The sequence below is a fragment of the Schistocerca serialis genome, chromosome 7 (assembly GCF_023864345.2).
Source record: "Schistocerca serialis cubense isolate TAMUIC-IGC-003099 chromosome 7, iqSchSeri2.2, whole genome shotgun sequence".
Taxonomy (NCBI): Eukaryota; Metazoa; Arthropoda; class Insecta; order Orthoptera; family Acrididae; genus Schistocerca; species Schistocerca serialis.
The window spans coordinates 472,858,576-473,002,754 of record NC_064644.1 but is presented as its reverse complement, the minus strand read 5'-3'; the positions used below and the strand labels follow the sequence as shown (position 1 = coordinate 473,002,754).

Here is a 144,179-nt window from a genome sequence, read left to right as displayed (position 1 = left end):
TTAATGATCATAGTGCTGCCTGTAGTAAATTATAAAAGGTGAGTCAGTTTCTTGCAAATTTGTCAACATTGTGTCTCACTGTAGTAAAAGTGGAAAACTGCAATAGTGGAAAGTTATATACTCATGATTGCCAAGTACTTGTTTCTTGTAATAAGATCCACAGGTTAACCTTTTACCACTATTTATGAAAACAATAATTTCTTTATTTAAAAGACAATGAGAAGTAACCTACACTTAACCTGTGGCCAGTTCATAATTTTGCAGTGAAGTACATTTATAATTTTATGTCAACTAGGAAAGTGTTTGAAAATGAATACTTAACCTATTTCCAATTTATGATTCTGCAGTGAATATTAATAGCAATGTTATAAAACTTAATCGGTTTGATAAGCCCTGAAAGTAGTAGTGTGTTCCATTATGTGTTATATTTATGCAAATAGTCTGTCCTGCTCTGTCAGCTTCCAGTCTTAAATGTGAACATATGCAGGTGTCCAGAGTTCATTGCGCTCGCGTGTGGCAAAATATAGGTTGTGTTTGTCCGTTGAAGATACTCATACCTATTTTCTTAAACAAGAATGTTAATCATCCTCTTGCCTAATTAGGCTGGCGACCGTTTTCTTTATTCTTTAAACAGTGTAGACAGGCAGAAATATTGTTTGTTACTGTTCGAATATTTACATAATTCTGTCTTTCATTTCCGATAAGCCACCTCCGTTAGGTAAAACACGGTCAACATAACAAAATTCCTCTCAGAGGGTAACACTGCTCTGTTGCTTTATACCATAATTACTCTAATAAAATAGTTCTCTTTTACAAACTGCCTCCAGCTTCGAGGTTATGGTGTAGCAGCAGCAGACGGTAGTGTTATACGTGGCTTTTCCGTGACAGGACTAGTTGTTCTGTTGGGGCATAGGACGTAATAAGCCAAACTCGGTATTTGATAGTACAAGCTACGTAAAACCAGGTGCAGTGTTATAGAGATATCTCACGACTTTTGTCACCTCGGTGTATTAATAATGAATAATGCTTTTCGTAATTATCTGCATTAACTTACATTTTTCTCGATTTAGAGCAAGCTGCTATTCTTCAGCATCATCACTGAAGATGTACAGCTAAAGTACCTTCTAGAGATTACTGCAAAAATAAATTTAGGAAATTAAACATGTTAAAAATAATAACTATACACATATGATACAAATATTTAGGTCAAAACTAACCACGCTGCATCATGAAACAGAGATATCCATAGTTACAACGCATGAAATCAAAATAATCATCACGTTGAAGGAAACGTTCAAATTAACTGACAAAGAGCCTGTAAAAGCAGGGTGCTTTCTGTACAACAGTTTGCCACACTATATAAGGATGCTAGGAAACATGTCTGTCTGCAAAAGTAAATTAAAATGTCACGTGGTTAAAATTCGGCCGTACGGCGTTAAAGAACACCTTGAAGCTAAAAATTAAATTATTCTCATGTAACTGCACTAATATCCAGCCTAATTCTCTTCAGGTAGCATCCATATATATTTACTGTTTAAAAATAGTTACTTTAAGATAAATAAGTATGTCTTCTATAGATATATTTTTGTAAACCCTCGTCGACAGTTTTGCAAACCTTTGTTGCGAGTTTTTGTAAAGGCCTCGCCGATACTGCTGTAGTGGCCGAGTCGCCACTTTGTTACGGCAGGCCGAGTTTGTGAGTTCGTGAAACGGCTTCTGGTGCGGTACACCTCTAAGACAATTTCTCCCTGCCACTACTACACAGCTATGCCCGAGGTCAGGTAACAGGATAGGAGAACGAAGGTTCTACAACACTCCAACAAATTGGTAACAAAGTCACACAAATGAGTTAAAAGGTTTACTTATCTTTGTGACTATTTGAAATATGAAGTCTGCAACACTGCATGTAATATAACACAAAAAAGGCCCTCAATCGCTTAGTGTAAATAATCGTATGTAAACATCACAGTACATACCAAATGCAATTTACAACTGTCTGTTCACTTCTAAGAGTTCACTAAACGACGTTCCCTATCGAAGTCAGCCTTGGACGATGATCTATAACCAAGTATCAAAACGGCATAATTACATGAATAAGTCAATAAAATGAATGATTATCTTAATATAGGCGTGCTTTACATATAGGTTTCTTTTCAGCTTGTTACACGAAGCTACATATGCTGTGTCGTCCGAACAAGACACAACCAGGGCAAAAGCACCACAGGCGGAAAAGATGCGATCCGTTGCCAGTGCTATAGACATTCGCCACTTGAGCGAGTTCAAAATAAAACTATTACTATTACAAAACAGAAGATCTGTCAGTCATTCCGTATCGTCTCAGTCACTTTTACCTACACTAAGCGTCATCGCAACGAGATTGCTGCTTGCTCTATCCGTCAGGTAGTTCATGTATATAGAGAAGATGAGCGGTGCTGTCACACTTTTCTGGGGCACTCCTGGCGATACGCTTACTTCTGATTCGCTGTTAGTTTGAGCGATTAAGAGTTCGCCGCTAGTGAGGCGAAAAGAAGACATAAAATCGTTTTTAATCAGATTTGTGGAGAAGATGTGACGTTGATGACTGTTCGGCACGAAAAAATGAATTAAACCGAAGTATTCTCGGAAATTATTTACGCGCCTTTCATTTGAAATGCTAAAATAAATAAGAAATAATTAAATATGTAAAAAGTCATCTGTCTTTTGAATTTTAGATGTTACTTTATGCTTTCTGTTGTGAAGAAATACGAATGTCTTAGAAACTACGTTATCATTTCTTAAATTATACTCCTATTACGACTTTTTTTCTGATTCCATCTTGATGTCACACATTCGTTTATCGAACCCTCAATTATTCGAAATGTTTGATAGAAGCCTTGAACTTCAAACTACCGAGAGCGGACTTTAGATACTCACACTTACAGATCCCACTCATTTTACTATAGAAATTGTAAATATCATTCCCCACTATTATGGAACCAGCTTTTTTTCAACCGCTTACATATTGTAGAATTGCAACGCCTGGGGTTCAAACGCTCCATAGTTCGTGCAGTTACAGCCTGAAGGGATTAACAAATCAAACAAACGACGGTTTTGTTAGAAGGAAAAACGATATAAAAACTATGTATAGCGTGTAATTTAATCTGCAAGTAATTAACACTGAATCTTTGAAATATGCATTTAGTACGTCTTAATGAAACTTCCTCGCGGGGAATGCTCTTACCATTTGAGCTATCCAAGCACGTCTGACGACCCGCTCTCACTGCTTCACTTCTGCAAGTACCTTCCTCCTTCCTTCCAAACTTAAGAGAAGTTATCTTGTATACCTTGCTGGACTGGCAATCTTGGAAGGAAGCACGAAGGGAAGAAGAGTAGAGTTTAACGACAAAACGACGGTTTTGTTAGAAGGAAAAACGATATAAAAACTATGTATAGCGTGTAATTTAATCTGCAAGTAATTAACACTGAATCTTTGAAATATGCATTTAGTACGTCTTAATGAAACTTCCTCGCGGGGAATGCTCTTACCATTTGAGCTATCCAAGCACGTCTGACGACCCGCTCTCACTGCTTCACTTCTGCAAGTACCTTCCTCCTTCCTTCCAAACTTAAGAGAAGTTATCTTGTATACCTTGCTGGACTGGCAATCTTGGAAGGAAGCACGAAGGGAAGAAGAGTAGAGTTTAACGTCCCGTCTGCAGCGAGATCATTAGAGACGGTGGAGATAAGCGGGATACCTTCGGTGAAATTTGGTAGTTAGGGGAGAGGAGAGGTACTGGCAAAGCTGAAACTCTGAGGTCTATTTTCTAACATGAAGCGTAGGGTTCTTATCGCTCTGCGTCTTTCTGGATTTCTTCGTAATTCAAATTAATCTCCCCTTGGTCGGCTTCTATCAGTATTCGAAGTGCAAATGGGAAGTTTCAATGAAATGATTGAAATACTGCTGCACACTTGAAAGGGGCATGTAAAAACGTTTCCAGTGTATCGAACTCCAGTAATCCAGTGTCAAAACCCACGGAGCCCTGCCATAATGTGTTATAATGCTTGAACGTTGCATTTTCTACTACAGTATCCCAAAACCACATTTGAAGTTTTGCCATAGCACGAAAAACAAAAAAAAAATGAATCTCGCCGATACGCATAAGTGAAAATCGCCATTTCTGCCATTCATGTGTTTTCTATCTGTTTGCCGTGTTCACCTACTGAACGTTCCAAAACTATTCATTTAAATTAATACAGGAAATAGAGAACGTTAAAACAAAATATTTCGATAAGGAACATAATTATGGTCTCTGAAGTCAACATGTAATGTAAGTGAATATATCTGACATTGCCAGAATAGGAGAAAGCGTAAGCAGATAATGAAATGTAAAATTGTAAAAAGTTTAAAAACTTTCTACAAAACTTTTTAAAACTTTCAAGAATTTTCGATGTATTGTCACAGTCGCATTTAACATTAAAAAGTTTTGCAAAGTGATGACCAGTTTCGGTAGATTAACTACCTTCTTCAGGTCTGAGGACAGACAAACCAAAAGAAAAATAGCCTTAAGTAAGAAAGTTGTGTAAAAACTGCTATCGGTTTACTTCTCAAAAGGTAATTAACATAGCATATCGCACTCCGTCTTCAGGCCATAAGTGGCCCACCGGGACCATCCGACCGCCGTGTCATCCTCAGCTGAGGATGCGGATAGGAGGGGCGTGTGGTCAGCACACCGCTCTCGTAGTGAAACATGCCATGTAATCTGTACTTTAAGTCAAAAGCAAAACATAAAATATATATACAACTTCGTCACATCGGGTAACTTGTCCAAACAGTAAAGACAAATGTGCACCGGGTGACACGTGACACCCACGTACTCATAGTTACCGCGACACTGACCGTTGTGTTTACATGTAAATGGCAAGTTAACAGTTACAGAAAGTGCCAGTTGTTGGCTCTTTAGACTGTACATAGCACATTTTATCTGAAGACTTAAAATAAGAATGCTGTGTACGATGCGACCGTGTTCTACATTGCGACTGCATTTATAATACTACAAGTGCTATGTCAATTCCCTGAAAATATTTTAAAAATAATCCAGTAGCAATTTTTACATAACTTTCTTACTTCAGACTATTTTTCTTTTTGTTTGTCTGTTCCTAGATCTAAAGATGATAGTTAAGCTACAGAAGCTGTACACCACTTGGAAAAAAATTTTTAATGTTTAAATGCGGCTGAGGCAATAGATAGAAAATATCCGAAAGTTTTAAAAAGCGTCACAGAAAGTGTTTAAAATTTTGTATACTTTTAGATTTGATTGTAATGTCTGGGAAAATCTTGTTAGTGGCGCTGACGTGAGCTGTTGTGTCGGTGCCGCTGATTGCGAATGTGTACTGATATTCAAATATCCACAATTCGCCTATTTGGGCAAATATGAATACACGAGGTATTCGTCCTCGTGCTCATCAACAGCGGTTCGTTGTTAATGTGTGGGCCGGCATACTTGGTGATAATTATCAATGAAATTCGCCAACAGCTGTGTAACTGAGATGTTATTCTATTTTATTTTGACTACCAGTTTCGGCATTCCACTATGCCATCTTTAGGCTCCATATGCATCTCTCAAAAATTAACGGTATTGTCATACAGTGCCATGTATTCCTGGATGTCCTGAATTCATAACCGTATCCCAAGTCCTTCATTCGAAGACTTGTTTGCAGCTTCAAACTGCAGGAGTACATCGCACTGCTGTGAGGAATCATCAGGAATCGTTGGATCGGCCGAGGTGGCCTTGTAGCCTGGCCAGCCAGATCACGTGACCTCACGTGTCTGGGTTTCTTCCGCTGAAGGCATATGAAGCAGCCGGTGTATGTAACCATTGTGGAAGCAGAACAAGATTTCTTCGCTACAACTGCCGTCGCTGCTGGTACCATAGCGAGTATGCCAGGTATCTTCGAACGACAGTCAATGAATGGTTCGACGATATGCTGCGTGCCTGCCCCAGTGGTCACACACTTCAGCAGTTCCTGTGAATGCCACAGCTGTGATTAGCATGCTAAACTACCTTCTGTGTAAATCGTCCCTTGCATCAGAAACATGCGTCAGGAACCATATGTATCAAAACTAAATATTTTTTTTATATTCCCTACCTCCTGTATTAATTTCAAAAATTAGTTCGGAAGACCCTGAATATCGACATTTTTCAATTCTCTATTCACCGCCATTTCAGTGCAAGTTAACGTTTAATTTACGTGTTGAACTTCGACTGCATCGAGTTGGAGCGGATAACACAATTTCTCTTTGGGTCAAAATCATACTTTTGTTTTTTATTAATTGTCATTGCAGCCCTTTCCCGTTGATCTGTATTCTAATCGTGAATCAGACTATTTCTTAGGAGACAACTTCAAAATTAATCCTCCTAGGCGCTACAGTCTGGAACCGCGCGACCGCTACGGTCGCAGGTTCGAATCCTGCCCCGGGCATCGATATGTGTGATGTCCTAGGTTAGTTAGGTTTAAATAGTCCTAAGTTCTAGGGGACGGATGACCAAAGAAGTTAAGTCCCATAGTGCTCAGAGCCATTTGAACCATTTGAACCAATCCTCCTACAACAATGTAACTCGATTCAAACAACAGTTAACGTCTTTTTACCTACCCACATGCATAGGGCTTTTGTATCCTCTCGGGTTCCAGTTTTACCAGAACGGTAGTTACAACAATGACAGAGAGCTCCGCATCGTCACAGTTGACCTCGGACCACACAAATGGAATCATTATCGGTTTTATCTTCTTAGAAAGTCAAATCAGATGATCTGCAGACAAAGAAAGATAAAAGGCGAATAATAAAGTACCGAGTAACAAATTCAAATCAACATCTATACAGGGTGGTCCATTGATCGTGACTGGGCCAAATATCTAACGAAATAAGCGTCAAACGAAAAAACTACAAAGAACCAAACTTGTCTATCTTGAAGGAGGAAACCAGATGGCGCTATGGTTGGCCCGCTAGATGGCGCTGCCATAGGTCAAACGGATATAAACTGCGTTTTTTAAAATAGGAACTCCCATTTTTATTACATATTCCTGTAGTACGAAAGAAATATGAATGTTTTAGTTGGACCACTTTTTTCGCTTTGTGATAGACTACATATGGCTCACAATTTTAGACGAACAGTTCGTAACAGGTAAGTTTTTTAAATGAAAATACAGAACTTAGGTACGTTTGAACATTTTATTTCGGTTGCTGCAATGTGATACATGTACCTTTGTGAACTTATCATTTCTGAGAACACATGCTGTTACAGCGTGATTACCTGTAAATAACACATTAATGCAATAAATGCTCAAAATGATGTCCGTCAACCTCAATGCATTTGGCAATATGTGTAACGACATTCCTCTCACCAGCGAGTAGTTCGCCTTCCGTAACGTTCGCACATGCATTGACAATGCGCTGACGCATGTTGTCAGGCGTTGTCAGTGGATCACGACATCCATCATGTTGGAAGTACATCGCCTTTCTGTCATGCAGTGAAACATCTCGTAGTAACATCGGTAGAACATTACGTAGCATATCAGCATACAATGCACCATTTAGATTGTCATCGATAAAATGGGGGCCAATTATCCTTCCTCCCATAATGCCGCACCATACATTAACCCGCCAAGGTCGCTGATGTTCCACTTGTCACAGCCATCGTGGATTTTCCGTTGCCCAATAGTGCATATTATGCCGGTTTACGTTACCGCTGTTGGTGAATGGCGCTTCGTCGCTAAATAGAACGCGTGCAAAAAATCTGTCATCTTCCCGTAATTTCTCTTGTGCCCAGTGGCAGAACTGTACACGACGTTCAAAGTCGTCGCCATGCAATTCTTGGTGCATAGAAATATGGTACGGGTGCAACCGATGTTGATGTAGCATTCTCAACACCGACGTTTTTGAGATTCCCGATTCTCGCGCAGTTTGTCTGCTACTGATGTGCGGATTAGCCGCGACAGCAGCTAAAACACCTACTTGGGCATCATCATTTGTTGCAGGTCGTGGTTGACGTTTCACATGTGACTGAACACTTCCTATTTCCGTCAATAACGTAACTATCCGGCGAACGGTCCGGACACTTGGATGATGTCCAGGATACCGAGCAGCATACATAGCAAACGCCCGATGGGCATTTTGATCACAATAGCTTTACAGCAACACGATATCGACCTTTCCCAAAATTGGTAAACGGGATGTCTGGCACATAGCTCGAGTGCGGTTGAAACAGTATTGAATAGCATATTTCATGACAAGTGGATTGGTCGTCGAAGCATCATACCATGACCCGCACGTTCACTGGATCTGACGTCCCCGGATTTCTTTCTGTGGGGAAGGTTGAAGTATATTTGCTATCGTGATCCACCGACAACCCCTGACAACATGCGTCAGCGCATTGTCAATGCATGTGCGAACATTACGGAAGGCGAACTACAAGCTGTAGAGAGCAATGTCGTTACACATATTGCCAAATGCGTTGAGGTTGACGGACATCATTTTGAGCATTTATTGCATTAATGTGGTATTTACAGGTAATCACGCTGTAACAGCATGCGTTCTCAGAAATGATAAGTTCACAAAGGTACATGTATCACATTGCAACAACCTAAATATAATGTTCAAGCGTACCAACTTTCTATATTTTAATTTAAAAAACTTACCTGTTACCAACTGTTAGTCTAAAATTGTGAGCCATATGTTTGTGACTATTACAGCGCCATCTATCACAAAGCGAAAAAAGTGGTCCAACTAAAACATTCATATTTCTTTACGTACTACACCAATATGTAATAAAAATGGGGGTTCCTGTTTAAAAAACGCAGTTGATATCCGTTTGAACAATGGCAGCGCCATCTAGCGGTCCAACCATAGCGCCATCTAGTTCCCCCTTCAAGCTAAACGAGTTTCGTTCTTTGTAGTTTTGTCGTTTGGCGCTTATTTCGTGAGATATTTGGCCCGGTCACGATCAATGGACTACCCTGTAGAGTTGCAGTTCTATACTACAGGTTGAACGGCGACCAGAGTGCATTAGTAGAGTTGCCTTTTAGCGTTGCTGTCGAGTCTGGTAGGATATATAAGAGGCGTGAACAACGTCAGATGTTGAGAGGAAGCAGTCATAGTCAGCCAACTTAAACGTGAGGAGGATAACAGTCAATCCTTGTGTTTTAGTGAGGCACAGCACACCAGCTTGAACTCCATAGGAACATGGAAAGTCATGCTGTTTTAAGTCAGCATTCCGGCCCATACCATTGGTCGTTGACTAGCAGCAGCCATACTTGGATTCTACCGCCCACACGTAGGCCGCCGGTAACACCACAACACAAATGGTCGCCTTGGGGTGCTACCGTGACTGGGAATCATGGACTGCCGATGAAAGGTGTTGTACTGTGTTCAGTGATGAACAGCGGCTCTACACTAGCCATCATCGGCGAGTAAGGCGGTGAGCTGGGGAGAGGTACCATTCTTTCAATATTCTGCAGAGGCACAACAACTGTCACTCCTCGCATCATGGTGTGGGGAGCCAGCAAGTATGACTTCGTGTCACTGTTGGTAGTGGCTGAAAGAACTCTGACGGCACAGCGGTACGTCATGGAAATCCTGCGTCCTCATGTGTTACATCGCACAAGACAGTATCTTGGTGCCATTTTCCAAAAGGACGGTGCTTGTAAGATGGGCATGTCATTTTGGTTTTTGTAAGTTGTCGTCATCCACGTCAGAGAGAATATAAGTTATGTTAGTGTTAAGCAATCTTTAGTCTTGTTGTGCCACGGCCTTTGCCCCTGCATAGTCGGATACATTCTTAGTTGAAATGTGGTAGGTGATCGACGTATTCAGCAGCGCTGTGTTGACTTGTGATTGTATCTGTTAGTTGACGAAAGATTTGTTGTACAGGACAGCACGGATGAATATGATGTATGTATATATTGAGAAACGAAAAGAATATAAATATTGAGTAATGGTATTTTTTTAAGAGAAGAAGTTTGGGGTAAGACTGTATCACTGCACAGCTAGTTTGTCGTAATGATTATTGTCAGCTAATTAACTTGCTCAGAGCTGAGAAAAAGACCACCCTACTTCTGAGTCATGCATTAACATATCAACTGACTCAGTTGTTTGGTTTTCATAGAAATTCTCTGTTAACCTTGTAGCCTTTATAAATCATTGTTCATTTTGTTAAGCATTGTATGGTTCAGACCAACGTTATGTGTGAAGAGTTTTACTCTGTCTTTTTTAATACAAGCGTCATTTTAGAATCGTTGTCTGGGAATATCATTTCATAGGAATAGTTACACTCCACATCCCACAGTCTAAAGAAGATACATCATTACACACAAGCAGGTCAGAATTCCTTGATTACGCATTACCACATTGCATCATGTGGTATGCAACAGTTTGAAAACTGTTTGGAAATTTTATTTAAAAGATAGAAAGCTAGCTTAGCCGCTACCTGCTTGCTGTCTGCTGTTGTGCTTTCGAGAAATCTGCAACAATGTTGTCAAGAAGCGAGAGAAGTGAAAATTTTGATCATGGTCAAATTATTGTTTTACTTCAGTTGAGCATTTAATATAATGATAATGAAGTCCCATACTCCGAGGAGGGTAGGGGACGATGCAGGGCCGCGCGGGATTTGCCGTGCGGTCTAGGGCGCTGCACTCATGGACTGTGCGGCTGGTCCCAGCGGAGGTTCCAGTCCTTCCTCGGGCGTGTGTGTGTGTGTGTGTGTGTGTGTGTGTTTGTCCTTAGGATAATTTAGGTTAAGTAGTGTGTAAGCTTAGGGACTGATGACCTTAGCAGTTAAGTCCCATAAGATTTCACACACATTTGAACATTTTTATTTGGACGATGCAGGAGACCCACACCGCTGTACTAGGCAAGGTCCTAGTGAAGGTGGTTTGCCATTGCCTACCTCCGACCGTAATGGGGATGAATGATGATGATGATGACGACAAAACAACACCCAGTCATCTCGAGGCAGAAAAAGATCGCTGACCCCGCCGGGAATCGAACCCGGTACGGCACGCGCGGCAAGCGAGAATGGTATCGCAATACCACGAGTTACGGACAGGTTATATAAAAACAAGACGTATTCAGAGCTGTTACAGTTCAATAAAGATTAGGTTCTGTTTAGGCAAAGATTAGCTGTGAGTACCGGGCGTGAGTCGTGCTGCGGTGGCTCAGATGGTAGAGCACTTGCCCGCGAAAGGCAAAGGTCCCGAGTTCGAGTCTCGGTCGGGCACACAGTTTTAATCTGCCAGGAAGTTTCATATCAGCGCACACTCCGCTGCAGAGTGGAAATCTCATTCTGGAAACATCCCCCAGGCTGTGGCTAAGCCATGTCTCCGCTATATCCTTTCTTTCAGGAGTGCTAGTTCTGCAAGGTTCGCAGGACAGCTTCTGTAAAGTTTGAAAGGTAGGAGACGAGATACTGGCAGAAGTAAAGCTGTGAGTACCGGGCGTGAGTCGTGCTGCGGTAGCTCAGTTGGTAGAGCACTTGCCCGCGAAAGGCAAAGGTCCCGAGTTCGAGTCTCGGTCGGGCACACAGTTTTAATCTGCCAGGAAGTTTCATATCAGCGCACACTCCGCTGCAGAGTGAAAATCTCATTCTGGATTAGCATACGAGTTTGTGGGCCACAGCGGCCGGCTGCTGAATAATAGTTTGTGGGTACACAGTTTTGGTATACGTAAAATTTTATAGACTGGGAGGTAAATTTGCCGTAACTTTGATACAGAAACACATAGCGAGAAACTTACATGCTCATTCACAAATGGCACATGTCTCCTTCAGCTGTCTGCGCTGTTGCGGTATTTCCGTAAGAGTGTGGTTGCCTTCTACGCAGGTGACACCGCCATCTTTAGCGCAAGATTGGAAATCCACAAACATTAACTCACAACTTCAGACAGCACTCAGAACTGGTTCAAATGGCTCTGAGCACTATGGGACTTAACTGCTACGGTCATCAGTCCCCTAGAACTTAGAACTACTTAAACCTAACTAACCTAAGGACAGCACACAACACCCAGCCATCACGAGGCAGAGAAAATCCCTGACCCCGCCGGGAATCGAACCCGGGAACCCGGGCGTGGGAAGCGAGAACGCTACCGCACGACCACGAGATGCGGGCCACTCAGAACTGTCGTGCCTTGGTTGGAGAAATAGCGTGCCAAGGTAAGCATCGACAAGTGCGTGGCAGTTCTGTTTATAGATTGTCCGGAACAGCTGCACAAACATCAACATTGCAGACAAACTGCACTACATGCCCGCCGAATGCATTTCCGTATGCATAACAGGCAAAGCACACTAATTAGGAGGGTGTCGAGGTCCGTGGACGTGACACTTAGTAGATTATTTTTGAAAGATTTCTCGATCCCTTCAGCTGCCATTCTCTTCACTTCATGTACGATAGTACAATTTCGGCCTTAGGTCATTTTCAAGTGTCTTATGGATGATTTTTAGTAGTAAATTATTTCATGTACGTCGTTGCTCCTATGACACCATGTTATGCTCATAAAATAAATGAACATGAAGTAAATGTCACTGATCGGACTACTGAAAAAAATCTGAAATTATTTTAAGTGGCCTGTATTCGGCGTCAAAAAATTGTTTCAATGTGATCCAGAGATTAAGAGTTCTCCAAACTGCGGGATTTAACGACAGCCATCTTGTTTTTGAGTGAGATAGAAGAGTCTGACGTCAACGTAAAAGCAGAGCTCTCTCAGCTTCTCTGTCCTTACCGTGTATATTGAAAAATAATTAAATATTTTCATGACGATTATTACAATTTCGACAGTTAAGACTCCAGCAGCACTTGATATAGTAAGAATATGGGCAGGGCATCCAATTCCTTCTACATTTTATCCTAGTTCTTCTTTAATTTGGTGACACACATTCCACTGGCCGCGTTGATGAAGTCCTCCGCAATTTGGTATTGGTGCTGTCTCCACAAAAAGCGATTAATTAATCAAATGGAATTTGCTGTTGTCTTAAAGTGTCTAGACAAAACTTTGCAATTGTCTCCGATGTTTCGTTATTCAGCGATGCGGGCTTTAACAGCTTCTGTTGGATTCCCTCAGTTTCTGTAAAGTATTGAACAACTAAAGGAGACATTTTTTCAGCTTTGTGGTTCGATGCGTCAGTACGTATGCCGTAAAATGAAACTTCTTGCAATTGTTTGATGCATTAGCACACGGAGTGTGATGCGAGAACATTTTTAACAATAGCTATAGCTTTGGTCCTGGCGGTAGACCTGCGGCGACTTTGGAATCAGAATACATGGCGGCATTAAGTTTTACAGTACAGGATCTAGGGGGAGGGGGGGGGGGGAAGAAGGGGGACAAATCGGGGCAGCTGCCCCGGGCGGCAATTTCAGGGGCCGTCAAATTCGTATTTCGAGACGCAGACTAGTAAAAACAGTCCACTCACCCACATTCAGCTCCCTAAAAAATTACCACCTTCAGCATGGTCCACGCCCTCTAAACTATATCAACGAAAACTGTATAGCTGGCTGGTTGAACATCCATTTTATAATGTAACAGAATTTTTTGATGAAAAAAATGTGAACATATCTTAAAATTAAAAATATATCGCTAAATTTTTGTAGTTGTGTAGGTAATTCAGTATAAATGGTCGAAATTGTGTATATAATTAAGTATAAATATCTGTGATTGAGAATGTAATAAAGTATGCGAAACATATCTTAAAACTTAGAGTGTACAGTTATCGTATGTAATTATGTATAGAACTAAACATATCAGTATTATGTATAAGACATAAAGCCTATTCCGTTATGTTAATGGTCCACGGTGAATAAAGATGAATAAAAATGAATATTGTTGAAGAAAAAACCTTGTTTCACAAATGTCCTAGCATCCACCACACGTCTATCTATCGATTATTCATATGATTTTTGAACCCATCCCTGTTGGTTTTTGAACATTGTTGAACACTTTCTAAGTTGATTTCTAAACGAATCATAAGTTGATTTTTGAGTGTATGCGTCATTTGCGTGATGTTTCTGCCAGGGGAATCCCCTTCACATATAGCAATAAAAAAACTTTCTCGCAGACAAAAGAAGACGGGATTATACGAGCTGAGGCGAATAAACGCGAACTGGTGAACGCCAATCGCTGTTTGTTTATGTGGTTGATTGGGTGTGCGAATGATCAGCGTTGTAATAACTATTAGCGAAATCCATAGATTCTGACTACCAGAAAGGAAATACATGGCTAACAGGAATGACAGGTAAGAAAGATTACTTATTATCTTCTCTGTGTATCAAAGAATACGAAATTTTGACAGAAAATTTTTGGCAGATCGACACACTACTAAAGACCAGTTACACAGTCCCCCCCGGTTAGCAGCCACTTAAGTTCAATTCTCGGAATAGCGCGGAAGACGCGTTTAGGAAGACGTAATAACGCCTACCCGGAGAATAAATGCTGGATAACTAAACCGGTGGTTCTGGCAGGTTTGGTGAAATTAGTCGAAGAATATGTTTTGACAATGGCAGAAATAGTTACAGAATTAGTGATGACAAGATTGTTAGAGCGAAGAAGGAGAAGGAACGGGGTATCACGCAAATTATATGGAAGAATATGAAGATTCCAAATTTATATAAAAATTTCGTTCTACTACTTTTCGATCTCGTACTTGAGAAACTGGAGTGTATGTATGAAATGTGAAACTATTTCATTACATTTTCGTTTTATCTAACAGACATTGACAAAACACACGTAATCAAATTGCGCACTATTCGAATTGACAGATTTTTTAGTATTAGACAACGACATTTTGATTTTTCATGCAGCAAAACGCTTGACGAAGTTTGAGGAGGTAATATGTTCTTTCTCACATAGGAAAGCACGCCGTGTATAGATGTAGCAAGATTAGAGAGGAAAAAAATTTTGGGACCTAAGGATTGAAGAAAGGTGTACTGTCTTGCTTGTCTTTACTGGTTCTATGTTTCCTATATTTAATTTTATGTCACACAATAGAGAAAGTTATTAGCTAATAGGCAACAAAGAGTGTAAATTTTCTGAAGAGGTCTTATTCTCCTGGTTACAAACAATCGGACCCAGTATTAATCGTGAGCTTTCTAAAGGGGAGGGGGGTAGGATGTCATACCGGCCGACGGGGAGCAGGAGAGGCACCACAGAACATTTTAATTTTCACTGTCCTGAATATATATTTGATGGTTTCCATTACAAAATATATGCTTTTGAATTCGACAGTGCGAAATACAGTGACGTGCGATAGAAAAATGATGTGTGAAAACCAAATAATATGTCTTACACTTCCTCTTCAGAAAGACGAGCGCTACAAAGTGAACATATTTTTGAAAAATCGATTTTTTAAAAATTTTTTACTCTTATCTCAAACGTTCGAGGAGGGGAGGGAAGGGACAGGAAATATCGTAGATCCGGGGTATTGTATTGTATTGTATTACATGTTAATCAGGGGCCTAGAAACGATGGAGAGGGGCCGTCCCCGCCGCAGCCGCAGTGGTCCACAACCCCACGACGACTACCGGAGTCCACTTCACCCCTCCGCGCCCCACACCGAACCCAGGATTATTGTGCGCTTCGGCACCCGGTAAAGCCCCCCAGGGAACGCCTCACACCACACGAGTGTAACCCCTATGTTTGCATGGTAGCGTAATGATGGTGTACGCGTACGTGGAGAACTTGTTTGCGCAGCAATCGCCGACATAGTGTAGCTGAGACGGAATACGGGGAACCAGCCCGCATTCGCCGTGGCAGATGGAAAACCGCCTAAAAACCATCCACAGACTGGCCGGCTCACCGGACCTTGACACAAGTCCGCCGGGCGGATTCGTGCCGGGGACCAGGCGCTCCTTCCCGCCCGGAAAGCTGTGCGTTACACCGCACGGCTAACCGGGCGGGCAAAGATCTGGGGTACAGATAAGAGAACTGAAGTACTGATGATGCTTGATGACTTTACAAGCCGTTGTTAGTTTACAGCAGCAATGAGCAATTCTTCCTGGGTATCTTCTTTAATGATGGCTGTAGAAATAGACTTTCAATCTGTCTGTATGATTCTTCGTAGACTTGTAATGCATCGCATCTGCCTTACCTCCGTGAGTTATTGAGATGAAACAACTACAAATCTCACACAACACTTCCTGATACGTACGTTTTTTCTTGACAAACGATCACTCTTTTATGTAATCATCCGAAAAGTAACTTTTGCTCTTTCCATCATTGGGCATTATCGTAAGCTATAATTAGATAAGTCTATTAGAAGGTAAGCAGTCGATAGTAACACTTCAGTCAGTGAAGTAAATGTTACTATACACTTCACGCCCTATACGCCCACATTAAGCATTTCAAACATTACTAACTTGCATCCGTTGTTCGTATTACGTTTAGAAAGAGTCTTCTTATCAGATCGCTATTCAAATGGGAACTGCCCAATTCTTCCAAGTGGCGCTGCTTAAATAGTTCCAGCTCCGTTCTACTGGAGAAGTCTTGGTATTTTCTCAAATTATGGCGGAAAATCTACAAGGTACTTGCTAGGTCAATAAGTCCGTTCATGCAACGCCATCTGTCAGACGATCTTGTCAATGTAAACTTGCTGACATCAAGAATATAATCCTGAACGATAATGCCAAGCTTTATTATGAGTATAGCTTTGGCATCATCAAATCTATTAGCATTGTTCTTACGGACTGTTTCCATTTTAGCGGTGTTGGTACGATGTCGCAGCAATCGGTCGCTCGTCTCGACCCCACCAAACATAAGCGATTTGTCAAGCAATTTCAACTTGTGTTACGAATGCCACTGTGTCGAGAAGTTCTGCAATGGAAAATGAACTACTGTGTGTAGCGGCAGTGGCAATTGATCGGCGCGCGGTGTGGCCGCGCGGTTTAAGGCGCCATGTCACGGATTGCGCGGCCGCTCCCGCCGGAGGTTCGAGTCTTCCCTCGGGCATGGATGTGTATATTGTTCTTCGCATAAATTAGTTTAGGTTAGTTTAAGTAGTATGTAAGTCTAGGGACCGATGACCTCAGCAGTTTGGTCCCTTAGGAATTCACACACATTTGAATAGATGCAAAAAGTAAATTTAAAAAAAAAAAAAACGGGGTTCCCAGTTTATTGAACTTGTTTTGAAACTCTTTTCCTTGAACACTGTAGAGTACTTCACAGATCATATTACTTTTTCACTGACGCTGAGTGCGTTGCGTACGTCTTTCCAGTGTTACAATACAATTCGTTTTTCGGTTTTTAGTCCTGAATTCCTCTTATAGTCTAACTGCAGTTTGTTTTGCAGTCACTATGTGTATTTAGAAATGTTGTCAATAACAGCATATGACTACTGTAACTCTTGCTATAAATTGTATAAGGGAGGAGTTAAATTATCGAAAATGGCAGGGGACATGGTTATAGTTGTGTAATACACTTATCCTAAACATTTAAATTAAGATGTCCACTCCATATTACGGTACTTGATTCTGTTTAGAAGCTAAAAACTTCAAAGATGCGTGTAATTGTCTCATAAATAACACAGTCCTCAGATGGAGCCTAGTGTACCGTAACTATTACCGTGGACTTCCCATCAGTTCCAGTTCTACAGAAGAGGATTCAAATTTGTAATCGCTGCAAAATGGAGGCTGATTTTGGCCTTACTTCCTAATAAAAGTGTCAGCTCGTGCCTCACCTTCACTTCTCGGTGTTGTTTTTGGTCCCCAATAGCAAATGTTAACGTGAAGCTCTTTCTCATAGTGGTCAAAGCGAAACGAAACAAAACTACACTGCATTTAATAAGCAAACAAATCGCAGGCAGTCAGCCACATTGCCACACATCGCATACAATTCATGAGATTGCCTGGGATTTCCGTGCGATCAGCGAGGGATCGATCGTTGCAATTTGCACGCACATGTATGATCTACAGAGCCATCGCATGCCCTTGCGACGGATCGCTTCGATCCATCGCTCGTGTGTAATGGATTTATAGCTGGTCACAGTGGCATTCAGTAATCTGCGTCAAGAGATATTTGAAACAATACCATACACTTCAACAAGAAACTAGAAAGAGATAGGTTAATTGCGGTACGTCTACAGTGGCGCACCCTTGTGGAGATTATTTGTGCCGTAGTGAGTGTGTCTAACGGTACATTTCGATGTTCAGAGCTTGTTTCGCAGTAACTGCGAGTGGGGAGTGTATAAATCTGGACTTATTTGTGGAGAAATTTTATGTTGTTCCTTTGAGAGCAGATCCCAGTTAACATCTTGAGTCTCCATTTTTCACTGTAGACTGTAGCTTCACAAGTGAGTATATGAAGTAGTTAACCATATTGCTGTACTGTGTAATAAAATGGCTGGTTCACCAAGGACGTTAACGGAACCCGACCGAACGGTAGGCGATGTCATCGACTGTTGGTGGGGTGCTGACACTACAGAACGTCAGTACAACGTCGCTAGCTTACTCCAGTACTGAATAGTGAAAGTGAGATTACGAGATACTATCCGTAATACAAAAAGTCGGAATATAGTATTAGATAAAGATTATTAATGGACAAAGCGGTCTTAATAACGAATGTTTCTGACAAAGTTACACGATAAAAAAATATGTATATAACCACATCAAACAGTATTTAGAGGACTATACATAGAGTCTTATTACCTTAACTATTGTGCTTCTTCCCTTTGAAGTACGAAATAACATAAAAAAAACTACATATTTCTCCTTCAATGGAGTTAACTTTTCTCTGTTAAAAAAGGGTTCTTCTTGAAAACTGTTTCATCAATTTTGTTCTTATTTTGTCAGACATGCCAACTATCTCCGCAGATGACGAAGAGATTGGAGAAATGTATGATGAGATAAAAGAAATTATTCAGATAGTGAAGGGAGACGAAAATTTAATAGTCATCGGGGGATGGAATTAGATAGTAGGAAAAGGAAGAGAAGGAAAAGTTGTAGGTGAATATGGAATTGGGGTAAGGAATAAAAAGGGAAGCCACCTGGTAGAATTTTGCACCAAGCATAACTTGATGGTAGCTAACATTTGATTTAAGAATCATGAAAGAAGGTTGCATACGTGGAAGAGGCCTGGAGACACTTAAGGGTTTCAGATAGATTATACTTATAACGGCAAGATAGAGATTTAGGAACCAGGTTTTAAATTGTAAGACATTTCCAGGGGTAGATGTGGACTCTGACCACAATCTATTGGTTATGAACTGTAGATTAAAACTGAAGAAACTGCGAAATGATGGGAATTTAAGGAGATAGGATGTGGATAAACTGAAAGAAGCAGATTTTGTAGAGTGTTTGAGAGAGAGCATTAGGGAACGACTGACAAGAACGGGTGAAAGAAATACAGTAGAAGAAGAATGGATAGCTTTGAGGGATGAAATAGTAAAGGCAGCAGAGGACCAAGTAGGTAAAAAGACGAGGGCTAGTAGAAATCCTTGGGTAACAGAAGAGATATTGAACTTAACTGATGAAAGGAGAAAATATAAAAATGCAATAAATGGCCTACCAAAAATCGAGAGCAAAAGCGTATGTCATCACATTCATTGACTTTCAAAAGGCGTACGACTCCATAGACAGGGAATCTCTAATCTCCATATTAAAAGAATTGAACCTAGACAATAAAACTACAAACCTAATTAGAGAAACCATCACCAACACATACTCCAAAATTAAATTTATGGGAGAACTCTCAGACCTATTTGAGATAAAAACTGGAGTACGACAAGGTGATGGACTCTCTCCATTGTTATTTAACTGTGCCCTAGAAAAAATAGTAAGAGAATGGAACAAGAAAATCAATAGTGGAATCCGACTAGGAACAAAAAACAAAGGCATCAAGGTTAATTGCCTAGCATTTGCAGATGATATGGCCCTACTAGCTGAAACATGGGAAGAAGCCAAAGAACAGATCCTCGAATTACAGAAACAAGCAGAGAAAATAGGCCTTAAAATTTCTTTTGAAAAAACCAAAATAATCACAAATATAAAAAAGCTAATGAAATATCTTAAAGTAAGAGACCAAAAGATCGAAATTGTTAAAGAATTCAAATATCTTGGTGAATGGATTAGCTGGAACGCCCTTGAGAAAAAAGCAATAGAATTAAGAAGAAACAAAGTTGAACTAGCCTTTCAGCTTACTAAAAATACTTATAATAAAAAGTCCCTCTCATGGAATTCAAAAATAAAACATTACAACACTGTCATTAAACCAGAAGCACTATATGCAGCTGAGACATTATCTATCACTAACCATGGCCCAATTGAAAGGCTAGAGATCAAAGAAAGAAAAATATTGAGAAAAATTTTAGGCCCCAAATTTCATAACGACAAACTAATTCATACCAAAAATGAAACACTCTACAAAACCACAGAAAAACTTTCGGATACAACGAGGAAAAGAAGAATTGAGTTTTATGGGCACATTCTCAGAATGAACCCAAATAGACTTACAAAAAGAATGTTTGACTACTTCAGGAATAAAAAATCCAAACCAAATTGGTTTATCCAAACAGAGAAAGACTTAAGAGAACTACACATCACAGAAAAAATGCTCACAGACAGGGCCGCAAAAATGATAAGCAAAGACAGAAAAGAGGGATTCCAGCTCCAAAATAGAAAGAAAAGAACGATTGTCATCTCTGATGAGGAAAGAAAAGCAAGATCAGAAAGAATGAAGCAGTACTGGGCGAAAAGAAAGGCACAGAACACACAGAAGTGATTGATTCAACGTACCCCAAAGTTGGGTGAAACGAAGAAGAAGAAGAAGAAGTAGGCAAAAAGGAATACAAACGTCTCAAAAATGAGATCAACAGGAAGCGCAAAATGGCTAAGCAAGGATGGCTAGAGGATAAATGTAAGGATGTAGAGGCATGTATCACTAGGGATAAGATAGATACTGCCTATAGGGAAATTAAGAGAACTTTGTAGAAAAGAGAACCACTTGTATGAATATCAAGAGCTCAGATGAAAAACCAGTTCTAAGTAAAGAAGGGAAAGCATAAAGTTGGAAATTCTTTCAAATTCTAAAGGTGGCAGGGGTAAAATACAAAGAGCAAAAGGCTATTTACAATTTGTACAGAAACCAGATGGCAGTTATAAAAAGTCGAGGGGCATGAGAGGGAAGCAGTGGTTGAGAAGGGAGTGAGACATGGTTGTAGCCTATCCCCAATGTTATTCAATGTTTATATTGAGGAAGCAATAAAGAAAACAAAAGAAAAATTTGGAGTAGATATTAAAATCCATGGAGAAGAAATAAAAACTTTGCTGTTTGCCGATGACACTGTAATTCTGGCAGAGACAGCAAAGGACCTGGAAGAGCTGTTTAACGGAATGGACAATGTCTTGAAAGGAGGATATAAGATGAACATCAACAAAAGCAAAACGAGGATATGGAATGTAATCAAATAAAATCAGGTGATACTGAGGGAATTAGATTAGGAAATGAGACACTTAACATAGTAGATGGGTTTTGCTATTTGGGGAGCAAAATAACGGATGATGGTCGAAGCAGTCAGGATATAAAACGTAGACTGGCAATGGCAGGGTAAGCGTTTCTGAAGAAGAGAAATTTGTTAACATTGAGTATAGATTTAAGTGTCAGGAGGTCTTTTCTGAGACTATTTGTATGGAGTGTAGCCATGTATACAAGTGAAACATGGACGATAACTAGTTTGGACGAGAACAGAGTAGAAGCTTTCGAAATGTGGTGTTACAGAAGAATGCTGAAGATTAGATGGGTAGATCACGTAACTGATGAGGAGGTATTGAATAGAATTGGGGAGAAGAGGAATTTGTGACACAACTTGACTAGGAGAAGGGATCGGTTGGTAGGACATGTTCTGAGGCATCAAGGGATCACCAATTTAGTACTGCCAGGCCGCGTGGAGGGTAAAAATCGTAGAGGAAGACCAAGAGATGAATACACTAAGCAGATTCAGAAGGATGTAGGTTGCAGTAGGTACTGGGAGATGAAGAAGCTTGCACAGGATAGAGTAGCATGGAGGGCTGCATCTAACCAGTTTCTGTGCTGAAGACCACACGCCGGCCGGTGTCCGAGCGGTTCTGGGCGCTTCAGTCTGGAACCGCGCGACCGCTACGGTCGCAGGTTCGAATCCTGCCTCGGGCATGGATGTGTGTGATGTTCTTAGGTTTAAGTAGTTCTAAGTTCTAGGGGACTGATGACCTCAGATGTTAAGTCCCATAGTGCTCAGAGCCATTTGAACCATTTTTTGAAGACTACAACAAAAACATTTTTATTTGCCTAGGTACTGTAAAGCTTAGATGGTTTTTGGCTTTCAGCTCTCTGGTCTCCTTTGTGGAAGAATACTCGTAGAAAAAATATCCAAGTCGCCATGGGATATTTCCAGTGTGTCAAAAAACACACAATAAAATAAAAACCAAGAAGACAAAGCGCTAAATCTGTACTATAAGTGTGAGTCCGGTGAGAATAGGTTAACTTCGGATTTTAGCGGTGAGAATAGGTTAACTTCGGATTTTAGCAGGCGACATTAACGTTTCCCTGTCCACGTCGAGGTCAAAACCTTCTTCCGGAGAAACGTTGTAGGTGTCCACCGTCCCATCCTGTTACGTTGCGCTGACGGTCTGTGTGAATGCCGCATTTGTAACGCATTGTTGAATGTTCTGACGATCCTTCCAGTTCAATTCCCTCACGTGTAATCGACAGTAAACCTTCTGATAGCATCTACCATAATTAAAATCTGTGGTTGAATGCCGTGGTCGTTGACTCCTTACATGTATCGTTGACTCGTTACATGTTTCATTACGAGCTGTTAGAGTTACTTTAATTGACGATAACGTTTTATTGAAGTAGCTCTGCGGGCTGTCTAACAAGACCGCTGCACGTTGGTAAAGATTCGTTTTTTCGTTGTTGCTGCCATTGTGACTTATTTATCAACTACTGAAGCCTCTGACTGTTGTATTAAAATTTTTTGCATGACCGTGCTGCGTAGGGATAGCAATGAGCGTGCGTCGTAAATTCATCCTAAATATATGTCTCTCTTTCTCTCACACACACAGAGACAATGTTTCTCCCGAACCGGTGCGTCCCGTGCACATACAGTACCTCCTAACCTTGTTTTTCGACCTTTGTACACGCTACCTGTGCCCGTTTGGCGAGCGATAATCTCTGCCTGCCGCTAGATGTCAGCACCGTCGCCGCGGATACAACTCCGGCCTCTCGATTATACAGACAGAAGTGAAACAAGCGAAGAGCAAGTAGGAACATGGGGCTATTCTCCGTCCTGGTTATGTACGGGCTCTCCGCCTTCTACAGTTGTCTCGTTTTCACATTTCTCGTCGTGAAGTCGCTGTTCAACCCGAGCAAGCCCTTCTGGTACCGGAAGAAGCGCGACAAAGCTCCGGAATGTTTGCAAGACCCCGCGCTAGGTACTCACCACTACGCCAAGCTCAAGGTTCGTAAAGCTCTTGTTTCACATATCATACAAATTTTTGCCCGCGTACTCTTAGAGAACTGTTCCAAAGTATACAAAACAACTGTTTCCGTAGTAAAAACCATAAACAGCTTTATTAAAGACCTCGCGCTAGGTACTCATCACTACGCCAAGCTTAATATTCATAAACGTTTGTTTCACATATCATATAGAATTTTAACCGCGTACTCTTGGAGAACTGTTCCTCAGTATACAGAAGAACCTCTTTCCTTAGTAAAAAGCATAAACAGCTTTGTTACGTTCGCAAATAATTGCCCGGAACGGACAAGCTAGGTAACAATGATGTTTGTACTACAAACTTTGTAGCAATGCTGGAGATGTCAATGTGGTGATAAAATGAACCTAGAGAAAACTGTCTTCAATAATGGATCATGCATCCTCAATGAGAACCTTGAATCTCTAAGTAATATGAGCAATCTGTACTTAAATTTTATTACAGTTTTGCATAATGCTTCCGATTTTCATAATGTTCGGTTTTAGCTGACAAGAAATGTATGTTTCTCAAGATTCTTTTATCATTTCGTATTTGGTGTTCTTGATTATCGTATCGCTATTTTTAATTAAAATATTTGTGTTTTACGTGCAGCTCACGTTACAAGGGGTAGCACATCACGTCTTTTTTTCCGCTGTATCCATAGTCCAATTTTTGTCGGCATAGAGTGAAATTCTGAACCGTTGAGAAACATTTCGATTGTACACTAATGTATGTCACTAAGTACACTTAATTTTCACAGGAGCTCAAACAAATCTATGGGTTATTCCAAATGCGGCACACTACCTTGAACGATGTTTACTGGCGGCTTGCACTGCAGTCTCGCACTCTTGCCGAAGCCCTCAGCAGTGTTGCCAACTCCCCAAACCGAAATAAGCAAAACGTGTCTACAAAAAAGTCAGAAGAAAGCTGAAATAAAACAAGTTGTATAACTGAGCAGTTTTATTTTTGCGATGATTATACTGTGTAAGGTATTTAAGAGGGGAAGGGGTGCACACGAAAATGCAGTAGGTAGATATTTTTAGTTAAGTCCAACTTTATGAAGAACAATTGGATCAATGCTGATATTATTTCGATGAATTTTTTTTCTTTAGACTCAAGTTCTTAAAATATAATTTTCTCATTTTTACTCGTATCAGATATGTAATTCAGTTTTAAACAACTTCAAGAAATAACTGTTCCACAGGATTTTGCATCGTGTGCGACGATTCATTTTTATGTCTTGAACAGCTAAAGAGAAAATGTATAGATATTCATAAAGTGCAAAAGAATACAAATTTAGAGGTGCGCCCTCCGCATCTCGTTAGAGAAATGATTTCTGGACGCACTTGTACTTCGAACGCAGATATAATAATCTGAGATTTCATTTCTATGACATGTATATAAAATATTAGCCTATCTTTAAAACCTTGATATTTTGAGGCAAAAATGTGTTGAAATAAAGACCTTCATGTCAATTTCTTTGACACAGTTTTCATTTTCTCACAGTAAATATAGAAATAATGTTTCTGCTGTGTACTTATAGGACGAACTTCACAATATACGCACTCTAATTTCACATTATTTCTTATTATACTACTACACTGAGTAGAAGTTCGCCGTTCCTCTCCTCAGTTCAGTCGTTGGCACGCTGTTTATTATTGCAACTGTGAAACGTGTGATTTTTTTAGTCATGTTTTGCTTAGAATAGCTTCCTTCATTACTTTGAAGCTTTGATACTTTTCTGCTGTAAGCTATACTGCAACAGCGTTCCAGCAACGCTTTCAACCTTGTATGTGTATGTTGCGGGTTAACCCTGGGTTCGGTGTGGGGCGGCGGGGTGAGTAGACCGCTGTAGCCTGTTGTGGGGTTGTGTACCACTGTGGGCTACGGCGGGGACGAAGCCTCTCCGTCGTTTCTAGGTCTCCAGTTCAATGTAATACAATACAGTGCTGACGGGACTGGAAGACACACCAACACAGCTTTTGTTTGCTTTGTCATGCTTTTTAATTGAGTCCAGTAATACAGTTTCATGGAATGTTTAAGCGTGTCTTAACGTCTTAGTTCAATGGAAATAATTTTTCTATAATAAACATAGATTTAATGCTTTCCTATAGTCTAGAAAGAAATCTAGGAAAGAAACCAAATGATCGTGGGAAAAGCCATACTTCGGAACGCCAGCTAAATCACGGATTTGCCCAGTAAATGGCATTAAAAAGAAGCCAGAGTTAGCTCTAAAAAGAGCTGATTTGGCAACACTGACCTTCAGTGAGAGTTTTTGCCATCGCCTGTCTTTTGTTTGTGACTTCCTTCGTATCTCGTATCATTTAGCGCTGAACATAGCCGATGGCCTTCACCTCGGAAGCTCATTGTCGTCGGAGATGAGACTGGTAAATAGGGAGAATGTAAACCTCGGTTCATATGAAGGCGATAGTCTTTTGGGAGGTATACGACTACAAATTTACATTGCATGCAGTTCCTTTCGCAGTGTTTGCTCGGAAACTGACAGACACGGACCTATATTCACTGACAGCAGCGATTCCTCACAGGTTTGAAATCGATTGCCATTAACAATGCGTGGCATTCGTCTCCGTTACCAGCTGGTTAGGATCTCTGTATGTCCTCACTTCTTACGGCATATCACATGGCTGCGAGCCATACATTATTCTTTGTAGACACATTGAACAGACTGCGTTGGTATATTGACAATTTGAGCAACTTCATTTCATGTGTAAACAGGTCACGTCTAAGCACGATAGCTACTTTCTGCCGTTCCGTCACGTCTCGTCTTCGACCTGTCTTACTGCTCTGTTTCTATACAACTATGTCCTTGCCGTGACATGTCAGTGGTAAAGGCTCACATGACTGCCTGTTACCGGTTCTAAGTCATCAACATCGCTCCAAACCACCTTAAAGGCGTGCAGCCACTAGCAAGTAACAGGCAAGAGCTCGCTGAAGTGTTTGCGTTAGAACAAAGATTTGCGCAAGTTTACTTCTGCAATTCGCTTGGGCAGGTTAATTTCAGAAACTGGATGCAAGTACATGCAGAACTGTTTCCGCTAAAGTCGCATCATGAGAAGTTTACAGTGCCAGAGCAACCGCCACTGTTATTTTACTATTATTATTGGAGAAATATCGAAACAAAAAGCAAAAGCTAAAAAAAAAGAAATGTTAGACTGAAAAAAAAATCGAAACAGAGGTGCACATACTTATCAAGAGATACTATTCAATTAATTAAAATCAGAGGACATTACTCAGCTTAAAAACTTTCTGATAATGTCGTATACAAGTTTCGAGCATCTTTTGTCTGTTATACAATCAACTATGCCAAAACAGTATACAAATATATGGCACGCTATATAATCAAGAGATCACCATTTGATTATACTTCGACATTTGCAAATAATATTTATTTTATTACAGATATAATATTTTTAGACTAACATTGAAAAATCAACAGAAATTTAACGAAGTGTACTTTCCGTTCTAGTGAAACAAAGTAATTGGTAAATTCATTTCGCGCTTTCTTGGTTGACAATATCCAGTTACATTATTTGGGGTTCCAAACTTCCAATGGTTATTTCGACCTATCCGTCTTTGCGCCATTCTTCTTTTCGACACTAACATTTTCGTACCGGTACTGACGACGCAATACTTCTGCATGGGTTCAGATTTTTGTGTTACGATGACTAGTTCATAATTAAACAGTTGTAGGTTATACATAAGTACTGGGGAACAAACTGTACATCAGTATTATAAAAAATAACAGCACATTATTTACAGTTTACAAGATTCCATTTTACAGTGTTAAGATTTACAATATTACGAAACATTATTTACAGTGATGGTTCAAATGGCTCTGAGCACTATGGGACTTGACTTCTGAGGTCATAAGTCCCCTAGAACTTAGAACTACTTAAACCTAACTAACCTAAGGACATCACACACATCCATGCCCGAGGCAGGATTCGAACCTGCGACTGTAGCGGTCACGCGGTTGTAGACTGTAGCGCCTAGCACCGCTCGGCCAAACTCGGCCGGCTTTTACAGTAATGTTTTACCTGCAGCGTACATGAATATATATTGCAATGTTTATGGTATTGTACTTTTTATGTCAGCCTCTGTTTGTATTATTGACAAGGTAGCAGTACCAACTTTGGACGTCTATTTTTATGCTTGTCATGGATATTATACGTGGATAATTGACAAATTATTGTTGGTTACGTAAGGAAGTTTGGTGTAAAATATTACAGATATGGAGCGGATCGCTTCTGAAACAGTTTTAATGTTTAAGTCATTGTGAATTGTTCAGTTTCTGACGAACCATGGAGCATTTAATGTCATTCGCAATGTCGCATTTTGGATAAACTGAAGTTTGTTGAAATGTGCAGTCGTAGCACGGCCCCAAAAGGAGCAGGCATAACACACTACTGGTTGTATTACCGACTTGTAAAGTAGGAAACTGGTTTTCCTATTTAGAGACGACTTTACTTGTTAAGGGATATTGGGCAGTTAACAGACCATTTGCTTATTCGATACGCCTGTTGTGTTTCTTGAAGTTTTTGTCCAAGTGAACATAGACATTTGACTAAAATTACCGGTGAGGGTAATAAATTCTCTCTTTTTCCGCATAATAGGTAGCTAGACGTTTCCCACGTTTATTTTGACGCGCCATGCTGTAAATCATTTTTTTTTTTTTCAAGCGGTAGTAAAGCCCGTTGGAATTGGTCATGAATGTTCGTTATGTTGTTATCGGTGTAATGTATCGCTGTATCATTAGCGAAGGAAGCTATAATTACTGGTTTAAAGTCTGGTATGTCAGATATGTTTCTTGAACAGAGTAGATCCTAAAAGGGAACTTTGTGATACCTCGACACTTGTGGGGTAGACATAAGAAGTACCAATGATATACTACAAGAACGACCTTTAAGGTACGAACCAGTTAATCAGACTGTATACCGTGGGCATTTTATTTTTATTTTTTGTAGCTTTTACAATAAACTGTACTGTTATACTACTATATACTATACTGTATTGTTATACTACCCTATCAAAGGCTTGAGCAGTGTCCGTCTACCGTAGATTTAACATCAATATAGCCTCCTGTGATTGCAGTTTGAGAAAAACTAACAGCAGCTGACTAGCTCGGCAGGTACTTGCACAAGGAGCAAAACCCTGTTTTCACTAACTTGCGGGAACTACATCAGGAAGTTAACGAAACTTAATGGGCGGGGCGTCTCTACATCAAAGAACTTAAGTAGTAGTTGCGGACGTCTAGTTCACAGTGGATACACGCCTTTACGCTTTGGTGTGACGACTGATAATGGTGGAGGGTTCTCAACAACTAATTTTTGAATACCTTGAGAAATTATTTGTTTGATGGAGATTTGCATACCAAGAGTTCCTCTTTTGGTCTTGCATGAATGGTTCAAAGAATGAAAATCTTCCAGTATTAGTCATTTTGAATTCTTACCATTAGGATTAGTGTTGTACAAAGCACCACTTCGTTCATCTCTGATGATCCATTCATGCGAAACACGAAATATGCAGAAGCATATGTGTAATTGGCTCAAACAGTGACAAGATAACGGTGCCACAAGTCGGTATATCACGTCAAACCAACAACTCCCACAGTGTAATCTTCTGCATCCCAGTTTTTACGAGTCACTATCTAAATTCACGACACTGTAACGCCAAAATGTGGTGGTGAATCACTTTGCATTGTGCTTTCCGCCTTTATCAATCATTTCTCAATTTTTTTTTCGCCAAAATAAGAAAAGAGTGCCAAGAAATCGCGACGTTTCCAAACGCGAACGTATGAAAGGTAGAAATTCCAGAGAGCGCGGACTAACGTCTCGCCTCTAATGACTTCGTCGCCGACGGGAGATTAAACCGTAATCTTAGTAAGAGCAGAGAAATTAAAGTTACTTTCGACGGCACAAGTAGTTTTGCAGTTGATCGGGTGTGTCATGCCATCTTGTGAGAGATAAGATATTTATGTAGCAGCATCATCCACGCTTTCTGAGCAACAGACTAATTGCAAAATAGTAGATGCACGTGTTTTTCTGCCGGTATTGTCTCTTTGGGCGTCACTGACCCCACATGAGCATAACACAGCTGTCTTCTATCATAAGCAGCTATGTATGAATTAGAAAGAACCTCAGGATCAGCTGCTACGTGCTGAAAAAGACAACGTGTAGGTGGCACGGCGAAGCTCTCTCAGCGTGTCGGCTCAATGTAAGCTACATGACACAGCGATACAGTGTTTACTCAGGACAGCGTCACGATCTAGCGGTTTATTGATACGAAGCGTCATATCGAAGCATTTCAGTTTGCGTAGTGTATCACCCCGCCGGAAACTTAACGTTTACATATTGTTGTTGTGCTTTAAGATGCAGTACAGTAGACGTTTGTGGGAGACCTTTTGACCCGAGACAGTGGTTTGTGACTCTGTTATCTTGTTACTATTTGAGACAGTTCCACACACATGTAGTGCGTATTTCGTGTTTCGCATTAATGGTCGATTGGTTGATTGATTTGGGGTTGGGGCCCAAACAGCGATGTCATCGGTCCCATCGGATTAGGGAAGGAAGCCGGCCGTGTCCTTGTAAAGGAACCATTCCGGAATTTGCCTGAAGCAGTTTAGGCAAATCACACGAAACCCAAACCAGGGTGGCCGGACGCGGGTTTGAACAGTCGTCCTCCCGAATGCGCCACCACGCTCGGACCGCATTAATGGATCATCAGAGATGAACGTATGGTGCTTAATACCAACACTAATCCTAATTGCAAGAATTCAAAATAACTAATTCTCGAAGTTATGTCACTCTTTGAACCGTTCATGAAGAACAGAAGAGTAGCTGAGGTATACAAATCTGCATCAAAGAAATAATTTCTCAAGATATTCAAAAACTACTTGTTGAGGACACTCCACCATCGTCATTCGACACGTCAAAGCGTAAAGGCGAGTGTCCACTGTCAACTAGACGTCCGCAACTCGCTTGCAGAAGTTACTTCCTGAACTTCTTTGACATAGAAACGCTCACCCGACAAATCCTTAAGTAGCCTCCGCAAGTTAGTGGAAACAGTTTTTTGTACCTTGCTGCCAGTACATGCCGAGATTGTCAGTTGCCGTTAGTTTTTTTGTTTTTCAAACTGTACAGGTGTCTGTGATGATGTTAAATCTACGGTAGACACATATCTGGACATTGTTCAAGCCTTAGACCGAGTATAACAACATGGTTTATCGCAGAAGTTAAAAAGATGGGCCGTATTTTACGGAAATACTTGGTAGCAATAGCATTGCTGCCTGCATTGGAGAAATGTGGCTACAGTAGACGGCAATTTTTGCGGTGTGGCTGGACAGCGTTGCTAGTGTGTAAGCTGTTGCAGATAGTTGCCCACGTATTGCCGAGGGGTTGCCGGTGTTGCCCATCAAGGGTAGATAATATTTCGTATTGTAGGGCAATATGTATCTCTGTCCTTGATTGAAAATTGTTCACCCTTTCTCTCACCTTTGCTTTCTTCTCACACTAACAGCACTGCAGTCGTATGTTTGAGCGAAAACAATATCGTTTCGCTTTTGTTCCAGAGTTTCGATACGTACGTACCGCCGAATGTTTTGTAGTTGTTTGCTGTCATGAGTTTGTTGTGTACAGCAATGGGGACGTGGACAAACGAAAAAAACCTGCGAATTTTATAAATGCGATGCATCTATGGTCAGAGCTATGGGGCGTCGAAAATTATGTGTATACAAAGATCGCAGTCTGAAAAAAAAGCAGTTGGCAAGCTGTTGCCGATGAGCTCAGGTTCATGCATGACGATGCATTCAAAAAGATATCACTATGACTTATCAGTTTGATAAGTCATAGTTGCAAAATATTCCACAAATTACTTACTAGAGAATATAAAGATTGGTAGAATCCGACCTCGGTGAAGATCAGTATGGGTTCCAGAAAATATAAATGTAAGAAAACGTGAAGTAACACCCTACAATATAGTCTGAAGAAAGGCAACTTACGTGTAGATTCAGAGAAAAGTTGTGGCAATGTCATCTGTAATATACTCTTTCAAATTCTGAAGGTAGCAGAGGTAAAATGCAGATTCCGAAAAGTTGTCCAGAACTTGTCTAGAAATGAGACTGCAGTTACAACAGCCGAAGGTCATGAAAGGGAAGCAGTAGTTTAGAAGGAAGTGAGACAGAGGTTTTACCGTTCCTCAATGTTATTCAGTCTGTGATTGAGCAAAGAAAGGAAAGCAAGGAGAAGTTTCGAAAAGGAATTACGTTCAGGTAGAAGAAATAAAACATTGAGGTTTACCGATGACATTGTAATTCCGTCAGTGATGGCAAATGTTTGGGAGATCAGTTGAACAGAATGGATAGTGTCTGGAAAAGAGGTTTGAGACACTGAGAGGGGTAGAAGAGTTTTACTATTTGGGCAGCAAAATAACTGACGGTGGACAAAATTGAGAAGGTATAAAATGCAGACTGGCAATAGCAAGAAAAGCATTTATGGAAAGGAGATATTCGTTAGGATCGAATGTAAATTTAATTGCCAGGAAGTATTTTCTGTAGGAATTTGACTAGCCGTGTACAGACGTGAAACATGGTCGGCTACCAGTTCAGATAGGGAGAGAATAAAAGTTATTGAAATATGGTGCTGCTGAAGAATACTGAAGTGTAGATGGGTATAGTGGAAAACTGAGGGAAGTGTGTGTATTTGGTGGAAGGAGGGGGGGGATTGTAGATGTAGACTAAAGAATGACTGCAGTAAGCAGGCTGATTGGTGTAGGTTCTAACAGTTACGCCGAGATGAAGAGGCTTGCACAAGTAGACGAGCGTGGAGAACCGCATCAAACCGGTTTTCGGACTGAAGATCACACCCTTCTGACGTAGTGTTACCTTACGTTGCGTCTACAAATCCGCGTCGTGTGCAACTATGACCGCTGCACAGTATTTGCTGTAGTATACTGGGACAATATTTGGCCGGCTTTATTCGGATGACTCCATTGAAAGCTGAATTTCGTCCACTACAGACGAGTAACAACGGGTACACAATCGGCCACAAGGCATGTGAACTGCTTCGCTAGTCCATGGATAGTTGAGTGTACTTCCTAGGAAATGCATCCCACGTGAGACGAAGAAATCAGCGGAAATCAAGAGTACTGAGATATTTCCATACTAACCAAAAGAAGCAGACTAGAAGAATTTAGCCATCTACATTGTGTACTGAAGAGTATCAGCGGAAAATGTTTCGACCACTACGTATTCCCCATTCAGACGTTTTAGTATTTCCTTCCAGCTATTCGACACACGATTACAAAATGATCGAATTTCAGAGAAATGATGAAACCTGAGCCCCGAGGAATTTCTGGCTTTGAACTGGTTCTAAAATACAGGGTGTAAATTTTATGTTGACAAACCAAAATCGCTCGAAATATGAGCTTCACACGAAAAAATGTGTTGAATCCAATGTTGATTATTTTCGAGGGGGACATCTGCTGGTGCTAAAATTAGCCCGCCACCCCATCCCCTTGAGGTGGGGCGGGAGGCAACTCTAAAATTTCAAATTGGAACCCCCATTTTTTTATTGCAGCATCAGATTCTACATAAAAAAAACTACGTACATTTTGTCTTAAACATTTGGTTTGATTCTTGGTAGTTGGCGGTGTAATTCAAGAAAATCCATGTTCTCATTTTTGCGTGGAAAATGGTTACGGATAAATAAATACTTATTTACTTCGTAAATTTTTATTCGCTAAAACTAAAACTCTCCGTCTCTCCCCATAGGGTGGGGTTTGAGAGAGAGGAATTAGAGTTTTACAAATGTTGACCCAAATATTATTTTTTTCTGCAGATTCGGATAAGTTTTGTTTGTTTCGTGGGTCAACATTTGTAAAACTGTGTGCGTTCTATAATATTAGGCCCCGTGTAGTCTTCACCAATTCCTACAGAAGCTATGCATACAGGCCTGAAGAATATTTGTACATTCTATACTTAATATTGGTTCTTCCAATTTTATACGTAGGCTTTCGCCGAATGATTTACGTCTGTCTTCAAACGTCTGCCAGTTTAAGTTTTTAAACATTTCCGTGACGCTCTTTTGGAACTCAAACCTGTGACCATTTGAGCTGCCCTCCTTTGAATACGTTCATTATCCTCTATTAGTCCTATTTGCTATGGATCTAACATTCTCGAGCAATATTGTAAGATTGGATGCTCATGTGATACGTGAGCTGTCTCCTTTCTTGACTACGTAAATTTTTCCCAGTAATCTACCAAGAAAGCGGTGGTGAGAGGTAATGTCAGAAATATGGTATTCTCGGCACTCTTGACATTGTGGCTCTCGGAATATTGAATTTTCCAACGATTTCCGAAATGTAATACCCCACGGGTCTAGTTCCAAATACCATTACGCGTCCAGATCCTGGTCATGCGGCCATAATCACGTCGGAAACCTTTTCACATGAGCCACTTGAGTACAAAAGCCTGCTCCGCCAATGCACTGCCCTTTTATATCTGATGTACGCGATACTACTGAATAAGTGCATATCGCTATCCCATGATTTTTAGTACCTCACTGACCTTCTCTACCGTTCCACTCTCGAACAGCACGCGGGAAAAACGAACACTGGAACCTTTCCGTTTCAGCTCTGATTTGTCTTATTTTATCACAATAATCATTTTCCCCTATGTTGGTGGACGTCAACACATTTTCGAATTTGGAGGAGAAAGTCGGTAATTGGAATGTCGGGAAAAGATCTTGCCCAACGAAAAGCGGCTTTGTTTCAGTGACTGCCACCCCAACTCGCGTGTCATATCCGCGACACTCTCTCCCCTATTTCGCGATAATATAAAGCGAGCTGCCTGTTTTTGAACTTCTTCGATCTTCACTGTCAGTCCTGTATGATGCAGATCTCACTGCACGCAGTAGTACTCCAGAAGAGAACGGATAAGCTTAGCGTAGGCAGTCTCTTTAGTAGATTTGTTACATTTTCAAACTATTTTGCCAATAAGCGCAGTCTGTGTGGTCCTTCCAATCTAAGTTGTTCCTAATTGTTATTCCTAGGTATTTAGTTGTATTAATAGCCTTTACATGTGTGCGATTTATCGTGTAACCGAAATTTAACAAATTCCTTTTGGTGCTCATGTGGATGAACCTCACACTTTTCATTCTTTAGTACCAGTTGCCACTTTTCCCTCCATTCAGATATCTTGTATAAATCATTCCGCAATAAGTGCTGAGTTTTGATCTTCTGATGACTTTACTAGAAGGTAAACGACAGCATCATCTGCAGACAATATAAGAGATGATACTCCGCAGGCACGTCATTTGATTAGGAGCAGCTTCTGAGGAAGGTGTTAAAAGTCTTCTGCAAATCTAGGAGTCGGAATCAATTTGCAATCCCGTGTCAGTAGCACCTATTACTTCGTGTGAATGAAGAACCAGTATATTTCACAAGAATATTTTCCAGTTCCGTACTGACCATGTGTCAATACCTCGCTTTCTTCTATGTCTTTTGTCGTGTATTGGTGTAACCTGTGCAACTTTCCAGTCTTTGGGTAGGGTTGTACATGTTTGCTAAATATAGAGACATTACATCAGCATAGTCTGAAAGGAACATAAATGGTATACAATATAGTGCGGTAGACTTGCCTTGATTATGTGATTTAATTTGCTTTGCAGCACCATGGAGATCTACATCCAAGGTGCTCTTATTAGCAGCGGTTCTTGATTCGATTTCTGGAATTTTTACTGTCTCAAGAATCTCTGGTAAAGAAATGTCGCAAAACAGTGTTTAATTCAGCATCAATGGTGCTGTCATTGGTAACATTAAGACTGCTGTCGCACAGTGAAGATATTGATGGTCTCTTGCCGCTGGTGTACATTACATACGACCAGAATCTCTTTGGATTTTCTGTCCGAATTCGACACGGTGTTTCGTTGTGGTAACTATTAAAAGTATCTCGCACTGAAGTCCGCGCTAAATTTTGAACTTCTGTAAAACGTCGCCAGTCTTGGGGTTTTTGTATCCTTTTAAGACCAGCATGCTTTTTTCCATTGCTTCAGCACAGTGTTCTGACGTTTTCACGTTGATTAATCGGCGTTCTGCCGGTAATCGCATCTTTCCTGCAAGATATTTCAACTGCATGACTCGCAGACTTCTTCCGGTGCTGTCCGATATTGATTCCAGTGTGGAACGAGTCCAGTATTTATGCCTACGTTGTGCTAGTCACGCAGTTGAAATATTGTGCAAGAAAGACGCGAATTACCGGCAGAAACCCGATTAATCAACATGACAACGCCTCGCCGGGAAAGTCTGAGGAATTACAGTGTCCTGACGTTGTTTTGTTTCGAGTAAAAGGCCAAAAAAATACACAAATTAAAAAACAAAACAGTTACCATGTTGACAGGGAAATTAAATCACCATTTCGGATGACCTCAGAAGTTAAGTCGCATAGTGCTCAGAGCCATCACCATTTCGGAACCAACATCTAAATGGGGAACATACAACTGAAACAGTTTTACGAATACTGATATTTGGGTAGTACAGTGACTGATTTGCTGCGCAAATATTCAATCAGATCTTGATAAGATTTCAAATTTGTGCAAAAATTATCAGTTTACTTCGAATGTACAGAAACGTAAAATTGTGTGGCTTCGCAGAACGAAAAACGAAAAGCAGTCTGCTATGAATAAAATATTGAGTTTATCTAGAATCGGTCAACTCAAACAAATACCTGTGTGTAACAATACGTCTGGATATGAAATGGAATGATCACACACTCTCAGTAAGGCAGGTGGCAGACACCACTTCATTTAGCGATCGACAGCAGCAGCGTTTGCGTAGAGTTGTCAGTGCTAGCAGGCAAGCAACAGTGCGTGATATACAGGGTGGTCCATTGATCGTGACCGGGCCAAATATCTCTCGAAATAAACATCAAACGAAAAAACTACAAAGAACGAAACTTGTCTAGCTTGAAGGGGAAACCAGATGGCGCTATGGTTGGCCCGTTACATGACGCTGTCATAGGTCAAACGGTTATCAACTGCGTTTTTTAAAATAGGAACCCCCATTTTTTATTACGTATTCGTGTAGTACGTAAAGAAATATGAATGTTTCGGTTGGACCGCTTTTTTCGCTTTGTGATAGATGGCGCTGTAATAGTCACAAACGTATAAGTACGTGGTATCACGTAACACTCCGCCAGTGCGGACGGTATTTGTTTCGTGATACATTACTCGTGTTAAAATGGACTGTTTACCAATTGCGGAACAGGTCGATATCGTGTTGATGTATGGCTATTGTGATCAAAATGCCCAACGGGGTGTGCTATGTATGCTGCTCGGTATCCTGGACGACATCATCCAAGTGTCCGGACCGTTCGTACGTTAAGTAAGGAAACAGGAAGTGTTCAGCCACATGTGAAACGTCAGCCACGACCTGCAACAAATGATTCCCAATTAGGTGTTTTAGCTGCTGTCGCGGTTTATCCGCACATCGGTAGCATTCAAATTGCGCGAGAATCAGGAGTCTCAAAAACGTCGGTGTTGAGAATGCTACATCAACACCGATTGCACCCGTACCATATTTCTGTGCACCAGGAATTGCACGGCGACGACTTGGAACGTCGCGTACAGTTCTGCCACTGGGCACAAGAGAAATTACGGGACGATGACCGATTTTTTGCACGCGTTCTATTTAGCGACGAAGCGTCATTCACCAACAGCGGTAACGTAAACCGGCATAATATGCACTGTTGGGCAACGGAAAATTCACGATGGCTGCGACAAGTGGAACATCAGCGACCTTGGCGGGTTAATGTATGGTTCGGCATTAAGGGATGTAGGATAATTGGCCCCCATTTTATCGACGACAATCTAAATGGTGCAATGTATGCTGATTTCCTATGTAATGTTCTACCGATGTTACTACAAGATGTTTCACTGCATGACAGAATGGCGATGTACTTCCAGCATGATGGATGTCCAGCACATAGCTCGCGTGCGGTTGAAGCGGTATTGAATAGCATATTTGATGACAGGTGTACTGGTCGTCGAAGCACCATACCATGGCCCGCACGTTCACTGGATCTGACGTCCGCGGATTTCTTTCTGTGCGGAAAGTTGAAGGATATTTGCTATCGTGATCCACCGACAACGCCTGACAACATGCGTCAGCGCATTGTCAATGTATGTGCGAACATTACGGAAGGCGAACTACTCGCTGTTGAGAGGAACGCCAAATGCATTGTGGTTGACGGACATCATTTTGAGCATTTATTGCATTAATGTGGTATTTACAGGTAATCACGCTGTAACAGCAAGCGTTTTCAGAAATAAGTTCACAAAGGTACTTGTATCACATTGGAACAACTGAAATAATATGTTCAAACGTACCTACGTTCTATATTTTAATTTAAAAAACCTGTTACCAACTGTTCGTCTAAATTGTGAGCCATATGTTGTGATCATTACAGCGCCATCTATCACAAAGTGAAAGGAGTGGTCCAACTAAAACATTCATATTTCTTTACGTACTACACGAATATGTAATAAAAATGGGGTTCCTATATCACAAACCCCGTTGATATCCGTTTGACCTATAGCAGCGCCATCTAGCGGGCCAACCATAGCGCCACCTGGTTTCCTCCTTCAAGCTAGACAAGTTTCATTCTTTGTAGTTTTTTCGTTTGACGCTTATTTCGTGAGATATTTGGCCCCGTCACGCTCAATGGACCACCCTGTATATAACTGCTGAAATCAATGTGGGACGTACGACTAACGTGTCCGTTAGGACATCACGGCGAAATTCGGCGTTAATGGGCTATGGCAGCAGACGAGCTGCGCGAGCGCCTTTCCTAACAGCACGACAGCGCCTGCAGCGCCTCTACTGGGCCCGAGACCATATTGGTTGTACCCTAGACGACTGTTCAACCGTGGCCTTGTCAGATGTGTTCCTATTTCAGTTGGTAAGAGCTGATGGTGGGGTTGGGTGTAGCCCAGACTCCACAAAGCCATGGACCTAAGATGTCAAAAAAGCACTGTGCAAGCTGGCGGTGGCTCCATAATGGTGTGGGCTTTGTTTACATGGAATGGGCTGTGTCATCTGGTCCAACTGAACCGATCATTGACTTGAAATGGTTGTGTTCGGCAACTTGGAGACCTTTTGTAGCCGTTTTTTGACTTCATGTTCCTAAACATGTCACTGGGACACAGTTGTTCGTGATTGGTTTGAAGAACATTGTGGACAATAGGAGTGAATGATTTGGCCATCCAGCTCGACCGACATGAATTCCAGTGAATATTTATGGGACATAGTCGGGAGGTCAGTTCGTGCACAGTCTCCTGCAGCGGCAACACTTTCGCAATTATGGACGGCCATAGAAGCAGCATGGCTCACTATTCCCGCGGGGGCCATCCAATGACCTGTTGGGTCCATATCACATCTAGTTCCCGGTCAAGAGGAGATCCGACGCTATATTGTGAGGTATCTCAAGACTTTTGTAACCTCAGTGCAGTGTGAAAGTGGTTCGATGAACCCTCTGCCAAACCAGTGCGACTTGCAAAACAGTCATGTAGATTTAGATGTAGATATACCGGGTGATCAAAAAGGCAGTATAAATTTGAAAACTGAATAAATCACGGAATAATGTAGATAGAGAGGTACAAATTGACACACATGCTTGGAATGACGTGGGGTTTTATTAGGACAAAAAAAATTTAAAAAAATACAAAAGTTTAAAAAATGTCCGACAGATGGCGCTTCATCTGATCAGAATAGCAATAATTAGCATAACAAAGTAAGACAAAGCAAAAGTGATGTTCTTTACAGGAAATGCTCAATATGTCTACCATAATTCCTCAGCAATAGGTGTAGTCGAGGAATAATGTTGTGAACAGCACTGTAAAGCATGTCCGGAGTTATGGTGAGGTTATGTTGTCTTTCAGCATCCCTAGAGATGTCGGTCGATCACGATACACTTGCGACTTCAGGTAACCCCAAAGCGAATAATCGCACGGACTGAGGTCTGGGGACCTGGAAGGCCAAGCATGACGAAAGTGGTGGCTCAGGACACGATCATCACCAAACGACGCGCAAGAGATCTTTCACGCGTCTAGCAATATGGGGTGGAGCGCCATCCTGCATAAACATCGTACGTTCCAGCAGATGTTTATCAGCCACTCTGGGGATGATGCGATTCTATAACATATCGGCGTACCTCTCACCCGTTACGGTAACAGTTAGTTTGCTCTCCAGCGCCATCTGGCGGACATTTTGTGAACTTTTTTTGTTGTAATAAAACCCCATGTCATTCCAATGATATGTGTCAATTTTTACCTCTCTATCTACATTATTCCGTGGTTTATTAAGTTTTCAAATTTATACTGACTTTTTGATCACCCGGTACTTTTGCAGTATAAACGTTACTTATTCCGACGCAGGGCAGCAATATACATTACCAACTCCCTCACGTTTATGGATTAAGAAATCTGACTGTATGTTTCTGAGGTAATTCGTTACACCAGTACTAAAGCTTGTCTGTTAACCCATACGAACTGGTAGATAAAGATGTCAGGTTGACAGACAGCTGTTTCATAATCTCTCCTAAAGACAGGTAACGTTAGGTCCTTCCATATCAAAGGCAGCCCTTCACTAACAATCCTGTTAGTTTGCTTTCCACTGGATATCCTCTCTCTGCCAAACGCCGCGCTTTTACCCTGGTAATATGAGTTATTCCTATTACGGCTAGATGTAGGAACTTTTTAGCTAGTGGTTTTGTCTGGAGCCATTTCCTTGGTTTGTGTGGAAGAGTGTTAGTTGGTGACTATCTGATGACACCTGAGCGCTGCCTAGTCTCCCCGATATTTTATTAGAACATCTTATAGACCGTATCTGTCCATAGTATAAAGTGCTAAGGATGTCCAGTTGGGCTCCTCACTCCACTCGATTTCCAGTACTTCCTGTTTAACAACATGATTAACGTGTTTGGTCCAGGATGCTGGATCAGTCTAAAGGGTTCCAGGTTTATTGTATTCGTTGGGTACCTCCGTCGATTTCGTATAAAGAGAAGCACAGAAAAATTGGAAGGTGTCCGATTGAGACCATTCTTCAGGAACCAGTTATATTCCTGTCATATTTGCGTTTGAAATGTGAGCTAGGGCCACTAAAAACAGTCAATTAATTTACACACGTAGTAGATAAGCACAACACTTTATTTAGCACCAAAAGAACACTTATCTTTTATAGCTCTCCAATCTTCTGTGACTGAAGATAAGCGTGGGATTAGATAACTCATAGGTTGCTGCTAATACACGAAGAAGGAGCCGCCAACATTGTTCTGGGTGACATTCAGAATCTGCAGTACTTGAACTCTGAATGTTCTACCCGCCACTGTTACTTTACGCTTGTGAGCTGGACAGCAACTCTGTATTCACTACACTAGTGGTTCCCAAACTTACTGAGACCATTACCTCCAAGTGCCCCACCCTCCCCCCACCAACAACAACATAAGCGCCCAACTAAACTTCTGAATGAAAACAAATTTTCTTTGAACACTCCTGTTTTGAAAATGACTTAAGGTAAATGATGTTTAGTTTTTGTAGGTAATGAATCAACGAAACAATTGGTACTGCTTATTACTAACAACTCTCTTTTATAACTGACTAAGCAATTCTCATTGCATCGCAAGTGCTACACTTGACTCTCTCAGAAAAGAAGGCTAACTGTCCGCATTATGGGTTGGCACCTTTTTACAAAACATGCTGCCTCTGCAGCACTCCTCTCACGAACGACACTTGCTTTACCCACACCCTGCACCCCCATTTAAAATCAACCAAATTGAAATGTATGTACTGTACTTTGGTCTATTGTTTGTAAATCACTTGATTGCTGGGGCCTTTACTTATGAAGTGACAGAAATTGTAAGAATTCAGGTTCGCAATCCTTTGTGTCTCGCTTCAACCACTAATAATAATAATAATAATAGTAATAACATTGTAAGCCCTACATCAGTATAGCAGCCATTAGATAGTTAACTTATGTTGTGTTTTCAATTTATCCATTTGCTATTGCGAAGTGAACAATGAAGCAATTTTTGGTCTTTTCGGGAACAACCTCCAACTGAGAGAAGGTATCTTGATGAGGTGTTTAATTATATGTGATGTATACGTCTCAACTTTACTATCAAAAATGAATGGTGCAAAGTACGTGTGGATGGACTATGTGAGGAAGATGGTCGTCATACATTCGTTTCACAAGCTGTAACATCCTCCACATTGTGTTGTGCATTGATGCTAGTATTTGAAAAAAAATAGTTTTTGGTAAGTTATGAAACGAGTATTACAGACTTACGAAATAGTGGTAATAGTAATGATACAGGGTATCCATAAAGTCCCTTTACAACTACAAAATTTTATTACGACGGCAGTTGTTAAAATATTTTAACAACATTTATTTTATTGTGACCAGTTTTTATACAAGTTTTTTTGACAGTGTTTAATAGACCTGTATAAGGGCGCCTTTAGTTGCACGAAGCACATCAAGGCGGTACACGATTTCTTGTCATGTTCGCTGTAGCATAGCGTCATCAATAGTGGCAATGGCATTACGAATCCTTTGCTTCAAGACAGCAGTGTCCCATATCCGTGTTTGATACACGATATCCTTTACATACCCCATAAAGTCCATGGGAGTGATATCTGGCGAACGCGATGGCCAAGGAATTGGCCCATCCCTCCCAATCCACCTGCCTGGAAATGTTTCATTGAGGAACCGACGAACACGCAGTCCCCAATGTGGTGGTGAACCATCTTGCTGGAAAATGATACTTGGTTGTAAGTCAATCAATTGTGGTGCTACATATTCAGTCAGAAGGTCGAGGTAAACATCTGCAGTAATTGTTGACTCGTTGAAGAAAAAATGGACCAATTATTCGGTTGCACATGATACCACACCACCCATTCACTTTTGGTCTATCCCGGTGAAGCTCCCTAGTCACATGGTGGTGTTCAGATCCCCAGATTCTCTCACTGTGTCTGTTTAATGTACCAGAAACATGAAAAGTTGCCTCGTCACAGAAACAAATTCGCTTGAGGAATGCTTCATCCTCCGAAAGGCGTTCCAGCATGTTGAGTGCAAACTCTGTCCGTGTTGGCTTGTCATTTGGCTCAAGTGTCTGTAACAGTTGCACTTTGTAAGCGCAAAACCGTAACTTCTTGTGGAGGACCTTACGCACAGTTGAACGTGGTAGTTGCAACTGTCTGGCAGCAGTGCGGATGGACTTCGTAGGTGAACGAGTGAAGACGTTTAAAACGCGATCGATGTTTTCCTCGGATGTTCTTGGTCGCCCGCTCCTCCCTTTATCCAACACTGTACCTGTGTCCATAAACTTTTTTGCCATGCACGGATTGAAGGGTGCAATGGTGGATCTCTTCCATGCTTCGTTCTGAAGTTTCGTTGAATCTGAACATCCGATTTTGTCTGAGTAAATCACGACACACATTGTGCCTTCTCTTGAGGACTTGCCATTTTATAGAGGTTCAGTTCCTTCCATCGACAGACTATCTGAAACAGAAAATTTTAGCATATATAAAAACTTGAGTGAACAGTGACTACAATAAAATAATTTTTTAAAGATACTTCAACAACAGTCGTCTTAGTAAAATTTTGAAATTGTAAAGGGGCTTTATGGACACCCCGTATATTAAAAGTAAGTTAATTTCGCTACCGAAACGCAACTGGACTCTTTTGTTTTAACCACTTAGAAAATTATATTCTACCTCTTGGGGGAGGGGGGGGGGGAGGGGGAGGGTAATTACCCCAAGTTGGGAACCATTGCATTAGACCGACGTGACCCCGGCCGAACGAGGACTCGTCGATTCCAACAAATAGAAGTAGAAGTAGAACCTCTCAGCTTCTCTCCTGCGGCCATATTTAATAGCAGGCTTCGCAGCAGTGGCGCCTAGTAACTGTGGGGGCGTCGCTTGAACCTCCGCCAGTGACGCTATGTTGGCATGCAGCACTTCTGCGGTGGTCGACTGCTGAGGTGAAGTTGTCAATAATCGACGACACCCGACAAATAAGTCAACTGCGCTACTCATTTGTATTTACCTTTTGCTAGCGGAAGGCTAAGGCATCCACCGAAATCTGTAACATATAATTCACGTCCTTTCATGAGTCTACTACTATCCGTTCAACAAATGAAGCTAATCCGTTCAAAGCAAATAGGTTCAAATGGCTCTGAGCACTATGGGACTCAACTTCTGAGGTCATTAGTCCCCTAGAACTTAGAACTAGTTAAACCTAACTAACCTAAGGACATCACATACATCCATGCCCGAGGCAGGATTCGAACCTGCGACCGTAGCAGTCGCGCGGTTCCGGACTGAGCGCCTAGAAACGCTAGACCACCGCGGCCGGCAAAGCAAATAGGTCCCTGTGCTGATACCAAGACGTTAAAACTGTGCTCCACTGTTGACCGATGCGATGGTATGAAATATTTTTTCAGATTTCTAATTAAATGAAATAATTTTTGTCTCTTGGGACACAGTACTTTTTACTGGACAGTGAATGTTGAACAGAAACGGACGCAGGCTTAAGTGTGTTTGGCTCTGTTGTCTACAGGGAGAAAGATGCCTAGATGATTGCAAGGAAATGCGGATAGGTTTAGACTTTATCAGTTGGTGTACTGGATAATAGATGCAAGACAATGTCAGTTAAATGGAGAAACAAAACCGACGGTATCGGACTTAGCGTTAGTCGTAAACTTGTCCCGACTGCTACATCATTTAAATACATAGGGATCATACTTCTTATGCGGTAAGAAAGTGAATGAACAATCATGCCGTAGTGAAGGCGAGAGGAAGATCGATTTGATGTGAGAAAGTGGGAAACTGAAAAACATTTGTTACGTGTATAAGTCCGTGACCCATTATTTCATCTGCGAGCATTTATCTATATATATACATTACATCTATATCTACGAGTACATTCTTACTCTGCAGACCAGCGTGAAGTGCATCGTAGAGGGTATGCCCCATTGCACCAGTTATTATCGTTTCTTTGTCACGTTATGAGGCTCTCAGGAGATGAGACAGTCGCCTTTTTTTCTGCTGCGTGCAGCTGTCTGCAGCTGAGACGCAAAAAATCTCCATCATTCCCCTAAGTGCTCGGCAAACATCTCACTGGCGTATTGCCCACAGGGAACGCGAGGCTCCGTGATGCTTGTCCTTTCAGTGCTCTACACTGCCCACCGTGCTACAACACCTCCCGGCGGTACGTTTTGTAATAACACAAACTGGTAGTCAAGATCGCAGGAATTCTTTTTATTCCATGATTACCGGTTTCGGCGAAACTACAGCCGCCATCATCGGATCTTAGGACACATACAGGTTACAACATCAAGGCAAACAATGATGATATTAATAGTTGCCTATAACATGCAAGCCTGCGTGATCTCTACAAAACGTTTTGTAATGTTAAAGTCTCTGGTGTATTCTTGTCCAAAGACACAGTAGTTGCAGATATTCTGCCATTTGATAAGACCATACTTTAACTACAAGGAAGAAGAAAAACTGCTTCTATTTATTTTCTATCCGATAACATCTCTTCGCCTGTATCTAATATACAGGATGACTCTTATTAACATTTAAAAACCCCCGAATCGGCCGGCCGCGGTGGCCGAGCGGTTCTAGGCGCTTCAGTCAGGAACCGCGCGACTGCTACGGTCGCAGGTTCGAATCCTGCCTCGGGCATGGATGTGTGTGATGTCCTTAGGTTAGTTAGGTTTAAGTAGTTCTAAGTTGTAGGGGACCGATGACCTAAGATAGTCCCATAGTGCTCATAGCCATTTTGAACCCCCGAATCGACGTAGACGACGCTGAGACAAACAGTTTGATATAAGGCACATGTGGTCGCAAATGCCGGAAGATACGTCTAAAGTAGATGAGAAATGCTGAACTTGTGAAGTCACCTGACGACGTACCTCGCCTCACGTGAAGCGGCTGGGCTTGGGAAACGGGAATGAGCGTATGGCGTCAGTGGTCGGGACTTCCCAGTCGGGACGTGCGACGCCACATTGCACGACCTGCACGTCGACAGTTGGGATGAAATGATGATGAGGTCAGCACAACACCCAGTCCCTGAGGGGAGAAAAATCTCCCTCCCCAGCCGGGAATCGAACCCGGGCCCCATGCGTGGCAATCCAATGCGCTGACCATGCAGCTAGGGGGATAGACTGGGCTTGGGAATTAAGGGATGATAGAGCGATGCCATACTTACATTCGAGCAAGCGGTACAAATTTCGAAAACTTTTCGTAAATGGAATCTGCTGTTATTGTCCTCGATGTAACCTAGTGTAGGCTGTTCTTATTTTGCGTTCTTTTGCTTTCGTCCCTTCTTTTATTGTTTACAGACATTATTTAGTAAAGAAAACGTAGGTCATCTACTTGCAATGACGCAATTCAGGAGCTTATACTCGATTACTTGTAATGTAATACGGTAGGTTTGTGTTGCCCGGTACTGTATTTTGCGATAAACCAGGCGAGACCCACGAGACCGCTAAATAAAATAATAAATCTTACCTTAAATTAACACAGAGATGTCCAATTCAATGAAAAAATACTGTCTTCCGGGCACAGGACTCGAACCCTGGGTCGCCGCGCTGAAGTCGCACATATGGGCCCAGAGCCACACCGACGTGGATATTTAACTTGGGTTGGGATGATCGTGTGCGACAGACCAATAGGTTCAGCCGCTGCACGTGTGGCGAGGTGCGTTATCTGGTAACGTCACATGTTCAACATTTTTCATCCACTTTTGGGGTATTTCCCGACATTTGCGGCCCTATGTGTCTTATATTAAATTACTTGTCTCAGCGACGTTCACGTCGCTTAGGAGGTTTTTAAACGTTAATCACACTGTATATTAGCAAGCCACCTTATGGTGTGCGGTGGAATTTTTACCCCTACCCGTGTACTGTTCGTGAATCCTGTGAAAGGCTCTTACGAAGTTTCATGAATCAGCTTCAAGTGATGAATGTAGGAATACACTACAGCTCCCTACATACCACTCCCGCAGGGATCGCTAAGACTACGAACATATCTGCTAAGGTTCAGTGACCGTGTCAGAATTATATTAGAACAAATAAGCCCTCGGTCACAAATATTAAGTCAAAATTGACCAGGTTTCGACGCTACTATGAGCGTCATCTTCAGAATTATACTAACTGTTCTAAGTATATTAAGTATATAATACATTAATAAAATTAAAGTTTGTGCTGACTGGAAAAAGATGCAGTACTTACAAGTCACACCTTTTTGCCTGCTTCACTAACTGCATTTTTGTATTTTCTCCTTTCATCAATTAAATTCGGTATCTCTTCTGTTACCCAAGGATTTCTACTAGCCCTCGTCTTTTTGCCTACTTGATCGTCTGCTGCTTTCACTATTTCATTCCTCAAAGCTACCCATTCTTCTTCTACTGTATTTCTTTCCCCCATTCCTGTCAATTGTTCTCTTATGCTCTCCCTGAAACTCTGTACAACCTCTGTGGTTCTTTCAGTTTATCCAGGTCCCATCTCCTTAAATTCCCACCTTTTTGCAGTTTCTTCAATCTACAGTTCATAACCAATAGATTGTGGTCAGAGTCCACATCTGTCCCTGGAAATGTCTTACAATTTAAAATCTGGTTCCTAAATCTCTGTCTTACCATTATATAATCTATCTGAAACCTTTTAGTATCTCCAAGGTTCTTCCATGTATACAACCTTCTTTCATGATTCTTGAACCAAGTGTTAGCTATGATTAAGTTATGTTCTGTGCAAAGTTCTACCAGGCAGCTTCCTCTCATTTCTTAGCCCCAATCCATATTCACCTACGACGTTTCCTTCTCTTCCTTTCCCTACTGTCGAATTCCAGTCTCCCATGACTATTAAATTTTCATCTCCCTTCACTACCTGAATAATTTCTTTTATCTCATCATACATTTCATCAACTACTTCATCATCTGCAGAACTAGTTGGCATATAAACTTGTACTACTGTAGTAGGCATGGGCTTCGTGTCTATCTTGGCCACAATAATGCGTTCACTATGCTGATTGTAGTAGCTTACCCGCACTCCTATTTTTTTTATTCATTATTAAACCTACTCCTGCATTACCCCTATTTGATTTTGTATTTATAACCCTGTATTCACCGCACCAAAAGTCTTGTTCCTCCTGCCACCGAACTTCACTCATTCCCACTATATCTAACTTTGACCTATCCATTTCCCTTTATAAATTTTCTAACCTACCTGTCCGATTAAGGGATCTGACATTCCACGCTCCGATCCGTAAAACGGCAGTTTTCTTTCTCCTGATAACGATGTCCTAATGAGTAGTCCCCACCCGGAGATCCGAATGGGGGACTATTTTACCTCCGGAATATTTTACCCAAGAGGACGCTATCATCATTTAATCATACAGTAAAGCTGCATGCCCTCGGGAAAAATTACGGCTGTAGGTTCCCCTTGCTTTCAGCCGTTCGCAGTACCAAAACAGCAAGGCCGTTTTGGTTAGTGTTACAGGGCCAGATCAGTCAATCATCCAGACTGTTGCCCCTGCAACTACTGAAAAGGTTGCTGCCCCTCTTCAGGAACCACACGTTTGTCTGGCCTCTCAACAGATACCCCTCCGTTGTGGTTGCACCTACGGTACGGCTATCTGTATCGTTGAGGCACGCAAGCCTCCCCACCAACGGAAAGGTCCATGGTTCATGGGGGGGGGGGGGGGGGGGGGGGGGGGGGGGGTTCCTTTCATAACACGTGTAAATCAGGCGTTCGCATTTCCTGGACGGAGGCTGGTATAAAGGTACTCAGTGTCCTTTTGTATTATTACATTGTTAGGTGTGAAAATTACCGAACTCTCATAAGTCACGTTTGCAAAATACTAACACGAATTCTTTACAGAAGAATCGAAAAACTGGTAGAATCAGACCTTGGAGAAGATCAGTTTGGATTCCGCAGCAATGTAGAAACACTCGAGGCAGTACTGGCCCTACGACTTCTCATAGAAGATAGATTAAGGAAAGGCAGACCTACGTTTATAGCATTTGCAGACTTAGAGAAAGCTTTTGACACTGTTGACTAGAATAAGCTCTTTCAAATTCTAAACGCGGTAGGGTTAAAATACAGGTAGCGAAAGGCTATTTGCAATTTGTACAGATGACAGTTATAAGATGCGAGAGCCTTGAACGGAAAGCAGTGGTTAAGAAGTGTGTGACACAGGGTTTTAGCCCGCAGCTCGTGGTCGTGCGGTAGCGTTCTCGCTTCCTACGCCCGGGTTCCCGGGTTCGATTCCCGGCGGGGTCAGGGATTTTCTCTGCCTCGTGATGGTTGGGTGTTCTGTGATGTCCTTAGGTTAGTTAGGTTTAAGTAGTTCTAAGTTCTAGGGGACTGATGACCATAGATGTTAAGTCCCATAGTGCTCAGAGCCACACAGGGTTTTAGCCTATCCCTGATGTTATTGTCTGTATACTGAGCAAGCAGTGAAGGAAACCAAAGAAAAATTTGGAGTAGGAATTAACGTCCAGAGAGAAGAAATAAAAGTCTGAGATCTGCCGATGACATTTTAATTCTGTCAGAGACAGCAAATCACATAGAAGAGCAGTTGAACGAACGGAGAGTATCTGAGAAGAATATAAGATGAACGTCAACAAAAGCAAAACGAGGACAGTGGGATGTAGGCGAATTAAATCAGGCGATGCTGAGGAAATTAGATTAGGGAATGAGACACTTAAAGTAATAGATGAGTTTTGCTATTTGGGCAGCAAAGTAACTGATGTTGGTCGAAGTAGAGAGGATATAAAATGTAGAGTGGCTATGGCGAGAAACGCATATTTGAAGAAAAGAAATTCTTTAACATCGAGCGTAGATTTACGTGTCAGGAAATCGTTTCTGAATATATTTGTATGGAGTGTAGCCATGTATGGAAGTGAAACATACACGATAAACAGTTTAGACAAGATGGGAATTGGTGCTTTTGAAATGTGGTGCTACAGAATGCTGAAGCTTAGGTGGGTAGATCACGTAACTAATGAGGAGATGCTGGACAGAATTGGGGATAAGAGAAATTTGTGGCGCAACCTGACTAGGTAGGACATTCTGAGACATCAAGGGATTACCAATTGAGTACTGGAGGGAAGCGTGAGGGGAAAAAATCGTAGAGGGAAACCAAGAGATGAATACAGTAAGCTGATTCAAAAGGACGTAGGTTGCAGCAGTTACCCGTACGTGAAGAGGTTTGCACAGGATAAAGTAGCAAGGAGAGCTGCTCAAACCAGTCTTTGGACTGAAAAACACAACAACAACGGTACTTTTTTTTATTTATTTATTGTTCCGTGGGACCACATTTAGGAGAAGTCTCCATGGTCATGCCACGAGTCAATACATGAAATTATAACACGATTGTAGAAACAGATAAAATGAAATATAAGAAACATATTCAGGCGACAAGTCGTTAGTTTAAATGAAGAAAATCAAGAATGTAACACTGGAATTTGCTTAATTTTTTCTCTCTTCCAGGAGCTCCTCGACAGAATAGAAGGAGTGAGCCATGAGGAAACTCTTCAGTTTAGACTTAAAAGTGTTTGGGCTACTGCTAAGATTTTTGAGTTCTTGTGGTAGCTTATTGAAAATGGATGCAGCAGAATACTGCACTCCTTTCTGCACAAGAGTCAAGGAAGTGCATTCCACATGCAGATTTGATTTCTGCCTAGTATTAACTGAGTGAAAGCTGCTAACTCTTGGGAATAAGCTAATATTGCTAACAACAAACGACATTAAAGAAAATACATACTGTGAGGGCAATGTCAAAATTCCCAGACTATTGAATAGGGGTCGACAAGAGGTTTTCGAACTTACACCATACATAGCTCGAACAGCCCGTTTTTGAGCCAAAAATACCCTTTTTGAATCAGAAGAATTACCCCAAAAAATAATACCATATGACATAAGCGTATGAAAATATGCGAAGTATACTACTTTTCGTGTTGAAATGTCTCTTATTTCAGATACTGTTCTAATGGTAAACAAAGCGGCATTTAGTTTCTGAACAAGATCCTGAACATGGGCTTTCCACAACAGCTTACTATCTATCTGTACGCCTAGGAACTTGAACTGTTCCGTCTCGCTTATAACATGCCCATTCTGTCTGATTAAAATGTCAGTTCTTGTTGAATTGTGGGTTAGAAACTGTAAAAACTGAGTCTTACTGTGATTTAGCATCAAATTATTTTCCACAAGCCACGAACTTATATCATGAACTACATTATTTGATAATGTTTCAACATTACACACAAGATCCTTCACTACCAAGGTGGTGTCATCAGCAAACAGAAATATTTTTGAATCACCTGTAATACTAGAAGGCATATCATTTACATAAATAAGGAACAGCAGTGGCCCCAGCACCGACCCTTGGGGAACGCCCCATTTAACAGTGCCCCATTGGGACTGAACATCATTACCACTCTCAATATTGCGGAGGATTACCTTCTGCTTTCTGTTCTTAAAGTAGGAGGCGAACCAATTGTAAGCTACTCCCCTTACTCCATAATGTTCCAACTTCTGCAGTAATATTTTGCGGTCAACACAGTCAAAAGCCTTCGTTAAATCAAAGAAAACACCTAACGTTCGCAACCTTTTATTTAATCCGTCCAAAACCTCACAGAGAAAAGAGACTGTAGCATTTTCAGTTGTTAAGCCATTTCTAAAACCAAACTGTACATTTGACAGCAAATTATGTGAATTTAAATGCTGCAGTAACCTTGTATATACAACCCTCTCGATAACTTTAGCAAAAACCGATGGCATAGAATTAGCTCTATAATTGTCAACATTATCCCTGTCTCCCTTTTTATAAAGTGGCTTCACTACCGAGTACTTTAATCGGTCAGGAAACCGACCACTCCTAAAGGAAAAGTTACAGATATTGCTAAGTACTGAGCTAACATACGTGGAACAATACTTCAGTATTCTGCTAGATACCCCGTCATATCCATGAGAGTTCTTGGTCTTTAGTGATTTAATTATTAACTCAATCTCCCTCTTGTCAGTATCATGGAGGAGCATTTCAGGTAACAGTCTCGGAACACTTTTTTCTAAGAGCGCTATATGATTCCCTGTTGGGACTAGGTTTCTATTTAGTTCACCTGCTATATTCAGAAAGTGATTATTAAGTACTGTACATATATGCGGCTTATCAGTAACACGGACATCCCCACTACGCACTGATTCTATATTCTCGACCTGTCTCTGCAGACCAGCCACTTCCTTTACGACTGACCATATGGCTTTAATTTTATCCTGAGACTTAGCTATTCTATCTGCATACCACATACTTTTTGCCTTCCTAATAACTTTTTTAAGCACCTTACAATACTGTTTGTAATGGGCTGCTGCATTTAGATTTTGACTGTTTCTAACGTTTTGATATAATTGCCACTTTGTTCTACAAGATATTCTTATCCCTTTAGTCAGCCACCCAGGCTGCCTGTTTGTGCTAGTACCCTGTTTTGAACGTTCTAACGGAAAGAAACGACTGCAGAAACCTGCTCTAACATTCAAACATAACCAGGGTATATTGGAGTTCGCTGAAAAACGTATGTCATGGACTTCAGAATGGGATAAAGAGATCTTCAATGATAAGAACTCGTTCCTCCTATTATCTCAAATTTTAATCGGTATTGATTTTGTTAGGTTTTGTACTTCTTTGGCCCACTCCTCTCGTATCGTTTTTTTTTTTTTCAGCTCACATACGGCCTCGAACTGCCTTCCATTGTAATAAACTCGCCTTGGAAGTATTCCCCAAAGGTTTTCCTCTGGGTTCAAATCCGGGCGACGTGCAGGCAAGGGCAAGATATCAATATCTTTATAGAGTTCACTGTAGAGTTCATTCAAGCAATGAGTGATTTATCTCGCGCAGAAGGCTACCAAAATGATAACTCTTCCACCAACATAAATTCTGCTCTTTCTTACCTGCTGCTCTGTATCAGGTCACGCCAGTAATACTGAAGTCCATCCAGCCCATCCAAATTAAACTAGTTCTTATCATTGAAGATCTCTTTATCCCATTCTGAAGTCCATGACATACGTTTTTCAGCGAACTCCAATATACCCTGGTTATGTTTGAATGTTAGAGCAGGTTTCTGCAGTCGTTTCTTGAATGCCAGATATTTGTCACGTGACAAAACTTGTCTTACATGTCTGGCAGTTACTGGCAGCTGTAAATCAGCAACAAGTTGAGAAGAATAACGGTTTGTGGCCCCTGAATTGCGCAAAAGTAGCCGTTTCCATGCGTTATAAAATTTTCTGCTTTGCCCAAATTTTACTTTCTACCCATATCGTGCGCCTAATATAACGAAATTATTATTCACTGTAGTTGAATGGTTCAACTTATCGACGAATTGATGATTAGAGAATCCTATTTCCTTGTACGTGCCGGTTTTTGCTTCTTCATCACATGAAAACTGTTTTCCAAGTGGCATTGTCAGAATCGTGGTATATATACACAACATACACTGTCACTAATGGTGCCTGTTTCGTATCTGCAGTAAAGACAAGTGTGCACACATTAAACATCGCACACAGCCGACTGCCTTTATACTGAGATCCAACCTGTACCACCTGAATCGTTGATGACCCGTTATGGACTGCACTACTAACATCAAATGTGATAACATTTCACTGCATTTGACACTGTACTGGATCTTGTATTATTGCATATACACAGTGCACATGTACTCCAACCGACAAACCCATGCCTTTATACTGATGTCGACTACTGTATATGTGCCTCTCTGTACAATTACAGCACTGCACACAAAAATTTTAAAAGGAGGCGTTGTGTACCATTCTTCACCCGTGTGGGATGAGACAATTAATTATTTTCTGACCCACATATCGCACACTGAAATCATACTTAAATGTAATGCTGAAACATGCTGAAACAACAAAATCCTTTAGCCGGCCGTTGTGGCCGTGCGGTTCTAGGCGCTTCAGTCTGGAACCGCGTGACCGCTACGGTCGCAGGTTCGAATCCTGCCTCGGGCATGGATGTGTGTGATGACCTTAGGTTAGTTAGGTTTAAGTAGTTCTAAGTTCTAGGGGACTGATGACCGCAGATGTTAAGTCCCATAGTGCTCAGAGCCAATTCACAACAAAATCCAAGAAATTTCTCTCTATGATACCAACAAAAATTTATTAATAACTTGAGGTTATATAAAATATGGTTTTAAAATAAATGAAATGCAATGCTAGTCCTGAATACGTCTTGTTAAATTTAATTATTACTAAGGCAGCAGTCACATTTGACGTTTACTGCGAAGTTGACTGCACAACAGTCTGCATGCATCCATTCAGAACACAGGATGCATTGATGTCACAGTTCTTTGTCAGGACTAAATTCTCCACTGAAAAGGCACACCTCCGATGTGTCATTTGTCTGGGACACACTGGTGACTAATCCATGAGTGTCAACGTCACCCAAATCACCATCTTGACACAGTTCCGCTTCATTATCCATTACATGCGACGAACTGCCATCGCAAATAAAAAGTCTTTTTCTTTGCATTCTGTTGTTTTCCCTTGAAAGCTTCCTTTTCTGCTGTTGCATTAGCAGAACATTTCTTATTGTCCTTCCTCACTTCCGCTTCTTCCGAGATCTTTTTTCTTGTGCTAGACATTACAATTTCCGAATGTTGTTTAGGACTTGGTTTACTTGACCCTAACGAGCTCGTTATCATCTTAAGTATTACAGAAATGTCTAGAACAGACACCACTGCTACGCTGCGACAAGGTTCACCATCTGCGTTTGATTCGGTTCCTCTTTCAGCCCTCTATACACTTAATTGGAATGAAGTTCTCTGAGAACACGTCTGGATTGAGAGAAAAGATTCCTGTCTTTTTTTATCAACTCTTTCAACCGTGGTGTAAGCAGCATTAAATACAACAGACATCCGCCTTGCAGATCCTTTGATATGGATGACTTTCCATAAACAGTGGTCCATAACAACAAATATCTAACGGCTGCAATCGACGGGAAGTGTGCGGTGGCCAAGAGACCACTATAGTGCCATTTTCTTTGCAAAAATTGTAACGCATTAGGGACCTGTGACAAGAATGACTGTCCATAAACAGAAGGGTCTGACATGCAAGTGAAGCCTCATCCAGAAACGCACCCTCTCGAAACCTGGGCAGCAAGCTACACTGCGATGTAGAGCGCCTATCTTGCAGAGTCTGCCACTTGAGTTTGCTAAACATCTCCGTAACGCTATCACGCTTACCAAATAACCCTGTGACGAAACGCGCCGCTCTTCTTTGGATCTTCTCTATCTCCTCCGTCAACCCGATCTGGTACGGATCCCACACTGATGAGCAATACTCAAGTATAGGTCGAACGAGTGTTTGGTAAGCCACCTCCTTTGTTGATGGACTACATTTTCTAAGGACTCTCCCAATGAATCTCAACCTGATACCCGCCTTACCGACAATTAATTTTATATGATCATTCCACTTCAAATCGTTCCGCACGCATATTCCCAGATATTTTACAGAAGTAACTGCTACCAGTGTTTGTTCCGCTATCATATCATACAATAAAGGATCCTTCTTTCTATGTATTCGCAATACATTACATTTGTCTATGTTAAAGGTCGGTTGCCACTCCCTGCACCAAGTGCCTATCTGCTGCAGATCTTCCTGCATTTCGCTACAATTTTCTAATGCTGCAACTTCTCTGTATACTACAGCATCATCCGCGAAAAGCCGCATGGAACTTCCGACACTATCTACTAGGTCATTTATATATATTGTGAAAAGCAATGGTCCCATAACACTCCCCTGTGGCACGCCAGAGGTTACTTCAACGTCTGTGGACGTCTCTCCATTGATAACAACATGCTGTGTTCTGTTTGCTAAAAACTCTTCAATCCAGCCACACAGCTGGTCTGATATTCCGTAGGCTCTTACTTTGTTTATCAGGCGACAGTGCGGAACTGTATCGAACGCCTTCCGGAAGTCAAGAAAAATAGCATCTACCTGGGAGCCTGTATCTAATATTTTCTGGGTCTCATGAACAAATAAAGCGAGTTGGGTCTCACACGATCGCTGTTTCCGGAATCAATGTTGATTCCTACAGAGTAGATTCTGGGTTTCCAAAAACGACATGATACGCGAGCAAAAAACATGTTCTAAAATTCTACAACAGATCGACGTCAGAGATATAGGTCTATAGTTTTGCGCAACTGCTCGACGACCCTTCTTGAAGACTGGGACTACCTGTGCTCTTTTCCAATGATTTGGAACCTTCCGTTAAATGTGTATGCTATGAAACGAGGGCGTAGAAGAGGGACTCGTAGCGGGTAGCTTCACCAGATGCCAGATAAAAATAACACATTTGGTCTGTTTTACCTCATTGGTGCGTCAAGTCTCCATGGCGGTACGTTCAAGAACAAATTATCATTCCATTCGAGACGGTGCAGAAAGAACTTAATCTGTGTTTTGCTAAGGCTATCCACATTCACGTACAGGAAACTTAACGCGTACGAGAGCAAGTCACTTTCCAACAGCAAGAGGTGACTGCAGTTTAGTATCCGCCGTGTAATGGCAACGACATTTAGTCTACAGTTATATAGGCATAACGACGTCACAAATACTTTGGGTTGCATGTCAGCTGTTACAAACACGGCTGCTTGTAAGTCTGTGACCCTTACACGGTTGGATAAACAAAAGAGCAAACGAACAGTTGGCGCGTTTTGCTACGCGTGCGTGTAGTAAGCGCTCGTGCGTCAAAGCGAATAAAAAATCGCTCTAAGCACTATGGGACTTAACATATGAGGTCATACATAAGTCGCCTAGACTTAGAACTACTTAAACCTAACTAACCTAAGGACATCACACACATCCATACCCGAGGCAGGATTCGAACCTGCGACCGTAGCAGCAGCGCGGTTCCGGACTGAAGCGCCTAGAACCGCTCGGCCAAACGGTCGGCAAAGCGATTAAAAGTCGAGTCACATTTACAGAGAATTTGTCAGTATGACCCCAATTATCGGTATGATTTTGCACTCCCCTTGGGTTGAATGCAAGTACTGATTCGATTGGAAAGGTGTTATAAAAGCCGTTATATTCTCTCCTGAGGCAAGCTGGCGCAAAGCTGATCCTTGGTATCATGGATACTACGAGGGCAGTTCAATAAGTAATGCAACACATTTTTTTTCTCGGCCAATTTTGGTTGAAAAAACCGGAAATTTCTTGTGGAATATTTTCAAACATTCCCGCTTCGTCTCGTATAGTTTCATTGACTTCCGACAGGTGACAGCGCTGTACGGATCTGTTAAAATGGCGTCTGTAACGGATGTGCGTTGCAAACAACGGGCAGTGATCGAGTTTCTTTTGGCGGAAAACCAGGGCATCTCAGATATTCATAGGCGTTTGCAGAATGTCTACGGTGATCTGGCAGTGGACAAAAGCACGGTGAGTCGTTGGGCAAAGCGTGTGTCATCATCGCCGCAAGGTCAAGCAAGACTGTCTGATCTCCCGCGTGCGGGCCGGCCGTGCACAGCTGTGACTCCTGCAATGGCGGAGCGTGCGAACACACTCGTTCGAGATGATCGACGGATCACCATCAAACAACTCAGTGCTCAACTTGACATCTCTGTTGGTAGTGCTGTCACAATTGTTCACCAGTTGGGATATTCAAAGGTTTGTTCCCGCTGAGTCCCTCGTTGTCTAACCGAACACCATAAAGAGCAAAGGAGAACCATCTGTGCGGAATTGCTTGCTCGTCATGTGGCTGAGGGTGACAATTTCTTGTCAAAGATTGTTACAGGCGATGAAACATGGGTTCATCACTTCGAACCTGAAACAAAACGGTAATCAATGGAGTGGCGCCACACCCACTCCCCTACCAAGAAAAAGTTTAAAGCCATACCCTCAGTCGGTAAAGTCATGGTTACAGTCTTCTGGGACGCTGAAGGGGTTATTCTGTTCGATGTCCTTCCCCATGGTCAAACGATCAACTCTGAAGTGTACTGTGCTACTCTTCAGAAACTGAAGAAACGATTTCAGCGTGTTCGTAGGCACAAAAATCTGAACGAACTTCTCCTTCTTCATGACAACGCAAGACCTCACACAAGTCTTCGCACCCGAGAGGAGCTCACAAAATTTCAGTGGACTGTTCTTCCTCATGCACCCTACAGCCCCGATCTCGCACCGTCGGATTTCCATATGTTTGGCCCAATGAAGGACGCAATCCGTGGGAGGCACTACGCAGATGATGAAGAAGTTATTGATGCAGTACGACGTTGGCTCCGACATCGACCAGTGGAATGGTACCGTGCGGGCATACAGGCCCTCATTTGAAGGTGGCGTAAGGCCGTAGCATTGAATGGAGATTACGTTGAAAAATAGTGTTGTGTAGCTAAAAGATTGGGGAATAACCTGGTGTATTTCAATGCTGAATAAAACAACCCCTGTTTCAGAAAAAATGTGTTGCATTACTTGTTGAACTGCCCTCGTACATGGGACAGAGTCGATGTCAGAGCTGGTTCCAAACATGTTCTGTCAGGGACAGATCTGGGGATTTCACTGGCCACATGAGTACCTCAACACCACGCAGACGGTTCACGGAGACATGAGCTATGTGTGGAGGAACAGTGTCCTGTTAAAAGCAGCACCGTGACACAGTCGCATGAGAAGTAAAACAGGAGGACAAAGGTGTCCGTGACGTTGTGCCGTCAGAGTTCCCTTACTCCCTACTAGCCATGATCTGAACTCATGCCCAATGGCTCCCCACACCATGACTCTGGGAGTAACATCGCTGTGCATCTCCAGAGCATTGGAAGAATGGAACGTCTCCGCAGATCGCTGCCGTGCTCGTCGACGGTAGTCATCCAGCGAAGTTCGGAACCATTATGCAGTCCTGAAAACAATGCGACGTCTTTCAACAACAGTCTATGCTTCCCAGTTATGGCACTATTCTAGACGCAATCAATTGTGTTGTTATGTTCACAGAAGTCTCCGCACTGGACGGTAGTCCCCTATTCCGGCTGCTGCTAATCACCTGCCAATGTGGCAGGACGCCACTGAATGTTGCATGGAATCCATTACTTGTTCTCCGATTCCAGGTACTTATGTGAAAGGGTTACAACGTGCTTGGTGAACAATACGGCGATCCTCCCTTCTGGTGGTGAGACAAGAACGACCTGAACCTTGACGATGAGTACGCCTGCCCTGCATCCCAACATTGGGCGCTGTTACACACGAGTGCCCCACATTTCTGGATATTGCATGATTCGTCTGGCCAGCCAAACTGAGACCCGCAAAGAGAGCCCTTTGGAATTCTGTCAATTGCTGACAATGCTGTCTCAGACGAGGATGCCATATCATTTTGTCATTCACAATGGTCACTCAACACCTGACCCTCTTCACTCCCATTGCATACCCTACCAGGATTGGTGGCAACACTAAAAATGAACAACGCTAATGCAGTCTGGTGGCATTATACCTGTTGGAAAGAATTGTAACTCTAATCATTTACATACCTGCTAATGATGCAAACGTGTATGAAGTTACATTTTCTTCTGTCCGCGTCTTCTGGATGCTACACTTGTTTTGTCTAGCAGTTTGTACTTTGAGAAATGACCGTGACGTGATCAGAGAAATTAGAGCTCATCCGGAAGGTTTTTAACAGTCGTTGTTCCAACATTTACATTCACACTCTGAAAACAACAGTGAAGTGTGTGGCAGAAAGTACTTCACGCTCTACAAACCGTAGATCTTCCTGTTCCACTCAATTGCAGAATTTTGGAACATGTTTTATGCTTGCGTGTTATGACATGTCTGGAGATCGAAAATCTCCTCTGTAGGATTCAACGATCGTGTGAAAGCCAGCCCACTCCGTTCATCCACGAGACCCAGAATGCTGTGCATACCAGCGCCCAGGCGTATCCTGTGTTCCTTATTTCTGTAAGCTACTCGATACGGTTTCACACTGCCACCTAATAAACAACGTACAAGCGTACAGGGCATCAGACCAGCAGTGTGATTGAGCAAACAGAGCACAGAATGTCATTGTCAATGGAGAAAGTCTTCAGAGGTAAAGGTGACTCCAGGACGTGCCCCAAAAGAGTCTCATACGAGCTGTGTGAGAAAAGCAATGAGACTGACAACACTGCGGTCGATCTGGCTGTGCTGCGTTGTTTTACTTGTGTAGACGGCGTGTTCATCCATTCCAAATGCTCAGTCCGAGGCTGAGCTCCGTACAACCATTACGCGATTTTTGAGAGCACCATCAGTGGAGTTCTGTTTTTATTGTGTGTTACGAAAATGAAACAGCGTAATTTAGAGCAAAGTTATGCCGTCAGGTTTCCTGTTAAACATGTGGAATCTGCAAGTGTGACCTTTGAAAAGCACAGACCCCTGGAGGGAATATTTATTATCAAGAGCACAAGCTTTTTGCTGGCACAAATCATTTTTGGAAGGCCCAGAACAAAAACCGTCGAAAAGGTCGAACGTGTGTATGCTCTTATGAGATCGGACAAACGTTTAACAATAAGGATGATGGATGACTTGTTAAACACTTTCACTCTATATTAAATTTTGACCAGAGTTTTACACATGCGGAAGGTTTGCGCCAAAATTGTGCCGAAAAACCTCACAACAGACCAGAAGGGCAATTTAAGAAACGTGTGCAATGGTTCAGTCGTGTGATCACAGGTGATGAATGCTAGATTTTTTAGCACGATTCTGAGACAAACGGACAAAGGAAGGAGTGGCACACTGAGACATCTCCTCAACTGAAAAAAGCTCAAATGAGCAAATCAGAGCAAACAACTCCAGCGGTAGACGCTACAAGACAGGCGTTCCGGGTCATGGTGTGGTTTCCCGTTAAAGTTCCGAGAGAGTGCGTTTCTAGAAAGACAACAAATATACTGATCAGCTAGAACATTGACAACCGACTTACTACCAATATAAACCCGTCCAGGCGATAGCAGCGTCACCTAGCGAGGAATGACTGCCAGACACACACACACACACACACACACACACACACACACACACACACACACACACGTGCGCGCGCGCTTCAAACCAGTCTCAGGACTGAAGACCACAACAACAACAACATGAAAGAAACTATGTAAACCCGTCATGACTGTTCATGTCTTATATGTATCTACTACTTTCATAATAAATTCGATACAATTTGCTTCAGAGATTGTTAAGTTACCTTTGTAGAATCCCTGCCTTTGACTGGTTTTCATTACTGTGTGATTTGTGCTTTAATACTTAAACCTAACCTTGATGTTATATCATTCCGTGGCAAACGGATAGCTTTTAACTGAGGTTCAAAGTTAAGTACGTGCCATTCCCCCTCCTTGCCCTAGATACATACATTTTTATATGATATGGAGGTTTTTTGTGGATTTCTGACCTCTTGCAAGACGAAGCTGGTTGTACGTAAGTTGTAGTTTCTTCGTCAGTGTCAGCGTTCGAAACTGCCACTGCATTTTTAAACGATAAAGGTATCGTAGCTGCAAACAGAAAGAATAACAATTTCAGCTATCAGTACGTGCGGCGCGTGTTCTCTGAAGTGGACCCACGGCGTCTCTGACAGCTTAAGGTCGATTAACACTTGACGGAACGGAACGTCAAAACATCGCGTTTCAAATGCTTGCTTTCACACAGACCGTCACCCGGACGCGACGTCAAAGTCAAGGTTACGCGAAAGAAAGTTTTGACGTTGGTGGGGGAACGGTGCCATCGATGTGTAACATAGAAAGTTTGCCCATTTTCGCCGCGCTCATAGAGGATTTTGTGTCTTCGTAGTACTTGCTTTGTTCTCGTGACGCATTGCAAAGGTCCCGTGGGTACTTAATTTAGGTTCTATAGTAACTGGACAAAGAAAAAGCCTACCGTTTGAAACTGATGGAAACAGTTTTCATTAAATAACTTTTTTTTTAACTCAGAGAACGTCTATTGAAGCAGCAAAATAAACTGTTTTTGAAGTTATTTAGTACTTACAAGGAATGTACCCAAACTCGGACGTTTAAAACTGCGTAAAAATTCTTTTAAAATACATAGATATATCTGTTCTACCAACTATCAAGATCATTCATCTGCAAAACGCAACATCTGTATACGATCGATGTTTGATGGTTAACGTAACTAAAGACTGAGAAGCGTTAGTCGCAGAAGAAACATTACTGTCTAAAAGACAGTTATAGTATATGATCACCAAATTCATAGGAGCGATAAATAAGATATCATTTGGCAAAAAGCTAACATTAGCCTGAAACAACTTACCTGAATATATGGAATATGAGCGCTGTTCAAAAGGTAAGATGACTTTTCAAATTGAACAGGCAACGTTCATTCGATTACCGATCTTTTTTTTTGTTATATTAGTACACATGTCCTAAACATATGTTCACAGTTTCAAGTGTGCAGCATACACAAGTGGGTTACAGTACGCTTGTTTGCCCACTGCTTGAATACTGCTCAGCAGTGTGGGATCCGTACCAGATAGGGTTGATAGAAGAGATAGAGAAGATCCAAAGGAGAGCAGCGCGCTTCGTTGCAGGATCCTTTAGTAATCGCGAAAGCGTTACGGAGATGATAGATAAACTCCAGTGGAAGACTCTGCAGCAGAGACGCTCAGTAGCTCGGTGCAGGCTTTTGTTGAAGTTTCGAGAACATACCTTCACCGAAGAGTCAAGCAGTATATTGCTCCCTCCTACGTATACCTCGCGAAGAGACCATGAGGATAAAATCAGAGAGATTGGAGCCCATACAGAGGCATACCGACAATCCTTCTTTCCACGAACAATACGAGACTGGAATAGAAGGGAGAACCGATAGAGGTACTCAAGGTACCCTCCGCCACACACCGTCAGGTGGCTTGCGGAGTATGGATGTAGATGTAGATATAGATACTTCGTTTGTTTTGGACAGACAGGAAGGTTAGACGTGTTTTAGTGTGCTCGGCGATTTTGGATTATTATACATACATTAATCCTTGTTCCACAGATCATGAATACGACATTTCGTAATGATGTGGAACGTGTCACTTTAACGTAAGTTTTCTTTACACAAAATAATTAATTAATTAATTTTTTTACAGTTACTACTACATATCTAACAATTCATCTATTGAGTAGAAGGAGTTGTCATTCAGAAATTCTTTTAATTTGCTATTAAATGCTGGTTCGCTATCTGTCAGGCTTTTAATACTATTTGGCAGATGACCAAAGATTTTTGTGGCAGCATAATTTACCCCTTTCTGTGTCAAAGCGAGATTTAATCCAGAATTGTGAATATCATCCTTTCTTCTAGTGTTGTAGCTATGCACTTCGCTATTATTTTTAAATTGGGATGAGTTATTAATGACAAATTTCATAAGTGAATATATGTATTGCGAAGTTATTGTGAATATCCCGAGTTCCGTAAATAAATGTCAGCAAGGTGATCTTAGGTGGGCTCCAGCTATTATTCTGATTACCCGCTTTTGTGCAATGAATACTTTCTCTCTTAATGACGAATTGCCCCAAAATAAGATGCCATATGAAAGCCGTGAATGAAAATAGGCATAGTAGGCTAATTTACTGATATGTTTATCACCAAAATTTGCTATAACCCTAATAGCATAAGTAGCTGAACCTAACAGTTTCAGCAGACCATCGATGTGTTTCTTTCAATTCAATTTCTCATCAATGCACACACCCAGAAATTTTGAGTATTCTACCTTAGCAACAGACTTCCGTTCATAGTCTATATTTATCAATGGTGTTATGCCATTTACTGTACAGATTTGTATAAACTGTTTTTTCTCAAAATTTAGTGAGTCCATTTGCAGAGAACCACTTAATAATTTTCTGAAAGCCATTATTTGCAATTTCCTCAGCTGATTCTAGCTTCTTGGGTGTGATTATTATACTTGTATCATCAGCAAAAAGAACTAACGTTGCATCTTCATTTAATATAGAGTGGCAAGTCATTAATATATATTAAGAACAATAAGGGACCCAAGACTGAACTCTGTGGGACACCATTCTTGATACCTGCTGGTTTTTGTAGACTATCTGTAGTGTTAATTTCAACCTTCTGCATTCTTGCAGTTAAGTATGTATTAAACCATTTGTGCACTGTCCCACTCATACCACAATACTTAAGCTTATCTAGAAGATTTTCATGATTCAAACAATCAAAAAATTGAGCAAAGAATTTGCATCATACTTTGTGTGAAAAATGGAATCAAGTGCTCTAAAACGCTTGAAATGTTGACAGTGGCAAACTGTGAGTCTGCTCTAAAAAAAAAAAAAAAAAAAAAAAAAAAGTTTACAAGTAGTACAAGCTCTTCCAAGATGGCCGAGCAGATTTCAGTGACGAACCTCGCTCTGGACGCCCCAGCACATCAACAGCAGGTGATAACGTCGAAGCTGTGAAGAAAACTGTTTTGGAAAATCGTCGAATTACTGTTCGAGAAGTTGCTGAGGATGTTGGCATATCGTTCAGCTCGTGTCATGCATTTTTTTCCTTATGTTTTGGGCATGAAACATTTGTTAGCGAAGTTTGTTCCAAAACTTCTCAATTTTGATTAGAACCACAGTCGCATGAGCATCGCTCAGGAGCCCTTGAATGACGTCAATTATGATTCTGATTTGGTCAAAAAGTTCATAACTGGTGACGAAACATGAGTTTACGGGTATGGCGTCGACACCAAAGCCAAATCGTCCCAATGGAAGCATCCCGAAGAGCCAAGACCGGAAAAGCACGCCAATTTCGATCAAATGTCAAAGTTTTGCTCACTGGTTTTTTTTCAATTACCGTGGCGTAGTGAACATGAATTTTTGCCTCAAGGACGTACGGTCAATAAGGAGTATTACCTTGACGTTACGCGCCGTTTGCGGGAAGCAATACTCAAAAAACGCCCAGAATTGAGGGAAATTTTCATCACGATGATGCAAGTGCTCATTCATCGTTGCTTGTGGCAGATTTTTTGGCCAAAAACAACACGACTGTCATGTCTCAGCCACCATATTCACCGGGTTTGGCCCACTGCGACTTTTTCCTGATCCCAAAATTGAAGAAACCTATGAAAGGACGAAGATTTTCAACGACTGTGGAAATAAAAGCTGCATCGCTGGAAGTACTCAAGGCTATACCAAAAAGTGCTTATGAAAACTGTTTGGAGGATTGGAAGAAGCGTTGGCACAAGTGTACTGTATCGGAGGGGGATTACTTTGAAGGGGACAACATGAATATTGATCAATAAATACATATTTTACACAAAAATATATAAAGTCACGATACGCTTTGAACACATTTCGTACATGCAGGTTCACTTTTCTCAAAATAGAAGTTCTTCCCTTATTCGCCACTGAAACGCAGATGTAGTGTTCCCGTGAAGTGGTTAGAATACATATTACAACATGCATACTTAACAAGGGAAACCGAGAGACATACTTCGTCGTTTTCTGCAGTGCAACAGTGCATTATCAAAAGCCACAATGATGACATTATACACATCTTTACGACGAGCTGTTCTATTCTGCTGTGCTTTAATCACTTTATTGATAACTCTGCGTTTCCACCAGGCTGACGGAAAGGGGGAGAGCACACCATTACGCAGAAACTTCTATTTTGGGAAATATGACTCTCTATGTACTACATGTGTTAATATATATTGTTTCAAGCAGATGTTTATATTTTGCCAGATAATACCTAATTTACGGCTTGTGACTGTCCTGGCTATAATAGTCTGCTAAATGGTCTTGTTTCTTCATTGACTTTGGCTTTTGTAGTTTTTAGATTCGTCGAACTTCAAACATTGATTGAATAAAAAGGCTGAGTTTTACAGATAAAATACGGTGATGAGTGATAGAACAAACACATGTCCATATTTTAAAATCATTTCAATTCCGTTGTAGCTGTTAGAGGTCTGGTAATTCTCTTGTTCGAAAGAAAGAAGAAAACACGGATAAGGCACAGTGGCGAATAAATGTCGATGTTTTGAAAACTTTAGACGACGCCTTTCCTGTTGTTTCACTTCTCAGTAGTTTGCCGTACAACTTTGTCTACAACTTGCGTTATGAATTCTGTTTTGGCTCTTAACCGTACGTTACTCGCGCGGATGACTGGTGTCATCCACAAAGCAAGCGATCTATTTGTGTACTTGGAACGGTCTTTATGACTGGTTTTATGATTTTTAATTAAATCTAAAAATAACACATTTAATATTTGCACGCAGTATAATATATTCTAACGTTTGAAACCGTTTGACCATTCGAAGAACAATATCTTCAGCTGAATTACTGGCAGTACATGGTCTCTCTTGTTGCTTACTGACCTACGGTTCGAAATTCAAAGTGTAAGCTGTTTTTACACCTACCAAAGCAAACACTTTTAACCCATACTTTGCTGGTTTGCTAGGAATATATTGACTGAACGGACAGTTTCCTCTAAATGCCAAAAGCTGTTCGTCAACAGTAAGATGTTCATTAGATGAAAAATATTTTTGGCAATTGTTCGTGAATAGTTCAAGTACCTCTCTGATAGCTGCCAACTTGTCAATCTCACTGCGAACACTTCTATCACGGATATTATCAAACCTCTGACATATCAAGAGAAACCTGAATCGGTTTTCACTTATGCATAAACAACATGATTCAAGTCCGTTTCCCTTTGAGTTATGCCACAATTTCAAAATACTCTTCCTAGAACATCTCAAAGATCCACATGGATATAACAAACCAATGAAAGCTCTGATCTCTATCACATATGTTTCTTTAGCGTTCGATTCCCTAGAGAAGTTAACACGAACTTAATTGATGTATATATTTGTGCATGTTGCGATAATGTTTATTATGTTTTAATCCAAGGAGAAATTCAGAATTTCTATTTCTATCTTTTTTATACGAGCTTAATTTGTGGTCGAGGCAAATGCGCAATAAAACTACAAGATCTGCGTCTAACACTGGTAGGATATTTATTTTTCCTCCGTTTAGTTATTCTATCTTTCCCTAAAAAAATGCATCCTCTTGAGTTACTTCTTCCTGTGATTAATCTTCTTCATTTTCCGACACTTCTTGTTCTGTTCCTGAATCATGACAGCTTTCATGAACAGAATCCTGTCTCTGAGTCAGCGTTATCATTGTGAACATCTTCATCACTAGCTCATTGAACCATTCTAACCATACATTAGGATCTCTACTAAACTCTGTCCGAGGTTTTTTGCCCTTGACATTTCTTCCACAATTTAAAAATAAAGAGAATACTAGGTAACATGGAAGGTAACTGCAATCAGTTTCAATACGTCTAAATTTACGCACGTGAAAGATCGATTGAATCTAGGAAAGCAATAAAGTAATACAGGCCTACTTTGTTTCAGATTGTGGCAGCAAAGCTCGCGCGGAAGACATGTGTCCTCTAGACTATAATAATGTTTCATAAAGAATGTATCTTTCGCAACTGAAAGCCAACAATGATTAGAGGTAACAGCTGGAGAGTTAACAGAAAGGTATTGAAAATGGCGCTAACTCAGTCCAGTAGAGTTGGGCAACACGATTCTTTTTCCCGATTTGATTCCTACGATTCAATCTCACATTGCGAATCGATTCCTACGATTCATTCATTTCTAGTCTGCAATGGCACGAGTCTTACGGGATGCAAAAAGTTCTACATCTTAATCACAGATGGCAGGACATGTCTGAAATTGTCAGTGGGGTTAGAATCGAACTGTCAAGATATGCCAGAAATAGTTTATTTATGAGTAAACATGCATATGACGTTACAAGTGTGATTCTCGATTTATACGTGTAATGCCTTAATTGATGAAAGGTCACATTTGATGTGATTGCATCTATTGTTTTCACGAGTAATATTACGGCCCATGAACTTCGTTTGTTCGTTCCGAGCTTCCTTTGTTCACACGCATCCTCCACTAGACTGCCATCTGGCGGTCGTAATTATTCGGCACGACTCGGCATGATTCGGAAGTTGCCTTCGAAGCAGAGTACTAAGAATCGATGAATCGTTGGAACTTGGAATCGTCACGACTCGGAAACACGCAATCGTTCTTACGATTCTTTTGAACGACGATTCGTCCGTACCACGATTCGATTCGTACGGTTCTTTAGAGTCGTTCAAATGAACGACTCATTCACGAATCGTCACAACTCGACAGTCCAGCCCTGTCAGACAAAACTGAGGGGGAAAGTCATGTGGATGATTAGCGTCATCCGCGCGAGCTACGGAGAGTTAATAAATAATTGCCGATTCCTTAATTCTTATACTACATTCCGACTTAGTACATTACGAGTAGTATTTTATAACCTCACTTTCACCTTGCAATACTGGTCCAAACTGAGATTGCGTTGGCGTTCCGTCTAGTGTCAACACAACACCATTTGACGCTGACGTCGCTTTTCTCTCCGCTGACGCCCAGTGTGAATCTGCCTTTAAGCGGGAGTGTCCCAGATGCTGGGAGAAAACGCACTCTCGCGCAGGCAAATTCGTGTCACGCGCGCTCCGCACGAGCTAGCAGAAGAAGCTCTGACTTTTGCAAATATGTCGAGGTGAGTCTGAGGAGGATGTATAACATTGTCACGATTTTTTTGAGAGAGAGAGAGAGAGAGGGAGAGGGAGAGGAAGAGAGAAAATCAGTGTGAATTTAATGGCTTGTCGATACGTGCTTGTGTGGATAGTATCAGTTATCGATACTGCTTGTTTTTGAGTCTCTGTTTATAGCAGAATTTACAGATTTTTCAAGAGCTCCGGTGTTCATGGAGGTTTTTTTTCAGCATTTTCTGCTATTCCGTGAAACACGCCCGCTCGGGGTATCCTGATTCTGGCGGAGAAGGCGGATAATGAGATACTGATAACTAAAGTGCTGTATCCCATGTACCGCTTAAGGACCCCACACACTTGCGACGGATATCTGGCGATATTGCCTGTGATATCGGCTGCAATCGGTCCTCGCTTCGACCTCGCCACATACGAGCGATTTTGTTGTTGTTGTGGTCTTCAGTCCTGAGACTGGTTTGATGCAGCTCTCCATGCTACTCTATCCTGTGCAAGCTTCTTCACCTCCCAGTACCTACCTTCTGAATCTGCTTAGTATATTCATCTCTTGGTCTCCCTCTACGATTTTTTACTCTCCACGCTGCCCTCCAGTACTAAATTGGTGATTCCTTGATGCCTCAGAACATGTCCTACCAACCGATCTCTTCTTCTAGTCAAGTTGTGCCACAAACTCCTCTTTTCCCCAGTTCTATTCAATACCTCCTCATTAGTTATGTGATCTACCCATCTAATCTTCAGCATTCTTCTGCAGCACCACAATTAAAAAGCTTCTATTCTTTTCTTGTCCAAACTATTTATCGTCCATGTTTCACTTCCATACATGGCTACACTCCATACAAATACTTTCAGAAACGACTTCGTGACACTTAAATCTATACTCGATGTTAACAAATTCTTCTTCTTCAGAAATGCTTTCCTTGCCATTGTCAGTCTACATATTATATCCTCTCTACTAAGACCATCATCAGTTATTTTGCTCCCCAAATAGCAAAACTCCTTCACTACTTTAAGTGTCTCATTTCCTAATCTAATTCCTCAGCATCACCCGACTTAATTCGACTACACTCCACTATTCTCGTTTTGCTTTTGTTAATGTTCATGTTATACCCTCCTTTCAAGACACTGTCCATTCCGTTCAACTGCTCTTCCAAGTCCTTTGCTGTCTCCGACAGAATTACAATGTCATCGGCGAACCTCAAAGTTTTTATTTCTTCTCCATGGATTTTAATGCCTACTCCGAACTTTACCAAGCTATTTCAACCAGTATTACAAACGCAGTTGTGTCGAAGTTCTGCTATGCAAAATGAACTGCTATGTTTAGCAGCGATGGCCGTTGATCTCCGTATCTACAGGAATACTTTCAAAAAGTTAATAAAAAACTAAAACCGTAATTTATTTAACTTGTTTTGAAACACATCTCTTGGCAACTATATATTACTTTATAGAATTCTTTTTCAATGACGCCAAGATGATTGGGTGCATCTTTCCAGTGTGCTGATGCAATTGGTTTTTTGCTTATTAATCCTCACTCCTTTTCATTCATTAGTATTTTAATTTAATCGATAGTATTTGCACTATGCAATCTCGGTGTGTCTATAGAAATGTGGTAAATAAAAATGAAGGAAGGAAGATTACAGTGTAGCATCTAGACAACAGCGAGGTCATTAGAGACGGCGGTAAAGCTTAGATGACGAAAAAAAAAAGAGAAAGAAAGTAGGCCGTGTCCTTTTTAAGAGAGCCATCCCGGCATTTGCCTGGAGCGATTTAGGGAAATTAAGGAAAACCTAGATCTGAATGGCTGAACGGTGACTTGAAACTTCGTCCTCCGAATACGAGATGTTGGCAATAGTAACACAGCTGATTTCCACAACTCTTGTTATAAAGTGTATGAGGCAGTGATGGGGCCCAAGTAGGCCGTCTCTATTACCATGAATTTCCCATAAATTCTGTGTCTACAGCACAATCTTCAGGATACAGCTGACAACAAAATCGGAAGGTGTCAAAGTAATTATATTTGTATTCATTCTTAATATAAATGACAACTCCGGGCTCAATTTCATTTGTGAGAGTGATTAGTACCCCCTGAATAATAATTATAAATTGTAACGTAAAGTTATAAATCACTGCAGACAGAGGAAAACAAAACAAAACTACACAACAACAAACGAGTCCCGATCACGCGTCCGCAGCTCGTGGTCGTGCGGTAGCGTTCTCGCTTCCCACGCCCGGGTTCCCGGGTTCGATTCCCGGCGGGGTCAGGGATTTTCTCTGCCTCGTGGTGACTGGGTGTTGTGTGATGTCCTTAGGTTAGTTAGGTTTAAGTAATTCTAAGTTCTAGGGGACTGATGACCATAGATGTTAAGTCCCATAGTGCTCAGAGCCATTTGAACCATTTGAACCCAATCACGCATCCACATCGTAACACGTCTACATCTAGTTATATACTCCACAAGCAGTATCAAGTACCACTACTAATCATTTGCTTTCGTGTTCCACTCGAAAAGAGAGCTAGGGAAAAACGACTGTCTATAAACCTCCGTACGAGACCTAATTTCTCTCACCTTATTTTCATGGTCCTTAAGTGAAATGTACGTTAACGGCAGTTGAATCGTTCTGCGCTCGGCCTCAAATGCCGATTATCTAAATTTACCCAATATTGCTACGCGAAAAGAGTGACATTTCCTTCCAGGGATTCCCATTTGATTTCACGAAACGCCTTCATAATACTCGCGTGCTGGTCGGATCCACCAGTAACAAATCGAGCAGCATGCCTCTGAATCGATGCTATGCCTGCCTTTAATTTAATCCAATCTGGTAGGGTCAAAACACTGGAACGGTAACCAAGAATTGGTCGCACTAGCGTTCTATACCCCGTCTTCTTTATAGTTGAGCTATACTTTCCCAATAAAACGAAGTCGAGCATTCGCCTTCCCTACTGCCAACCTGACGTGCTCATACCGTTTCATATCGCTTTGCAACGCTACGCCAAGATATTTATCGATATGACTGTGCCAAGCAGCACACAATTATCGCTGTGTTCCAACGTTACAGGATTGTTTTCTCCACTCATCCGCATTAACTTTTCGACATTTAGACCTAGCTGCCATTCATCACACCAACTAGATTTTCTAAGTCATCTCGTATCCTCCTACAGTCACTCAATGATGAAACGCTCGCGTACACCACAGCGTCAAACAACTGTAAATTGCTACTCATACTGGCCATTAAAATTGCCGCACCACGAAGATGACGTGCTACAGACGCGAAATTTAACCGACAGGAAGAAGATGCTGTGATATGCAAATGATTAGTTTTTCAGAGCATTCACACAAGGTTGGCGCCAGTGGTGACACATACAACGTGCTGACATGAGGAAAGTTTCCAACCGATTTCTCATACACAAACAGCAGTTAACCGGCGTTGCCTGGTGAAACGTTGTTGTGATGCCTCGTGTAAGGAGGAGAAATGCGTACCATCACGTTTCCGACTTTGATAAAGCTCGGATTGTAGCCTATCGCGATTGCGGTTTATCGTATCGCGACATTGCTGCTCGCGTTGGCCGAGATTCAATGACTGTTAGTAGAATATGGAATCGGTGGGTTCAGGAGGGTAATACGGAACGCCATGCTGGATCCCAACGGCATCATATCACTAGCACTCGAGATGGCAGGCATCTTATCCGCATGGCTGTAACGGATCGTGCAGCCACGTCTCGATCCCTGAGTCAACAGGTGGGGACGTTTGCAAGAAAACCACCATCTGCACGAACAGTTCGACGACGTTTGCAGCAGCATGGGCTATCAGCTCGGAGACCACGGCTGCGGTTACCCTTGACGCTGCATCACAGACAGGAGTGCCTGCGATGGTGTACTCAACGATGAACCTGAGTGCACCAATGGCAAAACGTTATTTTTTTCGGATGCATCCAGGTTCTGTTTACAGGGTCATGGTGGTCGCATCCGTGTTTGGCGACATCGCAATGAACGCACATTGTAAGCGTGTATTCGTCATCGCCATACTGGCGTATCACCCGGCGTGATGGTATGGGATGCCATTGGTTACACGTCTCGGTCACCTCTTGTTCGCATTGACGGCACTTTGAACAGTGGACGTTACATTTCAGATGTGTTACGACCCGTGGCTCTACTCTTCATTAGATCCCTGCGAAACCCTACATTTCAGCAGGATAATGCACGACCACATGTTGCAGGTCCTGTACGGGCCTTTCTGGATACAGAAAATGTTAGACTGCTGCCCTGGCCAACACATTCTCTGGATCTCTCACCAATTGAAAACGTCTGGTCAATGGTGGCCGAGCAACTGGCTCGTCACAATACGCCAGTCACTACTCTTGATGAACTGTGGTATCGTGTTGAAGCTTCATGGGCAGCTGTACCTGTACACGCCATCCAAGCTCTGTTTGACTCAATGCCCAGGCGTATGAAGGCCGTTATTACGGCCAGATGTGGTTGTTCTGGGTACTGATTTCTCAGGATCTATGCTCCCAAATTGCGTGAAAATGTCATCACATGTCTGTTCTAGTATAATATATTTGTGCAATGAATACCCGTTTATCACCTGCATTTGTTCCTGGTGTAGCAATTTTAATGGCCAGTAGTGTAGAGAATAATAACGGCCCTATCACCCTTCCCTGGGGCGATCTTGACGATACCCTTCTCTCTGAAGTAATATGCATGTACAGACAAACAAATGATTACAACTTCAGAAAAATTGGATGATTTATTCAAGAGAAAGAGTTTTGCAAGCAGTTTTTTCGGCTTGGCATTGATTGATAGAGTTGTTGGGTATCCTCCTGAGTGATACCGTGCCAAATTCAGTCCAATTGGCACAAAAGATTGTCAAAATTGCGAGATGATAGGAGGACCCCATAACACTCCAGACGTTCTCAGTTGGGGAGATTTGGCAGGCATGAAGATAAGCAGGACGGTTTGCCATGAAGGGCAACAACACAGGGCATAGAATATAGTCGGCATAACGCTGTGCTGTAAGGTTGCCGCGGATGACAACCAGAGGGAGTCTACTATGAAATGAAATGGCACCTCAGACCATCACTCCTGATTGTCAGGCCATATGGTATCAGGCTGGTATCCTACCACTGTCCAGGGAATCTCAACACAGGTCTTCCCTGGTCATCAGGATCAGTTTGAAGTGGGATTCGTCACTGAAAGCAACTGAACGCTAGTCAATGAGTTCCAGGTCGAAGACGTATCTGGAGAGGCGCCGAACGGCGGTGGAATACAAAAGCTGACTGTCGCCGTCCATATGGTTCGACAACCAGGAGTGATGGTCTAGGGTCCCATTTCTTTTCGTATCAGGACCGCTTTGGTTTCCATTCACAGCACCCTCACAGCACAGCTGTTCTTCGACAATATTCTACGCCCCATGGCAGACCATGGTGTCTTACATTTCAGGAAGATTATGCCCGCCCTCACATGGCGAGAGTTTCTACTACTTGTTTTCGTGCTTGCCAGACACCACCTTCGCCAGCGAGATCATCGGATCTCTCCCCAATTGAGGACATTTGGAGTATTGTAGGTAGCGCCCGTCTATTATCTCGGGATTTTGATGATGTAACGCGCCAGTTGGGTATAATTTGGCACGATATCCCTCAGGAGGACATCCAACAACGTAATGAATCAATGCCATGCCAAATAATTGCTTGCTTAATGGCTAGAGGTGGACCAACACATTACTGACTTGCTCAATTTATGAAGATGTTTCTCTTGAATAAATCATCCAATTTTTCTGATATTGTAATAATTTATTTTTCTTGGTAGAGTGTGTTTCTAACTCTGTGGAATTCATGAGTCCTTCGTTGATTCCATCTGAAGAGTTCTTTAACTGAATCAGTGAAGAGTTGGATCTGGGAACGAAGAAGCTCTCCTGTCAAGTACTGGTTTCAACGCATATTTTATTCAAAGACCAGTTTATGTACAGACTGATGGAGTGGTTATGATTTATCACATTCAAGAAGAGAGTGAGATAGGGTTGTAGCCTATCCACAGTGTACTCAACCTGTACACTATGCAAGCAATAAAGCAATCCAAAGAAAAAATTGAGAAAGAATTACAGATCAGGGAGAAGAAGTGAAAACCTTAAGATTTACCGAGGACACTGTAATTCTGTCAGAAATAGTAAAGACTTGGGAGAGCAGCTAAATGGAATGGACAGTGTCTTGAAAGGAGGATATAAGGTGAAAATTAAAAAAAGCAAAACAAAGGTACTGTAATTGAATTAAATCAGGCGATTCTTAGGCAGTTATGTTAGGAAATGAGACACCAAAAGGAGCAGATGAGTTTTGCTATTTAAGCAGTGAAATAAGTGATGATAGCCGAAATAGAGCTAACGTTTTAGACCTCATAGCAACAAATAGACCGGAACTTTTCGACTCCGTGAATGTAGAAGAGGGTATCAGTGATCATAAGTCAGTGGTTGCATCAATGACTACAAGTGTGATAAGAAATGCCAAGAAAGGAAGGAAAATATATTTGCTTAACAAGAGTGATAGGGCACAAATCGCAGAATATCTGAGTGACCACCATCAAACGTTCATTTCTGAGGAAGAGGATGTGGAACAAAAATGGAAAAAATTCAGAAACATCGTCCAGTACGCCTTAGATAAGTTCGTACCGACTAAGGTCCAAAGCGAGGGGAAAGATCCACCGTGGTATAACAATCATGTACGAAAGGTACTACGGAAACAAAGAAAGCTTCATCATAGGTTTAAGAGTAGTCGAATCATAGCTGATAAGGAAAAGCTGAACGAAGCGAAAAAGAGCGTAAAGAGAGCAATGAGAGAAGCATTCAACGAATTCGAACATAAAGCATTGGCAAACAATCTAAACAAGAACCCTAAAAAGTTGTGGTCATATGTAAAATCGGTAAGCGGATCTAAATCCCCTATTCAGTCACTCGTTGACCACGATGGCACCGAAACAGAGGACGACCGAAGAAAGGCAGAAATACTGAATTCAGTGTTCCGAAACTGTTTCACTGCGGAAAATCGTAACACGGTCCCCGACTTCAGCCGTCGCACGGACGCCAAAATGGAAAATATTGAAATAAACGATATCGGAATTGAAAAACAACTGCTATCACTTAGTAGCGGAAAAGCATCCGGACCAGACGAGATACCCTTAAGATTCTACAGTGATTATGCTAAAGAACTTGCCCCCTTTCTATCAGCAATTTATCGTAGATCGCTGGAAGAACGTAAAGTACCTAGCGACTGGAAGAAAGCGCAGGTCGTTCCCATTTTCAAGAAGGGTCATAAATCAGATGCGAATAATTATAGGCCTATTTCGCTTACTTCAATCTGTTGTAGAATAATGGAACATGTTTTGTGTTCTCGTATTATGACGTTCTTAGATAATACAAATCTCCTTCATCATAACCAACATGGATTCCGCAAACAGAGATCATGTGAAACTCAGCTCGCCCTATTTGCCCAAGAAATTCACAGTGCCGTAGACACTGGCGAGCAGATTGATGCCGTATTCCTGGACTTCAGGAAGGCATTTGATACGGTTCCGCACTTACGTTTAGTGAAAAAAATACGAGCTTACGGAATATCGGACCAGGTTTGTGATTGGATTCAGGATTTCCTAGAAGAAAGAACACAACATGTCATTCTTAACGGTTCAAAATCTGCAGATGTAGAGGTAATTTCGGGAGTACCGCAGGGAAGCGTGATAGGACCTTTATTGTTTACAATATACATAAATGACTTAGTTGACAACATCGGTAGCTCCGTGAGGCTATTTGCAGATGACACGGTTGTCTACAAGAAAGTAGCAACATCAGAAGACTCGTACGTACTCCAGGAGGACCTGCAGAGGATTAATGCATGGTGCGACAGCTGGCAGCTTTCCCTAAACGTAGATAAATGTAATATAATGCGCATACATAGGGGCAGAAATCCATTCCAGTACGATTATGCCATAGGTGGTAAATCATTGGAAGCGGTAACGACCGTAAAATACTTAGGAGTTACTATCCGGAGCGATCTGAAGTGGAATGATCACATAAAACAAATAGTGGGAAAAGCAGGCGCCAGGTTGAGATTCATAGGAAGAATTCTAAGAAAATGTGACTCATCGACGAAAGAAGTAGCTTACAAAACGCTTGTTCGTCCGATTCTTGAGTATTGCTCATCAGTATGGGACCCTTACCAGGTTGGATTAATAGAAGAGATAGACATGATCCAGCGAAAAGCAGCGCGATTCGTCATGGGGACATTTAGTCAGCGCGAGAGCGTTATGGAGATGCTGAACAAGCTCCAGTGGCGGACACTTCAAGAAAGGCGTTACGCAATACGGAGAGGTTTATTATCGAAATTACGAGAGAGCACATTCCGGGAAGAGATGGGCAACATATTACTACCGCCCACATATATCTCGCGTAATGATCACAACGAAAAGATCCGAGAAATTAGAGCAAATACGGAGACTTACAAGCAGTCGTTCTTCCCACGCACAATTCGTGAATGGAACAGGGAAGGGGGGATCAGATAGTGGTACAATAAGTACCCTCCGCCACACACCGTAAGGTGGCTCGCGGAGTATAGATGTAGATGTAGATACATAATGTCTACTGACAATGGCTAAAAAAGCTTTTCCAAAGAAGATAAATCTGTTAATGTCAAATATTAGGAATGTTTGGAAGTCTTTTCTGGAGGTTCTTGTCTAGAGTGTGACAAACGACCTTGTGCAGAAGTAAAACATGGACGATAAGCATTTCAGACAAGAAGAGAATATAAACTTTTGAAATGTGGTGCTACTGAAAAATATTGAAAATAAGATGTGTGAAATGCAGAACTAACGAGGAAATACTGAGTGGAATTGGGGAGGAAAGAACCCTGTGGCACAGCATGACTAAAAGAAGGAATCATTTGATAGGACATGTTCTGAGACCTCTAGAAATCATTCATTTGGTATTGGAGAAAAGTATGGGACATGTGTGGAATTGTAAAATGAGGAGCAGATGGATATAGGTCACAGCAGTTGCACAGAGATGAAGAGGCTTGCACAAGTTAGAGTAATGTGGAGAGCAGCATCAGACCAGTCTTTGGACTGAAGAAGAAGACGACGACAAGAACAACAACAACAACAACAACAACAACAGCAGCAGCAGTCTACAACTTATTGTGAGAGATTTGATGACAGGTTTCTGAGGATGCCAGCTTTGAAACTAACCCATTTGGGAGATATGTGAACGACACTCTCGTGGCTGACCACTTGGTGTGGTTGCTCTTAATCACTTTCTGAAGAAACTCCCCAATCATCTCATCCCAGCATAAAGTTCAAAAGTTGGAAATGTTGGCAAGCTATCTTTCATAGCTTTATTTCGAACCGGGCCAAATGATGTGCAATGTGCAGCCAGGTGTGCAAAGGTGAACGATCAGGCTTTGCATAGTTAATCTGCTACTGATCAGCCAAAGCCAGACCAACTACATAAAGATAAAAGGATATGTACTTGGAATGTGAGAGATTTACTTCAGACTGGGAAACTTCACATTGTGGAACGATAATTAAAGAAACATCAAATTTACATCTACAGCGTACAAGAAACTTTCTGGAAAGGCTGTGGGCATTTTGAAACCGATAACCATGTAATATGCATTGCCAGTGTAGGAATGGTGTCACGTTTCTTGTCAACAAGTGTACGGCCAATATATTGGGGCATAAAGATGCACCATGTATCAGCAGGCATATGGCCCAATATTTTGAGGTACACAGATCTATCAAGGAGACAATATCGACATTCGCACTAAAGACCAAACAATATAAATTACATAATATCCAGATATATCTACCCACCATTGTTGCAGATGACCAAGAAATTGAAGACTTCTGTGCAAACATAGAGGATACCATTACAGCCCTAAAACCAAGAGAAATTATGGTCATATTGGGAGATTTCAGTGTGTATGTTAGAACCACTTCAAAGAATGACTTGTTGGTGGAGACTGTGGAACAATATGGCCATGTAATATGCAATGGGCGAGGTAAACAGTTGCTACAGTATGCAACTGACAACAACATTTCCATTATGAATACCATGTTCAAACATCACAAACATCATCTCTTTATATGGATTTCCCCAGACAGACATTGCAAGAGCCACATTGACTACATCCTTGTTGATAACAAATAGAGAACCTCTTTCTGTAGTGTTAAAACAAAACCTAGTCCCAAATGTGAATCTGATGACTGTCTACTGTGGGCCTAAATTAAAATTAGGGCGAGTAAACCCGTGGGTAAAATAAAGTGAAAAAGGCTGACAGCCTTTGAACTAATTATCTTCCGAGAAATACTTTGAAGCACTGGACCACCTTACCTAGAGGGAAACTGTGACATAGCTTGGTTGAGGATAGGAAAATGGATCACAAATGCAGTAAGCAATATCCCAAAGATGAACACCACAGTGAACCGATAATACTGTATGTCTAACGAAATTTTGGCTTTGATTGAAAGACAACTTAATATCCAACAGACGGTCACAGATCCTGAACAACAAGAACCACTTACGAAAAAAGTGAAAAATGAATTCAAACACACTTGCAGGAAACACAAGAATAACCATATTAAGAAAATATGCACAGAGCTAGAGGCAAATGAGATAGTGAACCACAGTTCAGAACTATACGACAAATGTTTAATATTTGGGATCGGAGTTTTCACCCAGGAAAAACATTGTTAAATATGACCAGGGGAATATCATCACAGATGCAGAAGGCACCGCCAAAGCATGGAGAGGATACTGCATCAAGCTGATCACTGAGGACTCACAATCAGTGTCAAGATATCATAATATAGCACACTGAAGCAGTGATCATTAGAGAAAAAGTGGAACATGCACTTAAAAGGTTGCAGAATCAGAGGGTAACAGGCAAACAAGAATTACTGCTGAAATCCTAAAAGACATGGGTAACCTGAGTGTGAATATCCTGCTTAGGCTATACCAGAAGATCTGGATGTCTGGACATTGGCCTGACCAGTGGTGCCACACCATTTTCATGCTGCTGTTAAAGACCTGATTCTGCAAACTATCAAACAATGACCTTTGTCTCCCACACGATTGTGTGGGTCGGGATTATCTTACATATTTATATCATTTCTTGCAGTGATATTCGCGAAAGCAATTACTGTCTTTTGACAAACACAAATAAATATTACACTTCAGACATCTTTTTCTCGTCCTCTTCTTGCAAATTTTTTGCCTGCAGCAACGAGCTGAAGGCAAATCATCAACAGTTGGCCAGTGATGATATCTGTCTAGCCGCTTCTCATCACATTGTGTGTTTGCTGGTCTGTACATTTTAGTTGGTGGCTCTTCATCGGATTCACTTTCATGTTCCTGTCCTGAAGAAGAAGATATTAGCGCTTCCCCAATCACTTGTCGGAATCCAAGAAGATCTAAAGTGTTTCTCTTTTGTACTTTATTGGCTTTGCATTCAACTTTGTATTGTAACCAGGAATTGACGCAAGACAAATCAAGTAAATGAATCAAAACTTTTAAAGTCCACTTTTTTTTCTTCAAGAAAGTCCTGTAGGTCTCCATTATTTGATCGCAGAGGCCCACTCCTTCCATATACAGGTTGTACTTCACTATGACTGCAGGACATGGCAATAAGATGTACTTCTTTTCTGGTTTACTCCATCTCTCAACATTGCTTACAGGTTCACAGCCTGTACAAGTAGAGGCAAGGGTCACAGCTTTTGAATCTTTCCACTGGACAATGACTATTTTATCATCGTCCCTGCAGAATTCTTCCATATCTCCTCTCTTCAGTCTTTTTTCTTCTGTCAGGTGAACTGGTTCACTCTCTTTCATTATGGTTCCTGTTCCTTCCAGCCCTAGGTCAAGTAACTGTTGCAATAATGGCAAAGCTGTAAAATATCTGTCAAAATATAGTCTTGCACCTTGAGGTAATGTTTGAGCAAGGCGAAGTACTACAGATGGCCCAAGACCAAGGCAAACATCTGGCAGAGGAGTTGATTTACCTTGATAAAATTCAAAATCAAGTACAAAACCTTTCGTTGTTGCCAAAACAAAGTTTTTAATTCCCAATGGGTGCGGTTTGTTTGAAACATACTGAGACAATGTGCAGCGTCCAGTAAATGGTACCATTTGCTCATCAATGGAATAATCATTTTCAGAGGGGCGTGGAAGTCTCAAACAGGCACTGCGTACGACAGTAATTGTAGGTTGTAGTATCCACAATCTGTTAGTTTCTGATTCACGTGGAATGTTGTTAGTGTCCACAACATGCAGTGCTGTTCTGAGAGTGAAGAACCTGTCTCTAGGCATACAATCTGCAATAGTTGGCATACGCAATGACTTCTGCCAGTACATACGTGTACGAGGATATGTAATGCATCCCATAAGTACGTGCATGCCATACAGCTTTTTTATCTCTTGAGGATTTGTATGAAGCAACTTCCCTTTCTTCGAAAAGTAGTAACTGTTAGTGCAGTCCATTATAATTATCCGGGCTGTTATGCCGTGGTCGGTTGATGAATTCTGTGTGAATTCCCAACGTTTCGTTTCTGACTGGGAGACATCTTCAAGGGGGTCCGTAGCTCGATGGAAGGTCCAACACACCCACTGGCTCACTACTGTCTTGTAACTTATGAATGAGTGATGTGATGAGCATTAATGCAAAGCAAAATATTATTAAATTTTTAAAACGTGTCATATATTTTATTGTTGTTATTACTATTATTATTATTATTATTATTATTATTATTATTATTATTAAATCATAGGCAACTGTAGTACGTTGAAGATGGGAGTGACAGGAAATTGTATTTGGGGAAGTTGGGAGGAGAAAATAAAACTGTGATCGTGCCCAGAAACCTTCCCTGGGACGATGACTGTACAAGACTCCTATAACTGGAGATATCTTCGGAATCAAGTACGGTTTAACTGAAGGGCACGAGATGAAATATACGAGAATACACAGGTACAGTAGTTGCTGATGTGTCTTGGCACTGGAACCATGTGCTTAAGGTTAAGGTAGAGATTAGACTAGCAAATAATTTCATTAACAGAGACAGTGAATTTCTCATCATTGGCTGGGGGAATGTGCTATGCTGCTGTCTGTGTCACATCCAGTGGCATCTGGCTTCTTCCCACCAACACCAGTTTTTTTGGAATTGTGCACCATATCCTTAATTCCTGTTGCTCCTCCCCCCCCCCCCCCCCCCCCTTGGCCACAGCCTATTCTAGTCCCTGTTCTCCATGTGACACTATACGCTATATCCCCTTTTCCTAATCCCACTGCATTCTCTTCCCCCCTCCCCACCCCACCCAAGAACACCCGCCATCCTATCCCACCACAGCCCTGCACACTTTCACAGGCAACACTACAACATCTTCCCCCAACCTTACCATGCTCTCTCCCCCCTTCTCCACCCACACCTCTTCTGTACCCCACTACCTATCCCATCATCCCAGAGATCGCTTCTCAATGAACTTTCGCATCAGAGAGCAGACATGTATGCGCTTACGTGTGCACGCCCACACACATGCACTGAGATGGTTGAAAATGTGTACGAGGCTAGAAGGCGAGCAGGAAAAGGTAAGTAGTGACAAGTAGAGGACAGGGACTAGAATAGAATATTGATGGGAATCCTATAGCTCCCGCTATTTCCAGTTCTGTTTTAAAGCCCAAGCGACACAAGCTGCCACTTGGTGTGCCAAGCTGAGAGGGGCACTAAAGTGCAAAATTTGTGTACAGTGTGTGTCACAATTAGTAGCCAAAATTGTCAGGAGCGAGAGTGTATGAGATAAAGAGGTAGGTGGCATGCCAAATAATAAGTTGTTTGCGTGGAAAAATGTTCTCGAACCAATCCTGGCTGTTTCCCACATCTCAGTCTCCATAATAACCCATTTTGTTGTCTTCCATGGTCAAAATCTCTGTTGGTTGTACTCCTATGCCTTTTCCATATTTAACTTTATGTTCGGATATTATTGCTTGTTCTATTCCCATTAAGTGTCCAAACCAAAAAAGTCTCCTGCATGCCCATGTATAACTTCACCAAAATGGTAACCAAATAACTGTAGTATAACTAACTAGTGCATTTTTGTAGACTGTTATCATATCACAGCACCACATGCTAGTGAAAGTGGTAGTTGTTAAATTGCCAAGTTACAGTTCAATCTAGATACACATCTTTTACGTAAGATGAACTAGTCCAGGTTTTACAATACACAAAATTAATATAACTGGTAATTTTCCTTTGTTCAATAAATATGAAAGACAAAAAGTGTAGTTTACTCATCAAATCAGTCTCCACAAAAACATTCCTTCACAGCCTCTGCCATATATACATTTATAGCTTTATTACATTCAACACTGTACATTTCTTTAGTGTAAAATCACTCATAATTAATTCCAGCACATCATTATTATTTTACAAAGTTTTTCACTTTAAAAATCAATTTATCTGTTAATAATCAATAATGTTACAACCATTAATGAAAAATTTACACTCTTGTCAGAAGTCTTTTTTCCTTATTTACCACACTCTGGTATTCTTTTACACATTTTGCTACTGCCATTGTGCTCTTAACACTTGCCTTCATTTATACATAATTTATTTAATTAATTTTATCTGGGTATGTCTTAGCTTTGCTAAACATCACATTTTGCATAAGGCATAGAAAATATCACGAGACGAAACAATGAACCATACATTATCAAAGTATCATCATATACCGCAATTGGAAGTGCATTTGCTGTAGTTTAACTGATTAAATACATTCATTAGGGTGCCTTTCAAGCTCACTATTAAAGGTTTTTTTTTTTTATTTACGTATTGTTCCAGTAATCCTGAAAAGTTCGTTTTGCTTATATTTTGCGGCTTTGCTTTACTTTCCGAGTGTGCATACTTAGCGTTATACCGCAATCTTAAGTGCATTTGGTATAGATTAAATAATTAAATACATTCATTAGTGTGCTCTTCAAGCTTGCCATTAAAGGTTTTTCTTTTGTTTACGTATTCTTCCACTTATCCCAAAAAGTTCGTTTTGGTTACATTCGGCTGTTTAGGCCTAATTTTTGATCTTGCATATTTAGCTTTATACCACAAATTTAAGTGTATTTGGTAATAGTTTACTAACATATTAATTCCAAAACATATTTAGTGTCCTTTTGCATCTGTATTTAATATATTATCGTTATTGCTTAGTAAATCTCTTAACTAATTTCCAAACTACCATGGATACTAAGTGTGTGAGCTGCAGTAGGGAAGTTAGTTCAGGGGTTTTGTGCAGCTGTTGTGACAGGTGGTTTCATTGGGGAAATTGTAGCGGCGTGGGAATTGGGGAAGCAAACGAGACTCTTCCATTCTTTTGCAGGGTTTGCTCAAGAGATAGGATTATAGATGAACAGGAGGAGAAAATTAGAGCCCTTCAGGCTGATCTCGACAGAGCAAGGGAGGAACTGAAGAGGTTAAGGGGGGAGGAGGGCAAACAGCGATGGGAAGTGGTAGCTGGGAACAGAGGCCACAGAAAGAGGACAGTGTCTGACAGTTTCCCAATTGGCACAACCAATATATTTGCCTTGCTACCACAGTTAAGTAAGGAAGAGGCTCCAGTAGAAGTAGATAAGATGCAACAGAATCTCACTAGGAACCCATCTGTTTAAAAAAAAAAAAGTAGAAAGTAAGAGGAAAGTTCCATTGCTAGGTAGCAGCCATGGAAGAGGTGTGGGCCAGATTTTGCAGGAAAAATTAGGTGACAGGTACCAGGTCACAAACTTTTTCAAGCCAAGTGCAAGTCTTAGCCAGTGGGTAGAGGATATAGGTTCCTTGTGCAAGGGATTCACAAAGCAGGATCATGTGATGATAGTGGGTGGAGTGGGAAACAGTATTGATAGGGATCAGGGCTACAGCATTGAGCGTGATCTGGTGAAAATAGCAACGACCCATACCAATGTTGGGCTGGTGCCTGCTTTCGTGCGGCATGATCAGCCCCAGTTGAACCACTCTGTCAGGAGGGTAAATATGGAGTTGGATCAGTTGCGTAGGGCGGCCACTCTGTCAGACATTGGATTGGTTCCTGTCGAGGCTATTGATAGGGGGGGGGATTTCACAAGGCATGGCCTACATCTCAATAGGAAAGGAAAAGGTAAACTGGCAGAGTTGTTAGCGAAATCCATAAGGGGGGACACTAGTACTCATGGATGACTAATATGTGTCCAATGAGAAGTTCAGGCAGGCAGGTGCTAAAGAGGTCCAAAACTCACAAAATTCTCACAACAGGAAAGTAAATAATAATGTTACCATATTTAACCAAAATATTGGTGGATTAAAGAAAAAAGTAGATTCTCACAAAAGTTAAGTAAAAAATAATGTTACCATTTTTTACCAAAATATTCCGGGATTGAAGAATAAAGTAGATGAGCTCCTGATTTGTTTAGATGATATTGAATCTGATAATGACAGATATACTATGCCTGTCTGAGCATCACATTGTGTCTGATATGGAAAAGGTAAATATCAGTGGTTATAAACTAGCTGCACATATGAGTAGAGAGAATAAGGTGGGAGGAGAAGTTGGCATAAATGTCAAAAGTTATCACTGTGTAGAAAGCTTAGATACAAAAAATTTTTGTCTAGAGCAACATATAGAAGCATGTGCCTGTCAACTTAAACTGAAGGAGGGCTCTTTTATAATTGTAACAGTATATAGGTCCCCTTCAGGAAACTTTCATTTATTCCTGGAAAACTTGGATGCCTTGTTGTGCTCTCTGTCAGATAGGGGAAAGCAAATTATTATTTGTGGGGACTTCAATATTAATTCACTGAAAGAATGTAATAGGAAGAATGACCTGGAAGTCTTGCTCGGTTCTTTCAGTTTCACATCTGTCATTAATTTTCCTACTCGGGTAGTAAAGGACAGCAGCACATTGATAGATAACATTTTTATAGACCAAGATAAGTTTAAAAACATAAATTCTTGCCCTGTTGAGAATGGGCTTTCTGATCATGATGCTCAGCTAGTTACAGTATATGACATAGATCCATTCAGTAATTCAAAACTACCCTCCAAAGTTGTGTGTTCAATTAATGACTCAACAAAAAAATGAAATTTCAGAGAAAATCTTCAGCAGTTAGACTGGGAACAGGTGTACAAGGAACCCGATGCTAATTTAAAATATAACTTATTTCATGATACACTTGTAAGAGAATTTGGAAACTGTTTCCCCAAGAAAGTAGTTAAATCTAATTATAAGAAACCATGCAAAAAACCTTGGCTTACTAAAGGAATAAAAATATCTTGTAACCACAAAGGGGAACTGTATCTAACAACAAGAAATAGTAATGACCCAGAAACAGCCAAATATTATAAAAACTTCTCTGCTACATTAAGAAAGGTTATTAAAAAGTCCAGAAGCTTGTGCATCATGTCTGAGATTAATACCTCTGATAACAAAATCGAAACAATTTGGAATATTATTACAAGGGAGACAGGACAACCAAGAGTACAGGATGACGGTATCACCATCAAAGCGAATGGAAACTTGATAAACAACAAGCCAGAAGTCAAAAACATTTTGAATAATCATTTTTTAAATGTTGTAGAGAAAATAGGATCGAAATGTTCGTTAGAAGAAGGAAGGCAGTTAATGGAACAGGCCTTACCCACACCATTTGATACAATTGAAATTCCACCTACCTCTCCTTCTGAAATTAGGAAGATAATAAACTCTCTCAAGAATAAAAGCTCACATGGAATTAATGGCATTTCCAGCAGTATAATAAAAGCTTGTTCCCAATAAATAAGTGGGATTCTTAGCCACATATGTAATAGCTCTCTGAAGCAGGGCATTTTCCCAGATAGACTGAAGTATCCCATTGTTAAACCACTGCATAAAAAAGGGGATACGACTGATGTCAACAACTACTGTCCAATCTCTCTTCTGACTGCCTTATCCAAAATTCTCGAAAAAGCAATGTATTGTAGAGTAGCTTCAGACCTTTGTAAAAATAAAGTTTTAACAAAATGTCAGTTTGGTTTACGGAAGGGTCTCTCAACGGAAAATGCTATATATACTTTCACTAATGAAATATTACATGCTCTGAGTAACCGGAAGTCACCCGTCGGGATTTTTTGTGATATATCAAAGGCTTTTGATTGTGTAAATCGTGGAATACTTCTAGATAAGCTCAAATACTGTGGTATGAATGGGACAGTGCTCAAATGGTTTAAATTTTACCTAACTGGAAGAGTGCAGAAAGTTGAAATAAACAGTTCACATAATATGCAAAAAACTGGTGATTTCTCAAACTGGGGAACAATCAAGAATGGGGTGCCGCAAGATTCGGTCTTGTCTTCTGCTGTTCTTAATATATGTTAATGACTTGCCATTCTATATTCACGAAGATGCAAAGCTGGTACTTTTTGCCGATGATACAAGTATAGCTATCACACCCGACAGACAAGAATTAACTGGTGAAATTGTAAATGGTGTTTATCAGAAAAAACATTAAGTGGTTCTCTGCAAATGGGCTCTCATTAAACTTTGACAAAGCACAGTATATACAGTTCCACACAGTAAATGGAATGACCCAATTAATAAATATGGACTTCGATCAGAAATCAGTAGCTAAGGTAGAATATTCAAAATTTCCAGGTGTATGCATTGATGAGAGGTTGAACTGGAAAAAACACACTGAGGATCTGCTGAAACGTTTGAGTTCAGTTACTTATGCTATTAGGGTCATTGCAAATTTCGGCGATATACATCTGAGTAAATTAGCTTACCGCGCCTATTTTCATTCTCTGCTTTCATATGGCATCATATTCTGGGGTAACTCATCATTGAGTAATAGTGTTCATCGCACAAAAGCGTGTAATCAGGATAATTGCTGGAGCTCATCCAAAAAAATGGTTCAAATGGCTCTGAGCACTATGGGACTTAACATCTATGGTCATCAGTCCCCTAGAACTTAGAACTAATTAAACCTAACTAACCTAAGGACAGCACACAACACCCAGCCATCACGAGGCAGAGAAAATCCCTGACCCCGCCGGGAATCGAACCCGGGAACCCGTGCGTGGGAAGCGAGAACGCTACCGCACGACCACGAGATGCGGGCAGCTCATCCAAGATCACCCTGCAGACACTTATTTAAAGAGCTAGAAATCTTCACTGTAGCCTCACAATATATATATTCACTTATGAAATTTGTTATTAACAATCCGAACGAATTCAAAAGTAATAGCAGTGTACATGGCTACAACACTAGGAGAAAGGATGATCTTCACTACTCAAAGTTAAATCTAACTTTGGCTCAGAAGGGGGTAAATTATGCTGCCACAAAAGTCTTTGGTCACTTACCTAATAGCATCAAAAGTCTGACAGATAGCCATATAGCATTTAAAAGGAAATTAGAAGAATTTCTTAATGGCAACTCCTTCTACTCATTAGATGAATTTTTGGATATAGTAAGTGGGTAATTTCCCAATTCCACATCATTACGAAGTACCGTATTCATGATCTATGGAACAAGTACTAATCTAATCAAATTGTTCACATGCAATACAAAAAATTGTGTTTTCAAATTTCAAATTAAAGTTATGTACCATTTTATATCCACATTGATCAACTATCTAGCATTCATTAACCCTGAATACTATATTACTTAGTTATTTAAGAAAAAGCAATGTTTCAGATCTTGCATGCTCAGGTATTGCACATTTCATAATATGTCAGTATCAGGCAGTTCATTAACATCATAATACATCTGTTACATCTCACTGCTGGCATCTGTTCAAGCAGCTGGGCATACAACCACTACCGTCACAATTTATTAACTTCCTATGAAAGTTTGCCTTTTAACTATAATTAAAACATGTAGAATAAAAATTACATCCACTAGTCATGACTAAGGATTATTGTCACGTAGAGGCGGGAAATTACACCTCCATCTTCCTCTTTTTCGAGGTCTTCCAATATTTCTTTTCCCGTTCACCTTGTAGTTCAGTGTCTTCTGCGGAATTCTGAGACCTGGTGTTCTCATGAGGTGTTATCTCCAATCTTCATGATAGTTTTGAATTTTTTCATTCATGCTGAAAATATTTAATTCTTTTCTAATGTCTTCATTTCTAATCATCTCTCTTCTTGTGCAGTCCTTTTTCTTTTTGGGAACTTCATCTCTATGGATAACACAGGAACCGCCACTACTTTATAGAATTTCATGATAGTCTGTTTTTGTACTTTACGGCCAATGTTCTGCTAATGGTACCACAGACGGCTTGGAATGTGTGTATTTTATTTTGAACATCAGAGTCAAAATCAGAACTTATAGCACAGCCTAAATAACAGATTTGAGATAATTGTTCTAAAAGTGAATTATAGAAAACAGTTTTTGACCTGACTGGAAATTTTCCTCAGATTTCCATTATTTTTGTTTTGTTACTAGAAATTTGCAAATTTCATTCAGCTATTATACTGATCTTCAGAGGTCATATTCATTCTTTTGAATAATAATGTCATCAGCAAACAAAAGTACTTCAGGTATTACTCATTTGTTACCTTAACTCCTTTACATACCTCACATTTCCATTTGCAAATAATGAAGTCATTGTATTCTTCTAATTGATTCCTACATGTCTCTGTAACAATTTATATAGTTTTGTAAAGACTTTGCACTACCTCTGTTCCATAATAAGGACATCCACATTCAGACATAATCTTCTACAGGCTATCATTCAGACATAATCTTCTACAGGCTATCATAGCTCACATGGTCAAAAGCCTTCTCAAGGTCAATAAAGGGCATATGGGTTTCTATATTAAATTCTCTGTGATTTTCTACAATGTTTTTAATTCCAACCACATTGTCTGTGCATGAATGATCTGATCTAAATCCGTTTTTCTCTTCAGAAATAAGAGCTTCTGTGATATTCTTCATGCAGTTATTGATTATCTATGAGTATAGTTTGCATCCAATATTCAAAAGATGCATGGCACGATAATTTTTACAATAGTGATATTTCCGTTTTTGGAAAAGAGAGTTTACTTCTGCTGTATACCAAGGGTCTGGGCTGGGATCTTGCAGTTCATTTATTAATTGTAAAAATCTTTTATCTAGTGGTAACCCTGCATATTTAATTAGTTCTGCATTTATTCCATCTATTCCAGTAGCTTTTCTATTCTTCACACCTTGCAAAGCCTCTTGTACTTATAGATCCTCTGTAGGAATTGGATCTACTGCTTCATTGTACATGTTTTCTCAATCGTCATCTTTGGCCTTCTGTATATGCCACAAGCCTGTATAGTGATTTATCTGTTGTTTATGGGGCATAATGTTCAGTGAGGCAGTCACTTTTACTTCCTTGTTGAGGGCTTTCATGACTTTGTATGCACATTGCTGCCTACCATGTATATTGTGTTATAAGATGCTTACGAATGAGTCCCATGACTCTTGGTGTGCTTTGTGTACCATTTGTTTTGTAACATTCCTTTTTATTTTGTATGTTTACCAGCTCTGATGTTCTTTTCTGTAGAAACTTTAAATAAGCCATTAGTTTTTCTTTAATTTCTGTGCAAGTTTTTGCAGCATTTCAGAGCAAGTCAAGTGTATCTCTTCGTCTTCATGCTTCTCTGCCTGTCAGGATCATTGTGTTCAAAAATTGCTACTTCAGTATCTAATATCTGCAAGACCTCTGCCATCTATTTCATTGTCAACTTTCTTGTTTTTTGAACTGCTTCTGCATTGCTGTCAATGGTCTTCATAATTTATTCAAAATGTTACAGAGTGTGCAAATTTCACCAACATGCTCACTTTTCTCACTGCAATCCATAACTTCTAACAAAAATAACTTTCTACATGATTTCATAAATATTCTTCATATTGACAGACTCGCCATTCTTTTACGTCTCTTTGTGAAAATAGAACATCTCAGCTGCAGTTACAGATCTACTGCAGTGATATAACAGTGAAAAAGGTACATGTCAAAATGTGGAATCATCAGTATTACTGAAACTTCCTGGCAGATTAAAACTGTGTGCATTGACCGAGACTCGAACATGGGACCTTTGCCTTTCGCGGGCAAGTGCTCTACCATCTGAGCTACCGAAGCACGACTCACGCCCAGTCTCACAGCTTTACTTCTGCCAGTATCTCGTCTCCTACCTTCCAAACTTTACAGAAGCTCTCCTGCAAACCTTGCAGAACTAGCACTCCTGAAAGAAAGGATACTGCGGAGACATGGCTTAGCCACAGCCTGGGAACATTCTGGAAACATCCCCCAGGCTGTGGCTAAGCCATGTCTCCGCAGTATCCTTTCTTTCAGGAGTGCTAGTTCTGCAAGGTTCACAGGAGAGCTTCTGTAAAGTTTGGAAGGTAGGAGACGAGATACTGGCAGAAGTAAAGCTGTGAGACCGGGCGTGAGTCGAGCTTCGGTAGCTCAGATGGTAGAGCACTTGCCCGCGAAAGGCAAAGGTCCCGAGTTCGAGTCTCGGTCGGGCACACAGTTTTAATCTGCCAGGAAGTTTCATATCAGCGCACACTCCGCTGCAGAGTGAAATTCTCATTCTGTATCAGTATTACTGTTTCCACACAATGACAATAAGTTCCAAAATTGTTGTCTTCTCATGCACATTAAACACAATTTATGCAGTAGTGAAAACATGGACAACAAAATTTGTCATTGTACACCAATTAAAAATAACGTAAAATGTTTCTTTTTTAAATGTTTTTATTGCAATACTTCTTGGCTCTCAGTGCTGGAGAAATTTCTCAAGTTGTAAAATGTAATAATATTTTCAGGGAATCCAACTGCATTATGTCGAGAAAGGCGATCACTCGAAACCTCTTATGCTCTTCATCCATGGTTTCCCTGAATTTTGGTATTCTTGGCGGCATCAAATAAAGGAATTTTCAAAGGATTACTGGTATGAACTTAAAAACATTAGTATATTATCACTCATAGAAGCCATATGAATTAGATCTATATACGGAAGTAATAGAACAAACAAGCTATTAAAGTTCAGCTTAAAAAATTTACTATGTATTCTATTACAGGGTTGTTGCATACGATATGCGGGGATATGGGGACTCAGAAAAACCTGAGTCTGTAAGCAGTTATTCAATGGATTTACTTGTAGATGATGTCAAACAGCTTGTAGAATATTTGGGTATGTTCCTGGTGTATTATTCTTTAAAATTTATGACACACGTCACTCAGTATAATTGCTTATTCTTGTGTTTGTCATCATTTTTTTCACTTTCAAATATTTTACAATTAGCAAGGACCAAATTACAGGGTAAGTAGTTAAGTTGTTCACCCTGCAGCTTTATTTTTAAAAAATGAGGGTGTGTTTTTTGAATAGTTTCCCCATTCTGAGGCAAGTAATGTTATTGATGACAAGTAAATTTTGAATAATTGGGAGGGCTTCATGGTGTTACACCTGTGTGCTAAAAATACAGTGACTAAATAAATAAATAAATAAATAAATAAATAAATAAGCAAGAATGGAGTGTAATCTCATTGATAAAGTGAAATATGTACAGTACTAGACCTGATGACAATAATGAAGATGGAGGTGAATGAATCAAGGCACAGTATATGAATATTTCAGAAGATTGATAAAAAAAATCAGCACACCCAGTCTGTTATAAAAGCAAAGAAGATCAAAAGTAGACTACTAAAGGAGGCAAATTGGAAACAAAACTAGAAGACTTAAAGGAAAAGGCAATAGAAAAAAGTAATTTCAAAGTCACTATTTTCAGAAAGAACTCATTAAAAATTAGGAAACTAAGTAACACTGTGGAGGCACAGCTGCTTTGAGTATTGTGGGAATTTAACAAGGGAGAAAGAAATTTTTACTTACAGCAATAAGTATATGTCTTTCAAGAATGATTCCAGATTTATCCCTGAAACAGCTACAGGAATCCTATTTCAACATAATTTAAGTTGGGGCTGACAAAATTTGAAATGATATGTGTATGCCTCGTAATTTCAAGAGCCATAGCAAAGGAATGGTGTATGTGTCAGGGGAAGGGTATAAATTAATGGTGTGGGTGCAGGTGCCTAGCTGAGAAAACCTGAGAAAAGGAAGAAATGGTTTGAAGTTACTTGGGCATGTTTTGTGGTGATGTTACTTCAACTACCATGTGGTTATTTCACACCTTTTTCCCAAATTGTGTAGACTGAGTGAGCAGTAGAGATAATTGATAGGACTTCTATTGTTTTGTCAAAGTTGGTATTGTCTAAATGTGTCAGAATCCTACTGGATGACACATTTCTTTCTTTATAGCTTGAGTAAGATCTTCACTGCAGTTGGGCTGCAATGTTTGTCAGGTGTGAAAAGGAATAAGTCATGAGAGGTTGATTAATCTGTGCATTCTAGGACTGATCTGTTGGTGATGAACTCATAGCAAATTTTAGAGAGAACATAGGCTGCTATTGTTTTACCCATTTGCCCAACTCTGCCTTTGCACTTTTATATTGTCATCACATTTTCTACAGCACAATTTCCTGTGTGAAAGTAAAGTTCATCTGATCATTTGCCTCTGAAATGTAACATTTTAATTCCACCATTTAACAAGCTACAGCCAACCATCATTATCTCGTTATCGTAACTAATAGAATTGCAATTACACCATAAGTGTACACATATTTATCAGCTTCTCAAATTGGTAAAGGATTTCTTATTATTATTATTATTATTATTATTGTTGTTATTATGTATATAATTTATCTGACCCAGAACATTGGGGGGCAGTTGTTTTCACTTAAAACTGATTAGTCCAGGAGGTATGATAATTGAAGGCATCATAAATTCATTCATATGCAAAAATATGTGTCAAAACTGAAGCTTAAGAACCAACCTCTTGAATCAAGAACCTAGTCAGTTTTGTAGACTGATTGTTCTTGATTCAGAGAATGTAATTAGTTTATCTTAAATTTCTGTAATTCAAATGTATCAGGATAGGATTCCAAGACACCACTCATTTTTATACTGTGATGTCTCAGAAATTTGGTGGAGCAAATTTAGTTTAATGCCTACTATATATTTTACTTTTTCTATCTTTTATGTTAATACCTATAATGTAAATTCTTACCAATTTGTAACATATGTACTGCATGGAGCTATATATAGGCTCAATAATGAACTCAAAAACTTCTGTGTTTAATATTTCATCACATAAATTTCAGTCAGTTGTTGTGTGGTGGTGATCCTGTAAATTAAAATGTCAGTTAGTCTGTAACAGACAGTTGAAATATGAATATCTATGTCAATTACTCTAGATCCAGCAGTAAACTTGCAAACTTCTACGTCAGCTCTGTGTATTTACCATGTAAGAATTCTGTCAAACCACTGGTAATGTATGTAACTTAACTGATCTGTGGTGTGAAATCTACATATTACCCACAAGCTGTTCATGTGAAGTACTGAGTAACTATAAATAAGAAAGGACTAAAAAAAAAAAATAGCCTGTGATGTATTGCTTCATCATTAATGGTTTGTATAACTTAATAATTAAATATTCAAATGTGTGTGAATTTCTAAGGGACCAAACTGCTAAGGTCATTGGTCCCTAGACTTACACAATATTTAAGCTAACTTATGCTAAGAACAACACACACACACACACACACACACACACACACACACACACACACACAAGGGAGGACTTGAACCTGCGGCAGGAAGGGCCGCACAATCCGTGACATGGCACCTTAGACCACGCAGCCACTCCACGCAGCTTAATAATCACTGGAAGAAGATTAGGCTTAGACTGATACTGAGAAGGCACCAGACAAGTTGGTGAATTTAAGACTTGAGTGTCCATGTTTTATCATTTCTTTGTATTTTATGCACTTTCTCCAGGTAAAGGAATTAATTAAAAAATGTAGCTCATCAAATTAGCAAACTACTAAACTTTTTACTAATGTATTTATCTATGTTTGGTACCTTTAAGACTCTTTCTTTAAGGTTCTTCACTTGTATTACTTAACTGATTCATCCAATACAAGGTGCAGAAAGATCATTAAGTTTTTAAACTCAGATACATTTGCAGTGAATCAGAAACGCCATGCAGATATAGATTTTGCATGGTTTCTGTGAACGGCAGCTGCAAGAATAGTTCCTTTGAAAAGAACATGATTGATTTCCTTCCCTAATCTTCATGCTCACTCTAATATCCCCATTATCAATGGAACTTTAAATTTTTCTTCTTTGTCAAGTCACACAATGGTTGTCTTCAAATATTTGCTTTAGGATTTACATTTTCAGGGAAAATTATGTCTTGTTTGACAACAGATACTCATCAAAACTCCTCTGTACCCCATTAATATAAGTGACATAAGATATGGTCCATGGCTTGCCGAGATAGCTGCATGCATTAACGTGCCTCTTGTGGGATTTGGGAAAATATACCAGTCCCACATCGAATCCACCAGGTGGATTAATGATGGCCAGTGTGCTGGCCAGCCTGGATGTGAATTTTAGGGTATTTCCCACATACAGCCAGATAAATAAAGGCTGCCACCCACATCCCATATCAGTTACAGTTCCCAAACATTTAGAAAACGTGCACACACTTTCACATGGGATAACAGTAATTCAGACAGATTAGGTACACCAGTTATGAAATTCTGTCCTGGGTAGATGGGGTTTGGGAGCATGGGAAGGGAACCTGACTGCTCTCTACCGTTAATATTGACAAATCCAATAATTAACATGCTGACAAGACATAATAGTTGGTCCATAGGGAAGTGTTAAATAGTGGCTGAGGAAACTGAAGCTCAACTGTTCCCTCCTAGATACATTTTTGGGCACTGGAATATTTATTGTCTGCAGAAGTTGTTTTCCAAATTAGAATGAATGGAAAAGTTAATTGCTCTAATATTTAGTTTGATAACAGATCAAAATTTTTGTCCAAAACGTGGCTGCAAAACTGGATTTTGTCATGTTAGAGAGTACACTATAACTTGGTGATTGGACAGAAAGGCATCTACCAGAGTAACATTGTCAAAAGCATTAAGAAACTTTCTGATCCCAAGTGAAAAAATAACAACATCCTTGTTTTAAAAATCACACTAAACTGTGATTTGACATCCAAGCAAGACTTTGAGGGTTTCACTCATTCTTCATACATAATTTTATGTAGTGTCCATTATAAAGGAGAATTTTCAGGGGTACAAAATACCATAAAGATGCAGCTGTGAGCAACAACTTCTGGAGGCAGCACCAGCAGCTGTTATCAACTGCAAGAAACTATATTGTTTGTCAAAGGCACGTCTTTTTTTCATTTTCTGTTAAAGAATCTGTAAATTAGCATCTTAACGGAAAAGTATTTCATTTGGGATAAAAAAAAGCAAACAACTGGCAGAGTCACAATCCTTCTGTTGGCAGAAAGTTGATCATCATAATCAACCTCCATAAACCTGTGAAAATTCTACATGTACACTTAACTTATGTCTAACAAAGCTCACTCTTGATTTGACATTCAGTTGTCACATCATGTTATTCTGAATCATCTTATGTACACTGAATCGTTAAACATGATCAGAACTGCTTTGAATTCTCAAATGAGAAAATTGCAGTTGTATACCACTCTAACATTGCAGTTTATTTTTGCAGTATTCAATAGTGAAATGTGAAATCATTGTTGTCATTGTGTATTATGAAAAAAAGTATTTTGTGCATTCATGGTAAGTCCTTCTCAGAGATAACTGTAATATCTACATTGATCATTTGGCAGCATCTGATTAGTTAAGAGAACTAAGGAACACTTGCTTTCTTCGATTGAATAGTGAGCTACTGGTCTTGCAACCTTGACTATTATTGAAGTTTACTGTTGACAGTATGCACTGTACCCCTCAAAGTGGTATTTGCTTGTTTTGTGATTATCAAATGAGAGTTGTCACTTAATCCAATACCAGGCTCCTTGCTCTAGTACCATGAGGTTTTGGGATAGATGTGTGTTATAACCTTTAATCACTAATAAATTGCATGGATTTACAAAAGTAGAAACAATAGCGGGTTACATGCTACTAACTCCGTATCTGTCATTCGACTGCCGTGTCGTGACATGCGGCCGGCGCCGTTCATAGCCAGGTGGCGCTTCCGCGCTCGGCTGAGCTGCGGAGCGCCTCTATCGCCGTGTTCGCGTACTGACGTAGCGGCACTTTTAAATCTCGTGGCACTGTCACAATGTGTCAAGATTTCAGTGTTGATTTCATGTCAGGTAGTAATGGCTGATGTCCAGCTTTTGCCTTTTATATCCCACAGTGAAATTCCTTATGACAGGGTGCTGTAATATGTATTGATACTTGGTTTGTAAATCTAGCTACTTTCAGTGATACATAAAATGATTTATTCCTGCATAACTTTCAATAAAGATTTCATCTTAAGTGAAGTAAAACTGAACAGCTGAAGGTAGCCTAGATAAATAACATTTGCAATTAAAGTAGCTGAATGTTGTCCTCCATGTGTCTGAAGATTCCCTAAAAACATTTATCCATATCAAAGCCACTAAAAAATTGCAGAACCTCCATTTTGATAATTGTTCCCAATCCACATCAAAATGCTCTTTGCCTGCAGCCTTAGTATATATGGATATCCCAACTCCAGCAGAAAGCAGGAGTTATCAAAAGACACTGATAACTTGTCAAGAGTCTTTACAGATACTATTACTTGTTAATCGATAAACTGCTCTTTTTATACTAACTCTTCTAATAATCACTGTTAATGAGCCACAGACTATTACTCTTGAATTATTCAGGACAGAGCACATTGGGGCAGTGATTGAGGTTCTGGACATGAAAAGTTAAACTTTTTTATGTTTGATCTGAAAGATACTCTCATAAGAATATCCTTTCAGTTTGTATTGCAATCAGCTCTAATACTAACATAATTTTTAAGTATGTTAATTCTTTTGATAATTGGATCTTCTTCATCTTTACCTATTACAGACATTGCAATTGTTTGTTCGACACTAACATGTCACAACTACTACTGCACATAAAGGCTCGTGTTATAGACATTTTGGTATTGACATTTGGCAAATAAGGACATTACAAGGCCAATTTCCTTCTCCTGTCTGAACTAATGACTACTCTGTAACATCCTCATTATTTATGAGACATTGAACTGTAAATGTTTTTTCCTCACTTACTTCCTTCGTATCATTCATGCTTTGAGTAACTCAACCATGACCTTCATCACGGCTTTGACTTACTGTGGCCTGATATAAGGGATAGACGGTTCTGCTGTAGCCCCAATGCCTTTTTTCCATCAGCCACCCAACCTGTCCAATCCTAGTCCATTTGCATGCCACCTCTGCACCCAATCTGCACCACCACGTGGGTCCTTACTCTATGGACAAACTCAGGTGTAGCACCTGTCCATTACATCCACCTAACACCTCTTACTGCAATCCTGCCACAGGTATTTCACATTCTGGCAGAGGTAGGATCTTGTGTGAAAGCAGATAAGTCATCTACCTGGTATGCAGCAACTGCTGTATATCACTATGGTGACTAGTTGTCATACTTACATGAACTATCCATATGGAAGACAAGTGTTTACCTGTGGCTAACAGTGAAATAAGTTACCTGGTTGTTGAACATGTTTTGTGCTAAAACACTGGTGACTTAAAAGCTCCATGAATCCCAGTGTCAATTTGATCTCCCACCCCCTCTCCCCAATTATTTGCAGCACTAGATCTTGTACTGTGGCTACTCCATTCCCAGTCTCTTGCCTTCACATTTTTTGTGATTATTATTTTCATCCCAAGTCCACTCCTATCCTCAGTCCTTTCCTTCTCACAATCTAAGACCTTCATAATTTTGTGGTTTTGTATTTATTTTTTTATATAACATTTATAAGAGCTATGCATTTGTACAATCCAAAACATTCTGTGAATGAATGAAAACAATTGTACACTAACTAGATTTTATTAAGGGCATGTTAGAATAACTTTACAGCATGTACTCAAATAATCTGCTATGAGCCAGATGGTGCGAGGAATACTTAGATTTAACATCAGGAGTGGTTTGGTAATTGCTGAAGGAAGGCTGAAAGCTTGCCAATATGAGGTCAGAGTGATCAACCCTGTCATCATATCTTTCATGACCATGGTACCAAATGGTATATTCCAGTAGGATAATGCAAGAGCCCACACAGCACTTTCCCACAAATGCTTCAAAGAATGTACAGATCCTTGACTGGCCTGTCCAGTCCCCTAATTTGTTATCTGTAGTGGTGCCACCTGGCATAACTATGAAAATGAGTAGCTGACACTCATTACTGTTGACCATAGTGACACCATTGTCCACATGGTGCCCTCCGGCGAGTCAATGCCACATTTCTACACATAAGCCGGCCCAGGGCTGTTCTGAATCAGAATCAGTTGTGATCTGTGGAGTGTGCTCTTGGCTTGGCTAAAACATTTTTATTACATACTTTATTTGCTATAGCTGGAACTGTGATACGATGTGGAATGGACTTTACTTTAGAATATGGATTTGATATAGCTTGCACTGTTTTCAAGAAGTATTCAGTATGTATTTCTTGTTGTGAATAAGCTGGTACGATCCCCATAGTTTGTGTGCAAATTGCCTTTTATAAAAATGCTGATGAGGATTGGATACACGGCACATGCAGATTGAATATTCAGCATTTTTGTAATTAGCTGGTAATGTGCATTTTCAATGATGGATCATTTACAACCATTACTAATGCAAACAGCACTGGGTTATCCGAAGCTGATGACAGCTATATTACAGGCATTGCAAGCACTAGTGAATTTAGCAGAAATGTCTCCCATAGCACCTGTGATTATGATTTTCCACCACTTAATGAACAACTTGAAGATTGGGACTCTTAGCACTGACAAAATTATGTTTTGTGGTTTTGGCAAATTTTTGACTTGCAAAGACAAAAGGTGATGTTCTTGCCAGGAAATCCTGAACTGTATCACCTAATTCAGAAATTGGAGCCATTAAGAAATTTGGCAGAACTTGAGTCATCTTAAATATTTCCCTCAATTAAAGGGTCATTTCTCAACAAAAGGACAAGTTATTGCACTCCGGCTAGAATTTTGGCAGCTAAAAAAGGCTTATGCGCACTGAGCGACTGACTTACAAGGGTTAAGAAAGAATTTTTGTGTGGGTATAGTTATGTGAACTCTTTACTCAGGGTCATTATAGTGCAGTTTACACATAGCTCAGAAGTGAGAAACCACATTATTGAGGAAATCTGATCTTTATTTAATAAAAGCAATGTGAATTGCTCAATCCCACAAAACTGCCCACACAGCACAAAGTTTGTTTACAATGAAAGATGATGTTGCAGCTCTCTACACATCACCCTGGGTGGGGCCCTCACATATATCTGGACAACTTTGTGAACAAACATACCAGCAATGATGGGTCACATCAGCAACAGTACTGTTGCCCACCATTAAGCATTGTTTCCTTTGCCTCATACACAGCATGTGGCTAAAAGGGGATCTTGCAGGAGTTATGTTTTAGTTTTTGTAGGAAGGTTTCAGTTTTACGTACTCACAACCAAGTCACTCACTGAATAAATTTTCTGATGGCAGCTTGGCCCAAAAAGGACAATGTTTCTCGGAACAGTCACACAAACCCAACAGCATTGTAGGACTTTGTGGTGAACTTTAAGTAATGATAAGCATCCAAGCTAAATTGGAAACTTATGAATTAAATCTTTGCAAGATTAAGCCTCAGCATCTTATTTGTAAAATTGATCTTGCAGAGGCATATTTTCAAACTCCCTAGGATGCTGCATCATGAAGTTACCTAGGTGTCAGTGTGCCATATGACAAGTGCCATTAAATACCTGTTGAAATCTGTTCAGTCCCTGCCATATTACAATTTTTAATTGCTCAATCACTACAGGATATTCCAAACTGTGCGGCATACCGCCACTACGAGAGCTCCTGTTCCACAGGCTGTCGGCAAAAGGACTAAAATGCAACCTGCATAAGTGTTTTTTCATGCAACCATCTGGGGTAGGGTTGAGGTTCAATCTCTCGGGCAATAAACTCGAACAGACAGAAGATTATGTCACAGCTGCCACTTGCAAGGAAATGCTTTCCAACACTGCACTTATGACTACCCAGATCGAAAGCCACTGCCCGGCAAAATGGTTTCATGTGACTACCTTCCGCACACCCACTCAGATGTGTTGCATCCAGCACATGTCATTGTCGAGGCCTCTTCCTACTAGGTGTGCATCCCAAGCATGGTCCCACAAGTTCAGATGCCTCTCAACCTGGAGCCGTGGGATGATTTCCGTTGATCACAGATCCATGATATATACAGTGGCCTCCACACATGGACTTCAGTGAGACCAACAAAATAAATGTTGCCTTTGCCATCCTGGTGAGCAGCTGCCTGTTTCTCCACTCCTAGTGGACCCTCTAGGTCCAGGGCGACTCATGCAACTTCCACAAACCTGACCCTTCCCCAGCCTTTCGCAGTGGTTCCCATGGTCAATGAACTGCCGTCCCTCCTGACAGCTGCTCCTCTGGACGACGCACCACCTGAATTTTTCTCCCAAAGTGATGGCTGCTGAGGAGGATTAAGGTATGTAATGTTCCCACCGAGTGTCCAGTAGAAACTGTGTACCTGGCACAACATTACTGTCAACCACCATGGTACCATTACCCAGGTGGTATATTTAGGATTGCCCTCCAATGGGACCACGCCAGACTCTTGCTTATAAACTGGTCGATGACCAGTCTGAGTTAGTTGTACTATGACCCAAGGAATGCATGATGAGTATGCCATCAGTTTGGTTAAGATGTTTATATTCTGGTCTCCATTTGGCATTAGCAGAATTCTAATACTCTGTGAACTGGACTTTGATTTGCAATGTGGACTTAAGGTAGCTTGCACTATTTCTGAGGAACAATCTATATGTATGTCTCTTGTTGTGAATGACTGGGACAAGCCTCTTTGGGTAGTGTGTGTAGATCAACTTGTTCAAAATCACCCATAGGGCATGTCTAGGATGTGATGATATTATGTGTACTTCCATAACAGCCTCTAGCTGCCAGTCTTCATGAACTGTCACTGCAGGTGTTTCAGGCATGGCAAGAAATTCTTCAAAATGATATTCAGAGGCTGTTTGCTTGCGTGGCACAACAAACACAGTGGTGTATTTGTGCCTTTAAGAGTTACACCACATACTGATGTTGGTGATGAACATCAATTCGTAATGGAATGGAAGTTTAATCATTTAATATCCTTTATGTGGTGAACATTTCCACAAAGTTTGAATATTAGATTGGTCTTTCATGGTGTGATGCTTTCCTTTTTTTGTCAATGTATGTGTCAGATGGGTAACAAACTGTGTGCATGAACATTTTCTAAAATTTTTGAGAATGAAGAAATATTTATGATGTGTCTGGATTTCCTTTGTTGCACAGAAGCTTAATTTCAGTATACTTTAGTGAACAGTGGATATGTTCTAGTGATCAATGAGTTATTATCTGAGTAATGTAAGAAGTTATTGATCAAGAATGGTTTTACTTTTTCAAACTGATTTGTTATTTGACTGTGACTACTAGAATGTCATTATTATAATTTAATTTGAAGATTTTGTGGAGGATGATACTAATTTTTGGTGAGGTGTTATATTCATGTTCTGAAGTCATTGGTTATGGTGGGTCTGATGTATTCCAGGACAGCATTTATTTAAACTGACAACTTTATGTTTTGGTAACAGGTGTAACGTGCTTGCTAAAGAGATTTAGATTTGTTATCTGCTAATCATCTCCAATTTTACCTCCCTTTCTCCTGCATCACCATATTCCAACCCACTTCCATACATGAGATCAATGATGCATGCCTATGAGGTGGTGCTCAACCTGGAGGTAAGCCGGTTCAAATTTTGGTGGTGGATGAAATTTTCACTGCTAGTATTGGGTCAGCAAGGGGAGGAGAGGTGTTACTGATCACCTGTCTTTGCAACAATGTTTTGGTTAAATTCCAAATCTTTCCACAGTGTCTCATGAAGTGAGGGCATGCAACACTGTTGATAGTGATCTTCCGTCAGATGGGGATATTAAGCTTGGCAGTTCTGTTGGTGCTATTTGAAAGGAGAACGCTACGTGCTCACATCAGGTTTCACCTTCTCGTTTCTTGTATCATCATCATCATCATCATCATCATTATGCAACACATAACACTGCACTATACAAACATCCATTACACTCATTACACTCTACAAGTGGTCAACCGACACTACTCTCATATACCTGCAAAGGAAGAGGACCAATGTGCCCAGAGGAAGAAAATCCTTTCTGATTATGCTGTTGAACCCACACTGTGGTATATCCCAGCCAACAGTGCCATACATCCTTTACATTTTTACCGTGTTCAACAATGTTGATATTTATTTATTTTTTCCTTCTATGACCATTTTACTTTCATAATGTAAATAATTAATCTATTAGCTTTACTGCCTGCAGAATGCCATGTGTGTATGCAGAAACACCATATACTGCTCCAGCATGAAAGATCTGAGCTATTCATATTGACAAATGTAGTTTCCAGTTGGTTCTGCAAGATATCTTTATTCCTAGAGTAATAGACCGAGCGCGGTGGCGCAGTGGTTAGCACACTGGACTCGCATTCGGGAGGATGACGGTTCAATCCCGTCTCCGGCCATCCTGATTTAGGTTTTCCGTGATTTCCCTAAATCCGGGATGGTTCCTTTGAAAGGGCACGGCCGATTTCCTTCCCCATCCTTCCCTAACCCGAGCTTGCGCTCCGTCTCTAATGACCTCGTTGTCAACGGGACGTTAAACACCACTAACCTAACCTAGAGTAATAGATTTTCTTAAACTTCAGTTTATTATTAAGTTGTGTAATTATTAAAATCTTTATAGTAGCAGTTTTACTTCGTGAACACAGCTTCATCATCAGGGCTTCAATTTTTATCAGAGGATCTTCATGAAGTTGCCACAGTTTTCACGGATAACACTAAACATTTTAAAGAACATTGCAAATTGCAACTTTTTTAAACTATTAGCATCATCTTTTAAAACTATATATTTCAATGTAACTGTGTAAACAATTTGTGGGTGTTACTTCATTATGATGTCATACTCAACAGAAACCAGTAATAATGGAAACTCCAGCTGGAATGTCTACAATGGAGGGAAAGATATAATGCTACTTACCATAAAGTTGGCATGTTAAGTTTCAGACAGGCACTGTTAAAAAAGCTTTTGCTCACTGCCTTTATCAGAAAGAGAGAGACAAACCATTCATTCACACAAGCAAACAGACCTCACACACACATAACCACCAACTCTAGCAACTTGGACCAGAATGCAACTATCACATGGAATGGAAGCAGCAGTCTGGAAGGGACAGGGAAGGGGAAGGTATACTGGTGTAGGGGTGGTGGGTGAGAGGAGCACTGTCTCGTGGAGTGTGCAGGGACTAGAATGCCAACAGTTGCAACATCAGGAGGTTGTGGGGCAGAGAGATAGGGAAAAAAGATATAAAAAGGAGAGGAGCAGAGAAAAATGGACAAATGCTTGGACAGAGAGCAACAAACATAGAGTTTGGGAAACAAGAATGGCAAGGAAGTGATAGGACAGAGGGGGTGTAAACTGTTGGGTGGAGGATGTGGGAACTGTATGTTACTGTAGGTTGGGGCCGGGGTAATTATGGGAGCGGAGAATGTATTGTAAGGATAACTCCCATCTGTACACTTCAGAAAACCTGGTAGCAGAATGGAGGATCCAGATGGCTTGGGTAGTGAAGCAGCCATTGAAATTGAGCATTTTATGTTCAGCAGCATGTTGTGCCATAGGGGGGTCTATTTTGCTCCTGGCTGGTGGTGGCTATTCATCCCGGTGGACAGAGAGATGGTAGTCTTACCAATATAAAAAGCTGTGCAATGATTGCAGCAGAACTGCTTTCTTAAGTGATCTGGCCCCTGATAGTGTAGGATAAATCTGTGACAGGATTGGAGTAGGAAGTGCTGGATGGGTGGATTGGGCAGGTCTTGCACCTGGATCTTCCACAGAGATATGATCCATGTGGCAAGGGGCAGCTTCCAATCCCAACTCCACAACCCCCTGATGTTGTGCCTGTTGGCATTCTAGTCCATGCACAGTCTGCCAGACAGCTCTCGTCTCTCCCTCCACCCCTACACTGCTATCCCTTCCCTGCCTCCACTCCCTCCAGATTTCTACTTCCATCCCATGTGATAGTTGCATTCTGGCCTGAGCTGCCAGAGTTCGTGATCATGTGTGTGTGAGATATGCTTGCTTGTGTAAATGAATAGTGTGTGTTTCTCTTTTTCTGACAAAGGCTGTGGGTGAATGTTTGTGTGTAAGTGTATTTTAATTGTGCTTTTCTGTAACTTAATGATCCATCTATCTTTTCCTACACTGTAGAAATCTGTAATATACACTAACATGCATTTCTGCTGTTTTGACATTTCATTGAAGGTTCTTTGATAGCAATTGAAGTACTGATATTGAAGCTGTGTTTGAAATGTACATTGGCAAAGTAAAACACTAGTGAAAAGTTAGTGGACAGACATTATTATTAAGTTTTCCATTCATTTCACCGCCTCAATTTTGCCAAGAATAGCTACTATGGCTGGCATAAAATTAATGTTAATGCTACTTATGTAAGCAGATACAGTATCCAACAAGATGGTAATTTTATTAACAATGGGTTAATGACCATTCACATTGTGAGTGCTGTAAAGATCTCTCTGGTTCTGGTTCAAAATAAATATATGCAAAACATGCCCAACAAAAGAGTAGTATGTGTCTTCAATCAAATGAACTTTTAAGAAGGACTTTGGAAACATTAATATATATTTCTCTTGAGATTTATTGCTTCTGCATCTACACTCCTGCAAACCACTGTGAAGTGTGCAGCAGAGAATATGTCCCATTGTACCTGCTAGAAGAGCTTTTTCCCATCTCATTCACATATGGAGCACAGAAATAATGTTTAAATGTCTCTGTGCACACTGTTGTTAATGTAGTCCTGTCCTCACAATTGCTATGGGGGTTGTAGTAAATTCCTAGAGTCATTATTTAAAGCCAAATCTTGAAACTTAGCAGTAGGCTTTATCAGAATAGAGTATCTTTATTTTCAAGAGTCTGCCATTTCAGTTGCTGCAGCATCTCTGCAACACACTCCCATAGGCCAAACAAATATGATACCATTCATGCTTACCTTTAAATACGTTCAATATCCCCTGTTAGTTGTATGTGATGTAAGTCACACACAACTGAGCAATTATATATGGATTGCATGAGTGATTTGTAATCTATCTCCTTTGTAGACTGATTGCAATTTTCTAATATTCTACCAGTAAATCAAGGTCTACCACCTGCTTTTTCTATGACTCAGTCTGTGAGATTATTCTATTCTATTTTTCTCCAAAGTGATCGTTCCATTTCATTTCCCTACTGATCTTTACACCAAGGTATTTGTGTAAGCTGATCGATATCCGCTGTAACTCATTTATGTTATAGTTATAAGATATTATGTTTTTCATTTTGTGTAATGCATAATTTTACATTTCTGAATATTTAAGCAAGTTGCCAATCTTTGCACCTCTTATTTATGTTATTTATTTAGCATATTGTTGTATCACAAAAAATGAATTACAATTAGCTCAAATTACCAACTAATATTGAAGCCATGAATATAGTGTAGTTGTCACTCTCTCATCACAAGGAACTCTGTTGGATTGCTAGGGAAAGCTTTCTGAGGATATTCTTGAACTATTCAGTGAACAGTCTGCTTTGAGTGCCACATTCGCTACATGGTGAAGTTATGTTCTTCCACTGGTGCAAAGAGTCAGCACACCTTCCAGTGTTGGTTCTTATTCAGTTAAGAACTGACTATCTAGAGTGGCAATTCAAACCAAGTGACACTGGTATTAAAGCCATTTTCAACTAACATTCTTTCTGTTTCCAAGGATGGATTATGAGAGCAAAACCTACATTTGCTGATGCTTGGGATGTCTGCATGAACAGGAGGATTAGGATTTTTCTGTTGTTTATTGTTCTCCTGTACAATTGCACTTTCCCACTGCAGAGGTGGAGGTGATATGTGGTTGAGTATGAGTAACAAAAAGTATTTGTAGGTCTGATGGTACCAGTTTTAAGATGTGTGGTATGGATGAGCTATGTATCAACAAGCTTTCTGTGAGCACTGTTCAAACAGGCTGGTGAACATTGTTCCACAACAAGGTAAGCCAATTCCAGAACTGAAGTACGCAGTGTTGATGCAGTTGATCCACACAATGTGCCACAGAGTTTCAGGAGGATGCTGTTTTGTGTTTTGGCTTTGGCAGCTGTTCTCATTTTGGGTTTCTGTAATGTCTGAGAAATCTTCCTTCAAGGTGGACCACAAACTCTTTTTTTGACAATCTTGTTGTTGAGATGAAACACTGATACCGTCTTCTTGGTACCACTTTGTAATGTTATCAAGAGCTGACTGAATATTTGTGCAGCTTCTTTCAGGGAGAATATGTTTTTGTTGTGCAAAGAATAAGACAGTCAGACTCTAAGCAACTGTTGTTTTTGTATTTCTTCAGCTCTTTTTATAAATACCTGTGATTATGATATGTTATACTGCAATATTTTCTATGTTTTGAAGATTTATGACTCTCTCACTTGTTAGTATCGTTATTATTTATGTCACTGTTCCTGTATTTTTAATTTCACCATATTATGTTCTCTTTTTTTATTTCTAGGAAAGCAAAAGATTACTCTTGTTGCCCATGATTGGGGTGGCATGGTAGCGTGGTACTTTTTGCTAAAACACCCAGAAAAGGTTGAAAAATATATAATCATGGATACTGGATTTCCAAAAGGGTTCTTCAGTTCACTTAAACAGTTTTTTAAATCATGGTATGTTCATCTTCTTTTATCATCTTCTTAATATTCAAGGTGTCAGAAATTTTGGAGAAGTAGCTCTTTCTGAAATATATTTTTTCTTTTTCTTTTACAGGTACATATTTTTCTTCCAAATGCCTTACCTTCCAGAGATGTTTGCTTCATCTTTTGATCTGGAAAATTTCACTAAAGTATTTATAGATGATGGTTCAGTTGAGACTGGTGGTATAACTGAAGAAGATATTGAAGCTTATAAGTTTACTTTCCAAAATAAAGGTAAGTGTTTGTTTGGGTTTGTCTCATGTACATGTGGTTAGAAGATCTGCACAAATTAAGAAAGTGAGCTATAATTTCCGACATTTCAGTGTAATGAATTGTGTATGTCAAGCAAATAATACATTCTTTGCTGAACCCAGTTAAATTCTTAATAAATTAAGATTCACCAACAGAAGTGAGTTTCTACCATTCACTTGGTTTTGGATGGTAATGATAAAACTAGTTATCTTCTTGCTGGTAAAATTTCAGTAATTTTAAACAAATCAGTACCACTGATGCCGTGTTTCTATAATAGGTTATATGGTACTAACTCACAACTGATTATGCACAGATATCGACATATGGTCGAGATATTATTTGCACACCTGTAACATATTTGTTCTGTTGGAACATTTCATTAGTCATTCCAGGATGCAGTCATGATTTCATTAATAAGTATACAGGGGCATGGTATAAACTCCCGAGTGGAACATTTTCGTTCCTTCATTATAACATTTAATGGGGGAGACCCAACTGTAGAATTAAGTCATTCCACTGCACTTCCAACCTGAAATCCGTGGCTCACTTACAGCTACAAGGGTATTGTGCATTCATGACCTTCCTTTGCTGTTATATTATGCAGACATGACATACTGTAGGAAACTGAAGTATAGAAATTTCATATTCAGTTGCTTGCAGTTGTCAACAATGAATAAAATATAAAAACCTGGTTATTTATGAGGAAATTTTTCTCTGAGACCTGCCAGTAAAATAATAGCACAGTGTGGTATTTGTAGTCAAACAATATGTTTCAAAACAACTGTGAGTAACATGAGAAAACTTACAGAATGAAACATCCAACAATAAGGTTATCATTTCAGCAGAAAAGTGTGCTGGATTCATCATCAATTAAATGAAGTGCTGTTTATGACAATATTGATGATGTCAATGGACAAGATAATGAACAGCCATAAAGTTAATCTACACACATTGTTGATTATGTCACATGAACCTATGGCATATTCCTCAAAAATTCAAATTATAAAGGTAATATGAAAGTCTAGCAAACACTCTAGTGACTTCATTTCAGGGGGGAGGGGCGGGGGGGGGGGGGGGGGGGGGGGGGGGAGCGCGGGCGGGCGGCGGGGGGTGTTAGGTGCAGAACACCGAGAAAGAAACTAGCTAATCTCCTTCCAAGTTATCCATTGAAGATTTTCAGTCTTTCTCAGTTGTTGAAGACAAAGGTTTTATTGATATTGTCAAAGGTTTGAATCCAGTACATTGTTTGCCAAGATGAAAGGCAATTTTGTGGAAGTATGCTTCCGGCAGCAGAACACAAAAATTGCATAGATGCTGCACAAGAACTCCTTATTACAACTGAAAGAAACTGCTTGAAAACTGATACATGAATGTTTAAAGATGATGAAAGCTATGTAGCTGTGACAACACATTTAATAACATATGATTTTCAACTCCAGTGAGTATTGCTACAGTGTTCATAAATGGAGGATTCTCATGAGAGAGAGAGAGAGAGAGAGAGAGAGAGAGAGAGAGAGAGAGAGTGAGTGTACTAGTAGTTCAGTCTTTGAGATAAGATTTTGGCTGTAATCACTGATGATGCGGCAAACATGAAAAATGCAGTAGTAAATGAACTCAGGTGATGCACTGAAAGGGTGAAATTGTTGACAGAAAACATAAAAACATCAGGTGCTTACTACAAGTAGTGTGTGGAAAAACAGCTCAGAAAAGCCTGGAATTAGGTCCAAAATGCTCATTCAGTACATCCCAACAAAGTGGAACTCTGCTTGTTATATGCTTGAATGTCCCAAAAGAAAAAAAAGAAACTGAGGGATTAAAAACTGTAGTGATAATAAACAAAGACATTCTAGCTCTGTCATAAGGTATATGAATACTCTGTTCTGAAGCATAAATAGATGAAAATTGAGAATGAACCATATAAAATACTTAGAAAACATTTCTACAGTAGTTCAAACTATTTTGCTGGTTTCAGTGTAATTCACAGCCTCTAGCGGACCTAGTAAATAATTAATAGATTTCTGGAACTATTTATTTGTTTTATATTTATTTTATATGAAGAAATACATATCATTTGTAGTCATACAGTAAAGAATTTAGACACAAAACTAATATGTTTAAATTCTGAAAATTAATAATTTAATACTAGTAACAAGGAGAACATTTAGCTATAAGATTAGCGCTTAATTAAAATAGATACATTTAATCAGAGTTCAGCATTTAGTGAATGATGATCGTTAACAGAGGGAGCAGTCACTGAATGCTCCTGATACTTTCTCAGAGGACAGTGGTTTGTTGTTGGACCCCACAATTGCAGGCTGTAGAGTTTGGACAGTGATTTGTTGTTGGACCCCACAATTGCAGGCTGTAGAGTTTGGGAGTCCCCACTTGTGCATTATAGCATTGCACCAGGCTCTTTATCTTGTTCAGTCTCATCTACTCACTTATCTTCAGGTCAAATCCTGGTAGACTGGCAGATGTTTCTTGAACACTTGATGTTTTATTGTTGCAGCATTCGAGTTGCCTTACACCACTCTTTTTACTGTCGTGTGATATCAAGTGATCTGGATGAGGGTCATTTAAGACTGTAAGAATTGGAAGGTCTTGGCAGTAGTTGAGGTGATGCAGCTTCCTCCAGTCTCAACTGGTTGCTTTCAGGCATCGTAATTCAGATGATGAAATGTTTCTGGCAGTGTGCAGTCAAGGGATTGGTGTGGGTTTCAGTGCAAGCATAATAATTTTCATAGATTCATTCTGATGGATGTCTAGTTTCCTTGTATGAGAACTGTGATGCCACACTGGAGCATAGATTCAGCTAATGGGTTTCTAAGTATCTAGACAATATAGTTTCTCCTTCCTCTAGTGTGCTGTTTTGCATGTCTATGGCTAGGTCATCTGCATACCAAGACATTTTGCTAGCAGTGTTTGGAATGTCACTGGTGTACAGGTTGAAGAGCAAGAGTGCTAGGACTGATCCTTGGGGAAGCTCATTTTTTATGGTAAATCACGGACTCTGTTTTTGTCTAGCACTGTCCTTGAAGTAAAAGTTAACATATCTCCCACAAGAATTGTCAGTTTCTTCTTTGGGGCATGCATTTTTAATTTCAGTAGTAGTCCATCTAGCGAGGCATCTAGAACTATTGGTTAGTTGGAACTGGAACATTATAAGCTATTACTGATAGATAATTAATAGTTTAACTCATCCCTATATCATACTGTATGCTTTCCTAGAAAAAACAAATGTAACAAAGAAGTAATGTGAAAGATTACAAAAACACTGATAAATAGCAGTTGATAAATGTATTTATTATTTATGGATAATTGACTCCCAGGTGAAAAGTCTGGCAATTAATGCAGTGTGTTCACATTAGTAATGAATTTGGAGTCTGTGGAATTTAACTGACTGTAAAATAAAAATTATGAACATAATGATAAATATGTTAGTGATGAAAGATTAGCAAACTGATTCTCTTTTCGTGTAGTTTGTAATCTGGAGCTAAAAACAGTTGCTTTGTTCGAAATGAAGATATTATATGGCTAAATCTTAGAAAATGTGATACCATAATTCAAATGTTTTGTGCACACCATGTGACTTAATATAAATTATTTTAGCAATAATCTGACAAATGTACACTACCAGTTATTGAAATTCCCAAGAGAAAATGACATGTGGCAACACGTCAGTAATTAATAAATGCATCATAGAACCATTAAGCAAAGTAAAGGTAACACATACCACTCTTGACCTGCCTAAATGCAGTGATTAATGTTCTTTTACATTCATCAGTTCATTATATTTTGCTGTTGAGCCTATTCAGTCCGTATTTTAATCTGTCTTTCACCTCTCAACAGTGTGGGAGTCACCAGAAACTGAACATGATTCACATTACTTGTTAAACTGTAGGTCCGCCTTTCCCTGGTTGGATAACTGGAGTAGGTTAGGAACACGCAAGTCATCAAAGTGGTATCCAATTGAAAGACTTGTACCAAGACATTAAGCCACACAAATTATTATTATTATTATTATTATTATTATTATTATATTTGGCTCACACAATTCTCTATTAATATAGTACATCACATTCTTGGGAAATTTGCCTGCCGCTATAAAAACTTACTGGACAGAAACAGATTGTGGAATCATAGAAAATTGTGCAACCATTATTTATTAGGACTTAGTATTCTACCAGATACCCACATATAAAACAGCTCCAAACATCTGATTACTTTAAAAATGAGTTAAAGAGTCAAATATTTGATGATAGGTGTGAAAGCAAGAAAAAGTTTAGAAAAGGTTTGAAATTGTGCTTAAAGCTTATTGAGAGTTGTTAAGTCCTCAAAGTATGAAGCATTGGATGAATATAGTGTTGGTAATTTGTCTTCCATTTTAAGCAAAAGATAGTTTTCCATGCATCTCTATGTTTATGACATATTTTCTCTTGAAGATTTGTAGGTACATTCAGTGGTATATGTTTATACTGTTGGCAAACTGTGTTGTGAATAGAGTTAGTAATAAAGAAGTAATAAATTAAAATGTCATTCCTGATGCTGAAGTTTGATTGCATGAACAGCAAAAATGTAGTAGATAATAAACTTTCTTCCTTTCATCAATTTGTAGGGGTGTTAATGAGAAATTTTTTTATAAAGGTTTGAAATTATGTGTAAAGTCTGTTGGAAGTTGCTAAGTGCTCTTACTGTCAATTACTGGACGAATGAAGTTGATGTATGTGTGCTCAGTCAGTCGCACTGCCTGAAGTCACACATGTTCAGTTTCTGACTGTAATACATGTCTTATTGTGTTGAACTTCTAATATTAGGATTGTACATCTTCATGAGTATATTACAACAGCATTTTAAATTCAGTCAATAACCATGCAAAATATTGAAATTAAATTTTTGTTGCCTGGTAACTGTTAGGTAGGCAACCTGCAACTGGTTCTGAGTTGTGGGATAGTTGCTTAGTAATGTAGATCCCTTCCATGTATCTATATATTTAAGGTTGTCATGCATGTAAAAATTAGTAACAGGTTGTAACACTCCTACTCACAATATTGATGAGTATTAAGTCAGAATTTCGATTTAAAAATATTATTTGTAGTATCCACATTTGTGCAAAATTATAAACTGAGTTTTGAAGCAGGAAAAGTTACCCAAATATTTGGTTTCTTTTGTAGTTGAATCAGAGGTGCCAAAGTATATTGTTCATATTTAAATATTATTTACATTTGTTGCAGAAGAACTGAGATCATTCTTAGGTTTTTTCCTATTCTTATCTGATTGCAAAGATTTAAATTAATGAAAAGTCTTCAGACAACTCATTTTCTTTATCATTTATTCACAGAAAGCAAACTGAACACAACAGCAGTCCCACTGAATGGCTCACTTTCTACTGTTTCACTCACTTCCTACTGACTCAGTGATTCTGTGCAGTCACAACCACTGCCCCCTATATAATCTCAACAATGCTTGCTACTTCCAGTATTGTTATAACTGGAAATCCTTGTACAAAATTATCTAAGTTTGATATTACATTCAGCAGGAAAAACATTTTTCAGTATTAGTTACATAAAATGTAGAAGCTTTGAAAGTTAAATATTATGTGAGTATTAATAGTTAACATGGCAATAAGTATATTTTCATTTGAATTAAATTGCTATTTCACTTGTCTACAATACAGGTAATTCCATTCGTCAATCTTAATTATTCTGTGCAAAATACTATATCCCACATTGTATTCAAAATCAGTAAGTAACACATTTACTTCATGAACAAGTGTTAACATCATTCTATAAGGCTTGAAAAACATGTATTAAAGTATTTTCTACATTGTCTGAAATGTCATCAAACAGTAATTAGTGAAATTTAAAAATTGAAACATGACCACAAGTATATTATCACAAAATAAAATTACAGTGTATTGTGATGTTTAGTAATCAGATGTATCATGTACTACAATAGGCGAATCTTTGTCTGTTTCTTTACAATGTAATGGAAAACATGTTTTTTCAGAACAAAAATTTGTGTAATTGTGTATGGTACCTAATGATGTACACACAAATCACTGTTACACAAATCTTTGCAAGAGATATGTGTCATTTGGGAAGAACTGTTAGATAGGTTGCTGAGTCAATAGAAAGCCACTTCTAAAATATATTTACTTTAAAAAAATGGTAACATTAACAACTATTCCAAAACTGCTTAACACTAAATAAGTGGGTCCAGGAAATAAACCAACCAAACAAGATATTAGTCATCCCATTAATAGAGCACGCTTGTCACTTTCAAGTGCTGTGGATGGTTTAGAACTGTTACTAGGCAGTCAAGTGAGCCTTCACCATTGATCTAAGTAGTGGGTGTGAAATGGTGTGTATGTGCTAGTCAGTTATATGCAATCAGCACAGTAAGGTGGATCAGAGTGGAGACACAAAAGAAGGCAGAAATGAGCTATCATGTTAGACATGCCTATGATGACACCGTGAATGAAGTTGCTCAATTTGTTAGAATATCTGTGTGGACTGCCCAATTTGTATAGGAGGAATGGTGTGCTATTCAGTCATGTATGGTGGCTTAAGAATAATGGTCTCAAATGATACCAACTGACAGGGACCAGACATGAGTGTCACAACTTGTCAGTGACAATTGGTTTCAAATCCAACAGGAACTGCTGCTGTCAGTGAATGAAGACTCACCTCAATGAGTTTTTGATCAAACATTGCGAAGGGAACTCCACGCAGGTTTGGAGTGTGGTAACTTATGAAGTATCATTGATCATGAGACAGGCACATAAAGCTGCTCATATTCAGTGTATCAAATACAGAAACTGCACAGTAGCTGACTGGAAGTGTGTAGTGTGGTCCAAATAGTCACAATTTTCAGTGATGAAAACCTTTGAGTGTGCGACATCCCAGCAAGGTGTTTAATCTGCATGTGTTGAGTATGTAGCTTGCAAGACACAAATGAATTGAAGACATTAGCTGGCAGTGGTCAAGAGAGACCACATATATATAGCTCGCAGTCTTCCCAATTAAATTCAAATTTGTCTTCATCATGAAGTTCTGAACTGCTGCACTTCTTCTTGGACTGTACCATAGCAGCTTCAGGGATTTGGTTACCACTGCAGTTCTACTGTTCCTGGTGTTTAATAAACCTCACCAATTTTCAACTTTATATGAAGGAGTAACATAGCCTTTTTCTTTTAATAACTATTTATATTGCATCCCAAGAAAGAATCTTTTATTTTATGACAATATTTGGTTACAGGGAACATTGCTCATATGTACAATGTGAGATCACACATAGATTAATGACATTTTTGGAGATACATGGCATCCATCTGTATAAGCAACATGTGCAAAACAGATGGAAAAACAACAATGTAGGGAAAGATGGACTGCTATTTACCATAAAGAAGAATGTTAAGCTGCAAACAGGCACACAGTCAAGCAACATCATGCACACGACCACCAGTTCCAGCAGCTCAGGCCTGAATGGCATTTTCTCCTACATTGTTGATATTCCTACATGGAGTTTCCATTGTTTAAACAGATGAAATAAAAATCACTCAAAGAGCTTTCTTTTCTTAATCAATTAACTACTATGTGTTTTCAACCATCTGACCATCATTCAGTGGCTAGATGAGTTACACATTGCTCTGCTGGAGTGATATATTACACCACATATCCACCTGCTCAGAGGAATGATGTTACCACCATTACATAAATGTAAATAATTATTCAGCAATACCTGCAGTTAACTCTTTTCCTTTCTATTACTACATCTTCCATACTGTTTATTATTGATTTTAAATGGAATTGAAAAATCTTATTTTCTTTTGTGATCCCAATATGGAGTGCTTCATACAGAAGCCACTTGAATATTGCTACTGATGTAAATCACTCTTAAATTCATTAAGTTTGGCAAAACCATAGAATATTTTAACAAAAAAAGAATCTGTTTGTTACTTCAACTATTCATATGTGTTAGCACAACTACCTATCATAGCCAATATAGACGTGAGGCCCCTGTCTACCACAATAGTACAAGTTTATGTGCCAACTAGCTCCGCAGATAAGTTGAAAGAACCAGTGGTTGTTGATAGTTTCAGAGGTAGCATTAGGCAACAGATGACTAGAACAGGGGAAAGGAATACAGTAGAAGATGAATGAGTAATGTTGAGAGATGAATAGTGATTGCAGCAGAGGATCAAACAGGTAAAAAGACAAGGCCTTGCAGAAGGCAAGGCCTTAGATAACACAAGAGATGTTGAATTTAATTGCTGAAAGGAGAAAATACAAAACTGAAGCAAATGAAGCAGACAAAAGGGAATACAAACATTTAAAAAATGAGATTGACCAGTGCAAAATGGTTCAGCTGGAATGGCTAGAGGACTAATGTAAGGGTTTAGAAGGATATTTCACTAGGGAAAAGACAGATAACACCTATAGGAAAATTAAAGAGGCCTTTGGAGATAGGAGAGCAGCTGTATGAATATCAAAAGCTCAGATGGAAAACCAATCTTAAGCAAAGAAGAGAAAGTTTAAAGGTGGAAAGAGTATGTAAAGGGTCTAACAAAGGATATGAAATTAAAGGAAATATTATAGAAAGGGAAGTAGATGAAGGTGAGATGGGCAGTATGACACTGTGAGATGAATTTACTAGAGCTCTGAAAGTTCTAAGTTGAAACAAGACCCCGAGGGTAGATATTATTTCATCAGAACTACTGATAGCATTGGGAAAGCCATCTATGACAAAACTCTTCCATTTGGTGTGCAAGATGTATGAGACAGGCAAAATACCCACACACTTCAAGAAGAATGCAGTAATTCCAATTCCAAAGAAAACAGTTGAGGACAGCTGTGAAAATTACTGAACTATCAGTTTAATAAGTCATGGTTGCGAAATACTAACAAAAATTCTTTGTAGATGGATGGAAAAGCTGGTAGCAGCCAACCCTGGGGAAGATCAGTTTGTATTCTGAAGAAATGTAGGAACGTGTGAGGCAATAATCACCCTCAGACTTATCTTAGAAGATAGGTTAAGGAAAGAAAAACCTACATTAATAGCATATGTAAACTTCGAGAAAGCTTTCAACAATGCTGACTGTAATACTCTCTTTGAAATTCTGAAGGTTGTATGGGTAAAATACAGGAAGCAAAAGGGTATTTACAACTTCTACAGAAACCAGATTGCAGTAATAAGAGTCGAGGGGCATGGAAAGAAAGCAGTGGTTGAGAAGGGAGCGAGATGGGGTTATAGCCTATCCCTGATATTTTCAGTCTGTACGTACAATGAACAAGCAGTAAATGAAACCAAAGAAAAATTTGAAGTAGGAATTTAAGTTCAGGGAGAAGAAATAAAAACTTAGAGGTTTGCTGATGACATTGTAATTCTGTCAGATATAGCAAAGGACTTGGAAGATCGGTTGAATGGAATGGACAGTATCTTGAAAGGAAGATATAAGATGAACATCAACAACTGCAAAACAAGTGTAAAGAAATCTAGTTGAACAAAATCAGGTGATGCTAAGGGCATTATATTAAGAAACAGGCACTTAAAGTAGTAGATGAGTTTTGCTATTTGGACAGCAAAGTAACTGTTGATGGCCAAAGTAGAGAGGATATAAAATGTAGTCTGGCAATGGCAAGGAAAGCATTTCTGAAGAAGAGACATTTGTTAACACTGAATGTAAATTTAAGTGTTGGGAAGTCTTTTCTGAAGGTATTTGCCTGAAGTGTAGCCATTTATGAAAGCGAAATGTGGACGATAAACATTTCAGACAACTAAGAGAATAGAAACTTTCAAAATGTAGTGCTACAGAAGAGTGTTTAAGGTAGATGGGTTGTTCACATAACTAATGAGGAGATAAAGAATAGAATTGGAGAGACAAGAAATTTATGGCACAACTTGATCAAAAGAAGGATTGGTTGATAGGACACATTCTGAGAGGATGTAGACTGCAGTAGTTATTTGGAGCTTAAGAGGCTCGCACAGGATAGAGTGGCATGGAGAGCTGCATCAAATCAGTGTTTGGACTTAAGACCACCACCACCACAACAACAACAACAACAACAACAACAAAAATAACAAAGAGAGTATTGGTTAGCCAGTTACACCTCCTGCGTAATCTTAAATTTCTTAAGTCTAGATAAATGAGCTTGAATACTTGTAATAGGTTAATCAATTAAAAATGGTACAAAATTCCTTTTTACAACCCCATACCAATTATTGTTCATTCACAGTGGGTCGTTCATTGGGTACAATCATTATTATATAGTAAACATATAGCATTTCTATCCATATCGTTTTTTCTCTCTTTAATACAGTACCATTTTTGTTACATTACTTTCTTAATACTAAACATAATCAACTTGTACTGTTTTGTACTAGCCTATTCTTTTAGGTTATGGCAATCCAGCAGATGGAATTACGTTTTGTGAACCTAGCAGCTGTTTAGTGTTGTATACTATCATCCGTTAATCCCTATTACTTTCACTCTTGGTCAGTATAGAAAAGTCAGACACTTGTCTCCTTATTAATCATTTAATAATCCAGTATATCTATTTGACCACAACAATTCAGGTAGGTGCCTTTAATTTGGAGCTGGCCACAAAATTGTTAGTATTCTACATTTGTAGAAACTGTAACCATAAAACACTTCCCTCCTCAGAATGACTTCTTACACATTGTATTATCTTTCACACAGAAATGGCCCCTATATAAAGGGTGTTTGTTTTAACTTGGAAAAACTAAATATTTCAGTAAATACACATTGTACTGAGAAACTGTTCCAGATGAAAAGTTGATATTTTCAAGTGGGGGCATCTGTCAATGTGAATGGCCACCCCTTAACACCCCCCTCCCCCTCCTTCCAATGGTGGAATCAGGTTTTTATTTTAAAATGAGAACCTCTCATTTTTATTGCAGATTTGGATTCTATGCCAAAAATTACCTAGGATTTATCAACAACATTTTTTTTTCTCCATTCAAGATAGATTGCACTTTATTTGACAAAATTCAATTTTACACCTGAACAATTGATAAAGACTTAATTTAGTTTTGCAAATTTGATTGCACAATACAACTTTTACGTTTAGTCATTTACGTCTGCCATATAAGCTACATTTAATGCAATAAAGTTTTCTGTTCCTTTTGGGGTTGATTCCGGCGAGCCCTTAGACCATGACAATGCTTGATTTCAGCGAGTCCCATTGAATATCAATATCAGGGTGACTTATTTCATTGTGTTCTTTCATCCAACCACCATAACTCTTGCACTGATTACATCCCAATCTACTACAAACAGGAAAAAATTGTGACAGATAAAACCTAGGTATTTTTTAGCTTAGACTCTGAATCTGCAATGAAAAGGAGGGTGGTTCCCATTTGAAAATAAAAAGCTTCTGTCGTGTGTAGAGGGTGGGTGTTTAGGCGGTAGCCTGTTTTAGTACAGACAGATATCCCTTTTGAAAATATTAATTTTTCATCTGGAACATTTTTTTTCATCTGATGTGTGCTTTTCAAGATATTTACCTGTTCCAACTTGAAACAAACACCCCGTATATTTCTCCATTTCTTCAGCTCAGGTGTAGATCAGCCTTCCTTCGTACACCTATCCCATACCTCACATATAAGGGTACAAAATCTTGGTTATGCATAAACACCTCTCTCCTCATGTATTTTGAGATGAACTTCTTCCTATCTTATTATGAATCCATACCCAATTGTCTGGGTTTCTTTCTTTCTGTTTCCTTAATTCTCCTCCATACCCAGTTGTAACTAGTAATCTGTTTATCAGTACCCTATTTTTATTTGCCTGTATGAACATTCAGTTATTTATTAGGAATCTGTACTAAGTCATTCATTACTGATGCCAATTCTCCTTGCTATGGATGTTCCTGATACCTTTGGGCTTTAAGCTTGATGTTAGCATGTCATCAAACATAATTTAAATTCAATACTTTTCACTCTTCCCATCTTCCCCACCTCAACATAGTGTTGGTAACATGTGCACAGCAATCTGTAGGATAAATATATTCAAATTATACAGTTGTTCTTCTTATTTATAGTCAACATTTTAATTGTCTTTCAAGTGTGTGGCAGATTGTTTAGAGATATCTTCATAGGTATGGATAAAATTAACTAGTTCTTCTTAATAATTTGTATTAATTGTAGTGTTTCAATTCTTTCTTCTTGTAAACATCTCTGTTTGTGAAATTGTAATCCTGAAAAATTTCTCCAAAGGAATAACATACACTCCTGGAAATTGAAATAAGAACACCGTGAATTCATTGTCCCAGGAAGGGGAAACTTTATTGACACATTCCTGGGGTCAGATACATCACATGATCACACTGACAGAACCACAGGCACATAGACACAGGCAACAGAGCATGCACAATGTCGGCACTAGTACAGTGTATATCCACCTTTCGCAGCAATGCAGGCTGCTATTCTCCCATGGAGACAATCGTAGAGATGCTGGATGTAGTCCTGTGGAACGGCTTGCCATGCCATTTCCACCTGGCGCCTCAGTTGGACCAGCGTTCGTGCTGGACATGCAGACCGCGTGAGACGACGCTTCATCCAGTCCCAAACATGCTCAATGGGGGACAGATCCGGAGATCTTGCTGGCCAGGGTAGTTGACTTACACCTTCTAGAGCACGTTGAGTGGCACGGGATACATGCGGACGTGCATTGTCCTGTTGGAACAGCAAGTTCCCTTGCCGGTCTAGGAATGGTAGAACGATGGGTTCGATGACGGTTTGGATGTACCGTGCACTATTCAGTGTCCCCTCGACGATCACCAGTGGTGTACGGCCAGTGTAGGAGATCGCTCCCCACACCATGATGCCAGGTGTTGGCCCTGTGTGCATCGGTCGTATGCAGTCCTGATTGTGGCGCTCACCTGCACGGCGCCAAACACGCATACGACCATCATTGGCACCAAGGCAGAAGCGACTCTCATCGCTGAAGACGACACATCTCCATTCGTCCCTCCATTCACACCTGTCGCGACACCACTGGAGGCGGGCTGCACGATGTTGGGGCGTGAGCGGAAGACGGCCTAACGGTGTGCGGGACCGTAGCCCAGCTTCATGGAGACGGTTGCGAATGGTCCTCGCCGATACCTCAGGAGCAACAGTGTCCCTAATTTGCTGGGAAGTGGCGGTGCGGTCTCCTACGGCACTGCGTAGGATCCTACGGTCTTGGCGTGCATCCGTGCGTCGCTGCGGTCCGGTCCCAGGTCGACGGGCACGTGCACCTTCCGCCGACCACTGGCGACAACATCGATGTACTGTGGAGACCTCACGCCCCACGTGTTGAGCAATTCGGCGGTACGTCCACCCGGCCTCCCGCATGCCCACTATACGCCCTCGCTCAAAGTCCGTCAACTGCACATACGGTTCACGTCCATGCTGTCGCGGCATGCTACCAGTGTTAAAGACTGCGATGGAGCTCCGTATGCCACGGCAAACTGGCTGACACTGACGGCGGCGGTGCACAAATGCTGCGCAGCTAGCGCCATTCGACGGCCAACACTGCGGTTCCTGGTGTGTCCGCTGTGCCGTGCGTGTGATCATTGCTTGTACAGCCCTCTCGCAGTGTCCGGAGCAAGTATGGTGGGTCTGACACACCGGTGTCAATGTGTTCTTTTTTCCATTTCCAGGAGTGTATTTTGATTGGAAACAAACACAAGGAAAAGAGATGGGTTGCTAGCAATGAGGACTATTGAATATGGAAAGATGGAGGATCAAACTGATTCCTGAAAGAAGGAAATAAGGAAAGAAATAAAAGATCAGGAATGTTGAGACCTAAGAAGGAAAATGACAGCCCCAAAGGCAGACACCCTTGCCAATCCCTCCCTGAATATCCTCTTTGGCAGGTGCATCACTAGTGGGTCAGAGGGTAGTATTTATTGGTCATTGACCCTACACGGTAGACACCACCAGCTGTGCCTCCACAGTCTCCAAAAAGTGGTCGTCAACACCCTGCTACTTGGGACCAATGTTGATCATGTGTTCACCAAAGAGATCTTTGTTTTTTTTTTAATGGAGTGCGCTAACTTCCTTTTACTGTTTACCTGGACATTTAATCATTATAATAAAAATATTATGGCACATGATATATTCATATATTCTAATAACTTTTCTTGTGCATATACATCACTGAATCAATACTGAAACTTTTCTCAGTACATTTCTTTATATGCAACTTTAATTCATCACAGATAACACAAGGATGACTGGATTGTGTAAAAGGACCAAAAACACAATATTTGGTTTTAAATTCTCAATGTTCACATTAGCTACTACCTTGGAACCATTGTTGCTTAATTAGTTTTGCAAAGGTGTACTATTACTAATTGTGTGCAAGCAAAATACAAATTTCTGCTGTTGTCTCTTGGTTATTTTTGCTGAAAATCCTTGAGTATGGCCTGCTGGAAAAAAATCAATCTCTCAGTTGTAACTGAAGCTTCTGCTAGTATTTCATTGTTCCAGCATAATAAATAGGTAGGACAGTAGAAGGAAATAGAATAGAAAGCAGATAGAATAGTAAAAGAAGAATGATTGTTATACAGAAATCAAAATATGAAGGAGTATAATTATCATCTTGGGCCTTGTAGGCATCGCTCTACAAAATTCACAAAGATTGTGAATCATCTGAGGACTTGTTTCTCTGTAATAAATCTTTTAATCAAATCTATGTTGTATAATCCTGTTTCTCTGTTGTCTGAGGGATCTATTAAGAACACTGCTTTTGGATGTGATATGTCTATCACCTTGCAAGGACTCTCACGTTTATGAAAAAATTTACTCATCTCTTTCCTTAGATTTGAGCTAGTGTAATAGGCCTTCATAAGTACCATGCTGCCCACCTCAGATCCTGGCCTTACTGCATTTGTCTTGTGCTTCTTTATTCATTGTTCCATCTTTTTAATTCCTTCTTTTCTTACAATTACTGAACATTATCACTGTCAAATTACTCCATCAGGCCCCTTAAACAACCTTAACAACCATTCTCTGATAGATCTTCTGCTTGATGCTACCATTAGAGAATGTCTGGTAAATAAATATAGTAGTTTAGTTAATAAATTTTGCAATTCCAGTATCATCTGAACCAAGTGATATTTTTACTTGACTCATGTGTACAACAGTGTTTTCCAATCTCTTTCTTTTCTGTGTTCCAGACGGGTTGGATTGAGGATGATTTTTGGAAATAGGAAGGTGTTTTACACCTTCCCATGCCAGAAATTATTTAAAACTTATAAACTGTGGACCATTATCAGTAAGCGGCCCCTAGTTTTCCCACATCTGCAATATATTCTCTTAAACGGTTAATTATAGTGGCCATGTTGACTAATTTAGTAAGATATAAACTTAACGTGTTTTGACCAGTATCCATCTGCAACAAATACAGAAGATACTCCACTTTTACCTTTAGGTAGAGGTCCAAATAAATCTGCAGCTGTTAGATCATTTAAATCCATTGGATTTACCAGATATATTTTATAAGTTACAGCAATCTTATGTTCATCACCTTTTGATATGTGATGTGTTCAGAAGATCCTTGTTACTTCCATATCTAAGTTCCGGAAATACTCGTTTTAAAATTTAATAATATGTTTAATACACTTTCTTATACCAAAATCTCATAACCTTTGTGTATAAACCAGATTAGATTTTCTAGTTCTATATGAGAAATACACAATTTCCAATTGTTCAAATTCTCATTTACCCTCCAGAATGAGTCTTCACATACCGGCTACTTGTTCTTTTTTTCTGACAATGTTCCTTGGTCCCAGGATGTGACAGTATCACTTAATTGTTCATCAGACTTAAATCCTTCTGTTTCTGTTTTAGTTAATAATTGTTCTTCATTATTAGTATAATTCATAGACATAAAGTTATCTCTAAAGATTACTCGAAGGACTCTTTTTTTTTTATTTTTTATTTTTTTATTTGCATCTAATGGTAATCAAGAAAGTGTGTCAGGTACTACATTAACTGAGCCTTTAATGGAATTAATTCGCAACTTAAACATCAGCAACAACAGCAACATGTTATTAATCAACTATATTACAGCCTACTCTCTGTTAATAATGCTAAGGCTTTGTGACAAGATATTAACTTCACCAAAGTAGAAATTGAAGCTGCATGCAAGATTGTTTGACAAGTCTCAGTATCAGGGGTGGGAAAAAAATTGTATTTGGATCCTGTTGGCCACAAGATTCACCTCCTGATGTAACTGAAAGCTTTAGAGAAAGCCTTAATTTGCTAGTGCATAAGTTCCCCAGTCATACTGTAATCAACAGTGGACACTGCAATCATTCATCAATCAACTCGGAAAATTAGGTTTGTGAGTGGTGGGTGTGACATCCTGTAAAACATTACTAAGTACCTTCCCTGAAAACTGTTCAGAACATATAGTTTGTAACTCCAATCATAATGGAAATATATTAGATCTAATGGCAACAAATAGACATGATCGCTTTGAGGATATTCACATCAAAACTGGTATTAGTGACCATGCAATGGTTGTGGCAACAAAATTGCCAAAGTACAAAGGACAACTACAAGAAGAAGAAAGATGTGTGTGTTCAGTAAACCAGATAGAAAAAGTAGTGGCATATCTCAAAGAGGAAATATATGCTTTTAGCACAGGACAGTAGCATGTAGCAGAAATATGGATTGGGTTTAAAAGAACAGTTGACCTGGACAGACCTTGTTGCACGGTTCGTGATTGGGGGGGGGGGGGGGGGGGGTGTACAGTCACTGTGAAGTAACCTCTAAAGAAACAGATACTACTGCATAAAAGGTGAAAAACAATGCATAGGACCACAGATAGAGAGATACTGGATGAAACACTTTTGGATGTCACGAGAGCAATTTACGAAGTCTTCAGTAGCTACTGTTGCAGAATATTGTCAAATGATCTTTCATGAAATCCAAAGAAATTCTGATTGTATGTAAAGGATGTTAGTGGCACCAGAGTTAGTGTTCAGTCATTCACAGACGTGCCAGGAACCGATATCAAGGGTTGCACCCTTGCTGTTAATGTTGGCTGGCTGGTGTGGCCGTGCGGTTCTAGGCGCTTCAGTCTGGAACCGCGTGACCACTACGGTCGCAGGTTCGAATCCTGCTTCGGGCATGGATGTGTGTGATGTCCTTAGGTTAGTTAGGTTTAAATAGCGCTAAGTTCCGTGATGACCACAGATGTTAAGTCCCATGGTGCTCAGAGCCATTTGAACCATTTTTTGTTAATGTTGTATATTAATGACCTTGCGAACAATATCAATAGTACTCACAAACTTTTCGCAGGTTATACAATTATAATGAAGTAATTTCTGAACCAAGCTGCATAATTCATTCAGATCTTGATAAGATTTCAAAGTGGTGGAAAGACTGGCAACTTGCTTTAAATGTTCAGAGATATAAAATTGTACATGTCACAAAGTGAAAAAATGTAGTATCCTTTGACGATAATGTCAATGTGTCACAGACGGAATAGGTCAGCTCATACAAATATGTGGACGTAACACTTGGTAGGGTTGTGAAATGAAATCATTACACAGACCCGTCACAGGTAAAGGAAGTGGCAGGCTTTACTGGTTACTGGTAGAATGCTGGAGAAATGAAATCCATCTACAAAGGAAATTGCTTACAGCTCACTCATTTAAGACATCCTAGAACTTATTCAAGTGTGTGAGACTTGTGCCAATAGGACTAACAGGGGATATTAAACATAGACACAGAGAAAGGCAGCACAAATGGTCACAGGTTTGTTTGACCTTGGAAGGATGTCAAAGAGATGTTGAAAGAGCTGAACAGACAGATTCTTGAAGATAGACATAAACTATAATGAGAATGCCGGCTATAAATTATTACTTATGAATATACTACAACCACCTACATATTGCTTCTGTAGGGATTGCGAGGACAATATTAGATTAATTTCAGCATGTGTTGAAGCTTTAATACAATCATTTCTTCCCGCATTCCATACATGAATGTAATAGGAAAAAACCTTAATAAATTATTGGGGGTACAATGGGATATACCATCTTTCATGCACTTCATAACTTCAACGTCCTTAATCCTAGGATGACCTAAAATTTTTGGATTAAGAGTGCTGGTTTAATATTATTAAAAACTTCAATGTTTTCTTTATCCCAAATCCACTTAGATCTTTGCTCTGTAAACTCAATAAGTGTGGATTGTTCATTGCTTGAATGTTTATAAACCATCAGTAAAAAGCGGCTAGTCCTAGAATGAAATGTAATTATTTTACGTATCTCAATTCAGAGCATTCATTTGCAACTACTATTATGTCAAGATCAAGTTGTATCCGATTTATCCTCACAGTATGGCCCAGAAACATTAATTCTTGTGTCCCAAAATGTTACTTAGATAGCTTAATTGTTATTCTTTTTGCTTTCTGAAAGTTCATGTCGGTAGTTCACTCTGGTCTTTCCAACTATTAGAAACTAGTAATAGGTCATATATGAACATTATTAGTTCTTGTATTAACTCACTACCCAAATATTTGTCTCAAACATAAATGGAAATAGCTACAGATACGTTCAACCCAAAAGACAGTACTTTAACCTGATATGATTTACCTTCAAATAAGAATGCTGTGTAATGTCTTGACTATGTATGAAATAGTGCTTCACAATATCCAACTGTTAACTCCATCAAACTTAATGTTTGTGCATCTAGAACTAATTGAACAGCTCCTCATGGCTTTTTAACTACCTATAATGTGTTAGTATAATCAGTTAAGCTATTTTCAGTAATATTTTTATTGATCGTCTTATGTATCTCTTCCTTTACTGCAGGCCAGAGACTCCTTGGTATTAGGCAAGGTGAACAAAACAAAAGGTTTATCTTCCTTTACCTATACCTTAACATGTGTATCTTAACAATGCCTTGTTTGTTGAAGAACATTCCCTTGTATGTTAATAAAATACCTTGTAATTGTATCTTCTGTTCCATACTTAATATACTACAGTCTTGTGGTTTTAATTTTACACTCGCCAATAACTCTTGTCCTGCTTGGTTCTTTTCCTCCAGTTGATGATATTAGCCATAAACACCAAATAATCATGTGTTTCCAATAGTTGTTCTTGCTTAAAAGTTACTGAATTATTTTAAAAGACATGCTGTCAACTATTCTCTCCTTTCCATAATATTATATTCCTGGTAAAGTCTAGTGACACTTCACTGCCAAGTAACCACTGTAAACGTAGAACTACATCAAGTTTAGATTAGCGACTAATGACAATGTTTGATAAAAACACAATGTTATCAAATGTGATAGGTAGCCTCATTTTGTCCTTCATTTGTTTCCCTTTACTGCTTGTTATGCCCACAACATAAATTGCATTTGCAGGTAGTATTGTACACAAATGTTTGTTTCTGATTGTTATCATTAAGTCCCATGATATTAAAGATATTTTGCTATCACAATCTAAATGAATCTCCAATTTTGTTCCAAAAATGTTTTAGACACTGTTGCTGTTAATTGTTCTTTTTCATCTTTACTACTCCCCTAGACATTACTAATTTTTCCCATTAACAACCTACTGTGAAGTTGTTACTTCCTGTTGCCTGTCCTTGCTCTGGAATGTTTCTTTTCCAATGATTGGTGCAAGCATCTCTTCAAATGGTGCATATTATTTTTCTGACTGGAAAAAAAAATATCTCAGGGTGTTCCTCAAGGTTCCATGTTAGGGCCAGTCCTATTTCTCTTCTATTTTAATGACTTACAATTAAATATCAGCTCCCCATCAGTTCTGTTTGTAGATGATACTTCTCTCTAGTTGAAGATCATGATTTGGAAAAAATTCCCAAATTTGTGATTAGTACACTCAGTACCTTAGAAACTTGATTCAGCTAAGTGGGTTGAATCTAAACATAACTAAGACTCACATGATGCAGTTCAAAACCAGACAGACAAAATGTGAGCAGATTAAGATTGTACACAACGTCCAAGATATAGAAGAAGTTGACTCAGTCAAATTATTAGGTTCAAATGTAGATAAAAATTTGAGCTGGCAGGCACACATTGAAAAAATACCTAGCAAACAAATGGAGCACCTTTACATTCGCAGTGCATATATTATCAACTGCAGCTGACATGGACACATGAAAAGTAGCATATACAAGCTACTTTGAATCCATTATTAGGTACGGTATTGTTTTTTGGGGTAACTCGACAAACATACAGCGGATACTACAAACACAGGGGGGGGAGGGGGGGAAATTCGAAATATGTACACTGCAAATCACAAAGAACCAAGTCAACCATTATTCAGAAAACTCTGCCAGTCTTATACATATATGAGATTATTGTATTTTTGTACACCAGACATGAATTATTTGAGGGAAACCATTTTGGCCATTCACACGATACTAGAAACAAAGAAAATTTTATGGTCTCCACCCACTACCTGAGACTGTATACCCAGGAACCTCAATACTTGGGAATGAAACAATGGAAATGAACAAATGGTTTAGAATGATGAGGAAAGTGTCTAATCCCTCTGTGAAAGTCAATAGTTCATTTACTCTTGACCAACCACAATACCATATCTCTTTTGTCACGTGCTACACCAATCTACGAACCAACACTTTTTTTCTGAATAGATCTTTGGAGGGTATCAGTAATTTTTCTGCTTCCTTGACTTCAACTGCAGTTTTCTTTAGGCCTGTATTCTTTCTTTGAGAATGTTGTTTTTTCACTCATTGTATCCATTTTCATCAAAGATTTGGTTAGTTATTCTGTCATTATTCATCCTACCTATGTGCCCACAGGCAGGTTTCCAGGACAGCAAAAAAATGAGGAGCTGGAAGAAAGGAAAATTCACACAGAATTTAAATCTCCTTTGTCTCACTATATCTGTTAGCTTTTCAATTTTCAGTCACAGTTCTGTATTAGATCTTAATCTGTATTCTGACTCACTGCTGCTTTTTGGTCCTAGTATCATTCTTAGAATTCCTCTTTCAGTTTTTTCTAATTTTTTTGAGCACTCCCTTCATAGCCAGATTAAGAGATTCTGTTGCATACAGTGTTTCTGGTCTGACCACTGTTTCATAATGTTTCAGTTTTGTGATCCAGTATAATGGTATTTTAGCATAGATGTTTCTTGTTATTTGAAAGGCCCTCTCCATTTTATGTATTCTAATATATATTGCTGTCTCTTCCTTTATGTTGTTTGATATCCATAACAGCCTACTACAGCTATTGTATTGTTATTTACTTTAAGCTTTTGAGACACTACTGATATCTGTGGTTAACTGTTTTTTTCAGATGATATTTTTGTTCCACTTTTTCTGTATGATGTAGTTCTGTGATATGTCATCTGTAAATGCTAGACAGTCAACAGAGATTTTTTTTGTCCTACTTCCTAATTGTATACCCTTAATATTTATGGCCGTCCTCCATTCTCTATTTTCTTTAATGCACTGTTAAAAAGTAGGGGTGAAAGCCCATCGCCATGTTTTACTCCAGATTTTATTTCAAAAGTTTCCAACAATCTCCCATAAATTTTACTTTTGATGTTGGGTTGGTTAAAGTTGCTTTAGTCCAATCTTTTTTCAAATTTAGAGTAGTGTATTTCTATCAATAAAAGTGTACACCTTTTTAAAATCTACAAATGCTATCAATATTTAAACTAACTGATACTTTTAGTAAATGACTCCCATTCATAGCATCACCTAACTATTTAAATCTTAGATGTCATTCATTATACGTCTTATAGCTAACCCCAACTATTATTGTAATATCTAAGGTCTAGTTACTCAAGCAGTAGCTTTTCCTGACTTCTTGATGACCAATACTTCTTTTTAAATTTATCTTGAAAGTCACTCCAGGAAGAGAATTTTTCCAGATGAGCTGTTCCCCTTTTAAATAATCGAGGATAATGTCAATGTTCTTGAAGTTATCCCAACAGTTATGCAAGGATTTAGAAAATACACTCAAAACGTAATTAGGATTAACCCCCCCCCCATCTGGTGTAAAGTTAGGAAACTGTGTGGATAGATTGATTATGCTTTCTATGTGCAATTCCATACTGTTAAAGTGGAAATCCATAATTATGATTGTCTCTTTTTACTAACTTTGTCCTTCTTTTTAGCAAATTCATCCTGGATCTTTTGTAACTCCACCTCCATTCTATCTGTCTCAGCTAATGAATAAGTTGTACTGAGAGATGATTCAGTCTTTTCTTGTACTTTTTGTTCCTTTAAACCCCCAATGTGCTGCTCCACAGTTAAGAGACTGGAACCTGATACTGTAGTCACATCAGAATCTTTATTCTGCTGTAGTACATTTTAACTTATTATAGTGTCTGAGATTTATTTATTTATTCTTTGCCCATGGACTCCAGCTGACAATCCAGCTGAGAGTATTGGGTGTGTCATACAATAGGCTATTAACATCAGACTTGATTTCATTACATATAAATTAAACAAATAATTAAACAGAAATAGTCTATAAGCATACAAAGATATTACATGTTTCACATTATATATACACACAAATGCAAGCAACATACAGAAATAATACTTTTTAAAGGTACATTTCAGTAATGATATAACATATTCAAACACCATCTTAGCATTCACTCAAACTGTATATACATTTCTCTGTAACATATAGTTTCAAATGATTTTTAAAACATTTTAGGTCTGTTTCTTTTTTAATGATTTTGGGGAGTTTATTAAAAAACTTTTGCTTGCTTCTTCAGGGGCAGTTATAGACAGCTTTAGATTTCTGTTTCTCATGTAGTAATTTTCATTTCCTCTTGTACCGTGTTTGTGTACATCTTTATTTAGAAGGTGTTTATCGTTTGACCTTACCGCCATTATGCTTTGGTAAATGTACAGTGAATATACTGTCATAATATTATAGTGTACAAAAGCCACCATTCTCGGTGACCAAGTACTGTACTTCGTTTTGCATCTTCATGATGAGTACACTATGGACTCTCCATCTCCCAATATGACACCATAATGCTGCATGCATAAATTCTTGGTTTGATGAACACTCAGGCACACTATCACACCATGACCATGCTACTAAACCAAGTGATCTTAATACCATATAAAATAACTGCGACATTTGGAGGAGTGGGTGATAGCAGCCAATGTCACAGCAATATGGTAGGTCTACTTGATATAATCAGACCAGAAAGACCATCTGACACAAAACACACACATTTTTTTTTTAAAAAAAAAGTCTCTGGTTGCTTGCCAGATTGTGGCCTCTACAGCCAGAGACTGTGGTCAAATGGTCATTATTCCATACTGGATTTTCCATTGTTTGAAACTTAAGTACTCTCTTCATTAGTGAATAAAGATCATTATCAAGGAAAGTGCCGATTTTACATGGTATTAGTGTGATATGCCTTGGCGGCTAGTGGGGGGCTAATTTTCTTTGGTAAACTTATTTTTGTGTCTTATATTTATATTGTATAAATCAGTTTAAATCAAAATTATGTTCGTTATTAGCCCATTAGGGATTAAAGGTGTTGCTAAGCAAGCTCAAGAATTTGAGATGTTTAAGGGGCCTGTGCAGCCTGTGTAGTTATACATTTAACTCATTGCACACATTTCTTACATTTGCTGAATAAATACTTACATACTGGGATTGTTCCATAAGATGATTCCATAGCACAACAGGGGGTATAAATATTTATAATTTGCTGTCACTCTTTACTTAATGTTACAATGAGTGATACTTCAAGAACAAAATCTTCCAAATTAACTGACTGAACAACAAGGAATTTACATACAGCATTGCATTCCATTTCATTTAATGTATGACCATTAATCTCCATTATTGATAGCAACAGGTCAGTTTACCTTGACTGTCTATTAATTGCAGAATATGATAGCTTCCCAAATATAATTTTCTCATGAAAACAACTGAATTACCTGGCACGAATACAATATTACTATGACAGATTAATTTTTCATGATTAGTTCTATTAGGTATTTGTCAGGTAATAAATGGTATTGTCTGTAGGAAATCCTTTCCCAAAATTATACTAATAAGTACTTTAAAATGGAGGTCCTTGAAAGAAAACAGCAAATTTGTGCAATTAAGTCAGAACAGAATGAAATAAAGGGTGTATTTAAGTGTACAAAGTCAAGGGAGGCTAATGTTATGCAAAGTATGAACTCCAGAGGAAGAGATTAATGAATGTGTTTCTAAAAATCAAACATGTGATGTGTAATTGTGTGCAGGCATGTGAACGAAACCATAACCCCTGTTATGACTGATAAACTTCTTCATTTCTATTGCAAACTTTAATATTTGATTAGCATGAAGACTTTTGTGACTTTTTGTTAGTTAAATGTTGTTGGCACACTTTTATATTCGTTATTAGAACTCAAGAACTCCTTGATCTTGTTGTCTTAACAGTACTAAAAGCTTTAAAATTATTATTAATTTTATGATTATCATTACAGGTGGTTTCACAGCTCCAATAAACTATTACAGAGCATCAATGCGGAAGAGAACTACCAGTGAACCGCAACCAAAACGAGCGGAACCAAGATTTGATCTTCCTGTTGGACTATTTCTATTTGCAGAAAATGACAGGTACTTGGAAGGAGAATCATTACTAAAAACTGCAAAGTCATGGATTCCAAATCTGAAGACTCAAATTGTCAGTGGAGGAAACCACTTTGTCCAGCAGTCAGTACCAACACAACTCAATCATGTTATGAGGGAGTTCTTGAAAAGTTCCTCTTAAACTAATTGGAAAAATACTTTTAAGTTTGAGACAAGTGATTTATATTACATGAGAATATGTTGTATTCAGCTTGTTATTTTTGTAAAAAAATAAAAATTCTTGGTTGTTGCAGTACATACAGTGTCTTGTCTGTTTGTACTTATGGATGCCAACTGTTCCACGTTCTTCTCCCCTTTCTCTGTTATGTTACCTTAAGATGAAGTTGGTTAATAAAGTGCACATTTCGTACTCCTAAGTAATAGATGAAACAAACAATAAGAAAAGATATTTGGAGAAAGAAAGAGAGTTACATATTAATGGTATAGCTGTGGCAACAAAAAATGGACCCTATTAATGCTTTTGCTGCTGTAGGCCTCTGCACATGCCCTGCCACACTGTTTGCCAGATGCTGTGGACATATATAAGTGAGCTGCTTTGGTTATCCTACTGTGTTCTGGAGGTCTGTATGCATCTTGAGTTGCTGACCTCATTGCTGCAGACAAGTGAATAAAAAAGTTTTGAGTATTTACCATACAATATATGTGCCTTATTGTGTGCCTTATTGTGCTCAGGAGAAACTCAGCCCTAATATCATACATCGGAACCCTTGTAGTCTTAAAAACAATCAGTCTTGTAGGGTGACACGTCCATCAAGCGTTCAACAATTCAAACTCACATTCAAATTAATTCAGCAGAACTTTCAAAGTCTTAGCAATAAGCACAATGAGTTGGATACCACTGCAGCAATTGATAACCCTGATGTTTTATTTATGAGCTCATCTGTGTACCAGCGTGTAAGCCACTCTCCATGATCTTTTGCTCTGCCTTCAGTAGAAAAGAGAAACATGGTGGTGTGGTAGCTATCTTTGCAGCCAGCAGTAGTAATTATAATGTAATAGATGCAAGTTCTTTCACCATTGATGGTGTAATAGAACTAGCAGCAGTTAATTACAAGTGGAGGAAAGAGAACTTAATTATTATAGGCCTATACAGACCTCCATCTGGTAGCCTAGGTATTTTCTTTGATGTTCTTAATGACCTGCTTATTGACATTGACAGTAAACACTGCAATAAAAGTGGCTGGGTTAACATAATACTAACTGGAGATATAAACATTGACTTGCTGTCCAGTGACTCTATATCTAAAAAACTAATGCTACTAGCTCAATTTAACTTAACATTTCTGATAAATGAGGCCACTAGAGAGGTCAATAGTATAAAATCATGCATTGAAAACATTATAACTAATATGTCCCACTTTACATGCAGTGCATCAGTTCTGAAACTTGCCACCTCTGACCACCAAAGAGAAACAATATGTGACAAAAAAATTACCAATGATGACAATGTTAAAAATCTCAACAGTTTTCTGAAAAGCTTACAATGGGGTGAAAAAAAAACAGCATTACTTTCAGTGAATTTGCATCAGATTTTTATTATTGCTTCAATGCCTCATGCCCAGAAATGACCTTTACAGTAAATGACTGCAAAAAGATACAAAAAAATAACTGGATAAATCCTGAGGTAAAAACAGCAAAAGAGAAAGTTAGCCTTTTACAATATGCAATGGTAAATAATAACAATAATAATAGACTAAATGTAGAATTTAAAAACTATCATGATTACTATAAAAATCTGCTGCTAGAAACTAAATGTAAATATGTAGCCACAATGTTAAGAAACTCTACTAACACTGGTTTAGCTGTTTGGAAAGTAATAAATAGCTTTAGGGATTGTAGGGACAGATCAACTAGTGATTTTACTATAAACTGTAAAGGGCATATCATGAAATGTCAATGTCAGATTGCAAATGTTTTTAATGAGTACTTCTCTTCTGTTGGAAAATCTGTCAATGACCATTTTAAGAATCTTCAGTATAGATATAAGGACATTCCAATCAAACAAAGCATATACTTGGCTCCAACCAATAGCAAGGAAATCGAAAACATAGTAAGGTCATTAAAAATTACAAAATCAGCAGGCTATGATGAATTGTCTATCAGTACACTGAAAATATGGATAGACAACATATCTGATGCCATGCTCACAGTAGTAAATGATGTAATTGCATCAAGTTGTTTCCCAGATAGTCTAAAGATAGTACAAGTAACCCTGATTTACAAGGAAGGTGATAAATCTAAAATTTAAAACTACTGCCCCATCTCAATCTTACCTGCATTTTCTAAGGTAGTTGACAAAGTTATTTATACCAGACTAAAGGCATTCCTGAGTCAACACAATTTAATATTTGAAATTCAGAATGGCTATATGAAAAACAAATCAACTTCAGTAGCCTCAGCATAATTAATAGACAAAATAATAACTGCCATAGAGAACAAGGAATATGTAACTGGAATGTTCCTTGATCTGGAAAAAGCTTTTGCTTGTGTCAAAATCACCATATTACTTGATAAGCTGTGGAACCTGGGTATTAGAGGAACTGGCTATGAGCTAATAAAATCGTATATGAGCAATAGAAAACAATTTGGCCTGCTTAAAACAAACAATGGGTCTTTCAAATTTATATAACTGATATAAAATATGGAGTGCCTCAAGGTGCTGTCTTGGGACCCCTTCTTTTCTTGATTTATGTTAGTGATGTAAAGTATTGTTCTCCTAACTGTAAAAAAATATTGTATGTAAATGATACATCAATTGTGTGTAAACATGAAGATTATGACAGTCTGGAGGTGCTGTGCAACAGTGTAACTAATGAAATAGTCAAGTATTTTAACAAAAGCCATCTAAATGTAAGTGCTTCAAAGACTACAATGATGGAATTAAACACAAGGAAACAAATAGAATTTGGCATGAAATTATCCATAGGAAATGACATTGTAAAAAAGGAAAAATGGACAAAGTTCTTTGGAATTACAATCCGGGACAACCTCAGATGGGGCTTGCATATCGATTCCTTAGCCTGTAAGCTGTCGAAGAATGTATTTGCTATAAATATGATCAGCAAATATTGTAAGGATATGGGTGTACTAAAAGCTGCTTATCATGCCCTATTCTCATCAAATTTAAACTATGCCGTAGAAATGTGGGGTGCAACAACTCAAGCCAACCTAAGCACATTATTAATACTACAGAAAAAATTTATCAGAATTATTTGTGGTGCCAAACCTAGAGAATCGTGTCGGAATCTGTTCCCAAAATTAGGTGTGCTTACCATTATAGGTGTATACGTATGGAAAGTTATATTGCTCGTGAAAGCAATAAATCCAAATTTCAACTGTGACCTGCATCAGTATGATACAAGACAAAAGTTCAGATATCATGTAAATAGCCACAGAATAGCTTTATAGGAAAAATGCACTTTATGCTGGGCTCAAGCTAGCCAATGCCCTACCAAGAAGTCCCTTCCTACTAACAAATAAAAGATTAACTAAAAAGAATTCTAAGTGAAAACCCCTTTTATTCCCTAGACGAGTACTATATCTATATGAAAAGTGCTTCGTAAGTATGTCAATGTCATAGTTTTAAGTAACCTACAACTAATATAATGTTGATAACAACAGTATTGGTAATATTGTGATTGTATACTACCAAATGTAAAATGCATCAAAATGTAAAATTTATTAATACAAACAAATCTTTAGTTTGTAATTTATAAACTGACTCATTCAGAAGAATAATCTGTATGATGTCCTGAAACTGTGTTATTTCTAGGGATTGTATATGATTATTCGATGTTGAATAAATATTATTATTATTATTATTTATTATTTGCAAAGGATCTCATTTTGAGTCATTTGAGATATGACATTTATTATTGCCACATGATTCACAAAGCTCAAGTACATGAATGGGCTTGTCAGTGTGACCATCCTTCAGATATAAAAAGCCATAGCTCAAAAACAAAGTAAGATATTGTTCTCCTCTCAATTTTAAATGACATTTTGGTGTCTTATCTACTTTTCATTCCAAGCAATTGATGAGCTAAAGTCAACCATATGCAAAGTTTACCCAATGTGTTTAACCTTTCCAAAATCTTTAAAATTTCACACTATGTTTTGCTTAATTTTATGCAGTGCAGTAAGTATCATGGGTAACAAAAATAAATTCAGTTCTTTATTGAGGGATGATGTAAGACTGTAAGATGTGCAAAAATCAAATTTTTCATGTAATGTTTTTTAAAAAAATCGGATGATACGTATTTCATATTGGCCAAAAGAGTGTCTCTCAGCACATGCACTAGCATTTGGTGAGCAGTACAACCATAACAAAAGATACCTCAGCATAGGAGGCAGGGAGTGTATCTGTATCAGTGAAAGGGTTAATATCTTCACTCTTCAAGTTTAGAAATATCATTTACTGAACCTGAAAGTGAGTTATCCACTTCTGTCAGATCCTCAGTTTTGACATCATCTTAAGGATTTTCTTGAACTATACCCAAAGCTTCAGCTGCCCAGAGTATAGTATGCTTGGTGTTGGTGACCTACATTTGTTCTTGTGAAGGTATGTCATCACTATGATTCACAAGCAGCTTTGAGTAATGTCATTTAATGGTTTCAGTTACTCATTGGTCCATGGGGTGTACTTCTCAATTATCATCTCACTTTTTAACTAAGTTTCTGGTGTGTGTGATTAAACGTTGTCCAACAATAGAAGAACCATCTATGGACACCCCTTAGACATAAGATATTTAAGAACAAATATGTTGTAAAACCTATTATGAAAGAGATCTGCTGACATCCTCACACTTTAGTAATTTTTTCCTCACACTTCAATAATTTTTATAGTACACAGGGAAAGTTTCAAGAGAAATTTTATCGAATGTACTTGACTTGACAGATGTCTTATCATAAGTGGTAAACAGTGATCGCACAAAGCATTAATGCATGCCTTTACTGTCAATCACTCTTTGTTCTTTAACACCTGCTATACTCATGATATTTCATGACAGTAATATGTTGCTAGTGACATTTTAACACGTTCCAGTTGGGCCACAGTGACTGCTGCAGTACTTTTTCCACTTGTGTGGCTCATACTTACTAGATGGAGGAGGGAAATATATTATGGTCTGTTTTAGAAATACTGTCATTGATTTCAAAACAATTATCATCAATTTTGGAAACAGATTTTTTCATGCAGCCTCAGAATTTTTTCATCAGTCAAACTTTCCCCCATTTTATGACAAACTTTTGCGGTCAAGACAACTACAGAAGCACACTGCAACAAATGTGCAGGAACTGACCTTGTGTGTAATATATTTTTTCAAGTCACGTAGCACTTTTTGGAAGCAGGATCATCCATTTGCCAGCTCTCCAAAAGTACTAAAAGACCCAAAAACTGACTTCAAGCCGTAACTGCTCAGAAATAGTACATCACAAAATAGCAATCAGGAAAGGTGCACTCAGAGATTCTTCGAGTGCTGACTGTTAGGAAAATTACAACATGCCCTTAATTTCTACCGGCAATGACTGGAATGTGTTAAAAGTTAAACCTGTTTGTTGTGCACTGTGTGGCTGATAAAGTGTGTAACCATTTTTCTTTTCCAGATCGTGGCATTTTTGACTAAACAGAACAGCTGCTGTGTTGTCTGCTGATAAGTTTTTGCACAAATTCTAACTGCATAATCCCATCACCCTTCACCATGCCAATAATTTTTGTAAAGCACTAAACTTTCCAGATGCCACTTACACATTATTCATAATTATGGGATCTGAAGTGCACATACTTCTATTACACTGCTTTCCAAACCAAGTGTGAATGGCTTATCTGTTTCCAGGCAAGTCAGCTGTCTATTAATTTTTATCATGGAAAATGGATGAGAACTGTTCCACAAATTTCTTTTTTTCCATAACCATTAGTTTGAATAGCTTCAGCAAACATACTACCAACTCAATAGTTTCTTACCATAAGTTTTGTTGCTTCTAATTTCATTCCAAGTAAAAACCGTGCACCCCGCAATTTACACTTGTGTTTTTCCTGAACACAATGTTTGATAGAGCATGGTTTGAACACTGACAGACAACTAAAACTGTATCACAGAAGACAATAATGCTGGTGTTTTTTAGATTGAGTCATCAACTCTTGAAGAGAACAGCTGCAGGACTGTCAAGGTAGCACTAGAAATTAAAGCCAGTTGTTATTAATTGTATCTACAACTGAACTGGAATGACTGTGATGACAAATTCTTTTGAGCTCTCATCTCTTATATCACTCAGATAACTGAATCAGGTTAACTAATTCCCAAGAAAACGTTAGAACCCCAAAATTACTCACTCCTACATCATATAATTGGAAGCTTGTTTGTCCTAGAAAGATCAGTTACTGAAATATTCATGGAGATTAATAAATGGTTCCTAGCCAATTCTTTGTCACTAAACCTTGAAACTTGCGTGCCGTTTAGGACATGTAAGAGTTTTCCCACCACTATATGCCTAAAATATAAGGACAAATAGATAGAAGAAGTTGACAGTGTTATATTCTTGGGATTGCAGTTTGATAATAAATTCAACTCAGAGGAGCATACGACAGAACCACTGAAGCACCTAAGCAAATCTCTATTTGCAGTGCAAATGCTGACAGGCGTAGATCTCATAAAAATTTAAAAAATCTGGCATATTATGCTTAATTTCATTCCATAATGTTATACAGGATTCTTTTTTGCTGTAATGGAAAGCCAAGCTAAAGTTCTCCAGGTCCAAAGTTATATAATAACAATTATTTGTAATGTGAACTCAAGAAAATCCTGCAGAGGCCTGTTTAAGGAACTAAGAATACTAGATATTGCTTCTTCATACATTTATTTCTTAATGAAATTTTTCATTAAAAATGTAGCCCTTTCAAACCAACAGCTCAGTTCACAGAACCAATACTAGTACTAAGAATAATCTTCACAAATGTTTGAAGCCACTAACTTTGGGCCAGAAGATGTCCATTATTCAGGAGCACACATTTTAAATAACTTGTCACCAGCCATAAAATGTTTAGTTACTAATAAAGTTCAGTTTAAGAGGAGCCTAAAGGATTTATTGGTGGCCAACTCTTTCTGCTCAGTTAATGAATTTCTTAGTAGAACTAACTGATGTGTATATGTTACTAGTAATATCAAGTAAGGTGGGTATTAGTACAATCTGACTTCTGTACAAATTCAGTGCAGTAATGCAATTGTTGTAAATAATTGTTGTAAAATTATTTTTCTATTGATCGATGCATGGTTATTACAGCTTAAAAAGAATCAGTGCATTGAACATTTACATATTTTGTGACAAGTTATTTAACTGTTCATTACAAATATGTTAAGATATGTTTACTGATTCCACAACCATGCAGTTCATTTCACCTGGGACCCGTGGAAGGTACATTAGCACATTTTTCTCTTTGTAAATATTTATTGTGTATTGTTGTTTTACTGACATGTTCAACATACAGGACGATCACCTCACTATGGATCTATTGGAATGAAAAGTACACGTAGTGTAACCTAATCCAACCCTCTAGCAGATTAAAACTGTGTCAAACTGAGACTTAAACCCAGAACCTTTTCCTTTTGTGGGCAAGTGCTCTACCACCTGAGCTACCCAAGCAGAGCTCACAACCCGTCCTCATGGCTTTACTTCTGCCACTCCTACATTCCAAGCTTCATGGAAGTTCTCCTGTGAACGAATATTGAGGAAACATGGCTTACAGGACAATCATATTTTTGTACTTTCATATATTTGTGGTACATGAAGTTCAGAACTCAGATATCAGTCCCCCAGAGCAGTTCAATGCAACTCTCAAAAATCCTCAAGAAAATTGACCTTGATGTTTTCTGAGTGGCTTTAATACTCTAAAATATTGTTGATTTTTCAACAGGCATCGTGGTTATGTGGTAGGAAGGTTGACTCCCATGTGGGGTGGGGCTTTGGTTCGATATCCAGTGATATAAATTTTTAAACAACACCTTCATATGAAAATTTCGTGGAAGTGTGAAATACATAAAGATGAAATAAAATTTTAATTTTAATTTTTTAATTTAAATACTCATTTAATAAAAGATCAATAATTAACACAATGACTGCCGCTGGCTGCTGGGATCAGAGCAGAACTACATGCCTGATGCCATGTTGCCATTGGCAGCCACAGAAGAGCCTCATCACCAGGTAAGCAGCAATCAACATATTAAGAAATAATATTGGCAATGAAAACAAGATTTGTGTGTGTAATGTGTAATTAGAAATTAAAAGATGAGAGTTTTTCTTAAAATGCCTATTAGATATTGACGGTAGGCAATGTAAACCTCCTAACTCCATTGTCTGTGAAAACTCATAATTCCAGTAACTAGTAACATATCACTTTATACTGTCAAGCCTCAATATATCGAATTTGTAGAGAAGGCAAAATTTATTCAATATATCGAGGGTTCAATAATATGCTGTTTCCATGTGTGGAGGGGTGGAGTTTCCGGGTAGGGGCGAGGGACGGGGATTGGGGGGGGGGGGGGGGGGGGGAAAGAGTACAACCTACGTTTTTTTTATGATAGTACTGTGATTTTTTTCACATTTGTGCAATATAAGGCCACGTTTCGTTTTGGCAATATAATAAAGAAACCAAGTTAGATTATTATGCATGTTGTTTTATTTCTTCTGAAACTGATAACAATTTATAAGTTTAAATTAAAATACTTTCATCATAAATACATTAAATACAGTAAAGATTATGCAGTATATTCATAAAAATTTCCAGGAATCATTGGCTTTAAAAGTTATCCATAATTTTGGCTTGCTTTAAACTTTTGATCACCCATGAATCTATTTTATTGTCTATGATTACAATGTCTGAGAACACCCTGTCCTTTACCTCCTCACACTTCTCCATCTACACTACAATTGTGTCGAGAGCCACTTTGGCCTGCAAGGCATCACCCTCCACCTCTTCCCATTTGTCTTCATCATTGTGGCCGCCTTCTTTCTTGTTTGGATCCTGCTATTGCGACATCATTGTCCACATCCATGAAATCTTCAAAACAAACGTGAGCGGTGTTCACCACTTTCATCCAGTTGGACCAGAGGATACTGATGGGGTGTCTCCTGCAAGCAGTGTATAAAATAAAATGTCTAACCAAATTCCCAGTGTCAGAATCAATCTAAGATTTTACATGCTTAAGTATTGAACCCACCAACTGCTCATTTTCATCTGTCATGGAAAATCCACATTTGGAAATAATTGTCAATTCTTCTCTCCTCCTTGTTTCTCCATGCTTTAACCAGCATTCTGATAGCGTCTATAATGTTGATAGTTGTACAGTTGTCATCGTCAATATTGTGGACTGTCATACAGACCACTTCATAGCTATAATTTTCTTTGATATTTTTGATTATTCCTTGACCAATTTTGATGTATTGTTAGGTTGTAAAAATTGTGCTGTAATGGATTTTAACAGGGGAATAGCATTTTGTGAACTGCAGTTGTCCACAAACAACACAACTTTTCGATTTTCAAGAGTCATTTTACCCAGCTGGAAAACATTTCTGTAGCCATTCATGCTTTCTTGTTCGCAGTGTACCCCACAGCGAATGACTTACACCCAGAAAAACATCACAGTTCTGTGCCAGTCATATTTGCTGCTGACAGAACAGTAACATGATCTTTGCTTAGTTTGCCCGTGTGACATTTTTATCCTCAGAAAGTCAAAGGTTTGTCTGGAAGACATTTGTGAAAAAGTCCAAGTTCATCTGCATTAAAAATGTAAACATGTTTCTAATCTTGAAAGATTCTCTGCAATTATGATTTACACTCATAATAAATTTTGTTATGTACACTGATACTTTGCCCATTCACCTTTTGGAAAACAATACTGTCTCTTTTCTTGAAATTTTATAAATATCTGTTACTCACAAAACATGTCTCAATGCTGCTGCAAAATAATCTGCTTTTTCTTTAAAAATAAGTCCACCAATGTTCATATTATTGTTCCTCTGTTGTCGGAACCACAACACTAAACACTGTTCTAAATCTGGAAACTTAGCCTTTTGTTGTCATTTCCGATCTGCCCATTCATCCGTGGTAATCATGCAGTCTTCATTCTTGATTATTGTCGACAGTGTTCTTGCCGGATTCCCATACTCTGCAGCTGTGTCCTTCTTTATCTTTACTGCTGCTTTCACTTCATCAGTTAGCTTTTGCTTTTCGGCAACTGTCAGACATTTCTGTTTAGAGCCCACAGTTGATGCTTACAGCTCACTCTCAGTCAGAACAAACACTGCCTCAAATCACACCAAATGGAAGGTGCGTGAACTGCAATACATCTACATCTACATCTACATCTATACTCCGCGAGCCACCTTACGGTGTGTGGCGGAGGGTACTTATTGTACCACTATCTGATCCCCCCTTCCCTGTTCCATTCACGAATTGTGCGTGGGAAGAACGACTGCTTGTAAGTCTCCGTATTTGCTCTAATTTCTCGGATCTTTTCGTTGTGATCATTACGCGAGATATATGTGGGCGGTAGTAATATGTTGCCCATCTCTTCCCGGAATGTGCTCTCTCGTAATTTCGATAATAAACCTCTTCGTATTGCGTAACGCCTTTCTTGAAGTGTCCGCCACTGGAGCTTGTTCAGCATCTCCGTAACGCTCTCGCGCTGACTAAATGTCCCCATGACGAATTGCGCTGCTTTTCGCTGGATCATGTCTATCTCTTCTATTAATCCAACCTGGTAAGGGTCCCATACTGATGAGCAATACTCAAGAATCGGACGAACAAGCGTTTTGTAAGCTACTTCTTTCGTCGATGAGTCACATTTTCTTAGAATTCTTCCTATGAATCTCAACCTGGCGCCTGCTTTTCCCACTATTTGTTTTATGTGATCATTCCACTTCAGATCGCTCCGGATAGTAACTCCTAAGTATTTTACGGTCGTTACCGCTTCCAATGATTTACCACCTATGGCATAATCGTACTGGAATGGATTTCTGCCCCTATGTATGCGCATTATATTACATTTATCTACGTTTAGGGAAAGCTGCCAGCTGTCGCACCATGCATTAATCCTCTGCAGGTCCTCCTGGAGTACGTACGAGTCTTCTGATGTTGCTACTTTCTTGTAGACAACCGTGTCATCTGCAAATAGCCTCACGGAGCTACCGATGTTGTCAACTAAGTCATTTATGTATATTGTAAAGAATAAAGGTCCTATCACGCTTCCCTGCGGTACTCCCGAAATTACCTCTACATCTGCAGATTTTGAACCGTTAAGAATGACATGTTGTGTTCTTTCTTCTAGGAAATCCTGAATCCAATCACAAACCTGGTCCGATATTCCGTAAGCTCGTATTTTTTTCACTAAACGTAAGTGCGGAACCGTATCAAATGCCTTCCTGAAGTCCAGGAATACGGCATCAATCTGCTCGCCAGTGTCTACGGCACTGTGAATTTCTTGGGCAAATAGGGCGAGCTGAGTTTCACATGATCTCTGTTTGCGGAATCCATGTTGGTTATGATGAAGGAGATTTGTATTATCTAAGAACGTCATAATACGAGAACACAAAACATGTTCCATTATTCTACAACAGATTGACGTAAGCGAAATAGGCCTATAATTATTCGCATCTGATTTATGACCCTTCTTGAAAATGGGAACGACCTGCGCTTTCTTCCAGTCGCTAGGTACTTTACGTTCTTCCAGCGATCTACGATAAATTGCTGATAGAAAGGGGGCAAGTTCTTTAGCATAATCACTGTAGAATCTTAAGGGTATCTCGTCTGGTCCGGATGCTTTTCCGCTACTAAGTGATAGCAGTTGTTTTTCAATTCCGATATCGTTTATTTCAATATTTTCCATTTTGGCGTCCGTGCGACGGCTGAAGTCAGGGACCGTGTTACGATTTTCCGCAGTGAAACAGTTTCGGAACACTGAATTCAGTATTTCTGCCTTTCTTCGGTCGTCCTCTGTTTCGGTGCCATCGTGGTCAACGAGTGACTGAATAGGGGATTTAGATCCGCTTACCGATTTTACATATGACCAAAACTTTTTAGGGTTCTTGTTTAGATTGTTTGCCAATGTTTTATGTTCGAATTCGTTGAATGCTTCTCTCATTGCTCTCTTTACGCTCTTTTTCGCTTCGTTCAGCTTTTCCTTATCAGCTATGATTCGACTACTCTTAAACCTATGATGAAGCTTTCTTTGTTTCCGTAGTACCTTTCGTACATGATTGTTATACC

The 144,179-nt window shown here is 39.5% G+C and overlaps 1 protein-coding gene across 1 annotated transcript; it reads left to right on the top strand.

The window, feature by feature from the left end:
- Positions 1-23,208: 23,208 nt before the first annotated feature.
- On the top strand, positions 23,209-132,155 carry LOC126412653 (epoxide hydrolase 4-like). Its single transcript, XM_050082352.1, has 6 exons — positions 23,209-23,438; positions 90,886-91,010; positions 91,141-91,253; positions 106,845-107,001; positions 107,102-107,262; positions 131,755-132,155. The coding sequence occupies exons 1-6, from the start codon at positions 23,250-23,252 to the stop codon at positions 132,039-132,041; spliced, it is 1,032 nt and encodes a 343-aa protein (XP_049938309.1). The 5' UTR covers positions 23,209-23,249; the 3' UTR covers positions 132,042-132,155.
- The last annotated feature ends 12,024 nt before the right edge of the window (positions 132,156-144,179 follow it).

Coding starts and splice junctions, on each gene's coding strand:
- LOC126412653 (XM_050082352.1), top strand. CDS start 23,250: ATGGGGCTATTCTCCGTCCTGGTTATGTACGGGCTCTCCGCCTTCTAC. Junction 91,011..91,140: donor GAATTTTCAAAGGATTACTG/GTATGAACTTAA, acceptor ATTCTATTACAG/GGTTGTTGCATACGATATGC. Junction 107,002..107,101: donor AAACAGTTTTTTAAATCATG/GTATGTTCATCT, acceptor TTTCTTTTACAG/GTACATATTTTTCTTCCAAA.